Here is a 141970-nt window from a genome sequence, read left to right as displayed (position 1 = left end):
TAGATCCTTATGGGAAACATGCTCATTGAGGACATAGTTTCATGATCTTATTCACTCCTATGGCCCCATTGTAACAACACATGTCATTTAATAGGTGCTTAGTAATTATTTATGAATGAATAAAAGAACTGCTAACCTCCTCACAGCCCTGGCTCCTCATTCCTATACCAGGTATGTCTGGTTCTGGGAAGGAAGCCCTAGCAGGTCCTCCTTTGTAAGATCTTGCTCTTTACTCCCATCCTTCATTTCAAGTCAATCTGACCTAATACAAGCCCTTCTCATCTCTCACCTAGACTGTCATAATGTCCTTCTTAATGGACAGCCTGCCCTGGCCCCTTCCTGGTAGACTGTCCCACATATTGACCACTCCTGCCCCAGCCATATCTAGCTCTTATCTGTGCCCTGCCCTGCCCAGGCCCTGCACCCACTCTGAGTATTGATAAAGTGCCCTCCTCTTGCTCTTTTTTAAAAATACATTTTTTATTATTGATAGTACTAGAGGCCCAGTGCACAGATTTGTGCACATTGAAAGGAAATGAATTAGAAGAAATATTTTAGAGGCCATGGAGGGACTGTGGGAGGTTGGCTCCAGGGCGTGTCTGGCCCATCTTGCCCAATCCCAATCAGGGCTAATGGGGGCTGTCTCACCCAGTCCTGATCGGACAGGGCAATCGGGGTGGCTGGCAGGGGAGGAACCGCCAGAGGGCTCCAGGGCATGTCCAGCCCATCTCACCCAGTCCCAATTGGCCAGATCCCAGCAACAAGCTAACCTACCTGTCGAAGCGTCTGCCCCTGGTGGTCAGTGCACATCATAGCAACTGATCAAACAGTTGAACAAATGGTCGGACACTTAGCATCTTAGGCTTTTATAGAGAGAGATTATAGATATTTCTCCCTCCTCTTGCTCTCTTTCTCACTATCTTTACCGATCTCTCAATCCCTCCATTCCTGCTGCTTCCATAAAGCCTTTCCCAACTATGTCATCCTTCTACTAGTACGTGTGAGCTCCGTCTACATGAGTAATCATCAATATTCCAATAGCAGATTGTGGCATATACTTTTATGATCAGCTCCACACCATTTCAAAATTATTTTGTGGTTTTATTTGGGTTTCTCCAAAAGCATTACTGGTAGACAAGCACTTCGATGCAGGAGTTTTTTTAGAAGTGATCCCAGGAAACAGGAGTAAGGGAGAAAGGAATAGAAGTCTAAGAAGGAGGAGAAGCCATGAGAGGGTGCACACTTGAAATTATTATTGTTATGGCCAACTGGAGCTCAGCCTCTTTGGGGAGCCTCTGAGGAACCATGTAGAATGAATGCACTTGAGAATTAGGAGGCTGGGCATTTATCCTCTGGCTTACATCCTCTATCGGCTGAGGATTGTCCACAGGGATTTAGCAGCCTCCAAGATGGCCCAATGACCCTTATCTCTGATATTAGCATGTAAATACAGTGGTCGAGAGTAGCCATTTTGAGACTACGTAGTCTCATCCCAAATTGAACAAGTGATTCTACAACATGACATTGCAGAATGACAATGTGCAATTTCTGAGGCTCAGTCATAAAAGGTAAGGTGGCTTCTTTCTTGCTCTTTTGAACAGCCACCATGCTGTGAAAATACTCAATCAGCCATGTGGAGACTTCATGTGGAGAGGCAGTGAGACTTCTTGCAATAGCCAGAATCAATTGACCAACCAACCATAAGTCATCTTGAAAGCAGATCCTCCAGATCTCAGTTAGGCGATCACTTCCCTTCAACCTACAAATCTCTGGGCTATGCTTGCTTATGGGCTGAGAGAGCTCTGAGGGCTTTGGAGAAAGCACTGAGACGGAAAAGCCAAGAGAAGCAAGACAGCCCCTCAAGGCGGGATGCTGTTAGCATGCAGGAACTGTCCAACACAGCTTTAGCTGAAATCAGGGTTCGGCTGAGGGAATGTGACAGGGATACCAAAAAGTATCTACTATACTTGGGAACTTCCTAATAGATGGCTCCTGTGTATTCTCTATTCTGTCCAAAGGGTTTGCCAAAGGGATTCATATACTGTAGGTACTAAGCAAATGCCTCAATGTCCAGCTCATGAGGTCTCCTGCAACACAACAATGAAAACTGCCCGTTCTCTAACATCCACACTTCCTTCCTTGCACCTCTATTTAACATTTCGTTCTCTTAGCTTCTACTTTCTCATATGTATTATTAGGATTATTTTGGCTGCAAGTAATCAAAATCCTAACCTTAGCACACAGTATTTGCAAATAAAAGAGACTCTATTAGCAGGAAACATGATTCATATAGAACCCAAGGAAAAAGAGGCTGTAGACCTTCATGGACTAGAACCAAATACTGAATACAGGTAGGAACCTCATAAACTTCTATCCCTCTTCAGGTTTTTTGTTGTTGTTGTTGTGTTGGGGTTTTCGCTGTTGCTATTCCCCAGCCTCTTTGCTCTCCTGTCTTACCGTATACTGGCTTCCTCTGGTCCTCCTTGGCCTGACTGAAAATGGCCACTCTCAACCACTGTATTTACATGCTGATCCTTTCATTCTCAGACAAAATTTCTGGAGAAGGAGCTGAACCAATCAATGGAGTCACGCAGCTCCCACTGTCAACCTGGCGATGGATCCGGGAGGAAGGGGATAGATAGCACCAACATCACATTATTTTCAAAACAAATGAGGCAATGTGTCTGAACATCCCTCCGTACACTCTTAGATGTTATTCAAAGGCACAACTTTATTATTATTTGGAAAACAGTATAGTATAGAAGGAAAACATGAACACACACAGGACTTACAAATCAAAGACCTACCTTGAATTCTACCTTGTTCTCTGAGCCTCAGTTTCTTAATCCATAAATGGTCCTGATAATACCTACTGTACAAAATATTCACGAGATTTAGATGATCAAGGATAACACTTTGTAAAGTACAAGCTAAAATAAATGCATACAGCTGTGGTGAGAGTTAACGTTTACATATATGGTCTCCCACTAGCAACCATGTCCCTACCCCACACGAGATACAAATACATACAATTCCAAATTCTTCATACCCACCATAGCCCCTACCAAGTTTAAGCTCCAACAAGAAGCAGCTACAGCGAACTGCTGACTTGTCTGTGCAGGAGGGATGGGGGAAGGGATGGTGGGAAGGAGCAAGGCAGGCAGAGGCATGCCGCCAGCCTGAGGCTGGGATAGGTGGCCAAGTCTATATGGAAGCTCAGCGAAGGGACTGGCTGGGAGTCAAAAAGGATATAATTAACTTAGGAATCACAATAAACTTGCAGCCACACTTAATAGGCTTCAAATATTTTCTCAATTTACTCTGGCTTCATTCTTCTCAGTTTGCCCTTGTTAAGGAAGAAGGAAAGGGACAGGCAAGGAAACGTCTTAAAGGGGCAGCACCACGGAGCATGTAAGAGAGAGGAAAAGGTTTAGGCTTTGAAGAAAAACTCAGTGGCCTGCTGTGACATCAGATAACTGTGCTGCCACTCCTTAGAGGGCATATGGAGGAAGGGAGTTCCAACAGGAAGCGACACATCTGACCTGCCCGTGAAGCTGCCTTCCCCAGCTCCCCTCTGTCCTCCGTCCCTGCCCTCCTCTTGCACGTCCCTCAGAGGCTGCAGGTGGTAGAAGGGTTGTGTGGTTCAGTGTCCCCTGAAGATGAATGCCCCGTTGTTTGGCCATTTCAGCTTGTTACTGATTAGGTAGAAAGCAGTTGTTTGTATTTTTGGAGCAAATGTAAATGCATCCAGAAAGGAATTCACAGTGTGCATAGAAGAGAGGCAATGTCTGCTAACTGAGACTCAGGCTCAGAGTGAGCATGACTGGGTGTCGCAGGGGAAACTGGAGGACCTTGCTCCTCACTTTGCTATGTGGCCTCAGGTTAATTGCTTCCTGCCAAAACCTGAACCTGATGAGCTCAGTTCTCTCTCTAAAATCTTCCCCTGGCTACCTCTGTAGAAGGTGGTCCAACCAAACCCCCAGGCGTGCTTGACCCTGTGGCCATCTGTCACCATTAAAAGAATGTATCCTTTTGCCCTGACTGGTGTGGCTCAGTTGGTTGAGCATCGTCCCAGGCACCCAGAGGTGGATGGTTCGATTCCCAGTCAGGGCACATGCCCGGGTTGGGGCTCAATCTCCAGTACGCGGCATGTGGGAGGACTCCCTTGTTGACGTTTCTATCTCTCCCTCTCTCTCTAAAATCAATAAAAACATTTTTAAAAATAATAATAATGTGTCCTTTTATCTGCCCTCGGGGATCTCTCTTAGCCTTCCCTAACCCCCACTGGACCCCTAGTTTTTCTATTCACCTCAATTTCCTACCATCTTGCCTCTCAGGAATGAGGCAAATTTCTTTCAAGGCCTTGAGCATAACAGTGCCAAAGATTCCCTCCCCCTCTATTTTTTTTACATGTATGTCCTTGGGGACTTTCCCTCCATCTCAAGCAATTTATCTGAGTATGTCTTTCAAGTTAATAATATGCTATCCCCAAAAGAAATTTTAGTAAATAAATGTGCCTCCACCTCATGGCATTGCCATAATTTAGAATTTAAGGTAATTTTTTACTGTCAATTTTATATTTAATTTTGGAAATTAAAATGGACCCCACAAATCTTAGTTAATGCTGTTTTTGTTATTGAAGCTTCATTTTCAAGACGTTTTGGTCAAATAACATCTTGAAGTGAGCATGCGTAGACAGGCCACCTGGGTAACCTTCCTCACCTCACCTTCTCTCACACTAGATGATGGCTCCCACTGTGCTCCTGCCAGACCACTTCATGGACTGCCCTCTCCTCTCCTTGCTCCCCAAATTCACACCAACACTCAGGACTCAGTTCAAGTCCTCTCCTTCGGGGAGCTTTTCTCACAGAAAGGTCTTCCTTTGCTGGGACTGACAAATACTGTCCCCTGCTTCCTCCTCTGACCATTTCATGTTGGATGAGCCTCATCACCTCAGTTAGATTAAAAGATGGACCAGGGCAAAGACCGGATCCTCCTCCCTTCCGTCTCTCAGCACCCAGCCTGCAGTTGATGCTCATAAATTAACATCCAAGTTCCCTATTAAATGGGATGAAAGATGCTAGATGGGAGATGGCTCAACGGCTTCCAGAAAGACACTCATGTTTCAAAGCCCAAGGAAAGCAGGAGGAGGGGGAGGGGAGGAAGGGCAGGCACTCACTAAAAGCTTGTGGAGTACACAGAAGAGCTGAGGACAGAACAAAGTCTCATTTAAAAGGGCAAAGGAAACACTAGAAGGCTGTTAATGGTGAACTGAATATGATAAATTATTACTTAATTCACTTGTTTTCACTCCTTATTGTTATACACAGTTAATTGGAGGGAACAAAATGCTGGGCCTGAATGGGGTGGGAGGTGGGAGCAATCCCAGGCTGGGAGCTTCTCCAAGACCACAAAGCCATCATGTGGGGATGACAAGCGCTGGGCCAATCTCACTCCCCGCCTCCTGGGTGGCCAGGTCCCATTTACCCACATTCTGATCCTCCTCGGGCTGGATCTGATGGCAGCCAGGTGGCCTAAGGGAGGGAGAAGCAGAGGGATAGGCCGAGTGGCAGGAGGTCTCCAGGCTCTGAACAACAACTTTGCCTCTGCTGGGCCCTACTCCATGTCTCCCACCCTAAAGAAAGCCAGAGGGCCTCAACAGCAAATTCTGACTGATTTTTTCTTACATTTCTATTTATTCACTAAATTTATCCTGCGTTCCTACGAAATTATAAAACACTTAGTGGAGGAGGGAGGCAAAGAGAAATGAGTACGACAGAGCTTCTGCCTTCACTCAGTGGGGAGGACAGATACAAAAACATTGAGACCATTGTGGGCTGCACAGAAAATAATCTTTCTAACACTTAATTTAAGACTGAAAATCTGCTAGAGTCTGGGATTTTATTAATAATCCTGTGGCCAAAGGGAGAAGAGGCAGGCAAAAAAAGCCTGATAACACCATCAGCAGAAAAAGGAATTTAGAAACATACAGAACTGCCACAGACCAGGACTTGACAAGCAATGTTTGCATGACAATTAATTAGCAAGGCTTGGAGAGTTATAGTTACATGACATGAGAGACAACATTAAAATGCTGAAGTCCACCTGTCTACAAGATAGTTTAACAAACAGTATCAAAAGACATTTTCCTAATTATAGAATCAGAGAAGGAGGGTTACAAGATATAGCACAGGTCTAAGTTTGTCCCTTTTCCTAAACATGCAATTAAATTGATATGTAATGTTACATTTAAGAACTCTTCTCAACCTTCAGTTGTATCACAAGAAAAAGTTTTTAATTGCTACACTTCTTTTAGTGAAGCTTTTGTGTAAATAAATGTAATCTCAAGAGAAAAAACTTTTCACAAGCCTGTTAATTAGAGGCTCACAGTCTCTCCGTGTGTGTGTGTGTGTGTGTGTGTATCTTAAAGAAGACCCTGGAGTGACGTTTCTATCAGTACAGGGAGCTAGGTACCTTGGGTAATTCTTACAGTTGAAACAACTAAAATGCTGTATTAAAAACTGAAATATTAAAACATTTAAAAATCTCTGAGGACTCTACAGATAAAGAGAAAACAGAAACCCTTGGATGGAAGAAAGTGTTAGAACCAGCTTTTACCGGTAGGCCAAGCCCTGGAGACCTCGTGCTCATTTGAATGGCTTCATGGGGTGTGAGGCAGGACAGAAAGCCTGGGCCCATTGAACGTGGGATATTTAAGAGGAGTCTACTGGGTAAAGTTGGAGCACCAAGGGCTTGAACCCATAATACAAGGTGAACAAGAAATAAAATCTGTTTCGACAAGCAGGCTGGCAGAGGCAAACACAGATCCTTTCTAGAGGAATTCCACTCTGATCAGGCCCTAAGCAGTTCCCGCAATAAGGTTTTAATAGCACTTAGCAGTTCATAACCAAAATCACAAAACATACAAGGAAATAAGCCACCATGAGTGAGAATCAAAGCAATAGACAACATAAAGATTTTAGGCACTAGAATTATTAGACAGGAAGCTTGAGAACTAATAGAAATGCTTAAAAACATGAGGAACAAGAGACTATAAAGAAGGATCTTAGCAAATTTTTAAGTGAAACAAATAGAATATCTGAAAATTAAAATATTTTTAAAATATATTTTTCTTGATTTCAGAGAGAAAAGAAGAGGGAGATAGAGAGATAGAAACACCAATGATGAGAAAAAGGGGAGGAAGGGAATAATGGCGGCGGAATAGACAGACGTGTTCCGAGCCTTGTCCGGGAGCAGAAAGAAAGAACAGCTGAGGGTAGCACAAGGAGTGTTTGTTGGCTGGTTGGGAGACAGCTGAATTCCAGAAGGAGGTGGGGGACTGCTGAACGGGGTTCCCCTGACTTGGCAGCACCCACTGCAGCTGGGTCCCCTCCCGGAGCTGCGGGCTTGGACGCGGAGTCTGCGCCATCTTGATCCGGACAGTGGAGCTTATCTGAAGCCTGAGAATCCACAACTGCGGCACCCACGGAACAGCTGCGAGCCCCAGAACAACGCTCCCCAATTGGCGCAAACACACGGGTTCAGAGGAGCTCTACACTCCACCACGGAAAGGTCAGATTTCGCCTGGGATAAGGTGAGGTCTCTGGTCCCGGCGGGAGAGAGGAACGCGCGTTTTGCGGGAGCTGGAGGACCAGGGAAGTCTGTGCCTAGAAAAATCCGTGGCTGTAGGGGCTGGCGTGATCTGGGATTGTGGAAAGGGGTCCTCAGAGCTGCTAAGAGAAGGGCACTCTAAAAAGCAACCCATTTTGATCTGAAGTGCAGGGACACCCTAAGAATTTCAGGCAGTCCAGACTTACGCGCAGCCCGTGCGCTCCCTGGGTGCCTGGGCTTACTCGCAGTCCTGGAGTTCGCACACTTGGGCTTTTTCCTCTTCAAATCCTTGCTTCTGATTACTAAGCCCAATACATAGGATCACCCAGTTGGGGACACCCTGGGAGACTGCAGGGGAAGGTTGTTTTTCTGGAACCTGGGGATCGGAGCGGGGAGTGACCATCAGAGAGTCAGCTCTGAGGCTGACCACTCCCACAGGCCAGTGGCGAGTGCCACAGGGAAAGAAGGCTCTAACACTGCCTAGAGAGGCCATAGATAGACCCGGAAGTCAATCCAGAAACACTGCCACCCAGGGGCTGAATCACAAATTGACTCTTGTGTAATCAAAAATAAAGGAATACGAGAAATTAAGACACACCGCCTGCTTAAAATCAGGACTGGCTTACAACACCGAAGAGCAGTGGATCGCAGGGAACTGCAATACTGTCTGGACTGAGAAACAGGCGTGCCAAACAGAAAAACAGAGGAAGTGAATGACCTTCACTACTTCACATTTTATTTTTACCTTTTATTTTTTTTTATTTTTTTATTTTTTTTTTATTTTCATTCTTTGCATCTTTTAATCAAGAAACTTTTTTTTCTTTTTTCATCACTTGATTTTACCCTTTTAATGATTACATTTTTATTTTCAATCCGTATTATTACTACTGCTATTTTATCTTTTTTTTTTTTTTAAAGTGTCATTTTATTTTCTCTTCATTTTATTTTGGGATTAGGGTTCTACATTCTATTTTTTATCTTTCCTTTAGCATCGTTTTACTCTATCTCAACTCTACCTTTAGGCCATCACTCTCTTCCTAACCTCCCCCTTTTCAGTGTCCTGTTTGTCTTACCCTTTTACTGCTTTAGATTTTCCCTATTCTTTCTGTTTACCCCTTGTTAAAATTTCACCCTACTTACATATCTAATCTCCAATCCCCTGCTCCGAGTCCACATACACCTCTCCCTTCGCTGTCTGAGCTATCCATAAACTTGTCCTTCTCTCTGTTCTTTTGTTGTTGTTTGCTTGAATGTAGATTATATCCAATTTTTATGCTTTTTTTGTGAGATTGTTTTGCTTATTCTTCTTTTGTTTATTTTTTTGTTTGTTTTGTGCTTCAGCTTTCCCTTGCCTCACTCCATATTAGTTGGTGTTGTAGTTTGTACTAATCCCCAGGCACTTGTTGCTGGCATTTGCTGGGATTAGTGATTGTTCTATTGGAGTTTTATCCCCAATATATATAGTCTGTTCCCCTTTCTCTCTTAGTCACTTTCTTGTCTCTCTTACTTTTTTTTTTTCTCTTTACTTTCCCTTTTCCCAATTTCATTTTCACACTCCTTTTTTCTTTTTTTCTTTCTTTCTTTCTTTTTTCCTCTTCTTCTTTCTCTCCTATCACCTAATTTGCCTTTCTCTGGTGGTCACCTTTATTGGAGGTTATTAATATCGTGAATACATTCCTGTTCAGTGCCTTGTGAGTTGTATCTGGTAGTGCTGTATTTTGTGCCTTTAAATTAACCCAGGAGAGAGAGAACTACATAACCAGACACACAGAGAAGAGAGACCATGGGGAGACAAAGAAGCAGCCCGCATATGAAAGAAAAGCAGGCATCACCAGAAAAGGAAGTAAACGAAATGGAGGCAAGCAACCTTCCAGAAAAAGAATTCAGAGAAATGGTCATAAGGTGGCTGAAAAGAATGGAAGACAAATTTGACAATATGAGCAAGAACCAAGAGGAAATGAAGAAGAACCAAGAAGAAATGAAAAATGACATCGCTGCTGTAAAGAACTCAATAGAAAGCATCAAGAGTAGACTAGAAGAAGCAGAGGACCGCATCAGTGAGCTAGAAGACAAGATGGAAAAAAATACCCAAGAAAAACAACTTCTAGAAAAAAAAATTAAAAGGCAGGAGGAGAGTCTAAGGGAACTTTGGGACAACACGAAACAAAACAACATCCGCATAATAGGGGTTCCAGAAGGAAAGGAAGCTGAGCAAGGAATAGAAAACCTCTTTGAAGAAATAATGACAGAAAATTTCCCAGATATAGGGAAGAAAAAACCCACACAAATCCAAGAAGCTCACAGAGTCCCAAGCAAAATGAACCCCAAAAGACCGACGCCAAGGCACATTATAATTAAATTGGCAAACACCAATGACAAAGTAAGAATCTTAAAAGCGGCAAGAGAGAGACAGAAAGTTACATACAAAGGAACCCCCATCAGACTAGCAACTGATTTCTCAACAGAAACTCATCAGGCCAGAAGGGAATGGAATGAAATATACAAAGTCATGCAAAGGAAGGGGCTGAATCCAAGAATACTGTACCCAGCAAGGCTGTCAATCAAAATTGAAGGTGAAATCAGGAGCTTCACAGACAAAAAAGGACTAAGGGAATTTATTACCACCAAACCAGCAATGCAAGAAATGCTAAAGGGTCTACTGTAAAAAAAAAAAAAAGAAAGAAAGAAAGAAAGAAAGAAACAGGAAGCGAAGAAGTAACACAGGGGTAAAGAATAGGAATGGCGACAAATAAGTACCTATCAATAATAACTTTAAATGTAAATGGATTAAATGCCCCAATCAAAAGACATAGGGTAACAGATTGGATAAGAAAACACGACCCATATATCTGCTGTCTACAAGAAACCCACCTCAGAAAAAAAGACGCACACAGACTGAGGGTGAAGGGATGGAAAAAGGTTTTCCAGGCAAATGGAACTGAAAAAAAAGCTGGGGTAGCAATACTTATTTCTGACAAATTAGATCTCAAACTGAAGGACATAACAAGAGATAAGGAAGGCCATTTCATAATACTAAAGGGAGCAATCCAACAAGAAGAAATAACTCTGGTAAACATATATGCACCCAATACAGGAGCACCCAAATACATAAAAAAACTCCTGGAGGATATCAAGGGAGACATTGACAGCAATACAATCATAGTAGGAGACTTTAATACCCCACTATCACCATTGGACAAATCCTCTAAACAAAACATCAGCAAAGAAACATCAATCCTAAATGACTCACTAGACCAGATGGAATTAATTGACATCTTCAGAACATTTCACCCCCAAGCCACAGAATATACATTCTTCTCAAGCGCACATGGGTCATTTTCAAAGATAGACCATATGTTGGGACATAGGCAAAGTCTCTTCAAATTCAAGAAGATAGAAATCATATCAAGCATCTTCTCAGACCACAGTGGCATAAAACTGGAAATCAACTACAATAAAAACAACCCAAAGAAATCAAACACATGGAGACTAAACAGCATGCTATTAAACCATGACTGGGTTACCAGAGAGATCAAAGAAGAAATAAAAAACATCATGACAACAAATGACAATGAAAATACTACAATCCAAAATCTATGGGACACAGCGAAAGCAGTCTTGAGAGGGAAGTTCATAGCTCTACAAGCCTACTGCAAAAAACAAGAAACAGGGGTAATAAATTATCTAACCCAACAACTCAAAGAGTTAGAAAAAGAGCAACAAGAAAAGCCCAGTGTAAGCAGAAGGAAGGAAATAATAAAGATCAGAGCACAGATAAACGACATAGAGACCAAAGAAACAATACAAAAGATCAACAAAACCAAGAGCTGGTTCTTTGAAAGGATAAACAAGATTGATGAACCTCTAGCCAGGCTCACCAAGAAGCAAAGGGAGAGGACCCAAATAAACAAGATCAGAAATGAAAGAGGTGAAATAACAACAGATCCCGCCGAAATACAAAGGATTGTTAAAAAATACTACGAACAACTCTATTCCAACAAACTGGACAACCTGGAGGAAATGGACATATTCCTAGAAAAATATAACCTTCCAAAACTCAATCAGGAAGAATCTAAACAGCTCAACATGCCAGTAACTATGGAAGAAATTGAAGCAGTCATCAAAGAGCTTCCGGCAAACAAAAGCCCGGGGCCAGACGGCTTCACAGGAGAGTTCTACCAAACATTCAAGGAAGAACTAAAACCTATCCTCCTCAGACTATTCCAAAAAATTCAAGAGGAAGGAACACTTCCAAGCTCCTTCTATGAAGCCAGCATCACCCTAATACCAAAACCAGATAAAGACAACACAATGAAGGAGAATTACAGGCCAATATCCCTCATGAATGTAGATGCCAAAATCCTCAATAAAATTCTAGCAAATAGGATCCAGCAGTACATCAGAAAGATCATACACCATGACCAAGTAGGATTTATCCCAGGAATGCAAGGATGGTTCAATATCCGCAAATCAATAAATGTGATACATCACATAAACAAATTGAGAGATAAAAATCACATAGTCATATCAATTGATGCAGAAAAAGCATTTGACAAAATCCAACACCCTTTCTTGATAAAAACTCTCAACAAGGTGGGAATAGAAGGATCATACCTCAACATCATAAAAGCTATATATGATAAACCCACAGCTAACATCATACTCAATGGGCAAAAACTAAAACCATTTCCCCTAAGAACAGGAACAAGACAGGGATGCCCACTCTCACCACTCCTGTTTGACATAGTACTGGAAGTATTAGCCACTGCAATTAGACAAGAAGAAGAAATAAAAGGCATCCAAATTGGAAAAGAAGAAGTAAAGCTGTCCTTATTTGCAGATGACATGATATTGTACATAAAAAACCCGAAAGACTCCATCAAAAAACTAACAGACTTAATAAATGAATTCAGCAATGTAGCAGGATACAAAATTAACACCAAGAAATCTATGGCATTTCTATACACCAACAATGAACTTACAGAAAGAGAGACTAAAAAAGCAATCCCATTTTCCATCGCACCAAAAAAATTAAGATACTTAGGAATAAACCTAACCAAGGAGGTAAAAGACCTATATGCGGAAAACTACAGGACACTGAAAAAAGAGATAGAGGAAGATGTAAACAGATGGAAGAACATACCATGTTCATGGATTGGTAGAATCAACATCATTAAAATGTCCATACTACCCAAAGCAATCTATAGATTCAATGCACTCCCCATTAAAATACCAACGGCATATTTCACAGACCTAGAAAGAACTCTCCAAAAATTCATCTGGAATAAAAAAAGACCCCGAATAGCCACAGCAATCCTGAGAAAGAAGAATAAAGTAGGAGGGATCTCAATACCAGATTTCAAGCTGTATTACAAAGCCACTGTCATCAAAACAGCCTGGTACTGGCACAAGAACAGACATATAGATCAATGGAACAGAATAGAGAATCCAGATATCGACCCAAACCAATATGCGCATTTAATATTTGACAAAGGAGGCATGAGCATACAATGGAGTCAAGACAGTCTCTTTAATAAATGGTGTTGGGAAAATTGGACAGATACATGCAAAAAAATGAAACTAGATCACCAACTTACACCATACACAAAAATAAACTCAAAATGGGTACAGGACTTAAATATAAGACGGGAAACCATAAAAATACTAGAGGAATCCACAGGCAGCAAAATCTCAGACATTTGCCAAAAGAACTTTTTCAGTGATACTGCCCCTAGGGCAATGGAAGCCAAACAGAAAATAAACAAATGGGACTACATCAAAATAAAAAGCTTTTGCACAGCAAAAGAAACCATCAACAAAACAACAAGAAACCCCACTGTATGGGAGAACATATTTGCAAATGGTATCACTGATAAAGGTTTAATTTCCAACATCTACAGGCAGCTTATACAACTTAATAAAAGGAAGATAAATGATCCAATAAAAAAATGGGCAACGGACCTAAATAGAAGCTTTTCGAAAGAAGACAGAAGGAAGGCCAAGAGACACATGAAAACATGCTCAAAGTCACTAATTATCCGAGAGATGCAAATCAAAACAACAATGCGATACCATCTCACACCTGTCAGAATGGCTATCATCAACAAATCAACAAACGACAAGTGTTGGCGAGGATGCGGAGAAAAAGGAACCCTGGTGCACTGCTGGTGGGAATGCAGACTGGTGCAGCCACTGTGGAGAACAGTATGGAGTTTCCTCAAAAAACTGAAAATGGAACTCCCATTTGACCCAGTAATCCCACTCCTAGGAATATATCCTAAGAAATCAGAAACACCAATCAGAAAGGATATATGCACCCCTATGTTCATAGCAGCACAATTTACAATAGCTAAGATTTGGAAACAGCCTAAATGCCCATCAGCAGATGACTGGATCAGAAAACTATGGTACATCTACACAATGGAATACTATGCTGCCATAAAAAAGAAGGAATTACTACCATTTGTAGGCACTTGGATGGAATTAGAGAACATTATGCTAAGTGAAATAAGCCAGTCAATGAAAGAAAAATACCACATGATCCCACTCATTTGGGGATAATGAAAAACATTATAAACTGATGAACAAAAAGATAGTTACAGAGGCAGTAAAGCATCAAACAGACTGTCAAATTACAGTGGTAAGGTTAGGGAGAGGTGGGGGAAATAAGAGATCAACTGAAGGACTTATATGCATGTATATAAGAGTAACCAACGGATGCTAAACATTGGGGGGTGAGGGCATGTATGGGAGTGGGGTGGGGGTGGGGGGCAATGGTAAGATATGTACACATATAATACCTTAATAAAAATTTGAAAAAAAAAAAAAAAAAAAAAAAAGAAACACCAATGATGAGAGAGAATCATTGACTGGCTGCCTCCTGCACACCCCACACTTTAGACTGAGCCCACAACCAAGGCATATGCCCTGATCGGGAATCAAACTGTAACCTCCTGGTTCATAGGTCGATGCTCAACCACTGAGCCACACTGGCTGGGCTGGAAATTAAAATATTTAGCAACTGCAATTAGAAATGTAATACAGCCGAAACTGGTTTGGCTCAGTGGATAGAGCGTCGGCCTGCGGACTGAAAGGTCCCGGGTTCGATTCCGGTCAAGGGCATGTACCTTGGTTGCGGGCACATCCTCAGTGGGAGGTGTGCAGGAGGCAGCTGATCGATGTTTCTCTCTCATCGATGTTTCTAGCTCTCTATCCCTCTCCCTTCCTCTCTGTGAAATATCAATAAAATATATTTAAAAAAAAGAAAGAAATGTAATACAAACATAACAGCAGAGTGAGTAAACACATTTGAAGAGAAACTTTTATTTTTTTTATATATTTTATTGATATTTTACAGAGAGGAAGGGAGAGGGATAGAGAGCTAGAATCATCGATGAGAGAGAAACATCGATCAGCTGCCCCCTGCACACCCACCACCAGGGACATGCCCGCAACCAAGGCACATGCCCTTGACCGGAATCGAACCCGGGACCCCTCAGTCCGCAGGCCGACGCTCTATCCACTGAGCCAAACCGGTTTCAGCTTGAAGAGAAACTTTTAAACTGGATAATAATAAGTATAAGGAAATTAGACCAGAGTGCATCACAGAAACACAAAATGATACAAAATAAGTAAGAAGTGTGAAGAGACTTGTGGGAGATTAAGGCCTAAATAAGTCCAACTGAAGTTCCAAAAGGAAATAATTGAGAGAAAGAGGAGAAAAAATATTCCAAATATATTAAACAATGGGGAAATTCCCAGAATTGTTAGAAAAACATCCATCTTCAAGTCGAAGAAGCTCTGTACATCCAAAGAAAGGTTTTAAAAAATTATTTAATCAAAAAAATTTCAGAACATCCAAAGCAACCAGATTCTGAAAATTGCCATAAAGAAAAGGCAATTTAATTGATGGTTGGCTCCTCAATATCAATAAAGGAATCCAGAGAGGAAGAGAATAAAGTATCTAATGCTCTGACAGGGGGGAAAAGTCCATCTAAAATTCTATGTTGAGAAAACTATCTTTTAAAAATAATGGTGGGATAGAGACAATTTCAGACAAAGCCGAAGAAAAGTTTATCATCAAAAGATCCTCACTAAAGAAAATTCTAAAAAATATACCCCCAGCTGAAGAAAAAATTTCCTAAATGCAAAGGCTAAGACCTATGAAAGGAAGGTGAGTGAAAATATGTGAATGTCTGGGTAAAGCTAAGCAAACATTGGCTTCAAAATCAGTAACAGTAATGATACTAATAATAATGCCTAATTTACGGGGTGAAAAAGTAGACTAGAAATAAAACACTGGATAACAGGGAGAGATTCAAGCATCCTCATATATTGTCTACTTCAGCAGGATTCAAGTGTTGATTGGCTTTAAACTAGTGTAGGCATGTTAAACAGACTTGCTAAGAAATAGACATCTGCCATTAGCACGTTACAGTTTCCAAGATTATAGCTTATTTTACACCGCTCCTTGTTTTCCTCATTCGGAAAACCTCTAATCTCATCAACCACATGTTTACAAGCCTTCTTTAGAGCTGGCAACTGTTATTGTCCAGGAATGTCACTCCCTACCTGTGGACAGAGGCAAAGAGTGTAACTGTCTCCCCTTGTACCTTCATTCTTTTCAAGAAGTAGTTCAGAAAAACAGGCTGGAAAATGGCTTCGAGTTATCTCGGATACAAGTTAGAGCTCTACCAGCTAAGAAAACCAAGGGGAGCCATTGCCTCCTGGGTCCAGGCTATGGTGGTCGGTGTCTTTAGGGATCAGTCTTCAGTTCCTTTTTGTACCCTTCATCCATGGTCCCCAGAAAGGGCAGCGGGCCATCTGACTTACGGCAGATTTTTGAGGTCAAGCGCCATAGTGACCAGCCTGAGGTAGAGGATGAGGCCAGCAACAGGGCAATCTACAGGGAGAATTCCAGCTCAAAAACCACGAGGGACCAGGAGTGGCCCCATTCAATGTCAGACCTTCCCGTGAGGGGGATGAATCTGCCGGGGGGTGTAAAGTGAGAGAGCATTAACTCAGAGCCATGGGAACAAGGGTAAGACAAAATTACAGACGGAGGCCAACACTAGGCCCTGTTTGGGGCTGCAAGGGTCAACAAGCCACGTGCTCAGGAGGAAATGGGAACCCTGCTGCCTGCTCTGTGGGAACAACACCTGGACCAGCTTAGGATGCAGAATTCCTGGAACTTTTAACGGAGGCATTTTTCACAGAGCAAGAGGAAATTAGCTTCACTCCCAACAAAGTGCACAAATTGTCCTGGCCCACAAAGACATCTTTTTTCTTAATGGTTTAATGGGCTCTGGGTAGATAGGTGAGCCTCTGACTTAAGTGGAAAAGTCCATGTTTGTATAATACAGCCCCACAGAGCTAATAAAGTAAGGTGAGGAGCTCCTTTAAAGCTGCTCCTCCTTCATAAACGTAAAGGGAAATGAAAGAACCCTGCGGGTTGTTCTACTGGAACAAACTTTCCAAAAGGTTTAATTTATTAAGAGAAGGAGGTTTCTCTGAAAGTAGGGAAACGACAGAAATACTGCCTGGAAGGTACAATGGCGAGGCATTATGTGGTTGCTTAAAATGTGTCCTGCTGTACAACAAAGGTGGTTGATGGTTCAGGAGCGGGTGGGGAAAAGGCAAGCAGCAGGATTCAATGGCTCTGAGTCAGGGATCAAGCATTTTGGAAAGGAGCAAACATGGGACAAGGAGTGACTGAAATCCATACCAAATCCATACAGTTCTGGGAAAACCTGAGTGGAGTCCTAGCAAACCTGTCACATTTGCATCGTGGCTCAGCCTCTTGCTCCAGGTTTGCACTGACTCTCTTGAAGCTGGGCTCAATAGAACCATATGGCATTTTCCAGATACAGGACCACTTCCTGCCTCATGGTCAAAAAGGAATGTGGTCCCCTGCATTTTTGTGCTTCCTTCTACCTTCCTTCCCTCATCTCCACAAATATAGCAGGGCCGACAGAAAGGAGACACATCTCACCTCTGTCCAGCCCTATTCCATCTCCCCACCATTGTCCTCAATGCCCTCTCCCGCATTTCTCCCTCCATTGTCACCAAGCTTCTGCCCAACAAGAGTTCTGCCAACAGCTTGGGACTATTCCAATCCCTTATAGTAATCCTGTGCAGAGTTTAAAAGGACAGCTACATTTTAAAGATATAAGTGATGAAAGGTAGCTAAGGGTTTATTTATTTTGTAATAAGTGATTTTTAGAAATTAAAAACCAGAACTCTGAGTAGGTTAGATGTCTGGTTCAATGTCCCACAGCTATTTAGTGGCAAAGCCAAGGCAGGATTCTAGAACCTGCTGACTCCAACTACAATTCCTAAAATAATTAGGGATCAATGGGGTCATAAAGGAATAAGGGTATAAAGGAATAAGACAACATAGTGGTGTTTAAAAGCAATAGCTACAACCCTAGCCGGTTTGGCTCAGTGGATAGAGTGTTGGCCTGTGGACTGAAGAGCCCCAGGTTTGATTCCCATCAAAAGCACATGCCCCAGGTTGTGGGCTCAATCCCCAGTAGGGGTTGTGCAGGAGGCAGCCAATCCATGATTCTCTCTTATCACTGATGTTTCTATCTCTCCCTCTCCCTTCCTCTCTGAAATCAATAAAAACATTTTTTAAAAAATAAAAAAAAATAAAAGCAATAGTTACATATTTTTTTGCACTACTGAGAGGTGGGGGCCTGTGTCCCTTCGCTTGAATCTGGACAAGCTTGTGACTGCTTCAATCAATAGAAGGAGTTGGAAATGATGCTCGGTCAAAAAAAGGCCTGCCTGGTTCCCTTGGGACAGTGGTCGGCAAACTCATTAGTCAACAGAGCCAAATATCAACAGTACAACGATTAAAATTTCTTTTGAGAGCCAAATTTTTTAAACTTAAACTTCTTCTAACGCTACTTCTTCAAAATAGACTCGCCCAGGCCGTGGTATTTTGTGGAAGAGCCACACTCAAGGGGCCAAAGAGCCGCATGTGGCTCGCAAGCTGCAGTTTGCCGACCACGGCCTTGGGATACTCACTCTGCAGAAAGCCAGTCTTCATGTAAGAGCACCAAGTACCCTGAGACTGCCATGCTACGAAGGCCATATGTGGTGCTCTGGGCAACAGCCCCAGCTGAGTTCCCAGCCAACAGCCAACATCAACCCACAGCCATGTATGTGCAATCCTGGACATCTAGCCAGTGGTACCCTTAGAAGATTCCAGCCCCCAATTTTCTTTTTTTTTTTTTAAATATATTTTATTGATTTTTTACAGAGAGAAAGGAAGAGGGATAGAGAGTTAGAAACATCGATGAGAGAGAAACATCGATCAGCTGCCTCTTGCACACCTCCTACTGGGGATGTGCCCACAACCAAGGTACATGCCCTTGACCGGAATCGAACCTGGGACCCTTCAGTCCTCAGGCCGACGCTCTATCCACTGAGCCAAACCGGTTTTGGCTCCAGCCCCCAATTTTCAAGTGACATCCCTGCATGTATGACTTCCCAGCTGAGGCTCCAGGTGCCATGGATCAGAGAAGCCACACCCATTGTTGCCCTGCCTGAATTCCTGACCTGCAGAACCTATGAATACAATAAAATGGTTGTTGGAAGACAATCCATTTTTGGGGTGATTTGTTATGCAGCAGTAACTGGAACAGACACGTACAACCTGTGCTTCTGTTTAAGTAATAAATTTCACATGACCTTCTCTAACGGTTTATCAGAATTCCCTTAACAGGTCATGAGAAGGTGCCAGTTTTGGAGGATGTGCTTAGAGAAAGCAAAGCTTCCCCCTCCTCTTTCACACTCCTCACTCCAGCCAGATCTGCTTTCTGGAAAGAAGTGGACAGGCTATGTTTTCCACTCCAGAGCCACATTAACCTCTCTGAACTTTCGTTCCTCCTCTATAAAATGAGAGCTAGCGAGTAATTCTCACTTCGTGGATCTGATGGGCGATCCAGAAAAGTGAAGGTGTAAATCTGCTCTGGGAACTCATCAGCATGCTCTAAGGATACTCATTATGGTTACCTACAGCTTGTTTCCCCAACGGTCCCTCCCTTGCCTTGCTGCCCAGTAGATATGGCCTGACTCTGCTGAAATAATTTTCCCAGCCCGAGCCATTAGCTCTACAGAGCCCCACACAGCTGTCATCCTTCCCCTCTAGTTTGCACCTTTCCAATAAAAGCATTGCCTCTTTTGATTACAGGAGAATTCGCCACTCTAATTGACTTCCATGCATTAAAGTTTTACTGAGATGATCTCAGAGGCTCCCTGGGGACAGGAGAAGTGCCTAGCATTGCCGCCCTTAGGGCTCTCGTGCTAGTGGAGAATTTCTAAAACTGCTCTAAATTTTGGCAAGGCACCTTCTGGGGGATATAAAGAGCATCTCAACGCAAGAGAAGCACTCAATTTCCCTCTCACCCTAGGCACAGGAGGGTGAGGGCAGCTGGGTCCCAGGCTCCCTGCTGTGTCTCACTGCCCTCTGCCACAGAGGGCAGAGCAGGCCACAGACTGGGAGAACCGGGCACCTGCATTCCTGCTCAACTCTGTTCATGCAGAGACACACAAAGTGAGAGGCGTGGTGCCTGCCCTCCATCCGCAATATGGCAACATTAGGTGGTGTAATTAGCACTGAAAGAGGTAAATTAGAGGAGGAGAGGGGCTGGGATTAGGAATAATCAAGCTAGATTTCCTACTAGAAAAGAAACGAGTGTTAGACCTTTGAGAACAATAATAATAGTAAACATGTATATCCCACTTGCTTTGTGCCAAATCCTGCCCTAGACCCTTCATGGACTTGAAGGCATTCATTCCTCACAACTCTTCGAGGCAGATTCTACTTTTATCCCCTTGAAGAGATGAGAAAATCGTGGCATGAAAAGGCTGAGTAACTCAGCTAGAATTAGAGCTAGTAAATGATAGAGCCAGGATGGGGAGCCAGAAAGTCTGACTCGTAGTCTGTGTTACTTGTCACTACACTGTGCGGCCTTCCAATGGGAGGAGATGAGGAGGAAGAGAAAGGCCTTCTAAGCAGGAGACACAGAGGTGCAGAGATGGGATTCTGCTCTCTGTTTGGTGGTCAATCATGTCTTTCCGCTATCTGCCAGGGGAGGGGGGGAAAAGAAATCATGCATATGGTTTTATATGCTTAAAATATTTCTAAAATGACAGGCTCAAAAATGTTATCAGTAATTACCTCTTAGAAATGGAAATGGGGGAGAGTGGAAAGAAGAGAGGGAAGCTCTTATTTTTATGCTCTCCAAATGTTAGAAAAATTTGCCTTGAATTATTTTTAGAATTCCGTATTGTTTTGTGAAACATGAACAAAGGAAAGACTCACCTCCCCACACCCCACCACGGTCCCCCTAATTGGGAAACAGCTGTCAAGAGGGGAAGCTGACCAGTCAAAGACAGTCCTTGGCTCCAGAAGTGTGCAGAGACGATGGGCCTCCGAATCCTGTCTTCTGCCCAGAGGAGCTGGGGACTGCCCTCTGGCCCAGGATGCCAGGCTGACCCCCTACCTCTCTTTTCTCCTCTCTAAGCTTACCCAGCTTTCCACTCACCACCATGTTTGCAAAGATCACAAAAGGAGAACCACAGACCCATGTTTTGCAATTTTTAAAAATTAACTGAGGACTTATAAAAACTGTGAAATTCCATATAAACACCTGGATTTCTTAGTTTTTTGACCAAACTGAAAGATGTGGGCAATTCTTGGTGTGCATTCCTACCAGGCAACTTGGAAGCTGAGTTGAGGTTGCCCCATTGACAGGACACACACTCTGCTTGCCTCCATCTTTGCCTTTGCCACTCCCCTTACTCACTCACATTAAGGTCAATGCCATTTATATTGCTTCTGTGCTGTTGTTTTTCTTACAACTGGCGGGCTTCCCTGGCTGCATCCCCTGCTAGGTCCTGGTAAGCAGTTGAACTTGCAGTCTGTGGTTTAGACTGCAAATAAGTCCCAGTTGTCTCACAAGTCTGTTCTCCCCAAGATCCTTGAGTGCAGGAACAAAGTTCAACACATCCTTTGCATTCCACACATCCTCTCTGGGTACAGCTTTTCACTGAAGGCCTGATAAATTGATCTGTCATGGTTAAGTCACAGAGTAAAGACTTGGATTTCAATCTATCCAGGACTGGCTGTGGCCAAACCCTCCTCGCAGCTGAACGCTCAATCCTCCTCAAGAGTGCTCTGTGCTTTTATGCCTCGAAACACTGATAGACAGGACACTGCTCTCCCCTTAGGCTTATAGTTTCACTAAACATAACTGCTGACTTCTGCTATCTGTCTTTACAGACAACCTGCATACCTCTGGCTGATCTATCTTCCCCTCCTGATAGTCAACTTCCCATTACATCTTTCTCCTGCTCATGCATATTATAGGAATAACTTGTGTATCAACAAAAGGGGAAATCCCTTTACCTTCTACCTGACTCATTTTAAGTAGTAAAAATACCCTTAAAGTCACTGTGTCATGTAAAAACTCTTTCACACCTTTCAACTCAGTTGATCCTTACAGCAACCCCACCAGAGTGGTGCAGTCACTATTTTGGAGATTAGGGAACCAATGCACAGATAGGTTAGGCGACTTGCTGAGCGTCACACAGCCCATGTAGGACCTGACTCTCATCCGGTGACTTTTAAGGACAGGTAGAGTTGACTCATTCTCAGGACCAGTGGTTATGCTGCACTTGGCCCACTCAGTCCCAGGAAATGATTGCAATGAAAAGGGAGAAGAAAAATTCATCTCCCAAGGCACGTTTCTGCCTTAGATCAACTGTGACTGTGTTTGTTGGGGGTGATGTGACTCCCAAGTGCTTGGGGATGCACTTGTCTGGCCATGAGAGCAGAAGAAATATTTGTAAAGGGCTTTGTGAGGGGCAACAGACCCCAGACATGGGACACGCCTGGAAGAATTCAGGACCAAGGCTACAAGAGTCAGCAAAGGGAGCCCCACCAAAAGTGCATCCCAAATGTCGCTTAAAGGCACTGGTCCAAAACTGTGTCTCACCTTTTCTCAGCCAGGTCACGCCACATTTAGGTGTCTCAAAGTTATGCTGACTGTTTTAACCAGTTTAGCCTGCTATAACAAATACCATAGACTAAGTAGCTTAAATAACCTCCTTCTTACAGTTCTAGAGGCTTGGAAATCCAAGATCAAGATCATTTCTTACTGTTCTAGAGGATGATCTTAGATTTCTAGGGGAAATCTAAGATCAGTGTCTGGTGAGAGCCCACTTCCTAGTTTGCAGACAGCCACCTTCTTGCCGAAGAGAGAGAAGTGAGGGTGGTAGGGGTGGGGAGAGAAAGCTCTCTGGTCTTTTCTTATAAGGGCACTAATACCATCATGAGGGTTTCACCCTCATGACCTCATCTAAACCAAATTACCTCCCACCTCCTAATACCATCATTGTGGTGGTGGTTAGGGCTTCAACACACTAATTTGGAGGTAGAGAGACAAACATTCAATCCATAAAGCTGACCTTGGATTCTTTTTCCTCTCCCTAAAATTATTAGCATCCCGCTAAGCCACTAAGTTTCGGGATGGTTTGTTATGCCACAAAAGCTAACCATACACCCCTCTTTACTTTGGATGGACTCTCCATGTTCCTGTCTGGAGCTAGCCCCTCCACATGCGCACTAACAGGAGAGGAATTAATTTCACTGAAATAATCAAGTCATGCATTGATCATAAAACCAGGCCAATAGAAGCTTTTAGTTTCTAAATGAGATTTCATAAAATTACAGGGAAACACTGTAAGTCCAGAAGAAACAGAGGTCTAAAATATATATATTCAAAGAAAGAAAACCTCAAGTGTCAACAACTCTCAAACACTGGTTAAATTAATAAGATTCAATAGGTAAATGGTGGGGTGAAATACGTTTGAAAAATCAAAATGTCCTCCAGGACCACAGCAGGAAGAACAGGAGCCATTGCACCCTCATTGGCAACACACGTAGTAGAGATTAGGTGGATAAAGGGCTGATACACAGAGAAAATAGTCAAAGAGCAGAGCGCAGCAGCACCCATATAGCATTATCCAGAATAGGGGGTGCCTAGCAGATAGGATATTTTAATCAACTTGGAAAGTCTGACCTTTTCGAGAATGGGTGCATCTGGCTGTCGAGCTCCATGACATCAGCCATCAGTTACCCAATTAGATCCCTTTGTAGGAGTCCCAGACTTCATGGTTAGGTGGCTTCCAGGAGACATTTTTCCTAAAGGTGAACTCTAGAGCAGTGGTTCTCAACCTTTCTAATGCCGCGACCCTTTAATACAGTTCCTCTCCTCATGTAGAGCCTAAGACCATCGGAAAACACAGATATGTACATTATGATTCATTAACAGTAGCAAAATTACAGTTATGAAGCAGCAATGAAAATAATTTTATGGTTGGGGGTCACCACAACATGAGGAACTGTATTAAAAGGCTGCGGCATTAGAAAGGTTGAGAACCACTGCTCTAGAAGCTGCCATACAGACCTAGTTCTCTTGGCAGTTTTGTTGTTCATTATCAATGAATAAATCAACATGAGGCTGCCATGGGCTTTCAACAAGAGACCTTACCTTTGAGAAAATTAAAGCACTTAGAAGATAATTTCCTCAGAATCCCACAGTTACATCCACCCACCTACTGACATCTGCATTCATAGTCACTGCCTTCTGTCCTACAGCAAGTTGCAAAGATGGCCACAAATTCTCCCCCTCCCTGAACCCATGTCCCACTGTAATGTCATTATGCAGCTTTTCCCATTAGGAGGTAGAATCTATTTCTCTTAACTCTTGATTATGGGCTTGGCCTTCTGACTGGCTTTGGCCTGTAGGTCATTAGAAAATGTGATGCAAATGAAGGCTTGAGAAATATTCGCACATTGTGTTTTGCCTTCCCTTGCTGAGCTTGGAAATCGGAGACCAAGTTCCAGCTAGCCTCCAGCAGACCAGAGGCCATGTGGGAAACAAAGAGGCACTCCAGTTGACAGCCAGGTAATTGCCACATATATGAAAGGCACATGAGTGCCAAACAGATGATCTGAGATCACCCAACTTCCAGCCAATCCACCAGCTGACCACAGCAAGCCCAGGAAAGATCAGTCAAGACAGCCCAGATAAGAACCAACCATCCCGCTAAGCCACTACGTCTTGGGATGGTTTGTTACGCCACAAAAGCTAACCATACACCCCTCTTTACTTTGGATGGACTCTCCGTGGTCCTGTCTAGAGCCAGCCCCTCCACATGAGCCCATGTCTCATCCCCTCTTGTAACTTTAGAAACACAGTTTCATCATTTCTCCCTTTTTCTCTTCTGCAACAAAAATGTTTCCCACTTTAATGAATCATTTCTATCTATCAGGTTGCAAACATGCTGCCATTTACTCATGTTAATAAAATAAAATAAAATAAACTTTCTTCTGACTCCACATCTCCTACCAGTTTCTGCCCCAATTCTTCACTTCCCTTTGCAGCAAAAGGGTTGTCTACTCTTACTTTCTCCAATTCATTTCCTCCTGTTTTCTCTGAACCCGTTCAAATGAGGCTTTTGCCTCCATCCCTGTAACAAAACTTCTCAAGTTAAATCACCAGTGAAGTCCCAAGTTGTTAAACCCAATGACTATTTCCCAGTCCACATCTTTGATAATTTAGCTGCAGAAGACACAGTTGATCATTCTCTCTTTTCACATACATCTTCTTTTTTATATACACACCACACTCTTCTAGTTCTCTTCCCACCTCTCTGGCAGCTCTTACTCAGTCTTCATTTTTGTGTCCTCCTATTCTCCCCAAGACCTTAACATGTTAGTGCCCTTGGACTCCATCCTGGGCCTCTTCTCTCCTCTACCACCCCTAGTCGTCTCATCTATCAACTACCGTCTATCTGCTGACGACAATCAATTTATACCTCCAGCCTGCAACTCTCTCCTAATCTATAAACTCATATTTTCAACTGCCTATTTGATATCTCCACTGGGATATATAGTAGACATCTTGAACTTCACACATCAAAAGCTAAACTATAAGATTTTTTCATGCTCAAACCACAGTCTTCCCCATGTCCATTGACGGAAACTCAGTCCTTTTGATAGCCAAAAAAAAAACCAAACAAACCAGGAATCATCCCTTACTCCTCTTTCTTTCATATCACATATCCAATGCTTCAAGGTAAATGTTGGATCTATCTTCAAAGACAATCAGTCTTAACACTTCCTTTGCTTCCACCTAGGTGCAAGTGACCACCAATTCCCACCTCAGTTATTGCAATGGTCTCCTAGCTGATCTCCTGCTTCCACCTTTGCCACCCAATTTATAAAATAAATACATTAAATGTCTATAAATTAGGGATGGGGAGAGAAGGATTTTCATAATCCCCTTCCAAAGAAAAATTAGTTGCTTTAACAATCCCCTCCCATAAAAGGAGTTGTTTCACTGTAATTACTATGAACTTCCCCCTTCCTAAGAGTTGGTTCACTTTACACATCTTTATTTACACGTATTGCTTTTAAAGAAATGTGGCTGCAGTGCGAAGGAGAGGAAGAACAGCCAGTTACATCAGCAGTTGCATTTCTCACGAAGCCCAGAGAGCAGTTTCTGTGAGCCAGCCCGGCCTTTCCTTGATTCAAGTCTGGGACGAGCAGATACCGCTCTCATGAGGAAACCTCACTCCTCTTGAGGGAGGGAGCTGGGCCAATGATGTGGAGCCCGGGTTGCAATCTCCGCTAACCAAAAACACAGCACGTTCAAAATGCTTTCATGCCTAGGGGGCCCTATATGCCCTTACAGGGTACAATTAAGGAGTTCTGTAGAAAAAAAAACTTTTTGAGGATAATTGGTCCTGGGAAAAGGTCACTTTAAGTGAATGTATTTAAATGGGAAGCAAGAGTTTATAGTCAATAGTGGGACGTAGGGGGGGGGAGTGTGAATTGGGGCTTTATCTTGAAAAGAATTAAAAATTATGGTGGTAAATTTATTTTATATTTAACCACATTTTTATTATAACTGCAACTGTGAACTAATTCTTAGAACATAACAGTGAATCAAGTCATGTTTTGGGAATGCTTTTTTCAGGGGGAAAAAATTGTAAGATAGCAAAATATGACACCTGTCACTTCTCATTTGACCTTCACAGAAAGGTTGTAAAGAAAGGAAATTTTGCAAAATAGTCAAAGGCTTTATCCCTTTTCCCCAGGACCTTGTACTGTTTTGAATTTCTGATCATCCCTCCCTGAAACCTCCAGTATGTCGTTATGTATGCTGATTTTCTCTCTCTCAGCTGTGACCAAACAAACTCTGCCAAACCTTCATTTCTTGGAGACTTCCTAATAATTACTGAATCAGTCCTCCACCATCACTTTCATCACCTTAGTAAAATCCCACATCTTTTGCAAGATTGGCAATTTCACTTTGCAACTGGTTGGCATAGTAATCACAGTGAAACATCTGACATTATCGTTGGGGGAAGATGGATGCCAGTGTTAAGCCAGAGGGAGGTGTGAAGGGGGGACTAGCTTTATAAGAATTTGTTACTAAGCATTTCAGGTTGGGGTGACCTTCATTTGGGGGATTCCTATAGTAAGTATTTCGATAATGAGGCTCCCCTGTGCTCACAAACAGGGGTTAGCACTGCAGTTTCTGGGTAAAAGGACCATACCGGGAGAAGTGGGAATGGTCCATCCCTGCTGAAGGTGGTCACCTGCAGCCCAGGTGATGCTGGCTGAGGACTGTAAGGTCCATCAGCTGTGGTTTCCAGACCCTGTGTGTTTAAGCCTTAAGGCTGTGTTCAACACCTACAGTACTGAAAAACAAAGAACAAAACCCCACAAATATCTGCTTTGTGACTACTGCCATCTACTGAGGTTAAGCTTCATTTCAGATTTTACTGTCCACATTACAACCAATTCTAGGGGGCATTGCCGTTTCTGACCTGGATACGTTTGTCGTTTTTTTAACCAGCCTCTTTCAATCACACCTGAGTTTATGTTAATGGGGTGATTTTTGGCAAGTCCCTAGATCGTCTCAGGATGGGGGGTGGTTGATAGGGAGTACCAACCATGTGATTAGAGGGTTGGAACTTTCAGCCCCACCTTCTGACCTCTGGAGTCATCACCAAAGGCCAAAGATTTAATCAATCATGCCTTCATAATGAAGCCTCCATAAAAAGCCACAGGACAGAGTTCAGAAAGCTTCCAGGTTGTCACCAACCTGGAGGTGCTAAAAAGGCAGTATACCTGGACGGGCCATGGGGGCTATACACCCCTTCCCCCACACCTTGCCCTATGCATCTCTTCCATCTGGCTGTTCTTTATAATTGCATGCTTTATGATAAACTGCCAAGTCCTCATCTCGTGCAGTAGGAAGTCAATAGATAACTAACTCTGAAAAAGGAGATATAGAAATATAATCATGTCATTTAGAGATATGGAATGAAAGACATCATAAAAGCCTGAGAAAAGAAGTGGCAGTGGTAGCCTCTGGGGAGGGGGAAATGGAGAACAGGGGGCTGGTGTTTTCCCAGGAAGCCCTATAGAACTATTTGACTTTATCATGTATAATTTTATTTAAGATAAAAACTGAAAAAAGAAAAAATATAATACAAGTAGAAGTTCTAGTATTTTTTTTCTTGACCTCAATTTTTTTAAATTTTTTAAAAATTTATTTTTTATTGATTTCAGAGAGGAAGAGAGAGGGAGAGAGAAAAAAACATCAATGATGAGAGAGAATCATTGATTGGCTGCCTCCTGCACACCCCCTACTGGGGATGAACCCCCACAACCCAGGCATGTGCCCTGACCAGGAATCAAACTGTGACCTCGTGGTTCATAGGTCAACCCTCAACCACGGTGCCACACGCCGGGCTTGCCCTCAACTTTGAAAACATTGCTCTGGCAGATCTGGCTTAGTTGGCTGAGTGTCCTCCCATACACAGAGAGGTTGCCAGTTCAATTCCTGGTCAGGACAGATGCCTGGGTTTGGGACACCATCCCCAGTAGGGGGCATGCAAAAGGCAGCTGATCGATGTTTCTATCTCTCCCTCTAAAATCAATTTTTTTAAAGTCCTATTTCAAGAGAGAGAGAGAGAGAGAGAGAGAGAGAGAGAGAGAGAGAGAAAGAGAGAGCAGTTTAGTCTTTTGATTCAGAGACCACAATCACAGTACATTTTGGATTTCAAATTTTGATTTAAGAATCGGAAAATTCTCAATCTGGAGAAGAGGCATAAAAGAATCACAAAGCAGGGTTGCTGAGAAGGGATACATGTGGCTTGAAGAAAAACCACTGTTCATTTGAGAACCACTAATATTTATAGGAAGCAGAGAAGATAGAGTCAAGAGGATGGTTTGTGGTTCTAGGTCTGCCACTTACTCATCTAACAAAGCACTTGGTCTCAATTTCCTGTTGAATAAGAGGGCTGCACTTGATGGTCACCAAGATTACAATTAAGTCTGAAAATTATTGTATGTTCTCCCAATACTATTCTGAATAGCAAAAACAGGTCAGACTGATCTAGACAAGGTAACTACTTTATCTTTAAAATAGAAATAAGAACATTTTAGAAAAAAAATATTTGGTCTTTGAGATTTACAAATTAAATAATACATAATTCTATTTGTTGAATAAAATTAGTGTACTGAGTATGGCTTCTTTACATGCAAATGCCATGATGTTTTTATTTGGGCTCCCTGCCACCAGCTTCCCTGCTTCATAAATTCTACTTAAGATGCTGTTTTCTCTTCCTGATCTCTATGTAGCTTAGAAAAAAAAAGAAGTATGCTTAAGTAATAAGTGATGATCCTCATCTCTTACTTTTGCTTATGTTCATTTCTATGGTTTCTACTGCAATTATGTTTCTTTACTAAGGATGGCTAAAAATGTACCTGCAGTAAGAGCTTATAAATGCAAAGGTAAATGCTTGATTAGCTGCAATTAGGGACCCATGAAAATAAATACCAGGTGACAATTTGCACTGATCATCAAAGAGCACTAATGGAGGTGAGAGGGAGCATCCTTTTCTTTTTAAAAATAACCAGATAACGAAAAGTTATCAATAATGTCACCACTTGGAGAAAACCACCTTTAATAGACTGCATCATTAACCGTGTCTTCCAGTTCTCTTTTTCTTGGCAGATATGGTAAAAGTAGCGGTCCAGAGACACGTTTCAAAGGCTTAGCACACATACAAACTCACATACACCAACTTTGTATGTGCCATAACTAGACTATGGAGGAAACATGGTCCCTGCCAGAAGTGAGGCAGAGAGGAAGCAAGGGAGAAAGAAGTTCCCTGGCTTCCTTTCTTTTTCCCCAATCTCCCAGTAGTGCCTCCCATTGGCTGAACCAGCCAGAGGCCAGCTGACCTGGGGGTCTGGAAAATGAAGCTGGCAGGGGGCAAGCCCCAGGCAATCCCAGAAGGGACAGGGCGAGACATAAAGCACAGGATCAGCTTGGTCCACCCTTCATTCTCATCCTCCAACCCATACCTCACTCTCATAAAGTCTCTCTGTGCTTCTACCTGCCTGACATTAAGGGCTCCAATATAACTGACTTACCACCAGGTGTCTGGCTTTTCCCTCGAGGGAAGGATGTCATATGAGGGCCTAAGCATTGGCCTTTGCTGTTGGCATGTTGTACACTAAACAGTAGCAACAGCCAGATCAATCTTAATGACAAAAAGTCTATGCCTGGCATAAATCCCTGATGTCATGGCCACTTTATACATTCAGTGAGCAACAGTGTGGCTGAAAAAAGATACCCAACTTACATCCACACGACGGTCATCTGGAGAGATCAAATCTAAAGGGCAATTGTACATGTTCCCCAGAGGAACTGAGCTTGTTATCCACAGCAGAAAGCCCACTCCTTTATGCATCCTGGATGTGGTTTTCCTCCTTCCTGGCTCACTGTCCCTGCTTTTTCTTGTGCTTCCTGAGATTACCTCCTAAATAAACCATTTACACCAAGACTCGACTCAGAACTTGTTTTCTGGAGGAACACAGACTAACACAGACATGTATGTATTAGATTATCCTAGCAATTGTACTATTCACATCCTCTAAGCTGCAGTTCTCAAATCTCATTTCATATTATAATAAACGAGAGAAAAATAACATCAGAATTTCTTGGAATTGTCACATTTTTTAAAATCCAGATTTAAGGAGAGACTTTATTTGGAAAGGATTACTGCAAGGGGGGAAAGGGGTGGGAGGGACCTTCAATAGATGGAGGAGGTCTACTGCATAGGGAGAAGCTCGGACCATACATACCAACTCCAGTGTTAGGCAAAAAGAATTTTTCATTTACAGTAGAGAGGAGGAAACAAGACTAGAAAAAACAAGAGTGACCTGATGGGATAGCAGGTCAGAGAATGTTTAAGTCTGAGGTCAGCCCTTTCTCAGGTGAGGTTAAGAAGGAGTTAGCTGAGTACTGGCTCCTGCTGAGAGTGGGACCAAACTCAGGGACCTGGCAAAAGGAGAGGATCTTCACCAAAGTTTGGTTAACAAGCATTTTGTCCTGATTGCTCAGTGGAACAAGCAGTTCAGCTAATTATTTATGAGACCAAGAATGGGTACTTCAAGTGTCTGTGACTGGCCTTGTCATAGGTAAATGAGGGGGCCTATGTGAGTCTTACTAAGTCGTATGGAAAACGATGGTTCTTTGCGGTGTCTTTTCCAGACACAGACAAGGCTGTGTGTGTGTGTGTGTGTGTGTGTGTGTGTGTGTGTGTGTGTGTTTCTTAACTGTCACTGTTTTCCAGGAACAGAGGGCTCAGATAAAATTCAACATTGTCAAGAAGAAGCCTGAACAACAGTATTTTCTAGAAGATCCCCAGGTAATGTATAGTTTATAACAGACTTGAGAGACACATCAAATAATCAGAGTGTGTGGTCTTTATTCAGATTCTAATTCAAACAAAGCAATTTTTTAAAAGGACATTTATGAAACAATTGAAAATTTTAATACTGAATCTTTGATGAAGTTAAGGAATTACTGTCAGTTTTTTAGGTGTGACAATGATATTGTACTAATTATTTTATTTTATTGTACTAATGAATTTATTTTTAAAATGTTATGGTATTGTGGTTATGGTCTTTAAAGACAGTTCTTATTTTTTAGAGCTATTCACCAGAGGAAATATTTATAGATTAAACGATATGACTTCTGGAATTTGCTTCAATATAAAAAGGGGGAAAGTGGGTGGGGAATTTGTTGGTCATGAATTGTTGAGTGTTGAAGTTGGATGGTGGGTCATGTGAGTTCATCAGACTAGTCTATTTTGCATGTGTTTGAAACAAAAATGCTTTTCTAAAGGAGCTCCCAAAATGCTTTTAATATGCAGACTGTTGACAACTGCTTTCCATAGTCCTACTTTTTGTCTGCTCAATCATCAAAACCAGAAAGAGGTTTGCCATGACTACTACATTTCCATCTATTTCTCCTTGTACTTTCTGCAACGCTTGATTTACATATTTCATTACTTACCATTTGTCACACTAAGGTTTATGAAAGATTGCCTTTTTTCTTTAAAATAATGATATATGCCCATGGCAAAAGCAAAGAAAAAGTCAAGCAGTATATAAAGTATACAGTGAAAAACAGATGCCCCTTTTGTCTCAGATAGTGTCAGCTACAACTACCAATTTCTTCGGTCTCCACTGAGGAATAGTCAATGAGAATATGAACATATGCATATACATATGTACATATACTTAAATGTCCTTTTTTATATATCATTGGGACCCCAGTATTTTATACTCTGTTAAATCCTTGCATTTATCATTTCAATCTTATAAAGAAAACTAGTGGCCCAGTGCACAAAATTCATGCACATTAAAAGGGGATTAATTAGAGGAAATAATTTAATATTGCTATTCCCCCTTTCTCTATAAGTGTCAGAGATGAAAGAAAATTAATAAAATGTATATGAAAACCTTCCTCCTGTCAGAGTCTGGGGCACACCACAGGACCCAGAGTCAAGTCCCCGCCCACTCACATGTGCCTCAAAATCGCGTGAGACCCAGACCCGGCCGGCCCCCTTCCCCTCATTGGGATAGATCCAGACCTGGCTAGTCCCACCCTTGTCAAGCCCCACGGGGCAGGGAACGTAGCCTCAGGTCCCCTGGCCCAGCGCCAGGATGGGGGGCGTGGCCTGAGGTCCCCCAGCCCAGACCAGGGTGGGGGGGGCGTGTCTTGAGGTCCCCTGTCAACCCCCGCTAGATGGGAGACATGGCCTGAGATCCCCTGTCAAGCCCCACTGGGTGGGGGGCATGGCCTGAGGTCCCCCATCAAGCCCCGCCAGGTGGGGGACACGCAGCCTCAGGTACCCCAGCCCAGCACCAGGAGGGGGAAACAGCCTCAGGTCCCCTATCAAGCCCCATTGGCAGGGGGGTGCAGCCTCAGGTCCCCCCTGGGCAGGGGGCGCACCTGAGTTCCCCCAACCCAGCACTGGGGGTGCACCTTGAGGTCCCCTGTCAAGCCCCGCCAGGCAGGGGGGTGCAGCCTCAGGTCCCCTGGCTTGGTGCTGGGGCGGAGGGTGCAGCCTGAGGTCCCCCGGCCTGGTGCCCGAGTGGGGTGCGTGGCCTGAAGTCCCCTGTCAAGCCCCACCTGGTGGGGGGCATGGCCTGAGGTCCCCCAGCCTGGCGCTGGGGCGGGGGGAGCAGCCTGAGGTCCCCTAGCCCAGCACCAGGACAGGAAGCACACCTTGAGGTCCCCTGTCAAGCCCCACCAGGTGGGGGGCGTGACCTGAGGTGCCCTGGCCTGGCACTGGGGCGGAGGGGAGCAGCCTGAGGTCCTCTAGCCCAGCACCAGGATGGGAAGCACACCTTGAGGTCCCCTGTCAAGCCCCACCAGGTGGGGGGCATGACCTGAGGTGCCCTGGCCTGGCACTGGGGCGGAGGGGAGCAGCCTGAGGTCCTCTAGCCCAGCACCAGGATGGGAAGCACACCTTGAGGTCCCCTGTCAAGCCCCACAGGGGTGGGGGAGGGCGTAGCCTCAGGTCCCTGCTGATTGCTTGTTAAGGCTCCTTATGGGAACTTGGCCTCAGCTGTGGGTGCAGCCATCTTTGTGACAGAGTAATGGTTAATTAGCATATTCCCTCTTTATTAGATAGGATTGCTTCAATCAATGGAAAATTGTACTGTTGCAGACCCTGCATCATTACTGATCCTTTTTCTATGAGAGCTATTTTATAATTCTGCAAATTACCCATAACTGATAACAATGCAGAATAATTCCTATCAATTTACATGCAAGTCGATTCTGTCAGATGGAGAGATATCCTTACTCACTCGTGGAAAAAATCAGTTTTGCCCCCATCCAAGCATTCACTTTAACGTTCCTTTACGCCATGTGATTTGTGCTTCCTTGACTTCTCCTTTGAACTAATCATGACATCTGCCTAGTTCCTTCAGTGTAAGCAAAATGAAATCTTCATCTTATGTTCATTTTATACCTGCACGAAAGTAGTGATTTTACTTTTTCTCTTTTTTTATTTTAATTTTTAAAATATGTTTTTATTGGTTTCAGGGAGGAAGGTAGAGGAAGAGAGAGATAGAAACATCAACGAGAGAATCATTGATTGGCTGCCTTCTGCACGCCCCACACTGGGGACAGAGCCTTCCCACAACCCAGACATGTGTCCTGACCGGGAATCAAACTGTGACCTCCTGGTTCATAGGTTGACGCTCAACCACTCAGCCACACCAGTTGGGCCTTTTTTCTCTTTTTTTGGAATTATCCTTTAACAATACGCATTTAGCAAACAGGTTAAGCATACAATTCACTGGATGTGAGGAAAACTCAATTTTACTTTTGCCTCTCATTGCCCTGTGTGTATAACTGTCTAGAAGTATCAATAACTCTGACCTGTACCAATCATTTGCTTCAAGAATGCTTCAATAAATATTCTTCTACTTGCATTTTTAAGTCAAATGTAATTACACTTGTAGGATGAATTTATGAAAGAGGAACTGCTAATTCTACTCTCCAAAAAGATTATACTGATTTACCCTCCCACTAAGACTGTATAAAATCATGGGTTTTCCACCTTCTCTGAACACTGTACATTATCAAACTTTTAGATCTTTTTCAACCTGGTAGGTGAGAAATGAAATCTTATTTAAGTGTTTCCTTTATTATGAATGAAATTAAGTATATTTTCAGACAATGTAAGCCATTCTTTTTCTTTTCCTGTTAGCTGCCTGTTTATGTCCTTTGCCTATTTTGTTTTCCTATTGTGTTAGGGTATTTTTCATAGTCACTTATAAGCTCTCCTTCTATACTAAGGAAATTGGCTCTTTGTCATGCGTGCCACAAATACATTTTTCTACAGAGGGGCCAGGGCAACCATGAAGAAGAAATGGCACAAGGCAAGCAGAGTACAACTCAGTGGGTTCAGGCTGTGGCTGTGTAGAGAAAGGCTGCCTCTCTCACATCTCTTCCTGCCCTCCAGATGTGATTAAGCTGTTACCTTCTAATTCACAGCAGATCAGCAATGAAGATCTAACAAGAGTGAGTGCAAGAAAAAGGGTGCATTGAACAGTCACCATGGAAACTGCCCCTCCCACAGCATTTACCATTCAAAAGCTTCTGCAGGCATTCATGTACAACAAATTAGCAAAGGAAGATTTACAGACTCACAACCATAATTTTGAATGCACTTTGAAGGTGTTTAGAGGCATAAAGAATGCCTGTGGTTTTTGTAGGGCGATTAGTAGGGGGAAATTGTCTTCAATTCCAGCTTCTGCAGAGCATAATTGGTCGAAACACTAGAGTGTATTTTGTTTTTGCTGTACTTTCCTTCCTTCCCAACCTTGTGCTGATGATTGCCGGTCCATAGTGCTTGCTGATCTCAGAAGTGCTTTGTATTACTGGGCCTTAAGCAGAAGCTCTTAAAGACGACCCCTGGTCTAGCCTTTAGTGAGAGCCCAAGCTCCCTGAGGAAGTTGAGCTGTGAATCTGGGCGGGAAAAGGTGTGCAGGGGACAAATGAATTCTCTTTGTAGGTCAGAGAAGAAGTCAGTGAAAGTGGGAGAGGTTCTGCAAGGTCAAGGACTGTGACTACTGTTGAAAGCATCCACGTTGGTCATAGAAGCTGGTCAGTGATGGCAGGTGATCTTAGGGAGGTGGGGCCTGGACACTGGGATTTCTTGCTGTAACAAAAAAAAATCCCAGTGCCAGAGGCCTGTTCACTTTCAAACGACACTGGGCATCTCCGCCGTAACCAGTGTAGCCTGAGAATTGTTGGTGCCTCCAGTATATGACCCCTGGGATTGATGAGTAACCTTAGCGTGGGTTACAGTAGCCAGAGAGCCTTAACAATGACTGAGGTTTACTTTTCCATCATTTTGGTTGGCTGTGAGCTCAAATTATAATTAATTTTAACAATCTAATATGACATCCTATATAATAAAATCCTAATATGCAAATCGACCCAACTGCGGAACTACCAGCAGAACGACCGATCGCTATGATGCACACTCGTGGTCAGTGCACTCCCACAGGGGGAGCACCGCTCAGCCGGAAGCCGGGCTCATGGCTGGCGAGCGCAGCGGGGGTGGCGGCAGCCTCTACCGCCTCCGTAGAAGTGCTAAGGAGGCAGGCGGACATCCCCCGAGGGGTCCCGGACTGTGAGAGGGCGCAGGCCGGGCTGAGGGATCCCCCCACCAGTGCACGAATTTCGTGCACCAAGCCTCTCGTCTTTATATATCAGTTTGTGGGATGAGATTCACACCCACTGTACATTTGTGGCCTAGCATTTTAGGAAGCCTCACTCAGTTCAGCTCCTGTATAAAAGTCCCACCACAAAAAATTACATTTGTGATTTTATGGGATCAAATAGCTTTCCTAAAAAGGTACTTTGATTGTGGCATTTTATCAGCAGGAAATATGTGTTAAATTTTAAGGTCTGACTTGTCAGATAAGAGCCTGGAAGGTCCAAAATCAAGGATGGCCTGAATGGTTCTCTACTGCCCTCCAGTGGATAAGTTAGACAAAGACTGAAACATTTTTGGAATGGAAAAGAGACTGGATTGTATTTCTAATACTGTAAAAAATATAGACATGTAAAAAATATAGACAGAAAGAGATAAAAGAACTAACAGCTATTTTTTCCCATTGTGTTAAAAAATAAATGCACTGTGGAATGATGAACCATTTAACACCATGCCTTCTAAGAATGTATTTAAACCTGAAGATTTGCTGACAAGACAAAATAGCACACAACTTTTGACAAACATCTCAAGCATCCTGTGATTCTGTGTCTCTATATTTACTTATATGATAGTGTTTTACTTATGCCAACTTATTTAATTACTAAAGACCCGGTGCATGAAATTCGTTCACTCGGGGAGTTCCCTCAGCCCGGCCTGCACCATCTCACAGTCTGGGAGCCCTCAAGGGATGCCCAACTGACGGCTTAGGCCCACGCCTAGAGAGCGGGCCTAAGCCGTCAGTTGGACATCCTTGGCACTACCGCGGAGGCAGGAGAGACTCCTGCCACCGCCGCTGCGCTTGCCAGCCGTTTGCCTGGCTCAGGGTTTCTGGCTGAGTGGCGGAACACACTTGACCACCAGGGGGCAGCTCCTGTGTTGAGCGTCTGCTTCCTGGTGGTCAATGAGTGTCATAGTGACAGGTCATTCCGCCGTTCACTCGATTTGCATATTAGCCTTTATTATATAGGATAATCTTGTAGTCTATTATCCTATCTAATAAAAGAGTAATATGCAAATTAATCATCACTCCACTACACCCACAAGCCATGCCCACAAGCCACACCCACCAGCCAATCAGGAGCAAATATGCAAATAAACCCAAACAAGATGGCTACGGCCACAGAGAGTAGGAGGGAGGCTTGGGTTTCCCCGGCAATTGAAGAAGCCAAGCTTTCCGCCTGCCCTTGCCGACCTAGGCCTCCACTCAAGGCTACAAAGTTTCAATGATAGAAGATACATGAACCCAAACAGAAATGGCGGCAGCCACGGAGCTGGAAAGAGCAGGAGGCTAGTGTTGCCCCCGGCGATGGAGGAAGCCAAGCTTTCCGCACACCCTGGCTGGCCCAGGCCTCCACTTAAGGCTACAAAGTTTCAATTATAGAAGATACATAAACCCCAACAGAAATGGCTGCCACCACAGAGCAAGCAGAAGGCTTGGCTCTGCTCCAGGCTACAAAGTTTCAATTGTAGAAGATAAATAAACCCCAGATACCAGGGCCTCTGCTTGGGTCGCCAGGGGGCCCCCACCCTGATCCGGGACACCCTTCAGGGCAAACCAGCTGGCCCCCACCCGTGCACCAGGCCACTATCCTACCTAATGAAAGAGTAATATGCAGATTGACCATCACTCCAACACACAAGATGGCTGCTCCCATGTGGTCAAAAGATCCTGCCCCCATGTGGACACAAGATGGCCACCACAAGATGGCCAGCAAGGAGGGAAGTTGGGAGGGACCAGGCCTGCAAGGGAGGGCAGTTGTGGGTGATCAGGCCAGCAGAGGAGGGCAGTTGGGAGGGACCAGGACTGCAAGGGAGGGCAGTTGGGGGCGATCAAGCCTGCAGGGGAGGGCAGTTAGGGGTGACCAAGCCGGCAGAGGAGGGAAGTTGGGGGCGACCAGGCCTGCAGGGGAGGGCAGTTAGGGGTGACCAGGCCTACAGGGGAGGGCAGTTAGGGGTGACCAGGCCTGCAGGGGAGGGCAGTTAGGGGAAAACAGGCTGGCAGGGGAGAAGTTAGGCATCAATCAGGCTGGCAGGGGAGTGGTTAGGGGGTGATCAGACTGGCAGGCAGAAGCGGTTAGGGGCAATCAGGAAGGCAGGCAGGCGAGCAGTTGGGAGCCAGCAGTCCTGGATTGTGAGAGGGATGTCCGACTGCCCGTTTAGGCCCGATCCCAGTGGCAGTCGGACATCCCTCGAGGGGTCCCAGATTGGAGAGGGTGCAGGCCGGGCTGAGGGACACCCCCCTCACCCCCAAGTGCACGAATTTCGTGCACCAGGCCTCTAGTATATAATAACAGCCTTCTTGATAGAGAACCATTAAAGAGTTATAAGGAAATTATGCAGCTCCTCAATTTCTCCACAAATCTGATTGATATCATGACCAGCTTGCACAAAGAAGTTTATTTATTTAGCAATTCTGCATTAAGATTCTATTCTTTTTTAAGTTGATCTTTTAAAAAAATATTTTACTTATTGATTTTTTTGAGAGAGAGAGAAACATCAATTTGTTGTTCCATTTACTTATACATACATTGGTTGAGTCTTGTATGTGCCCTGACCAGAGATCGAACCTGCAATCTTGGTGTATCAGGACAATGCTTTAACCAACTGAGCTACCTGGCCAGGGCTAAAATTAATCTTTAAAGTATCCAATTGAGAGAAACCAAGATGGCGGCATAGGTAAACACCTAAACTGCTGCCTCGCACAACAATTTCAAAACTACAACTAAAAGACAGAACGGACACCATCCAGAACCACAGGAAAGCTGGCTGAGTGAAAATTCTACAACTAGAAGGAAAGAGAAAACCTCACAGAGAATTGGAGGTACAGCAAAGGGGCTTTGTGCGTGCAGAGAGGAAGGGCGGCTGAGAGCCTGGCTGACTTTCTCTGGCGGAAGGGGGAAGGAAGCCTCCGACCGCACTGAACCCCAGTTCTGACTGCACTGAACCCCAGTTCCGGGCGAACCCCTGGGGACCCACGCTCTTACGGGGGGAGTCTGGACTCTCGGGCGGAGACTCGAGCTGTGAAAGGCAGAAGTCTGAAGGCGCACGCGGGCCAGTGCGCACAAAGGCTGCGGAGGTTGCCACAGGCTTTCCCTAGTGGAAGGGAGTCAGAGGCTCCTGACGGCACTGAGCCCCAGTTCTGACTGCAGTGAACCCCAGTTCCAGGCGAGCCCCTGGGGACCCACGCTCTTGTGGGGGGAGTCTGGACTCTCAGGTGGAGACTCGAGCTGGGGAAGGCGGAGGACTGAAAGCGCACATGCGCGCAAGGGCAAGGCTGACAGGAAGCCAAGACTGAGACTCCACCCCATCCAAGCTGAGCACAGAGGCTATTGCAATTTGGCAAGTCTAATCCTATAAGGCTGTCTCCAGCACCGAACTTCTCCCAGCATAGACACAGCTGATCCTTACAGCCAACTGGCCCGGAGGTCAATTCTTCCCAGTGATACCAACAACAATAAAGACTTAATTACAACAAGGCTGTACGCACAGTCCACAAAGGTGTGCACCAAGAGTGTCCACCTCAGGTTAACTGGGGAAGCAGACCCACTGGGCCATATTGGAAACCTAGCACAAATATCTACCTTACCAACTCAGGGAATCAGTGAAAATGCGGGGTCAAAGAATCAGATCACAAATGAAAGAAATGGAGGAAAACAAACAACTGGATATAGAATTCAAAACCACGGTTATAAGACTTTTTAAGAATATCCTAGAAAAGGCCGATAAATATAACGAGACCCTCGAAGAGATGAAAAAGGACCAACTAGAAATTAAACATACACTGACTGAAATAAAAAATATTATACAGAGACCCAGAAACAGAATAGAGGAACCCAAGAATCAAGTCAAAGAATTGAAATACAAAGAAGCAAAAAACACTCAACCGAAAAAGCAAAAAGCAAAAAAAAAAATCCAAAAAGTTGAAGATAATGTAAGAAGACTCTGGGACAACTTCAAGCGTACCAACATCAGAATTATGGGGGTGCCAGAAGAAGAGAGAGAGCAAGATACTGAAAACCTATTTGAAGAAATAATGACCGAAAACTTCCCCCACCTGGTGAAAGAAATAGACTTACAAGTCCAGGAAGCCCACAGAACCCCAAACAAAAGGAATCCAAAGAGGACCACACCAAGACACATCATAATTAAAATGCCAAGAGCAAAAGACAAAGAGAGAATATTAAAAGCAGCAAGAGAAAAACAGTTAATTACCTACAAGGGAGCACCCATACGACTGTCAGCGGACTTCTCAACAGAAACTATGCAGGCCAGACGGGAGTGGCAAGAAATTTTCAATGTGATGAATAGCAAGAACCTACAACCAAGATTACTCTACCCAGCAAAGCTATCATTCAGAATTGAAGGGCAGATAAAGAGCTTCACAGATAAGAAAAAGCTGAAGGAGTTCATCACCACCAAACCAGTATTATATGAAATGCTGAAAGGTATTCTTAAAGAAGAGGAAGAAGAAAAAAGTAAAGAGAAAAATTATGAACAACAAATACATATCTATCAACAAGCGAACCTAAAAATCAAGTGAATTAAAAACCTGAGGAACAGAATAATCTGGTGAATATAATAGAATCAGGGGCATAGAAAGGGAGTGGACTGATAATTCTCAGGGGGAAAGGGGTATAGGGGGTTCATGAAGAGAATGGACAAAAATCATACACCTATGGATGAGGACAGTGGGGGGGAGGTAAGGGCAGAAGGTGGGGTGGGAAATGGGTGGAGGGGAGCTATGGGGGGAAAAAGGAGAAATAATTGTAATAATCTGAATAAAGATTTATTTTTAAAAAAATAAAAAATAAATAAAGTCTTTCACATCCAAAAAAATAAATAAATAAAGTATCCAATTGAGCCCAGCTGGTGTGGCTCAATGGTTGAGCATCGACCTATGAACCAGGAGGTCACGGTTTAATTCCAGGTCAGGGCACATGCCCAGGTTGTGGGCACGATTCCCAGTGGGAGACATGCAGAAGGCACCCAATCAATGATTCTCTTTCATCATTGATGTTTCTATTTCTATCTCCCTTCCTCTCTAAAATTAATAAAAAATATTTTTTTAAAAAATCTCTATATATAAAAGCCTAAGCAACCTTTACGACTAGTCGACCAAATGACTGGTTGACCAGTTGCTATGACAACACACTGACCACCAGGGGGCAGACGCTCAATGCCAGACCTGCCCCCTGGTGGTCAGTGTGCTCCCACAGCCAACCTCCCGTGGTCCCTCCCACCCCCCCCAGCCAGTCACCCTATCCCTCCCACCCGCCCCCGCCCCCCCCTAGCCAGCCACCCCAATCGGCCCTGATTGATCACCGGCCAGGCCTAGGGACCCCACCCATGCACGAATTCATGCATCGGGCCTCTAGTAAATAAATAAAAAATAAGTATCAATTGAATGCAGACAGTAGTAGTTACACACCAAGCCTCTACATGATTTTGTGTTTTAAAACACATTTTTAAAACCTATTAATTCCTCTAAATAATTAAAAGAACACTAAAGCATTCATGCCCACCCCCCACTCTGGTGACAGCAAGTCTGCAAGGACATACCTGGTTACCTTGCCTTTGTTCACTAAGCAGACTGATGGTGGAGCCAGAAAACATGTATTTAAAGCATGAGGACAATCTGTGAAAAGGCCTGATCACAAATCTTTTTCCAGGATATTGAGAAAAAGGGAGAAGGCAAGAACCAAAGACATGACATTTCAAGCTGGTTTGAAAACTTTAAAAAGTGATGAAGACTATATTACATAAAACTTATGAGACAACCTACTCTAGGAAATTATAACACTAGCAATGTTTCCTGAACAAGGTGATGACTAAAATAATACCTAAAATATACTGATTTCCCACATACCAGGTACTGTGCTAAGATTGTTTCATTTACCTTGAGATAGATAATGTTTTTATTCCACTCTACAGATAAAGAAACCTAAGTTAATTATTTGCTCAAGTAACTGGCAGAGGGAAGGACCAACCTCCAGAGCAAGATTTAACAAGCACAAGCCTGGTTTATTTGGAAGCAGAAGCCCTCTAGAATCCATATTTGCTTTTATTTTTCAAAAATATATTTTTATTGATTTCAGAGAAGAAGGGGAAGAGGGAGGGAGGGAGGGAGGGAGGGAGGGAGGGAGGGAGAGGAGGAGAGAGGAGAGAGGAGAGAGGAGAGAGGAGAGAAGAGAGAGGAGAGGAGAGGAGAGGATAGGAGAGGAGAGGAGAGGAGAGGAGAGGAGAGGAGAGGAGAGGAGAGGAGAGAGAGAGAATATGAATATGAATTATTAATTGGCTGCCTACTGCTCCACACCGGGGATCGAGCCCGAACCCAGGCATGTGCCCTGACCGGGAATCAAACCATGACCTCTGGTTCATAGATGGATGCTCAACCCCTGAGCCACGCCAGTCAGGCTTCATATTTACTTTTAAATTTTACTGCATTTTTATTTAATATGTGTGTGCATTTTTTTTTTGGTCAGGATGTCAAGTTTTCATGTTGATGCTAAGCAGAGTTCTCAAAATCTGAGAACAATATAATAGGTGTCAAGCCTTCTTACATTTCGAATAGAGATGCCAATCTTTCTATGCAGGAAATGCCAAGAGGAATTCCAACAGGATAAGCCTCCTGGCAGTTACACAAGAGAAGACAAAGAATTAAGTGGAGATTGATGAGGCTGATGGTGAAAATACCTTCGTAGAGTTGTTAAGGTACTCTGACATTTTCCCTCCTTGTGGAGAAGGGAGGATGTATTAGTAATCTATTGCAGCATAATAAATTACCCTACCATTAGGACACTTCAAACAGTAAACATCTATTATCTCATACAGTTCCTGTAGATCAGGAATCTGGGATCAGTTTGACTGAATGACTCAGTTGAGATGTCATTTGATTAATCAAGCTGAGGTCACATGCACACATTCTTGCTGTAAGAAGGCTAGAAAAAAAAGAAGTGAGTAACTGTCTTTTTCATTTTCTGTAAGCAGTGCTCACCACCACCAAGATACATAGTGGGGAATTCCTCCAACACAGAAAGAGAATTCAAATGATGAACAGCAGTAAATAAAACCACAAAAATGTCAAAGAAGTCATCCTTTTAGCTGCCCAACACCAATACAACCACCGCTTTCAATGTTTATATGTCAAAAAAAGTTGTCACTTAGAATATTACAACTATCCTTCATAATCAAAGGTGTACTCACTCTGTCACCCTCTGAGGAAGTCAATCCAATGTTTCATCAGTTACCACATCCATCCATCCATGTCTAAGTTTAGAACCTCAAGGTGATATCCATTCCTCTGTAACTTATGGACTAAATAACGAAATTTACCAACAATAGCACACCCCACAAACAATAGTGAAGTAAAAGGTAAAGAAAGAAAATAAAGGTTAAAACATATAAAAGTATACATGATCTATAATAAAAAAAAGCCTGATATGCTAATTAGACCGGACAGCCGCACAACCTTCTGGACGTCCTTCTAGACGAAGCCAGGGCTGCGAGGCCGAGGCAAGCCACTGCAGCTGCGAGGGCCTAGCCCCTTGTGTGAATTTCGTGCATCGGGCCTCTAGTACATTAATAAAGGAAATACAAATAGAGATGACAGCTCTCATTTCTTTCCCTGATCATGAGGATTTTACCTCCATTATGACTTCCTTGCTTTACCAGCCATTCTGTGTTCCCTTTACCTTCAACTAATACCTTCATTTCTAAGGAATCTTGAGTGTTTATGTATACCAGCAAACCTATTTCTGCTTGGTTATCAGGGTTAATCACTCCCACCAATACCATAACCTTGTTCTTCTCCTTCTCTTGACTATCCAGTGACACAAGACATACAAAATAGATAGCAGACTCAGCTCCAAATCAATGGAACCACTGTTCAGCCTTTCTTTAGAATATAAATGTTCCACATTCCCTCCTGCCACAAGATCTTTGCTCAGACGGTTCCCTCTCCTTGCCTAGTTAACTCCTCAGATCTTGACTCAAGGATCATTACCTGTCTTATAACCATCTTTCTTCGTTGAAATTAATCTCTAAACCAGCAAGGCCCAGAGTCTCAAAGAATGGCAGTTTAAAAAAAAAACTCTACGTGGGGGTCACTAGGTGTATTTCTTTGTTCCTAAATCCATCAAATTTTGCTTATGGAACTGTGGTGGTTTTAAAAACACATCCACAAATTCTTTTGACAAGTCTACTTAGGAGTCTTAGATATAACCACCTTTAATAAGTCCTAATGAACTAAATGTAGTTTGAAGTGATGCTGCAGAACTTCCACTGGTAGTTTAGAAAAGGCATTCATTACAGTGTCCACCCGAATTTCTCTTTTTTGGGATGCCTGCCCTTGGAACCCAGCTTCTGTCGTAAGGAACCTAACAGCACTCTGTAAAGGCCATGAGTAGGTGTCATGGTGCAGATTCAGCATCAGTCACCAGACAGTGAAGGAGTGAGTGGTCCATTAGATGATTTCAGTCCCCCAATTTTCAGCTGCCCCAAATGAATCATGGGAAAAGTAGAACACAGCTAAACTGTCCCCACTGAGCCCTGCACAAATTACAGATTTGCAAGCAAAGTATATTTTGTAGTTGTTTGAAACCACTAAGTTTTTGGGGTGGTTAAAGAGCAATATAGGAACAGGAAGGAAGAGTGTCAAATATTGGACACTAGTTCAAAGCATATACTGCATCCTAAAAGTCACATCAAATAGGATTATCTCCCAGAAGGCACCATAACTAAGGCTTCAATAAGACCGGGTGCTTCTTGGTGACAGAATATACAATTAGACCAATGAATTCTATGGACATTAGCCCATTGTACTGCTTCTTTCATTCCAGAGTGAGTTTCTTGGTCAGAAGCATTATGGCGTCAGACACAACAGGCTATGCAGCATTCTGTAAGTCCCCAGATGGTCGTGCTGACAGAAGCACAGCAAGCAGGGAAAGCAAATCTCAATCTACAATAAATGTGTTTCAGAGAGGACAAATAACTATTCCCTCAATGACTGGGAAGGGCCAATGGAATCAACTTGCCTCCAAGTGGTTGGCTGATCCTCCTGGAGCATGGGGTTTATCACCAGCTCAGGATTAGTCACTGCTGCTGGCAACCTCAACATTCAGCAATGGCTTGGTGATCCCAAGCATAGCTCAATCCTGTCTATCATGGCCATTTTTTTCCTAATTCCACTGAGCCTGAGATAGGAGGCGGAGTTTCATCCACACAGCGGTTCATGTCATCCATATTGTTCTTCAAATTTATTCTGCAAGGTCCAGAATATCCCTTCCTGAGTATGCCTTATCACCAGTTCTCCAATCTTATTCTTTCCATGTCCTTGACTAACTGGCCAATTAGTCTTTGACCATGAATTACTACCAAAGGCCATTTCTCCTTTCAGGCAACGTGAACTTCAAAACATATTGCTGGACATTCTGCCCATTAAATGGACTTCATAACTTTAATGTTCTTCAGGTCCAAAGTGGGAGCACAACCACCTAACAATCCATTTCTGGCAGGTATGAGCATATTGTCCTGAGTAACTTGGTGCCTGGCACATCATGGGTGGCCAATAGGTATTTTTCAAATAATCTTTTAAAATGCAGACTATGTCCCTTCCCTGCTTAAAGCTTTTCAATAGCTTCCCACTGATATAAAAGATCCTGCGAGGTACGGCCTCTGTATACACTCCTTCCTCTTGTTCTCTGTACTCTAAACCTTGGTCCCCAATTCCTGGAATGTTCCAAGCTCCCTCCTGCCACAAGATCTTTGCTCAGACTGTTCCCTCTCCTTGCCTAGTTAACGCCATCCTCAGATCTTGACTCAAGGATCATTTCCTGTCTTATAACCATCTTTCTTCACTGTAATTATCTCTATATCCATTTAGAGGTTTAATTCCTGTCTTACCCAGGATTCTAAGTTCTATGACTATGTGCACTTAACACTGATTCCCTGTACCTAATATAGTGCCTGATACTCAATAGGTGCTAAATAATATTTGAATAAATGAATAAATAAATGAGTCTGTAATAAAATGCAGTACAGGTAATTTACCTATAGGTTATCACTGCCAATTTGGCTTACGAAGCTTCCTGCCATTCATTTCTACTCTTCTAATTTGCATTTCTTTATTAATTTAAAAAGACATTTGTCTAGACAAGAACTTTCCTAAGCATTATATCTATCCTAGCACTATACAAAAAAAAGTAAATACGTATGAAACTTTAAATATACTAATATACACGTTATAAAAAGTAAAAAATGATCTTTATTTTAACCCAATATATCCAAAACATTGTCATTTCCACATGTAACCAGGATGAAGATTATTGAGATACTTTGCATCCTTTCCTTTGTACTAAGTTCTTGAAATTTGGTGGGCATTTTAGCTACATATCCCAATTGGAGCTGGCCATGTTTCAAGTGCGCGCTGGCCGCACATGCCTAGCGGATGCTGGATGGGGCAGCGGTTCCACAGGGTTCCCTTTCACCAGGGTCTGCGTGTCCTCGGCACCTAGACGTGTCAGAAAAACCCCAAATCAAACCTTCACCCACAAGGGCCTCCCAGGATGAGAGGATTTAAACCAGGTTCTAGAGTGAGCCCAACTCCTTCAGCGTCTGCAACTTCAGACGTTGTCCCGGAGAACTCTTGCAGCCAGTGTGTATTTTTTTCACCTTCCTAATATCCTTTTACCTCGTAGCTAAACAAATACTTGGCTCCTCCGGAAGATGGGGGCCGCCTCCTTTGCAGTCTCCTCCTTTGAAGCCAGTTTATGGGGTGTCATGGCAAATCTGTGGGTCCCCTTGGCTGCCTAGGAAAACTTGGGGGGAGGGTTTCTGTCCCAGCCGCCCACGTCCGGCATTGCTCTTTCAGCGCTTCCCTCATGCCGCTTGGGCCTCTGGAGATGGCACTGGGGAGAGAACAAGCCGGGGTAGAGGCTCACAGAACTGGATTGGAACGCTCCGTCGGCTCGGAAACTAGCTCTCTCCGGCATTACACTCACGCGACAACTTTCCGGTACTTCTACCTCCCCACAGGGCCACCGGCCGCGGCGACTAACAGCCTAACTCTCGCCTCGCCGCCTGCCCTCAGCCGAAGGGGAAGAGGCGCGACTTCCGCCTGGACGGAGCCACTTCCGGAAGTGACGTAGGAGTGTCAACATGCAAGATGGCGGCCCATCACCGGCAGAACACGGCCGGGCGGAGGAAAGTGCAGGTATGGGAGCCCGGCTCCTCGACCTCTCGGACGTGGCTGCCAGCCCGGCCCACCTCCAGCGAGCAGATGCCTCGGGCCGCGATCGGCCGGGGTAGCGGCTTGGGGCGAGTGGGACGGGGCGCGGCCGGTCGCGAGGGGTGGGGCCGCGGCGCTAACGGCTTCTGGAGGGGGCGGGGGGCTGGGGCGGCCCACCCAGCAGGCCTGGGCCCTGTCCCGGGACCCTCAGTGCTCCGTTCGGAGCCCGGGGTTACCGATCACTCGCTTTCTCAGGGGATTGGGCTTGCGAGGTCGGGGGACGCTCGTTCTTCGCCCACCAGCCTCCCCCGTCTCTAAGCGCTCTGCCCTAGCCGCGTCGGAGCGGAGGCCTCCGGGCGCTTCCCCGCTGGCTGGCAGCGGCGGCGCTAGTGGGCCTGTGCGGGGGCGTGGCGGGGCATAGACCGTTCTACGGGATTTCTGCGGGGGCTTCTGCACGTGAGAGCCCCCTGCGGTCTTTTATGCAGGAGCTTTTTGCCTGATGAGGTGGAAACGACGAGGGAGCGGGGGTGTGCTCGTGTTAGTGGGGAAAATAGGATTTTTACTGTTTTGGAATTTAGTTTCGTCTTCACCATTTCTTCATCTCCACTGTGCATCCTTGAATTTTCTTTTCTGTTTCTGTAATCTATTAGCCAAGGGTAAACAGTTATCTTATCCTTCCGTGTGTGCTTTCTGCCTTCGTGAACCTACTTTTGTTTTATGGGTACGTTTGCGAGTTACTGTTAGCTATTTTCAGCGATGCAGGGAATAAAGCCTTACTACAGGTGTTTGCTGCAGGTATGTCTTACGTAGTAGTGAGGGTATGGTGCACTTATTCATTAAACATTACTGAGCACTTAGATTGCAATTCATTAAACATTACTGAGCACTTAGATTGCAAAGAATGGAGAGAGTATAGGAATAAGTAACACCCAGACTTTCTTTATAAAACAGCATGAAATGTCGGTTGAAATCAGTGAGTGTTCCTTCGGTAAGGTAACCCCGGCAAGTTGCTGTAAGCCATAAAGTCCTCTGGGCAGTTCACTTCTTTGTTTTATTGATCTCATTGATGAGTACAGTATCCAAGCATTCAGTAGATGTTGAATTGAGTGAAATGAATAAAGATCTAAAATAGCTTACCCTGTAAGGTGATTTTAAAAAAAAACTTTTTTAATCCTTACCCAAGGATATATTTTTTATTGATTTTAGAGAAAGGAGGTGGAGGGTCGAGGGTGGGGAGAATATCGATGTGAGAGAAAAACGGATGGGTTGCCTCCAGTACGTGCCCCATCCCACCGGGGATCAAACCGCATCTTAGGTATGTGCCCTACTGAGCAACCAAACCCGAAACCTTTTTGTGTATGGGACCAAGCTCCAACCAACTGAGCCACCTGGCCGGGGCTGTTAGGTGATTTTTAAGTGTATCATTGACAGAATTTAAGTAACCCAGCATGCAGACCAGGTGGGGAGAATGTCTGCTTCTGAGTATAATGTAACTCAAAACGGTAACTGTATTCCAGACACTAGAATGGTACACTCCTTAGGGTAGTAAGGAGAGCTAATCAGGCCACTCCATTTCTTGTGTTTAGACTTAAAGGCAATATAAAAGTATAAGATGGGCAAATATAAATCTGCAGTGTGTGTGGAAAAACTGAGTGTTTTAATAAGCTGAATATGAGCTATTGCATGTAGAATGAGAGAGGTGACAATTCCACTCTCGCTGATCAGAGTACAGAATTAGAGTTTGAGATATGGCAATCAGATTAATAAAGTGACTTTAAACTATTTCCTATGAAGAGCACTAAAAGAACTAAGACTAGTCTGCTGAACAGAAGATTCAGTGAGTCTTGTTAGCTGCTTTCAGAATTTTCCCCCAAGGTCTAGAACCAATGTGAAAAGCCACAGAGATTGATTTTGAGGGAGAACTTTTGTTTATGGAAGTGTTTTTGAAACTAGAGCATGTTCACTGCAAAAACCCACAAACAGTACAAAAGTATAAATGATAATTGTCCTCCACTCTTCAAAGAAAACTATGGTGGGAATGAAGATGCCTTTGTGGCTGGCAGGGAGTGAGGGAGGGGAAGAGGAGCAGGAGATGAAACCAGAGTGGTAACTGCAGACCGGACCATGTAGAGCACCGGGGCATAGTGAGGTCTAGAGTGCGATGGACGTATTGGTGGGTTTTGAGCAGAGGAATATACAGGATATACATGTGTTTTAATAAGATTGGCCTGGCTTCTGTGTTCAGAACAGACTTCGGGGGCACAGGGCAGAGTGGGGAGGCCAGATGTTGTGTGATAGTGGCCCACCAGGCCCGTGAGAAGTGCTTGAAATTAAAGTAAGGATGGCACCAAGGTTTTGCACCTGAGCAACTGGAAAAATGGAGTCACCATGAGGAAGACTACAGGATAAGCTATTTTGGGGATGACTCTCAAGAGCTGGGTTTGGAACATGCCATGATTAAGATGTGTGTGAGGTGACCAAGGGGAGATGAGTTAATGCACACACGCCTCAGGGGAGCCTGGGCAAAGAGCCCGGAGTATCCCCTTTGTGAACCGGAAATGCTTTCAAAATCTCCCTTCTTTTCTTAAAAGTATTGTGAATTTTGTACTTATTCCATAATATATCCACATTTGTTTTCACATAAAAAAGTGTTTCGTTACTGTGGTAGGCAGAATGCCTCACCACCAAAATGCCATGCCCTAATCCCTGGAACCTGTGAGTATGTTATGTTACTTGATAAAAAGGACTTTTCAGATATAATTAAGGTTACAGACCTTAAAATAGAGGGTTATCCTGGATTATCCAAGTGGGTCCAATCTAATCATATTAGCCCTTAAAAACAAAGAACTTTATGCAGCTGGCAGAAGTCAGAGAGATTTGAGGCCTGAAAGGGATCTCTGTTGCCGGAGGGGTGGGAGTAAACAAAGAAGGGAGACATTGGGATTCAGGAAACAATGGCTATAGCCCAGAAAAGCAGTAAAGGGAGGCACTGACGATGAGGCTGTGCCAGCAGACCTAGAGGGCAGCCAGCCCAGACTGAGTGCAAGGTGGAGGATGCTGAGGGGCAAGCCTGGGAAAGGGGGATGGGGTGGATTCTTGCTGTAATATCTAATATGGTGCAGCAATTAAAGAAAATTGACGTTAAAGTAGAGGAAACCATTGAAGAAAGGAAGAAAGAACTCTAGGGAAAAGAAAAAGCTCTCCGAGGAAGGAAATGTATTCATAATATAGTACTTAGCTAGTCAGCAGATAGCAATTACAAAGTCAAACAGTGGAGCACTGATTATTTATTCAACCAAAAATAGCGATATATCTATATCAGAAGAGGAGAGGGAGGAGTTATTGGGGGTAGTTTCAGAGTTACATCCTAATCTTCCATAGCCTGAGTAAATAGGTGAATCTAAAATGGATAAGCCAGAAAGCTGTAGAATACACACAATATTTCAAGAAATGCAGTAACTATCCAGAAGAAACCAAGAATTGAAATTAGTTACTCCTAGGCTGGTGTGGGGAGTATTACACAGACAATAGGTATGTGATTTTTCATTACAGTCTTTCAGTATTTCATATTCTGAGTATAGGCAAGAATTAGATAAAAATTAAATTATAAATTCAAAAAACTAAGTAATATACGCCTATTGTAAAACATTCATACCATATAAAAAAGGCGTGAGTGACAGTCACCATAATCCCATTGCTTGGGATAGTTTTTTATGTGTATGTTTTTCCAACTTGTATATGTATTTTTTAAATATATATTTAATATTCTGAAACATTTTTACAGTAATGATTATTATACACGGCTGTGTTAGACCACACACATTTCACTTAAATATAGCATGGCTGTCTTCCCATGTTATTCATTCTAGATCTGCGTCAACATTTTTAATGATTAAATAGTATTCTGTTTTATGGATGTGCCAAAATTTATCCGATTAAGATACTTCTAATTCTTTGCCATTTTTAATCACACATCTGTGGTAGATACCTTTGAAGAAGTGGCCCAGGCTTGTTTGCTAAGAATTACTTTCTACCTGAAATGAGGACCTGACCCTTCCCCACTGGACCAATCAGATAATGTCGAGAAATCTGAAAATTAAGATTTACATGCTACATAGTCTCTGTTAAAGGAAATGTGTGGAGAAAAGCAGATAAGGGGTCATAAAGCCCCAGAGAAAGAGAGATTGAGAGAGACTGAAATTGACATTGAAGCCAACTTGGTTCCTGATGGTTTTCTAATATCTGATTCATGCAACAAATATTTATTAAATGCCTTCTATACCAGACACTATCACGAGTGGTGGGAGGAACAAGGCAGACAAGTTTCTTGATCTCTTACAACATTAGAATGAAGAAGATGTCACAAAAAAGATAAACATGGAGTGTGGTAAGAACTGGGAGAGAAATAAGCAGGGTAAGTGATAGAGGGTGGAGATCAGGGAAGGCCTTTGAGAGGAGGTGACCTTTCTGCTAAGACCAGAAGGGTTAGGGTGAGCCTGACAAGATATAAGCTGGGGAAGGTGCCTGTGGGGATTGGAGATTGGAGAGGGGGGAATCTTCTCGGCATAGGGAACAGTAGACGGGAAGGGATGGGAAGAAGAAAGTTCCGTGTGTTGAGGAATAGGAGTTTGGTGTGACTACCATGAAAGAAGCTGGGGGGTGGGGGGGCGCGGGAGTTAGTTTGAGGAGAGTGTGAAGGTGCAGGAAGCATGTGAGGAATTTGAACTTTAAATGCAGTGAAAAAAAGCCTTTGGAAGGCCTCAGCAGAGAAGTGTCATGATTTTATTTTTAAATGTCTTTTGTGAGTCATAACTGTATTTCCTGCCCCTGGGCTGTTAGATAGCTTGTATCCTTATGTTAAAATTATTTTTTTTCTCAATTTAAGCAGGCTTGAGTAGATTTCAGCTACAGTTACTTGTACCCAAAGGACTGAGTTGAGACAACGTCCTTCCTTGTTGTCTTTATGTATACAACTCTGACCCTTTTCATGTCATTGATTATTTATGTTCATTGGCCATTTTTAAAAAAAAATCTCCTCTTCATGATCTTTATTCCTCTTTCTGTTGGAGAGTTTGACATGTTATTATGTTATAAGGAATCGTATGTCAAGAGTAAACTTTTGTCTTGTGTATTTATTTCATTGTTTTCCCAGTTAGATGTTTGCCCTTTAACCTTGCTCATACTATTCTTTTCAGAAAGCATTTTTTTAAAAGTAACAGCTTTATTGAGATACAATTCACATATTATAAAGTCACCCTGTTAAAGTATACAACTCAATGATTTTTTAATATATTCATAAAGTTGTGCATTGATCACCCAATTCCAGAACATTTTTCATCAGCCCAAAAAGAAACCCCATACCCATTAATAGTCACCCCCATTTTCCTCTCTTCTAAGCTCATGGCAACCACTAATCTACTTTCAGTCTCTGTGGATTTACATATTCTAGACATTTAGAATAAATAGAATCATAAAATATAAGCCATTTTATAACTGTCGTGTTTCACTTACCATGTTTTAAAGATTCGTTCACATTATAATATGTGTCAGTACTTCATTCCTTCTATGGCTGAAAAATATTCCATTGCATGCATATGCCACATTTTGTTTATCCTCTCTCAGTTGATGGACATTTGAGTTGTTTGCACTTTTTGGCTCTTGTGAAGAATGCTGCGGTGAACATTTGTATACATGCAAAAGGTTTTGCCTTGTATTTGGTCAGATCAGCATTGCTCTTTTCCTTTGTAAAGATTACTGTATTTCTTGACATGTTAACAGAGCCTTCTCAAAGTAGTCTATGTAAATATTCACCTGTCTTTTTAAATGTATTTTTATGAGTAAATTATTCTATTTCAACCTTAAGTCCACATGAAAATTCATTTTAGTTTAAGATTTGGAAAAAGGATATATAATTTTTTCCAGTAGAATCACTAGATGTTCCTGGATAATTTATTATTTAATAATTATCATGCCCTCATTGATCTGAAACACCATGTTTACACCAAAATAAAAAATTTATAATAGAAAAAATGTTTCCAAATTTTGTTTTATTCCATTGATTTTTTTTATATATTCCTATTGTGTTACTTCATTGTAATTCTGGTAGCTTTAGCTTTATAATACCTCTTAAGATCTTTAAAGAATATGCTTTCATTTTTTAAAATAACTGGGTATTACACACACACACACACACACACACACAATTATCTTTTCTATAATAGACATATATTCTTTCCAAGTTAGGAAAAATTTAGGGGTTACTTAAAAATCTATCTGTATATATAAAAGTCTAAGTGACGGTTCGACCATTTGACTGGTAGCTATGATGTGCACTGACCACCAGGGCGCAGACGCTCAACTCACAGGCATGGAAACATGGAACAGACTGATGAATCTCAGAGGGAAGCGGGGAGAGAGGAGGGCGGGGAGAGATTAACCAAAGATCTTATATGCATACTAAGGGCTGGTGCACCGATTCATGTACCCGTGGGGTCCCTTGGCCTGGCCTGCGGGGATCGGGCTGAAACCAGCTCTCAGACATCCCCCGAGAGGTCCCGTATTGTCCTGTATTGCGGCCAGGCCAAGGGACCCCACGCACCGGGCCTCTAGTACTAGATATTTTGTCAACTTCTAGAAAGCAATCCAATGGGATTGTGGCCAAAGTTGGGTTTAAATTCCCAAATTTAGGAAACAGTTGTTAGTTTTGAATCTTCCTGTGCTATAATATGGCACCTCGTTTATTCAGGTTTTTCTTTTATGTACATTGTTCTGTTCTCTCAGTTATTTTAGGTATTCATTCTTGTTGCTATTGTAAATAGATCTCCCCACTTCCCCCGAACCTCCTGTTCTATTCTTAACTGTTTATTTCATTAAATTAGAAAAGTTTTGCTTTCAGCTGCTAGTCAGTTTGTTGACTTTTTCATAATTGTAATTGGTTGATTCTCTTGAGTTTCACCTGAAGCAAACAGAACTTTAACTACAGTAACAAAATAGTGGAAAGTGCTCAGAAGGAGAAGTTTATTGTGTTAAAAGAACCCAAAACTCATTTGCTTGCCAGGTCAGAGAACACCTTTTTGAGGAAGCATTATTTAAACAGAAACCTAAAGGCTGCAGCAGGAGTGGCCAGAGAGAGGGGAGGAAGGCCTTCCAAACTGAGGGACCGGGACATGTGACACTGGAGGCACGGTGTGTGCAAGGAACAGGGGCAGAGTGAGCAAAGATGAGTGACAGGAGAGGTGAGCAAGGCACTTGCAGCCGTATTGAGGCGTCCTGGTCAAATCGGGAGTCTAGGAGAGCGGGCACTGGAGAGGTTTATGAGCAGCGGTGGAACACACTCCAGTCTGCTGCTTTGTGGGAAATGGATTAAAGACAAACCACAGAGTGTGGGAGGCCCATTAGGAAGCGGTTATAGTAGCTTGGCATCAGACTGCCTCATCTTGGACTAGCCTGCTATTAATGTCATTCTCCTCTCCTCAGCTCTTCACTCTTTTATAGAGTAAAATAAAAATTTTATTGGATTGAAAAGTAAGTTTTATATTGGAAAACGGGATTTTGAATTTCAGATCTGTCACTAGTAGGCTGCATTTTACTGCATGTTCTGTCACTTCATAAAAAAGCAAACGTTGACTCACTTGTCAGGTTTCCTATGTTATTCGAGATGAAGTGGAGAAGTACAATCGAAATGGAGTCAATGCCCTGCAGCTGGACCCAGCCCTCAATCGACTTTTCACAGCAGGTCGAGATTCCATCATAAGGATATGGAGCGTCAATCAGCACAAGGTAAGGCAAGGGTTGAGTTGACACTTGAAATCCATACTCCGAAAATTTTGCTCTAATATGGCAGGCCTTTCAGAGTTTCCGATGTAGTCTCTGAGCACTGAGTTATTTGGTACACTCTATAAATACCTTGCAATCAGCATTCTACGAGCCTTTGAGAAAAACACCCCTAGGGGAGTTTCCTAAGTATTTCAGCTAAGGCAGGGACTCCATAAAACTAGGTCTGTGATAAGAAGGACAAAGCGATTTGTCTGGTGGGGCAATTACTTGCAACCATTTATTTTTCTGCTGTAATATGTTCCCACAAAGCTTGGCAACCCTTTTCACTGCTATTAAGAAAAGGTTGACTATGCTTTTACAGTTATAACTAATCTTGAACAAATATTAGATTTCTTCAAGGTTGTTGTAAAAGTATGAAGGTATGAACGTGCTGCCCTTCCTCAGATTTAAAGCCTGCTTTCTTAAACAGGGACCAGTATTTAAATACCTGTGAAGACAAATCCCCAGTCAAATTGCAAGGAATTCTTTTTCTATTTTGTTTGAATGTCCGTATTGTGAATGACAGAAAAGCAGATTCGGGGAAGGAAAAGGACATTTATTGAGCTCCTAGCTATGTACCAGACACTCTTAGCACTTTCATATCCAATATGGTCTTAATTCTCACAATCCTCCTTCAAGGCAGCTGTTACGGTTCGTGTTCATAGATGGGAAAACAGGCTTACAGAAATCCATGGTTAAATCGCTCATAAGTGACAGGGAGTTAGAGCCCTTCTAACTTCAAAGCCCTGGTGCTAATCCTTATAGTATTAAAGTCCGTGTCTTCCTAGCAAGCTCTGCAAGTCTGACGTTCAGTCCAAAAAAGACCCACTATTTTGCACACTTGCTAGATGATGTTTCTTTAAATGGATATTGTTCTGGTGGGCTTTGGGTTCTTTAAACAGTGACGATAGAGGTGGCCCAATGTCAGAAACATGGAAAGTAAGAAAATCATGGCCTTTAAGTGCTTTTTGAAACTTATATTTGAATTGGAATGTCACCTTTCTGGGAATTAACGGTACTGGATTTCAAACAAATTACGGGAAAACATTCACAAAAACTAACCTGGGAGAAGCTAGAAAGCTGCCTGTGCTGCCCTTAAATACCTTTTTCTGGTCTTTGTTTTGTGACCAGATTGAATAGTGTCATCTCTCAGACAGACTTGGAGCGAGAGCTGTTCTCTTTGCCAGGAAGTGTCTTCAACTGGCCTGTCTTGGGTGCAGGATGTAACTAAATACTTGGCTTGGTGATTAAGCCAAGGGAGAGGAATAGAAGAATCTCAAATTACTGAATTGAAATGGTGCCCAGGGTAGTACTCCTTTAGCCCTTGGCTTCCATTTCTTCTCTGAAGGACCTTAGTTCAGAAGGTGAAAACCACAGTAGGAAGCTAAAAGCAAAAGTGTCCACCTCGCTCTGCAGTAGGCTGGGCTCCTCACCCCTCGGCCGCCTCGTTTCTGCCCTGCTGTCTGCTGTGAGCCTTTGGCACCACTGAGTCACATCCCCCAGCCTGCAGATGGGTTCACGTCCCGTCCTTTCCAGTAACGCCTTCCTGTAGCACTGTTGCCTTCACTGACTCTAGGCATAAAAATGAAGCATTTGTCCTGGAAACCTAGGCTTTTATCAGTAATAAAACTGTCCTGAAACAAAACTTCTATGCACATGTTATCTGGAAGCATCAACTCTTGGGGGCTAGATTTTAAGGTCATAGAGCAGTGGGTCACACTAATTGAAGAATCTAAACATATCTATAATTTGTAATACAGTTCATTCTCTAAGATAAGCTAATGATATCCTGTGATTTTTCCTTTAATTTCAGCAAGATCCATACATAGCATCTATGGAGCACCATACCGATTGGGTAAACGACATTGTACTCTGTTGTAATGGGAAAACATGTAAGTATGTCTTTGATATTGGGCTTCAGGAAGCTTTTAATTTGATGTATTTTTTCATTTTTCATGTAAGCTTTTGATTAAAATACTAGAGGCCCGGTGCACAAAATCTTGCACGGGTGGGGTCCCTTGGCCTGGCCAGCAATCAGGGCCGTTCGGGCCATCTCGCACATCCAGGGGGAGGGACTGCGGGAGGTTGGTGGACCGGCCCCAATCAGGGCCGATTGGGCAGCTGGCCGGGGGGAGGGACTGTGGGAGGTTGGCCGCTGCAGGAGGTTGGCTGTGGAGCGCACTGACTACCAGGGGGCAGCTCCTGTGTTGAGTGTCTGCCCCCTGGTGGTCAGTGTGCATCATAGCGACCGGTCAGCTGGTTGTTCGGTTGCTTAGGCTTTTAGATAGATAGATAGATAGATAGATAGATAGATAGATAGATAGATGATAGATAGATAGATAGATGATAGATAGATAGATAGATAGATAGATAGATAGATAGATTACATACAGAAAAGCATACACACCTTGAGAGTACAGCTCAATACAAGTTTGCGAGGTGAACACCCATATAAGAAACAGATTACCGCCAAAACCGGTTTGGCTCAGTGGATAGAGCATCGACCTGTGGACTGAAAGGTCCCAGGTTTGATTCCGGTTAAGGGCATGTACCTTGGTTGCGGGCACATCCCCAGTAGGGGGTGTGCAGGAGGCAGCTGATCGATGTTTCTCTCTCATCGATGTTTCTGGCTCTCTGTCCCTCTCCCTTCCTCTCTGTAAAGTATCAATAAAATATATTTTTTTAAAAAAAAAGAAGAAACAGATTACCAGAAGTGTCCCCCGCCCCGTGCCACCATTTCAGTCAATATTCCTTGCCCCACTGTCTTCTAAACACTATCGATTCATTTTGCCTACATTTGAACTATCTATAAATAGACTCATATAATATGTATTCTCCTTTTAACCTTATTAATATCTCTTTCTGTTCTTATTATGGTAGGATCCATTTCTTGGTTTTTCAGTCTGATTTAGAAAAATTTTCCCAATCAAATTAGTTCAACTGGAACTTTAAAAAATGTTTGCCTTAGCTATTAAAAAAATAAAATTTTGAGGCAGAATACAATAGGTTCTAGAAAAAGCTTTTAAATAAACATATATTTTTTTATTGATTTCAGAGAGGAAGGGAGAGGGAGAGAGAGACAGAAACATCAATGATGAGAGAGTATCATTGATAGGCTGCCTCCTGCACAACCCACACTGTGGATCGAGCCCGCAACCCTGGCATGTGCCCTTGACCGGAATCAAACCTGGGACCCCTCAGTCCACAGGCTGACGCTCTATCCACTGAGCCAAACCAGCTAGGGCTAGAAAAAGCTTTTAGATTATAAATGTACTATATGTGTGTATAAACATGAACAGATGTTTGAATTAATATTAGGAATATTATAAATATTGAAGTATATACCACTAAGGTGTTTGTTAATTCTTTGCCTCTTCTAGTAATATCTGCTTCTTCTGACACGACAGTAAAAGTATGGAATGCACATAAGGGATTTTGTATGTCAACATTAAGGACACACAAGGTAAAAGAGCTAACATAATATTTCAATTTTCAGTGTCTTTAGTGTAATATTGGGGTCTCAGTACTTTAAGTGGCTCATTTCTTATTGATCTACAATGTAGATCATAGTACGTGTGTTCTGTTACAGGATTATGTAAAGGCCTTAGCATATGCCAAGGATAAAGAACTGGTAGCATCGGCTGGGTTGGACAGACAAATATTCCTTTGGGATGTGAATACTCTAACAGCATTGACTGCCTCAAATAACACTGTCACAAGTAAGGTGTTTGAAAAAAATGTCTTTGAAAGTGCTCCAAGTTGACATTAAAAAAGAATGGTTTATAAAATACCTTTGATAAGTTTGCATTGAGACAGTGGTTCATATCTAGAGAGTGCTTCTACCTCCAGCGTTCTCGCTCCCAAGAGTATGCTTGGACAAGGAGCTAGTTCCTCACTGCGTCTAAAGTGGTAACTTCTCCAGGTGGCAGCTGTACATGTGCATGTCTTAGGTCCCCAGCTGAAGTGTGAGCTCCTGCAGGCAGGAGAGTCTGTCTTACTACTACTTTGTATCTCCCACAGCATCGCCTGCCCAAAGCCACACACTCAGCAGATACTGTTGATGGAGGTGGTAACTACCTGACGAAGTAGGCAGTTTCTGACTTTTAAAAGTGTTACTGTGTGTTAAGAACCTTTGAGGTAACGGCCCAGATGGAAAATACCCAAAGCAAAGAAAGAAAAGGTTTTCAGAGTAGCCCAAAGAATCCAGCCAGTTCCAGAGGAGGTCAGGAAGGCTAGGGTGCTGCGAGGGGCGATTCAGAACATTCACAGCAGGTTAATAGCATGGATGCCTCTTCAACTAAGAGATCTCAGGTGACCAGGTCAGACCCATTCAAGTCTAAACTTGAAACAGCCTCATGCTTGGCCCAACCTACTAGAGTCCTGTAGGCCAGGTGCCAGAAGGGACTCCAAGGAGCACATTTTTGGGCCAAGCCCGGCCTGGAAGGTCCGTGTTCAGGACGTGGGCTTGAACTCTCTAGATCCCTGTTTTATAGATTCTATTTGTCATGACTGTGGAACACTCACACTGACATAGCCAGGGCAGATCTAATAACACCTAGTATGTGCCAAGAGGGTCAAGTTGGGAGACTGGTTTATAGATTTTTTAATATTGTTTTGCTTCCCACCCACCCACCCCCCGCCCCCCGGGAGATATGTGAAGGTCTAAACACTGTTCTCCCCTTGTTCTTGATTTTTCACCTGTACACTCTCTCAGTGCTTCAGCAGCTGGTCCCTGCTGAGGTTATCATGATCCATTTACCTCTTTGTAGATGTAAGGCCTGCCTCAAAGAGACACCAACAAGATGGAACAAGGCAAAACAGCAGGATGGTCTCAAGGTCAGAGACTAGGCTTAGTGGTTACAGATTCTGCAACAGCTATGTCTTGACTTAGAATAGTGTAGAGAGGACCTCACATAAGTTTTTTGTGATTATAGAACTAATACTAATAGCTAACATTTATTGAGCACTTCCTACAAGCAGTTACTTTTCTAAATACTTAACATATTTTATTCTTTATTGTAAAATTAGGATCATACTGAATAGTTGTATTTGCTTTTTTTTCCCACTTCAGTGATATTTTGTTCTGAATCAAAGGGCGTGAACGTGATTCTTGCTACATATTGCCTAGTTTCCTTCCGGAAGATTGTACCAAATTGTCCTCCCACAGCAATGTGTGAGAGTGCCGTTTTACTGTGTGTTCTTATAATTGAATATTACCTTGTTATTTTCTTTTTAATCCGATTTGGTAAAAAAAAAAAGTATTTTTGTTTATTTGAAAATAGTGAGTTTGGACATATTTTTCATATATATATTGGTGGCACATGAATATCTTGGAAAATATATTACTTATGTGGATAGGTTTTAAATGGCAGTGCAGTTCAATTTAGCAAATATTTATTGAGCATTTGTGTATACTCAAATCCAGAAAAGATGTAAATCTTGATATCTCTGTTATAGATTTCTTTAGAGCACTCATAAAGATAAGATTTTTTTTTAACTGAATAATTAAACTTGCAATTTTTGCTGACTAGCTACTAAACATCTGGGAATTTTGTTAACATGTAGCTCCATTTATCCTTAATAGCTTCGTCTTTAAGTGGGAACAAAGATTCCATTTATAGCCTGGCAATGAATCAACTGGGAACAATCATTGTATCAGGGTCCACTGAGAAGGTAAGGGGGAGCTTAAAGGGTGTATCTTAACTCTAGAAAACAAAGAAACCAAAATAATTTTGTCTGTGTCATTACTAAACATATAGGCAGTGGTTTTGCCTGGTGGAATGCTAAAAGAAAGATTTTATTTGAACAAATAAGAGCATAACTGTGTCATTACTGTCATGTGTGGTAGCGGGGGGTGTGGACGGGGTGGGAAAGGCCTGTTCATTTTTTGACACTAAAGAGGCTTCCTCCCACTTGAAAAGGGAGCCTTAGACAGTGTCCGTTGGCAGAAGCAGCGTTTCTTCCTCAGAATTTAATGGCTGTCATTTGATTTATAAAAGTCATCTATAATTGAAATGTGATCGTGGATACACTCAGTTTGTGTAATATTTTGTTAAAATTTACAGGTTTTAAGGGTATGGGATCCAAGAACATGTGCAAAACTGATGAAGCTTAAAGGGCACACGGATAATGTAAAAGCGTTGCTGCTGAACAGAGACGGCACCCAGGTACGCAGCTTCGCATGGGCGTTGACCTAACGGCTTTGCCAAAGTTTCATACAACAGAATCCCCCCACTTAGTGTACTGCTGCATACACTGATTGAACAAAGCTGCATCTGTTATAAACTGTGGACTAATTTTAAACCCTTAAAATACTACATTGTACGTATAATAACCCCGATTTTGAAAAAACGATCTTTCATCAATGTATATAAAAAACGAAAACTGCCCTGACCGGTGTGGCTCAGTGGATAGAGCGTCGGCCTGCGGACTCAAGGGTCCCGGGTTCGATTCCGGCCAAGGGCATGTACCTTGGTTGCGGGCATATCCCCAGTGGGGGGTGTGCAGGAGGCAGCTGATCGATGTTTCTCTCTCATCGATGTTTCTAGCTCTCTATCCCTCTCCCTTCCTCTCTGTAAAAAATCAATAAAATGTATAAAAAAAAAAACCACGAAAATAAGCACCATTTATTCCACTACCACTTACTCCTGCTCCCCCAGCCACTTTTCATGGGGCAGCGATAAGTTCACAGCTAATTGGAATTCATTGATTGTGATGGAGCTAGAAAAGGGAGAGTAGGAAAATGATGAGATGAGAAACACCATAATTCTATTACTCCTGTGTGGAAATTACATCATGAAAATGGCCTCACGTGTGAATTACAGAAAGCTTTTTGTCTCCAAAGGTGAAAGAAAGGTTTGAAAAACTAGCCAAAGGAAGGAAATCATTTTTCAGAGCCAGACAAAGAGAAGCTTGAAGATGCCCAGGGCAGTCTTTGGAGATGCAGGAGGCACTCAGTGCTAATGCATCAAGTGGCCTGGAGGAGAGGACTTGGTCCTGGTCCTTAGTTAACTCATCTGCAAAGTGGGAATCATTTAGTTGGTGCAGTAGGTGAGAGGATTAGAAGTAATGAGTATCCTTGTCGTACTCCCTGGGTTTTTAGAGCTCTTGAGCCCTTTGCAGCCCCATTTTCATGTGAGTTACGAAGCCTAGTGCAGTCAGCGCCTCACGTTTTGCAGTGTAGCTGCTGGGCTGCGTGGGGGGTGGGTGCCGTGCCTTGTTCTCTAAGCTTTGTCCAGGTTGCCTGGATCGTATGTTCTCCATGGGACTGCCCTTACGTACGGGCCGTAGACATGATGGTTTCCGGAAGGGGGCTCTGGGCCTGGCAGACTTGCCAAAGCTCCTCCTGACTGCTACACTCCGTGCCTTGTTTCTATATATACGTTTATGAATGTGCTTTTACCCAAGATGACTTAAATACAAGTCAGTGCACTTCACTGAAGTCAGCTACTGATTCTCAAAGAAGCACTAGATAGCAGTTACTGAACCAGGGTTTATTTTGCATCCTGAAGAATTACCCTGCAAGCTTTTAATGCAGGGTCTCTGGTGGCATTGTGGTTCAAGGGCTTGTGATATATAACAGGCCAGTGAATCCCGTGGACAGCAACCTATTGTCTCACTTCCTTTGTTGTAGCGTAAGATCCTTAGTTAGCAAATCTTATGATTTGAGGTCCGTCACCATTGCAATTATTGTGATTGGTGTCAACATACCTGGGTCGAGCCGCTTTTCAGAGGCAGAAATACAGGCTGTTAAGGTGTGCGCTTGACAGTGTGGCGTCAGGAGAGAAGCCTGGGCGGAGCACAGAACTTCCGGACAGATCTCTAACCTTTACTTTCTTTGTTCCCAGTGCCTTTCTGGCAGTTCTGATGGGACAATTCGCCTGTGGTCCCTCGGTCAGCAGAGATGTATAGCGACGTACCGAGTCCATGATGAAGGCGTTTGGGCTCTGCAAGTCAATGACGCCTTCACACACGTGTATTCTGGAGGAAGGGACCGGAAGATTTATTGTACAGACCTAAGAAACCCTGACATTCGAGTGCTGATTTGTGAAGAAAAGGCACCAGTTCTCAAGGTATGTGATACATATTTTTAAAATTTTTTAAATTGATTTGAGAGGAAGGAAGAGAGAGAGAGAGAGAAGAACATCAACGTGAGAGAGAAGCATCGATTGGTTGCCTCCTGTATGCACCTGTATGCGACCCGACCAGGGATCGAACCCAAAACTTGGGTATGTGCCCTGACTGGGAATCAAAATCACAACTGAGCCACACTGGTCAATCAGGAAGTATGTCATATATTTTAGTTGATATAATTAAGATTGTTACATTATTCCTGAGAGCGCCTGGCTGTCTTAACCTGTCATTAGAGGGGGAGTATGAGGAGTTCAGTTATCTGTAAGCAGAAATGTGTCCACTGCTCAAGGGGGAGGGAGGGTGTGGAAGAGCGCTCCACAGGAGGAGGGAACGAGCTGGCTCAGACCCCACCCCATGACTGCTCAGAGTGGTGCTGATCAGGGTCTGGATGTGGGCGAAGGGGGCTTGGGAAGCCATCCATGTTGACACCTGTCAGAAGTAGAGCCTAGGCTAAAAACGTCCAGCCTCACTGATAATCCTAGAATTGCACACTGAAACACGGTGAGGAACTTTAAAAGGAGCATAAAGACAGGCTACCCTGTCTTCTCAGCAATCATCTGACAACAACAGGGAAAGCGAGAAACAACTGCAAATACCCGTCATCTATGAAGCTGAGTGACATCTGAAACCCAGACCACAGCATAGGAGGAAGGGCTGCAGAAGGGAGCAGAGGTCCGAGGAGACGTTGCGAGGATGCCTGTGGTCTGGCTCAGAGCAGTTCTTTAAAGTAGATGGCACACCCTAATGGACAAACCAGTAATGCCTTAGAGAAAAGCAAGAGACTTAGGGCTGCAATCACCGACACAGCGTGTGTGCAGGAAGCAGCTGATGGGGTGACAGGTGGGGCGGAGGAGCACTGTGCTGTGAGTCCTGCAGCTGCCAGGGTCTCTTGGCTGGAGAAAAAGACCTCAGCGCAGACAGCCGTGTGTTCCAAGGAGCATCGCTCTGAACTGAAGAGGATCCGGCTGGCCAAGAGTCCGGCCCTGTCCCCACAGCTCCAGTCCTGCAGTTTCCTGGTACAGGAAGAACAGTGGGCTAATGTGGGGTGGTTCCCCTTGCATAATATATGGGCATTTGTATATTTTATATGTCTAGTGTTTTAAAAATACAGAAGGGCGCACAGTAAACTGTTCACAGGTGCACTGTCCTTGGGTGAGGGGGTAGATAATGTGGGGGTACTTTTCACTTTTGCTGTGTTGTATTTTTTTTACTACTAACATTTTCAAAGAAAAAATAAATCCATTTCTTGGTTATTAAGAACATAAAAAAAAAAAGGGTAGCGAAAGCAAAAAAAAATTGTGGTAAGTCATCTTCTGGCCTGTACTCATTTCGATCCCTTAAATCAGGGGTGGGGAACGTCCGGCCCGCAGGCCATGTAAGGCCCAAACATCATTTGGTCTAGTCCTGCCGAGGCATTAGGGGTGAGTATATTCAATGTTTGACCAAATATTGCAGGCTAATTTTAAGTTGATAATTTTGTGTGGCCCTCGAAGGATGTTATAAATATCCACATGGCTCTTGGCAGAAAACAGGTTCCCCATCCCTGCCTTAAATTAACCACACTTAAACCTTTGAGCCGTTATTTTTGGTGAGAAGTCACTGTACTACACTTTTATAGAGTCATGAATTTCTTTAGCACAGACTCCCTCATTCACTTGTTGAATCCCTAGCTTTTAACATGTGCCATGGTGTAGTCAACACACAGTGTTGAATGGAAGAGTAATTTAATAATGTAGAGCTGGTCCTGGCAGCTCAGAACAGTCAGCATTCCACACAGCAATATTTTTGTGCGTTGTTTTCAGATGGAGCTTGATAGATCAGCTGATCCACCTCCTGCAATCTGGGTTGCAACAACGAAATCTACAGTAAATAAATGGGTAAGTGAGCCATTGTACATCTGACAAAGGATTAGAAGCTGATAAAGGATTAGAACCGGAAGCAAATGCTCAGTATGAACCTGACTCAGCATGCCTTTCAACAGGGAAAAATCTGAAAGCCCCTATGAATGCAGGTGTGGGCCTAAGGGTTGTACAGAAATTAAGGTCGTGGTCAAAATGATGCTTCGATGTCTTTGTCAGGAGCCAAGAAACATACTTGACGTGCTTAGAAAGGCCCTGCAGCCTGGTACAGCCAGGAGATTTAGTACAGCTCTGACCTCATGGAGCCGCAGCTGAAAGTAGGCAGCCCACTACCAGCACAACAGGGAAACGGGTTAGGCTTCTGTTTCTCTAAACACAGCAAACTGCTTTCAGACTCATTTCCTTTTTCTTCATGGTCTGAAAATCAGGGAGAGAAATGGGATGATCAGAGAGAAGTCATCGAAAGTACTATTAATTCTTAAATCTTCATCGAAGACACTAAGTTTTCTTACCAGACTGTTCGTGGATAACAAAAGAGAAAGTGTTTCTGTTCCTGTTTATATGCAGGTCAAGTGGTCTTTCTCTGTGCTTGTAACAAATGTTAACATTTCTGGTCTACATTTCATTGTGCTAATTTGAGATCAACATAGTTTACCTGGAAGAATGCCTTCGGTTCTCTCCAAAAAGACATTCCCTTCTTAATGTTTGTTTGGGTTTTTTAAATCCTGGTAGATAATCATACTTTGTCACTATGTATTTTTGGGTTGATGTTTTTGTTATTGGGTTGTTCTCATTTGTTTGTTCTTTGTTTTTCTTGCCACTCTAAACAGATAGGCAAAGCTTATAAGGCATAAAATGATTAAATAATGAATTTTGTTCCTTCAGACATTGAAGGGAATTCACAACTTTAGAGCCTCTGGAGATTATGACAATGACTGTACAAATCCTATAACACCCCTTTGTACACAACCTGACCAGGTTATTAAAGGTGAGTAAGGAAATTGGAAGGTATTGTACCTTTTGTGGAGATTAATTGTAATTACTAAGAGACAGAAATGGAGAAGATGACCTTCCTTTAAATGTAATTCTGATGTCAACAAAAGACTCATAATAGCATTTTGATTTATTTTTAATAGAAGAAAAGCTTTTTAAAACTGCTATTTAGTGACTTCAAAATGTGGGCTTTCTTTAATTAATCTTTTTACCCAGCATCAGAATAGTCACGGTCTTGGTAAAGCCAACAGCCATTTTGAAAAATATATAGAATTTAGTGTTGTCTTTTAGCACAAGCCAGAAAAGTCAGATCTGGTCCTAGAATTCTACAGACTACAGCTGTAATGGCACCTCTGACTCTAATGTCAGAGCTTGGGATTAGAATATTGAATGACACATTCAAGAACAATGTTCCTTCAGGAGGCATAAAGAGAAGGAAGATAGGAAGCAAAAGCTGATGAGCGATGGGGCTCAGTCAAAGGTTTCCTGTCATCATTTGAACTTTCCCAGCGGGTAAAACTGTCTGCCCTTAACAGTTTTCAACTAGTAGCCCCGTGTTGAAGTGATTCTTTTCATCTATAATCTGTATTAAAACCAAACTATTTTTTGTTTGATTGACCTTAAATTGCCTTAGATATAATGACATAGTCTTCTGATTTGCCTTCTTCTTCTTGGGGGGCTAGTATGATTTATATTCTGTTAGATATCAGTTCATAGTTATTGCTGCACAGTGAATTTAAATGTAGTAGAAGGATTATTCTGCTAATTGTGTGGATTTTTCTCCTTTAGGTGGTGCTAGTATTATTCAGTGCCACATTCTTAATGATAAGAGACATATATTAACAAAAGATACCAATAATAATGTGGCATATTGGGATGTATTGAAGGTGAGTATCTTTTTTATTAAATATATGTTACTGGATCATGTATCCCATTTATTTTTTATGATATAGATATACATATACATAGATATAGATGTATAGATAGATATACACCAAGATAATAAATATATAAATTAAGATTTAGTTTCAATAATACTTTATTTGGGGGTTAGATACTTTCTCATGTGAATATTAGATAAGGCTATAGTTTCCTAAATGAATATTTTGTGGGTGTTTTTTTTTTTTTTTTAATTTAAAATTGTAATAGTTATTTAAAGGTAACTGCTCTAAAATAAAAATGTTTGACCATTTTTTTTTAAATGTTTTAGACTCTAGCCCTGACTGGTTTGGCTCAGTGGATAGAGCATCGGCCTGCGGACTGAAAGGTCCCAGGTTCGATTCTGGTCAAGGGCATGTTCCTTGGTTGCAGGCACATCCCCCGTGGGAGGTGTGCAGGAGGCAGCTGATCGATGTTTCCCTCTCATCAATGTTTCTAACTCTCTATCCTCCTCCCTTCCTCTCCGTAAAAAATCAATAAAATATATTTTTTTTAAAAAAATAAATAAATAAATAAATGTTTTAGACTCCACATTAATAGGCAAAATGTGAAAATGTGTAAAATTTTGAGTAGCTAAGTCAGAATCAAATTAAGTTGCCACTTAATTATTATACTTCCTTTCTGATGTATAGGCAAGTAAAGTGGAAGATCTGGGCAAAGTGGATTTTGAAGATGAAATTAAAAAAAGATTCAAGATGGTGTATGTACCGAATTGGTTCTCAGTAGACTTAAAAACAGGGGTAAGTTAGCAATTGATACTTGTGCAATTTGGGTTAGTTGAAAATTTCTAATGTAGCTCAAAATTAAGTATCATTAGTTACAGAGTCCTATGTTTTTAAGTGTGAAAGGGAAAAAATTATTAATTCTTGCAAAATGCAATTTAAACATCTTTTGGTATCCTAGTAAGTTAAGCTGTAGTTGCATAGATTGCATGGAACCCTTTTTGGTTCTGAATCTGTGGCTTAGCACGTTAGTTAAATAGTACAAATAAAGGTTTAGATACGCGTTTGGAGAATGTATCCTAATGGCATGCCACTCACAGTTTTTATTTTTGACAGATGTTGACTATTACTTTGGATGAGAGCGACTGTTTCGCTGCTTGGGTTTCTGCCAAAGATGCGGGCTTCAGCAGCCCTGATGGGTCAGATCCGAAACGTGAGTGTGTCCTTCCTTCTCTTCCTCCTTGCGAGAGGGAAGGTGGGTCTGTGCTTTCTCCTTTGTGCTCATCTTTCTAAGAGTCTGTTCTGTTGTGTTGATGATGTCTTTGGTCAGAATTTTCCTAAGAATGTAGCATGTACCCGATGCATACAAATACCATTCTAGTGGCTTTATGTGGAAATAGCCTTTTAAAGAATTGCTGTATCTGAACAACCAAATAGAATATGCTTGCTCCATATTACCACTGCTTTAAACATTCAAAGGTGAAATTTTAATAGACTTGGCAAAATCTCTGCAGTGTTGCTTTTAAACTTCATTGGCATTAGGTTGAGAATTTAACATGAGTCTCTGGCCAGGTGGCTCGGCAGGTGGGTGGAGTGTTGTCCCATACACCACAGGGTTGTGGGTTCAATCCCCAATCGGGACACATGTGGCGTTTCTCTCTCACATCTCTCTCACTCTCTCTCTAAAAGCAATAAAAACATATCCTTGGGTAAGGATTAGGAAAAAGAATTTAACACCAGAATATGTGGAAACTTGTTTTTCTTTCTTTCCCTCTATTTTTAGGTGAAAACGAGTAATTCTCTTGTCCACTTTTTTCTTTTGAATTAACTCTGTTGCAGTGAACTTAGGAGGACTTTTGCTGCAGGCACTCCTCGAATATTGGCCTAGAACACATGTGAATCCCATAGACGAAGAAGAAAACGAAGTAAACCATGGTTCGTGCTTTACACCAGGATGATGGCTAACAGTTACTCGGGAGTTAGAAAGACTTAGACTGGTTGTTACTTTAAGAAACATTTTAAGCATTTGCTAAATTGTGACATAATATTTGTGATGTGCCCAATTTATTGCCTTCCCTTCCACATCCCAAAGAAGGATCCATCCAGTCTTTACTGAAAATCCAAGGAACTTTCAATCCGTGAAACTGCTCAATGTAGAGAGAATAAACCCTGTACATTCACATGACCTTTGTCCTTAAAAGTAGACGGCTTAGCAGGCTTATGCTGAAGCTGTTTCTCAGAGTACCCATGGACCTGCTGGACTCACCTCCAAACCTAGCTAGTTAGCTGCATCAGAAAGCCAGGTTTGGCATTGGATTGCCATATTTCATGTTGGCCTGAAATGTTGCTATTACCTAGTCTGATGATCTGCCTGATCTTGGCTCTGAATGTTTCAAAAAAATCAAATTGCAACTCAGAAGTGTCAGGAAAAGTGAACACGTCTATATAAAGCATGAATGCCCTCGAGGACATTCAAAGACAGTGTGTGCCACAGGCAGGGGCAGCAACGTTCTCCTAGGCCAGCCTTGGGCAAACTACGGCCCGCGGGCCGGATCCGGCTGTTCTATCCGGTTCTCTTGCTCTCCCCTCCGCTCCTTTACTTTGAATTTATATTAGTTCACACAAACACTCCATCCATGCTTTTGTTCCGGCCCTCCGGTCCAGTTTAAGAACCCATTGTGGCCCTCGAGTCAAAAAGTTTGCCCACCCCTGTCCTAGGCTCAGTCTGATTAAAGAAAGGGGAGGGAAGGTCTTAAAATTTGTCAACGCATGTGTAACCTACAGCCAGCTGAAGATTCCCTGTGTCCTACCTCCTGAGGGCCTACTCTGCTGAGGATTCTGAGCTCCCTGAAGTCTGCTGAGGATGGCCCGCTTCTGGTGGTCAGCAGCGATGCGCACCTTGCAGAGACTTCGCTCTGCTGACTGACTCATCCAGAATGAGTTTTGGACTTTAAATCTCTTTTGTAAGCATGGCATGCTTCCTTGAAAGCCAGTCTTCGGATGTCCCTGCCAGAGAGAGGGCACTGATCCCCCCCCATGGTGGCTTTTCTTTTATGTCTCCTCCCTATCAGAATTGTACAGTGGACTGTGACCCAGAGAAACTCAGTGGAGAGATCTCTCCACAGAGGGTTGAGAAAGCTAGGATCTGGTATGGCTCTGCCATTTATCAGCTGTGTAGCTGTGGGCATGTCATGTCCTATTCTTGGCTTGTCCTCCATCTATAACATGACAGTTAAACAGGATGTCCTCAGAGGCCCAAGTGTCCGATAAAGATTAGTCAAGAAACAGTCAGCACCTCTTGGATCCAGGTTTTGGTTGGAGGAAGAAGTCCCAGGAAACCCCAAATCATTCTTCAAGTCAAAGTGCCACAGTAAAGCAGGGCAGGGCCTGCCCACCTCCCCAGCCAGAGCTCAGGACACCATGGTGTCCACCTGTCTAGTAATCTGCTGTACCTGCTCCGTGCTCAGCGGATACTCAGGAGTTGCTTAGATTAGATTATTGAGCTCAAATACTCAGAGGCCTGTAGTGAGTTGTAGGTGGGGAGAAGGCAGATAAATGGGCATGGACCCTGTCCTGCAGGGACTGACCTTCTGCTGGTCAGAGAGCTATCTACATGAAGCATTCCGAGTTCAGGGAGAAGTGCTGGGTGCCATGGAGCGGCTCGGAGGGTGCTGTAGGATTTCAGAGGATGGGGTGTCTTCCAGATTCATTGGGGAAATGTTCATGAGCAAGTTGGCACCTGAGTGGGGGTTAACTGCACTTGGGTTAAAAGATTACAAAGAAAACAGTGAAATGAAATCTGCAGAGAACAATATGAACAAGAGTATGACCTCTTTGAGGATTTTATTTTTCACTGATCCCTCTGCCATTAGTTCTGGCCACCATTAAAATAATTTTTTTTTCTGACCCAAGAAATTTTTGCGAGCTTGGAGTTCTACTGAACACACACACCAGATTACCATTTGTCACACACGTCCCTAGACTTCGCTGTGGTTCCAGTAGATGGTTACACTTTTGCTTCAAATCTCAAACATTAATCTCTTCTACTAAAACCCTCTGAAACGCAGCCATTTCTCATGGGGCACATCACAAGTTGCTATACCAAGTATTTCTTACTTTCAGGAATTTGACTTGGTTTGTTTTTTGCCTTTATTTTTTACTCTGGCTGACTTAAAGGACTTTAACTTTAAAAATATTGCAGTGTTTGAAGCCTGGGTAAACAAAATGTTTAGAATCTGTTCGTTGCACCAACTCTGCATCTGACACCATCTGTATCTTTCCCTAGTGAATGGGGAGCAGGAGAACCGAGTACAGAAGGGGAATGGCTATTTCCAAGTGCCCCCCCACACCCCCGTGATCTTCGGTGAAGCAGGAGGCCGCACACTGTTCAGGTATGAGCGAGGGGGCTGGAGGCATGTCTAAGGAAGCATCTCATTGCTCAGAAGTAGTCGTCCAAGCAGAGGCTATAAACGGTTTATCACCACCTCTAGAGGTGTCAGGGATTGGGAAGCTTTTCATCTCCGTGAGATAGTTAAGTGATGCTATTAGACCACGTTCTCACTGAGAGCTGAGCCTCTGCTGTTAAACGAGGTCGACACCTTGCCTCGAGGCAGCTTCTCTGGTGTTGTCTGCAGGAAACTCACTTTCACTTATTCAGCATGACTGCCGGGGTCAGGGAACAGATGGCAGCACCAGAAGTCCCTGTCCACAGGACAGCATCAGGGTAGGTGACTGCCCGCAGGCTGGGTCAGGCAGGATGGACTGGGCTGCTCCTGGGAATGGTTGGGCCCAACGATGGCCCGATCTGAGGTGCGAGGCTGGCCTTCGCGTGGCCCTGCAGGAAAGAGCTACGCTGGCCTCACCTCCGCCTTGCCAGCAAGGCCTGCCAGAGTGACGGGGAGAGCTCACAAGAGCCTTCTGTAGGGCCGTGAATAAGAAAAGGGCTTGTCTTGCCCGTGAGCGCAGAATTCTCTTCCTTTATGGTGTTTCCTGAGTGTGTTACCAAAATAGCCGGCCCCCGCTCCGTGGGGCGGCCTGTGCGGTGGGCTGCAGCGCTGGCAGGGCATCTTTCTCGAGGGCTTTGCCTACACACAGGCTTCCCGCCCTCACGCAGGGACTCGGAGGCAGCGCTGGTGCCGCTGGCCTCGGAGTCTGCTCTCGCTGAGTGAGCCATTCCAGCTGGCTGCCCTCTCTCTCCTCAGCCCAGTGGGTTGTCCTAAACGAACTCTGTAAGGTGGGTCCCTTTGTCTAGTGTTTATAACAGGGGTTTTGTCATCTTGCTGTCGTGTCACTTACTACCTGATGGCTATGTTTAGGCTGCTCTGCCGGGATTCCGGAGGGGAGACGGAGTCCATGCTCCTTAACGAGACGGTGCCGCAATGGGTAATTGACATCACTGTGGATGTAAGTGTCCTCCACTCCCACTTCGCCCTTGTGTTTTTTCCAAATCATGAAGCGAATGCAGGACTGCTTTAGACTGGATAACCTTAAAGTGTAATAAAAACTAGATTGCCAAAGAAAACAAATACCAAAAAGCTACCAGGACAGCAATTTCCCGCGTCCTCGTGCTCCAGCTCAATCAGTGTTCCGCCTCCCGAGGCTCCTTCAAGAAAAGTGCGGTAGGAGTAGCCTTCCCGCTGCAGCCGCTGAGCCTAGGGAACTGTGCCAGTGACAGCCAGGAGCCCCGGGTGTCAGCTCTAAGCCCTTTGCAACCACCGGGCAGCGTCCTCTGGGGCCACTACACAGCCCTGCGCCGGTGCCAGACTGGTTGGCATGTCTGCAATGACTTCCGTCTCCTGTCAGGGAAAACCAGGCGGCACCCAGGGAGGGCTCCGTGCAGTTCTGCCAGCTGACGCAGGAGCTGCCTGGTGCCGGTGACACCCCTTCAACCCTGGCACACCTAAAACGCTTCCAACACCCTTAAGTCATGGCTCCCATTCACCTCAGAGATGTCTTTTTAATTGAGGATGGAGGAGGGAGTGGTTGTAACTCCCTTTTTATTTTATGTTATTACACCCTTCCACCTGGAGGGTCCCTTGTCTCCCAGCCCTATATACAGAGCTCTCCAGGCCCGTGCCCGTGGACCCCCGATCCTCTACAGCAGGGGTCCTCAAACTACGGCCCGCGGGCCACATGCGGCCCGCCAAGGACATTTATCCGGCCCGCCGGGTGCCGCTGCCTGTCCTGCTTAGCAACCAACTCGTCCCGGCCCGCAGTGCACATAGGAATTTGTTCATAGTTGTTTTTTTAAACTATAGTCCGGCCCTCCAACGGTCTGAGGGACAGTGAACTGGCCCCCTGTTTAAAAAGTTTGAGGACCCCTGCTCTACAGTCTCACTTTTTGTGAATAAATTTATTAAGTAAAAAACTAGACTGCCAGGTAGAATCCTCTTCTGCTTCCCTGTAGTTCCAAAGTTGCAGAAGTACTATTGGTATTCATCTATTTATATCTGTATTGGTTTTTAACTATAAAAATAATATATGCTTATTAAAGAAAATAAATGAATGAAGTGAAACTCCCATCCCTTTCTCAGTCACTCCTTCTCTTCCATTTGCTCCCTGTCCTTCTCCCCAGAGATAATAACTGTTACTGGTTTAGTGCAGAGCCGTTAGTGCTTTTTTCTATGCTACATAAGCATATATTACCTGTATATACGCATATAGCTTGTTTTATTTTGCACAAGATCTATTACTGTTCTGCAACTTGGTGGGGTTTTTTTTTTGTTTGTTTGTTTTTTAACTAAAAAATCTATCTTGAGCATTTTTTCATGACTCTACAGATTGGATCATTTCTTTTAAATGACTGTATACTATTCCGTTGTAAAAATGTACCATAATTTATTTAACCAGTACCCTATTAATGGGCACTTCGGTTGTTTCCAATGTTTTCTATTACAAACAATGCTTCAGTGAACATCCTTGTACATATAACTTTGTGTACTTTTTAGGATAAATTCCTAGAAGTGGAATTGCTGGATCAAAGGGTATGCACATTTTAAATTTTGATAGATATCGGCAAATTGCCCTCCACAAAGGCTGTACTATTTTACACTCTCACCACAGTGTATGCAGGCCCACACCCTCACCCACACCGGATACTTTCAGTCTTTGCTAAAAGATAGGCAAATGCTATCTCATTGTTTTAATATAATTTGGGTGTTTTTTTAATATGTAGTGGGGTTAAGCATCTTTTCATATTGGCCGTTTCTGTTTCTTCTGTGAATTGCTTGTTTGTGTTATTTACTTATCTCTCTATTGGGTTAGTTGTCCTTCTTATTAATTTATAGGAGCTCATCATATTAAATATTAATGACTGTTAAGCCTCTGAATTGAATTTTTACTTGGTTCATGGCATTTTTGTCAGGCAAAAGGTTTTAATTTTATTTAATCAGATTGACACTTCATGGTTCTGAGTTTCATGTCTTGCTTATGTATTTCCCTCTCCAAAGTAGCAAAAATGTTCTCCTGTATTCTCTGGTATGTTTATGGTAATTGTTTATGTCTAGATCTTTAATCTATTAGAAGTTACTCTGTTTGGTGTGGAGTAGGATGCTAACTTTCTACAAATGGACAATAGCCAGGGTGCCAACACAATTTTTAAATAATCTATCCTTTTTCTACTAATTTGAATGCTGTCTCTATCATATACTAAATTTCTGTATATACATGGGTCTGTTTCTAGACTCTCTTCTGTGCCGTTGACTTATTTTCCATACCCCTCAAGCCATATGAAAAGAGATTTAATCTCTAGAACCTTCAGAAAATACTTTCTGTCCCAGATATACCACCTCCAAGCCAGTGTGACACCTGGTGGATATTCTGTGGTCTTCTCCAAGTCCGAGCTCCCCATAAACCACTACTCCTTTGAGTGTGCAACTCACCTGGGTTACTTAGGCCTGTGTCTTATTCCTGAGAGGAGACATCTGGATGGGCCAGGTCATGGAGGCTCAGCGGGGGTTGATACCCAGAGAAAAGGTGACCAGTTAGTTTTATCCTTCACCGAAGTATGTGGTTTACTTCACGGTGGATGTCTAGCTTGTGGAAAACCTCAGCCCTCACTCTGACGTCAGAGCGAAGGAGCGTGGGAGGACTGGTTGGCCTTTCCATGGCATGAGGGGCCTCACCAGCGTAGAGAGCATGGTTTTGCTCAAAGACAAATGTTGTGGGTTTCTCTCAAGACACTTAATTTTTTGTTTGGGCCTTTAGGGATCAGCCTTAATATTTTAATGTAGAATTTAGATTTTGGTTTGTATGGCTTCAAGAATTAAAATAAAATTTGTCTCCCTTTAATACCTTGAATTGTTATTTGAAAAGAGCCATGTTTGCAAGTTCATATTACCACTGACATTACATATCTTTTATTACAAAACTGAACATTATACTTTTCTGATACATTTTGTCTAAGGCTGACTTAGATAATTGGATTACTATAAATTTCATAGAAAGTGACTTTTAATTGTAAAACTATTAACTTGTAAATCATGTTCTCCTGTTGACATCATTTTAATCTATCAGCTAATAGAAACTATTATACCATTTTTTACTTTTAATATTCCAGAAAAATATGCCCAAATTCAACAAAATTCCTTTCTACCTCCAACCTCATGCATCTTCAGGAGCAAAAACCTTAAAAAAGTAAGTAAATGTACTGTCATGTGATGCTTTTACCTAATTAATTACCAGACGGGTTTTTTATTCCTTATTATTGCTTTTATAGCAAAGGAGGCAAGGACTAGATGTAAGGCTAGTTTTATAACATCACTTTATACAGTTTAACCATTTACCAAGTACCTGCTGTGGTAAGCTACAGATGTTCAAAAATAAGACATGGATTTTTGTCTCTTGCCATAATCTGTGCCCTACACTCTCATATGGAAGAGTGACAGTGACCTCACCCTCCATTACTGACAGAAGTCCACGTGAGGGGTGGGTGAGTGCTCCTGTGTATCCATAACAACTGCTTCTATGGATACTTAAGAAATCATGAGCGTAGGGGAAAGAAATGAATTTTTGGAGCTTTCCAAAAAGGCTTCTCGAAGGACATGGAATTTGAGCTAGACACGTAAGGGTGGATAGAATTTCAAGAGATATTCCAGGTCCAGGAAATGGTTTGATCAGGGATGTGGCAGTGGAAGTGGAAGTATGCGCAAGAACTGGAAACTAGCGAGGACCTCTGTGCTGCAGCCTAGGATGTGGGGGTGGTGGGAAAGAAGAGGGAAGTTGGAGAAGAAATTCCGGTTTCATTGGTGTATATCCTAGCAAATAAAATCAACAAGACTTTAAAACCTTTTGTTGGGGGATATTTCCAAACATATACAAATCAAAGAACAGGAGAAGGAACCCCCATTATCCCATCCAGCAGCTTCCAGTCATTCTCCACACACGGCCAAACATTTGCTTCACCTGCTACTTCCTCCTACCCTCCCCGCCCCCCACCTGCCTGCACTCACATAGGAGCAAGTCCTAGATCTCACTTCACTAGATGTAATGACCGTAAACTCAAGATGCTTTCAGAGTTTGAGCCTGAGCCTACTTGATTCGACCATTAACTGACATCAGAGAAACAGAAGTAGGTTTGGGGGTGAGGCAGTTGATGAATCTAGATTTGGACGTGCAGAGTTTGAGGTTCCTGGGGAACAGCCAACTGGAGATACCCAGTCAGCTATTGGGTTTGTGGGTGCGGAGTTGGGGCAGGAGGGTGAGACTCAAGGTGTCAGCTGTAGGAAGGCAGGCCCTGGGGGAAATGGGCCTGGGAGCCTGGGGCCGTCTTCCCTTCCGGGGCAGTTAGTGTGTCTGCTCTAGTGCAGCAGCATCACGGCTTAAAGGGCACCACGGAGATCGGTTGGCAATTCTAAAAATGGCGTAAGGCAATGACTAAAAATTGTATTGGTTTATGTTTCTGTGGTATGTTTTCATCTTTATAAAATGTTAACACCAAAGAATGTGGAGGAGATAATATCCAGTAACTTCCTGATGTCAAGTCTGCCCTTACTTTTTACAGAGATAGACTTTCTGCTAGCGACATGCTCCAAGTCCGGAAAGTAATGGAACATGTTTATGAGAAAATCATCAACTTGGATAATGAGTCTCAAACCACTAGCTCTTCTAATAATGAAAAACCTGGAGAACAGGAAAAAGAGGAGGATATTGCTGTGTTGGCAGAGGAGAAAATTGAACTTCTGTGCCAGGACCAGGCAAGTGGACTTGCGGACCAGAGCCCCACTTGGCCAGGGCCGGTGCTCGGACAGTTACATCACGGGGTCTGCTTATGGTTCCCAAGCCTGTTGCCTTTGGGGGGGCTTCTGCTTTTAAAGAGGCTCTGAGGAACTCTGGGTGTCTCCCAAGGAAAGGACACAGGGTCACCTTGATTTGCAGAGCAGATTCTGCTGTTGGTTTAGGATGTGCAGTGGAGGTGGGTGGAGCTGTTTAAGTTAAGATGCACTGAAGGCCTTCGCGAGGAATGGCTGGAGACGGTGTCCTGTGCCCAGGGTTGTGCCTGTATGCACAGCAGTCAGGCCCACAAGAGCGGGCCCCCCAGGGGTGGGGCTCGGGGAGGAGAGGGCACTCTGGATCACCTGTGAGAGGCACCAGTAAAGGCCTTCGATATCAGAGGCTTTGACATTTCTAATTTACATTTTGCTGTTCAGGTTTTGGATCCAAATATGGACCTTCGGACAGTGAAACACTTCATATGGAAGAGTGGCGGTGACCTCACCCTCCATTACCGACAGAAGTCCACGTGAGGGATGGGCGAGCACTCCTGGGTATCCATTTACTGACCTTCCTCTGCGGCCCCGAGAGTAGTCCTAGGAAGCCACTGAGCCCAGTGGGAGCCAGACTTCTCACGGCCGATGGGTATGGACAGATTCTCTTCCAACTGCAGTGACTAATGGAAATGTAATATAGAACCAGTCTCCTTGTGTAGAGTAAGCTGCCCCAGGGAGGCAGAGTCCGAGAGCAGAATCCCAGCCAACTGTCTCTCGAGGTGTACAGAGAACTGACGGGCCAGCGCAGGCCTGGCTTCCTCCTTTTATTTCAAAGGACCTTATCTTCGTTAGCACTTGTTAGAAACACATCCCGTAGGGCCACATCTGTCACCGTGTTTCCACTTCACACATGCTGTGTAGCTTTTCTAAGAGAGTACATTCCATTCGTGCAGTACCTATGAAGGCTTTTTCCACGTTTGTCATTAAAAACAAACTGTTTGCCCATTTAAGACAGTTATTTTTAATAGGAACTTGCCGTTGCACAATTCGAAAGCCAGCCCATTTCATAATAAATGACTAGTGTTGGGCTTGTTTTTACTACTGCACCTCAGACGTGTTCCTGTAGATGGATCTGTGGGACCTCCAGGGGCTGGGCCACAGCACTTGACTGCTGTGCCCCAGCAATGCCACACTGACCCGGGCCCCGGACTGTCTGGCAGCCACAGGGAGGTGCAGCTGTCTTCCTCCTTCCTCCACTGTGTCATTTTATTTACGGGCAGAGCCAGGTGGCACCAGAGGTACTTGCTCTGGTGAGTAGCAAGGCACCATCAAAACTGAAGACCGTGGTGAAATTTTAACTTCGTTTAAAATGCTACCTAAAATGTATGGTGTCAGTGCAAGCATTATCATGGTAATTCCTAGCCTGGAAACACACATATCTGTTTTCCAGAGTTTTATATGCAGGTTTCTGTTGTTGTACCTATATCCAGATGGCTTTTCACTGTTCTTTCTAACAATCTAAAGCTTTCCTAGAATCATTTGGATCTTGTACAGAATAGAACTTATTGGGGATACACACTTCAATTTTTGGCATACAAACACTTTGGATTCTCCCCAAGGTCATTTGTATTCAGACTAGAGCAATGGTCTGCCCCGACCAGACTACATGAGACACGCCTCGTGTGGAGCCAGAAGCACAAGTGCCTTCAGAGGCAGTTTCTTCCAGTCCAGGGGCCTCCCCAGCTCGTGTGTGGCAGCGCCCATAGCAGCGGGGCCTGGGGCGGGGGTGGGGAAGGGTTTCTTTTCTACATCTTCATGGGTTCAGCTGAAGGCAGCCGATGGGCCTCGGTCCAGACCTTACTGTTTGAGACACTCAGATTCGCACAGCTGTAGGGACAGGGCTCCCTCACCGCGGGTAGTCTCCTCTGGGAAGTGGACAGGTCACTGCCGCTGGCTCTCTGAGGACGTGAGCCCCCTTCCACCGAGCCCTCCCCCTCACGCAGAGAGCAGCCCACTTCTTTTGTAAACAGCCCTTTCTATCTGTTGGATACAACAGTGCACTTTTGCTGCACGTTTTTTAGCAATAGTCGTGAATTCATGTCAAAAAAACCACCAAGCTCATTTACCAGCCCTGTTGTGTTTGCATGAGGGGCCCTTGGGCTAACGGGATGGGTTTTGGTGCTGGGCCATCTTGCCCTGCTCCCGAACCTCGAGGGTCGGCTGTGCTCCCTTCCTGCCATAGATCTGCCCCCAGCATGGTTGTACTTTTTTCTTTTCTTCCCGTCAAACCAGAAAAGTTGACAGTCTGCAATGCCAAAAGGGTAAAAATCTGTATTTCACAGTTGTATAGAATAAAGGCTTTAGTTAAAATATTCAAAGCATAGTACATGTTTATTTTTTCACTTGTCATTTTCCTTCAGAGCAGATGATAGAGAAATTGAGAAACCTCTGGTTTTCCTGTTTACCCTGGAATAATTAGCACTGATATCCACTTTATCCTCCCACTTAGGAAGAGGCATGTGTAAAGCGAGGAAAAGCCAGAACCCTTGGGTGAGGGTGACGGGGCCAGGGGGCCAGGCTGCCAGGCTGCAGCGCAGGGACCCTGCCCTCGGCGCAATCCCCGGTGCTTGTTCTTCCTGCAGTTCTGCAGCAGAGCTGAGCTCCCAGGCGGCCCAGGAACAGGCCCCGGCGCTGGCCTTGCACCCAGGCCTCCTGCTCGGCATGGACAGGGCTCGCTGTCTGCGCGGTCAGAGTGCTAGGAACTTAGTGTTCACTGATTGGGGCCTCCCTCCACACACTCGGCTTGTGCCGCCTTCGGCTGCTAGTCCTTGTGCTATGGGCTAACACAGTGGTCGGCAAACTCATTAGTCAACAGAGCCAAATATCAACAGGATGATTGAAATTTCTTTTGAGAGCCGAAAACCGACTTGCGTGCATGGGCCACGAAGTTTCAATCGCACTGTACATGCGCGCCCACACGTGGAGTTTTGTGGAAAAGCCACACTCAAGGGGCCAAAGAGCCGCATGTGGCTCGCGAGCCGCAGTTTGCCGACCACTGGGCTAACAGCTCTGAATTTCCTTGTACATGCGGACATTACAAATCAAGCAGCAGCGGGGGACTCAAAGTGGACAGACACTAGAGGACAAAGCCAGAGGCAGCCTTCATGGTAACCAGCAGGGACTGTGGGGAGGCAAGGGACTCTGGCCGGGGCAGGTGAGGACCCCGTCCCTGGGGGAGCCCTCCCTTCCTGCAGGACAGAGCACAAGACCCATGCGTGCCTTAGCCTCCCAAGGCACCTGGTGGTAGGAGGAACCCCCACCTCCCCCTCCCCCCCACACACACACACACTCTGGGAAAGAACAGAAGGGCCCTCACCCACTCTTGCCCTGGCCTCTCGTTTGCCCTTGCGGTGGGAGCTGTGTGTAAAGAGGTCAGGACTGGCTTTGAGAGTGTGCTTAGGATGGTGAATTTAAATTTGTAACCTGTTCACCACTGGGGCTGGCTGGGTGCCTTGTGTATGTAGAAGAGATGGTTGTGTAAGTTTGGGGATACTAGGTCTGTGGGGAGTCAGCCCTGGGGAAGAAGAAACATCGTGGTCTAAGCACAGGTAAGTGTCTGCTGAAGTTTCTAGAATTTCCAACCCTCCTCTCCCATGAGAGGTGGGCAAGTTCACTGCCTCTCTTTTGCAGCTGTGACTGGCAGGTGTCAGTCAACCTGAGCCGGCTGTGCAGTGTGGCACAGGAATGGGGGCACATGACAGAAGAGACAGTCATTGGGGCTTCAAGGGTCCCCAGGGCTTGGGGTGCCTTCCAGTAGATAGCACTGGCTCAGCTGTGCAGGAAGAATCAAGGCAAGCTCTGCAAAGCTGTTAGGCAAACACCACACCGACCCCTTCCTCCCTTACCCATTGCCACACCTGGTCACATCTGGACCCTGCTGCTTCCTGGGAAGCCACAGTGACCACGCAGGAACAAGCACTGGGCCTCAGCGTACACAGCCAAGATGCCCTTCCCCGAGGCCCACGCCTCCTCCCCACCGGCAAGGCTCCGTGTGCCACACGAGCAGCAAAGCCTCTCCTCTCCCACCCCAGCTCCCTCCCACCCCAAAAGGATGTGCTTCAGATTCTTTCCCCAAAGCCAGGACCATCACGCGGCATGCTGCTAGGTCATCTCTTGGAAACCAGTAGGGTGAGTGGCCATGAGTCCCCACCTGCAGAAGTCCCTGCACGGCACTCGGAGCCACAGCCTAGGAAGCTGGCCATGTTGGGCTGGGATCAGGCGAGGGGCTGGGCCCAGTGTGGCCTGAGCCACCTCCCCACACCTGGACCTCAGGACATGCCATCAGGGGCCTTGCTGTTGCCCAGGGTATTATTCGGGGGTAGCGAGCTGGGCCTGGCTGGCTGCCTCGGCTTCCGCCCTGAGACCTGGACTTGCTGTGCTTGCCGGCTCCTCCTCGGCCTGAGCTTCGAGCAGCTCAGCGGACAGCCCGTCCTCTGGCGAGGCTGCAGAGGTGAGGCTGTCGGGAAGGGTCAGCTGAGGCAGGTGGTCCTGCTGGGCCTGGGCACCTGGGCTGTCCGGGAAGGAGACCTCAAACTCTGATCCAGACCACGTGGCCTCACCTGAAACACACAGGATGGGGCTCAGGAGGCCTGCAGAACCTGGGCCAGTGTGCTGGGGGCAGTAACCTCACTGACCTCCAAATCCCACCCCAGACACACATGGCGAGGAGAGAGCCAGTGTACAAACACCCTGACGTGGCTGGATTCCTCCCAAACGCCAGCCTCGAACCCACTGAGAAACGGGGCAGCCTCCCCAGAGACCTCTGCAGGTGCGAGCCACTCACCGGCACGCTCGTGAGAGCCACTGCTGGAGCAGACGTCCTCCAGCCCTGCGGCTGGCACGGCGGTGGAGGTCAGCTCTGGGAAGGAGGGCACGCTGGGCCAGACGCTGGCACTGCTGTCCAAGAGGGAGATGCCCGACACGTCCAGGAAGCCTAGGGGACGCGGCACAGTTCTTGGCTAGCACAAGACCCTGCCTGCTGAAGGCCAGTACCCCGGCTCGCTCTGCCCCGTTCCTGGAGCATCTGGCTCAGCCTGAGACTAATCTCAGCCCTCAACCCAACCCAGAGTTCCCCTCCCCCACAGCTGCTTGTTTCTAAGGAAAGAAAGGGGCCCGGCATTGGGCATCATGGGAGTAGCACAGTGGCGGAAGGACCAGACCCTGCTCTGTCCCCAATTTGCTGTGACCTTGAGCAGGCCACCCCTCTTCTCTGGATAGCAGTCTTCCCGTCTACACACTGCATGTGGTCACTTGCAACCATCCTGGCACAGAGTAGGGGTCAGCAGGTCTGAGGAAGGTTTTGGTAACTGTCGCCAAAGTCCAGGCCTGAGCCTGGGGCCCATTTCGGCACCAGGGGTTGCAGGTTCCTAGCCCCCTTGCCAGGGCCTGCTCACTACCTGGGTCCATGACTCGCTGCACCGGAGGCGGAGGCTGGAGAGGAGTCTCCATGGGCCGCGGCAGTTCCCCAAGGTCAGGCACACCACAGCTGAGACGCCCAGGCTCAGGAAGCAGGCCCTCTATGGAGGAGCCAGGTGCCTGCAGCAGGGCCTAGGGGAGCCGGGGAAAAAGAGGGCACAGGGAAAGCGCCATTGGGACAGTGTCGTCCAGCTTCACCCCCCAACCCCCACTTGCCCCAGAAGCATCGCTCTGCCTGAAGGAGCAAAGAGCCTTGGTGCTCGGTGCCTCTCTACGGGTGATGTGAAGTCAGGGGCCTGGCTGGCCTCCCCGGCAGTGCCGACACAAGAGGGAGCACCCCTGCCACTCTGCTGAGGAGCCCAGGTGCCCAGCTGGCTGGGCCCCGCCCATGGCCCCCAAGAAGAAAGGGCCGTCCCTGAATTCCAGCATGCTTGGAAAGCAATCCTCCCATGCCCCAGGCACAGACCCCGGGCACCAGCCGTGCCTAAAGGTATTCAGGGGACCCGCTCAACAGCCATGAAGATAAGACCAGCACTCTCCCTGCAGGCGTGGCCGGACCACCAGCCCAGCTGGGACTCTGGATGCCAGCCTCTGGCCCAACCTTACCACAGACCCACTGAGGCACAGAGCAAGGCTCCGCCCACCCCTGAGCCTGTTTCCCACTCATAAAATATAAATGACTACTGGTGCCTTGCCACTACCCTCACCTCCCGACCTCAGTGGCAGGAGAACCAAAGCGGATTTCATTGCCCCGGAATGGGCCCACCTGCTCCCACTGGGTCCCACAAGCAGGTGGGCCCAAGGGCCTCCAGAATCCTCTCTTCTGTCCACATGAAGCTCCCCACACCCCCTAGCTGACAGGTGTTCCCCACGTACCTCCAAGTAGTCACCCTGCCTGGAACCCATCTCTGGGCCAGGAGGGGCAGGAGAGTCCAGGGGGGTGGTTCCAGGTGGCAGGGCACCAGGTGGTGGGGTACCAGATGGCAGGGTACCAGGTGGCAAGGCACCAGGTGGTGGAGCACCAGGTGGTGGGGTACCAGGTGGTGGGGCACCAGATGGCGGGTTACCAGGTGGCGGGACACCAGGTGGCGGGGTACCAGGTGGCGGGGTACCAGGTAGTGGGGCGCCAGGTAGCGGGGTACCAGGCGGCAGGGCACCAGGTGGCTTCTTGTGGTAGCTGGGGGGCTGGATTGGGATCCGATGCAGATACCCGTAGCCGATACCACACCCCAGACTGCCGAAGTCCAGAAACATTCAATCCAGGAGTTGTCTCACAGCCTTTCCTATCTCTGCCACCCCCACCCACCAATGGCAGTGAGGGGGCTAAAAGGATGCCTCCTGGGCCATGGTCAGCCTCAGGATCCCTAAACCAGGGCCCAGCCCTCCACCCCCCACCGTGGGACTCTGGGGTCCATGCCCACCGGCCAGGCCCACCCAAGGGCCCCACCAGGACCCCACCCTACAGCCCTCCGACCCCCGGAAGTACCTGCCCTCTCCACCCCAGGCTGCGTTGGGAGTTACAGACACCTCCCGGCAGGAGTCGGACTCGGAGTTATAAACCATCAGCTTCAAGGGCTTCCCCTCGTGGGACTCGATGAGAGTGAAGAAGTCCTCAGACTGGGACAAACACACAGGCCTGAGCCCTGGCCCCAACGCCGGAACTGGAGGCACTTCTCGTGGACAGCACCCACATCTCCACACCCACTGGGGTCTGCGGAGGGCTGGGCCTTGGGTTCCTCACCTCCTGAAGGAGCTGGTCTGAGCCAATCACATAGTCTGTGTAGGGGCACAGGCCAGCAAGGGAGGCGGGCGAAGAGGGTTCCACATCCTGGGGAAAGAATTGAGAACCATCACCTCACTGCTGGAGTGGAGGACGGGCCGGAGCCGTCTCTCCAGGTAGTCTGTAAGACACTTAACCTCCGTCCCCAGGCCAAGGCCTCGGGCCCAGACTCTCCTACCTTACCCCCAAATTCCCCTCCGTCCCCCACCCCCGTCCCCCAGGTCCACAGCCTGCCCAGCAGAGGGCAGTACCGTGGCATGGCTCACAGCACAGAGCTCTGGCAGCTGACCTGGGTTCAACCCCTGACTCCACCAACTGCTAGCTGGGTGACTGGACAAATACTTAACCACTCAGCCGCAGGTTCCCAGCAATGAAAACTACGGCATGCAGTGCTTACTCATAGGGTTGCTGAGAAGATTTTGGAAATAATATATGTAAAGAATGAAAACCACACTTTGGCCCAGTAAGTGCCCAATTGCATGGCTGTGAAGACCCCTGGGTAGGGGATGGAGGCGAGGGCAGTGAGCAGGACTGGGTATAAGGATACCCTCTCCCTTAGAGAGGGGCCTTGAGACACTGGACCAGTCTCAGCTCCTAGAGGAACGCGCAGGGATTTCCACCATCGCCCCGTGGCACCAGTGGACAAGCTGAGGTAGGTCAAAAGACTGAGAAGGCTCCCCGAGAAGTCGGTGAGCAACAGAGGAGGCTAGAAAACCAGCCAGTTCCCAACTCGGGGCACCCTCCTGTCACCAAGTCGCAGGACCAAGCATTCTTGCGAACTTGGGCACCATCAGTGGACGCACGTGTCACATGTGCACGTGTAGCTGTGATGGACACTAACAGAAACGTCTGTGACAATTCCGTCACTGAGATTCACAAGGTTCAGACCCCAGGCACCAGCCCAGTGCCGAGGTGCTCTCAGGGGACCTGCCAGAAAAAACACCGAGGCAGGGGCAGCAGCAGCGTCCCGGCAGCGCAGCCACCCTCCAGCAGATGGCAGCCCCACCTTTCAAAATCAGAAACTGTGTCTAGAGCAGGGGGGGAGCCTTTTTTCTGCCAAGGGCCATTTGGATATTTATAATATCACTCGAGGGCCACACAAAATTATCAACTTAAAAATCAGCCTGCTATATTCGGTCAAACATTTAATTAACTCACCGCTAATGTCTTGGCAAGGCCAGGCCAAATGATTTTGCAGGCCTTCTATGGCCCGCGGCCTGGAAGCTCCCCACCCCTGGTCTAGAGGGTAAAAAAGTGCCCAAAGTCATAGGCTAACACGGAGGCAGTGGCAGCAGCAGCGTCCTGGCAGCGCAGCCACCCTCCAGTAGATGGCAGCCCATGCAAGTAAAGAGCTGCCCTCTCTGGACACTGTGACGAGTGAGACCCTGCCCTCAGGGAGTCCTCGAATAGTCCACCTGGCTCCGGGCCCTGTCCCAGTTGCCCCCACACCCTGCTCCCTACCCCCCGATACCCCCCAAACGCCCTCATGTGTTCTGGCCCCACCACCTTCCCCTGCAAGTGCTTGGCCTGTGGCCCGAATGCCCCACTCATCGCCCCACCCACATCCATGCCCGGCCCCACCCCACTCACCAGCACGTGCCACACATGCTCGCTGGCCCTGTGGAAGCTGCAGAAGCGCACGCTGGCGCCCAGCAGGCCTGGGCCGCCCCACATGTTGCTGGGCACCACCTCCACCTCGCGCACCCTCATGGTCTTCATGTTGAACACCTCCAGCTTCACCGGCTTCTCCACATTGGCCTTCAGCAGATCCCTCAGCGTGTCAGTCTCCTTGTTCTATGGGGGCAGGGGGCTGACTCCAAGGACCCCTCCACCCCATCCGGGCCACTCAGACAAGTCTGGGTCTGAGGTGGGGCAAGGGCCTTGGTGGCCAGCTGCCCCAGCAGGGCCCGGTGTGGGATGGGCCACACCCCCGCCCCCCCAAGCAGTGCTAAATCTGCTCCCTCCACTCCCCCTCTTCCCCAGAAAGCACAACAAATTCATCAAAGAGCCTCCTGGGTTCAGGGCACTGCAGGCTGTCCCACGCTGAGCTGCCCCTTGGCCAGAGCCCTCACATCTCTCATGCCCCAAGAGGCAGGCCCCTTAGGCCCCGTGGCCACCTCCAAGAGTCCATTAACCTCCAGTCCACCCCAGAGAGCTCAGGAGCTGAGCGCTGGGCAGGGCCTCCCTCCAGAAGAAAAGGGAGGCGGGAGCTGGGCTGGAGCCTCCTTTGGGACATACGGGACATACGGGACACACACACACACACACACACACACACACACACACACACACAGCAAAGCTCACCAGCCTTGAGTGCCCGATGGTGATGATGAAGTCAAAGTAGGGCTCCAGGCCCGCCTGCTGGGCGGGGGAGTTCTCCTGCACCTGTCCCGGGCAGAGGAGGCCGGTCACTGAGCCAGCCCCATGACTTCCAAGAAGCCCCAGCCCTCAATTTCAGAGACCACCACCACTCCCCGTGTCCCAGCGAGGAAACGGGCACTGGCATGAACTGTTCCGGACAGGCCACACGTGGGCACTGTTAAGGTGACCTCCCTCCTCTCTCACCACCTTCCTGGGCACACATTTTTCCTCTTTAGGAAAACAGCTCTTCCCTGACCATGATCCACAGATCACGCTCCCAGGGATGCCTCTAGGAGAGCCCAGGGCAGTCCTGGGGGCTACCAGGAGGCCCCATGGAGCAGGGTGGCGCAGGCCTCCAGGGAACGCCAGGAGGGTTTCCCAGAAAGGTTAAGAGGTGGACAGAAAGGGAGGGCCCTCCGTACGGAAGTGGGCAGGGCCCCATGAGAGATAGAACCAGGGCTGTGGCCGGAAAGAGGCAGCGGGGAAGGCAGCCTGTGGCCAGAGGGCCCCAGACCCTGTGGGGACAGATCCAAGGTCAGCCCAACAGGTGAGGGGAGCTGCTGAGGAGAGCAGACCCGCAGGGGCAGGAAGGAGCCTAAGCCCTGGGGCCCGGTGAGCAGTGCCAAGGCCCCACCTCACAATTCGGCCCCCGCTCCCATGCAGGACACAGGAGTCATTCCTGGCCCAAGGGTGCTCCCTCCCCGCTCTGCACTCCCAACGTCTGCCATCTCCCCAAGCACAGCAACCAGGGCTGCAGCCCGAATCCCTCTCAAAGGCCCATTTACAGAGCCCTGCCCTAACAAGGCGGCCTTTATCTCCAGTCCAGGTCCCAACCCTGCAGGTGGGCTCCACCCCTCAGGCCTTCGGGTGTCCTCACTTGACGCCCTGATCATCAGGCATCTGCCAGGCCCCAGCCCAGAGGGCATGGGGCTCCTGTGGCCTCTGGTTCTGCCCACCTCTGCCAGGGGACGGCCCTGTGGCTTCTGCCACCCACCAGCCCCTCCAGGCGTGGATCCCCCAAGCTGAAGGAGAGCTCACCGCTGCGTTTTCGGATCGAAGCCCCTGCGTGCCACCTCCAGAAGCTGCCGTGGCTTCCAATGAGAGAATCCACGACAGCCCCAGGTAGCCTGGCTCAGAGGGCCCCTGCTCCCCACCCCTTTAGGGGAAAGCTGGGACTACGTGGCTTTCGAAAACCAAAGGACAATTCGTCCGAGAGAGCTTGGAAGAGGCGCTCCTCCATGCTCGGGGGCCACTCTAAGCCACCCCACCTCCCTCTGGTAAGACCCTGCTCCTAAAGCCATATTGCCACCTGGCCCCTGCCCACTACTGCTGCCCTCCACCATTAATGAAGTCCAGAGGCTCAGGCCCCCAGTCTCCAGGCCCAGCCCCCTCCCAGCCACCCAGAGCCTCTGCCTACCCTCTCTTGTGGCCTTGTGCTGCCCTGTACTTACTGCCCTGGCCCTGGGCCTTGTCATTGACCACTACGGCTCTACAGAGGAAATGGTCTGTGCTGCTGCCCACTGCACCCCCACTCCTGCAGCAAGCATGGCCCTCTGTCTGGCTTTCCCTTGGGGGTTTCCATCACGTCCAACCCTCCAGCCCCCCACCCACAGAGCCTCCCATCACAACACATAGACCAGGCACCAAACTGACAAGCTTGCACCGCTCTCTGCAGCCATCCACGCTATACAAGGGAAACGGGGTCCTTCCCCAGTGGGTCAGAGGCCCGCCCTAGTATGCTCACCTCCGTTACCACCCCTCCTTCTCTACAGTACAAATATCGACCCCAAATCCCCATCGGACTACGGGACCCTGGCGACCCGCCGCGATCTTTCACCCTGGGACCCTCCCCTGCTGCAAACGCTGTCGCCGCGTCTGCTGCGGGTTCTCCCGCTCCCACTTCCCCGTCTGGTTAGCACTGGTCCTCGAGCCCCAGAAGCCTTTCCGACCCCAGGACGGGCGGCGTGTGCGCCCGCCAGCCCCCAGCAGCTGGCGTCCCCTTGGTTTTCCCGACCCGCGGACTCAAGAGCGGGGACCGGGTCCCAGGTCCAGCACGGAGCGCGGCACACAGCAGGCAATCATACATGTGACCTACGTGCACCAATGCGTCCCGCCTGGAGCTGCTGCAATATTCGCCCGGGAGAAGGGCTATTCCTGGCGGCCCGACCGGACCAGGAAACGCTCCCGCTTCCTGCACAGCTGGCACTGGGGCGGGCGCCGGGCCGACAGCGGCCGCAGACGGGCCGAGGCCAGGCGTGCCGCGGGGCCGCCTCTCGCGGGCCGTTCCCCTCGGCCAGGGGGCCTCACCCTCCACCCGGGCAGCCGCACTAGGGCCGGGTCCCCGCCTCCGCCGCCCTGGGGCCGGCGCTAAGGCGTCCCGGCGCATCGGTGTGGACGCCCGGCCCCGGTCGCCGGCGCCGCGGGAGCGACTCACCCCGTGCAGGTGGAAGCCCTCGGAGGTCTCCGCGGGCTGCTCGGTGCTGGAGCCCAGGCCCATGGCAGCGGCCCGGCTCCGGCGCCAGCGTCCCCGAACGCAGCGCGGACCCGGTGCCACCAGCGCCGACTCGCCCTCTCGGCGCTCAACTACCAGCGTCTAGTCACGTGGACGCTTTGCCACGCCCACCCCCGATTCTGACGCTCTTAGCAACCGGCCAGCAGCTCCGTCTCCAAGGACGCGCGCGCCTCCAGCGGCAGGCGGTTAGAGGCGTGCCCAGGACCCTGATTCAGGAATCCGGCCCCGCTCCGCCCCGCCAGACCCGGACTCCGAGCCGTTAGCGTCCAGAGATGAACAGCAATGACTCCTCCCTGATGGTGCGTGGCCCGGGCGCTGCCGGCCGCTCCCTTTGGGACTCCCCGCCCCTAGCCCGGTGACCCCCGCGCCCTGCCGCTCTCCTGCCACCTCCCGACCTGCTCCTGCCATCCCCTTGACCCGCACTTCGCTGTCTTCCGCTGCTCCTGGGGGTCCTGACCCTTTCTCGCTTCACTCTCCCTGACGAGGGCATCCCCTCTGGTGCTTTCGGTGCACCGTGAGCCCCAAATCAGCATCCCCACCCAGTCCTGTCCCCAGGCTCCTCCAAACCAACGCACCCAACCCATCTCCATCATCTTGCCATCAGCTCCCCTTTCCCTGCCTGTGCCTCTTCTGTGTCCCCGACCTCAGTAGATGGCACCACCATTTGATCCCCCAGCTTTAACTCTTCCCCATACCCATCCCCTGATCCTATCTATCAGCAAGAAACGTCCACTCCTAAATGTCTCCTGAGATCACCCACTTTTACCTCGGAGCCCTGGGTCACCACCACCTTTCCCCTGGGCGCCTGTAACAGTCCCCCACCCAACTGGTTTCTCTGCTTCGGCTCTCTTCTCCAGCCATTCCCCCCTCCCCACCCCAACCCCCACCACACACACACACACACACACACACACACACACACACAGCCACCAGGGTGGTTTTGCAAAAACGCACATCTGAATGCGTCCCCTCTCCCCTGCTTAAAACCATTCCCACTGCTTCCTGTTATCCTCAGGATGATGTCTGGGCCCTTTCATATGGCCCACAAGGCTGTTACAATTCAGCCACATCTGTCTCCAACCCCAGCACCCACAAACCTTAGGGGAAGTGAGACTCGCTTTGAACTCCTAGCCCCTGTTGCTGTGTGACTTTTGTCAAGCCACAGTCGCCATGGCCTTCAGCTTTCTTAACTGGGAAGGCTAGGAAGAGAATAATGCAGAAGATAATGGATGGAAAGCCCTGGGTACAGATGCCAGAGGTGGTTAGCCCACAATAAGTCGTAACTAACTCCTGGTGCAATTATTCTTATTATTGGTCCTCTCTCTTTCCCTTGAATTCCTTCCTTCCTAAGACAGCTTGAGTTGAATTTTCCACCTTTGAACCAGAATTCTGTAGATAATTCCACAACGAACACCTCCAGGCTCCTTCCCGGGAAAACTGCATGGAGTTGCTCCTGGGCCTGGTGAACAGGATGAGGCCGGGAACTTCTCTTTCTCTTTCCTTCACGGAACTGAGGAGGAGCAGGGAATAGGGGAGGGAGAGGTCAGAGCAGAGACAGAGAAGGGCTGCTGCAGTGGCGTCTGCCCTCCCACAGGCTGGGATCATCTACTACAGCCAGGAAAAGTACTTCCGCCACGTGCAGCAGGCTGCGGCCGCGGGCCTGGAAAAATTCAGTAATGACCCTGTGCTGCAGTTCTTCAAAGCCTATGGAGCCTTCAGGGAAGGTAAGGACTCGTCATTGGTGGCCGCCTGACCTGGGCACTCGCCCAGCGCGAACACTGACTCCACCCAGTTGCCCACTTCTACCCCCAGTCATGACAACAGTCTTACACTCAGGGCCGAGGTCCCCAGGCTCATCCACAGAAGCCTGTGCAATCCACATGTAGTTGACTGTGAGACCTCAGAGGGCTCACTGCTGCTGCTCTGCGCCTCCGTTTCCCTATCTGGACAACGAGCGGGTGGAGAAACGACTGCACGATTACGAACTGATCCCAAGGTTGGAAGCTGAGAGTTGACCGTGCAGGAAAAGGAGGAGGTGGTGGGTGTAGGTACCAGCAGGTATGGTACAGGAGCAGGGGGAGGAGGGGGGCCCATTCAGGTGCTGACTCAGACATTCAGAAGGACCCTGGGCTAGGGACAGGCTGAGCTGCCCGTGGCCAACATCAGTGGACACGGAGAGATAAACGCAACTGTTGGCTCTTGTGCAACTAACTAGAAATGCCCCGAGGTTCTTTTTCCAGAACTGTCCCAAGGCAAAAATCTCAACCTCCCAGGCATCCCTGTGTACTCATGGGTACATCCCAGCTGCAGGCCCTCCGGCCCCTGGCAGTCTGAACCATGGTGCCAGCAGCCTTTTCAAGGAGCTTTGGTCTTCAGGGACCTCAGGCCACTGGGAACCTTTTGTACCAGTTAGTCCTCTGATCCTGGGGAAAGCCAGGTGGTGGCAAGCCTCGGGTCAGCCCTAATGAGGAACCCCATGTCCTTGCCATGGAGCCTTCTGCCCTCTGGGCCTGGAGCCCAACGATTAACCACGTGGTCCCTCTTGGCAGAGCACATCCAGGACGCCATCAGCAGCCTGGAGAGCCTCCGGAATCACCCAGACGTGTCCCTGTGCTCCATCATGGCCCTCATTTACGCTCACAAGTGCTGTAAAACCATCGGTGAGTGCAGCTCTGCCCCGCTGGGCCTGGCCCCCCTCCGGGAGACAGCCCCGCAAGGGCTGCGGAAGGAAGGACGGGCTCTGGTGGCTGCGGGTTCTGTTGGCCTATGAGGAGTGGCTGCTGTTCCCCTTCCCTGCGAGGCCTCAAAGAAGACCCCGTGCCCAGGCCCAACTGAGTGGGAGCCATAGGCAGAGAGCATAACAGTGGCAGGGGCCCTCCATCCAGACCCCAAGAGTTGGGGAGACACCTTGCTTTCCTTTGCCAAGAGGTTGTCAGGAAAAATCAAACTGATATAAATAATTCTATCACTGATGTCCACTTCCCTAGAGAGGTTCCAAGAGACCACAGACTACTGTTTCCCCCCCAGAATGAATCGTGCACCTGAGGTGAGGGATTCGGGCTCGGTCTGTCCGCTCAGCACACTGCTGGGCACGAGGAGAGAAGGCAGCAGCCCAAGTCCAGGCCTGGGCCGCTCCCGGGGCATCTCGGGGCGTGTTCCTTGTGTCCAGGCCCCGGGCTGCTGTGTCATTGGCTCCAGGTGTTGTGGGAGCCCCAGAGTGTCCAGAGGCAACCACCAGGGCCCTCAGTGCCCCCTGCGGGACCAGGCACACCTCCTCTTCCTCCTCTCTCCTCTTCCTCTTCCTCCTCTCTCCTCTTCCTCTTCCTCCTCTCTCCTCTTCCTCCTCTCTCCTCTTCCTCTTCCTCCTCTCTCCTCTTCCTCCTCTCTCCTCTTCCTCCTCCTCCTCTCTCCTCTTCCTCTTCCTCCTCTCTCCTCCTCCTCTTCCTCCTCTCTCCTCTTCCTCTTCCTCCCCTCTCCTCTTCCTCTTCCTCCCCTCTCCTCTTCCTCTTCCTCCCCTCTCCTCTTCCTCTTCCTCTTCCTCCTCTCTCCTCTTCCTCTTCCTCCTCTCTCCTCTTCCTCTTCCTCCTCTCTCCTCTCTCCTCTTCCTCTTTCTCCCCTCTCCTCTCTCCTCTTCCTCTTCCTCTTCCTCCTCTCTCCTCTTCCTCTTCCTCCTCTCTCCTCTTCCTCTTCCTCCTCTCTCTTCCTCTTCCTCCTCTCTCCTCTTCCTCTTCCTCCTCTCTCCTCTTCCTCTTCCTCCTCTCCTCTTCCTCTTCCTCCTCTCTCCTCTTCCTCCTCTCTCCTCTTCCTCTTCCTCTTCCTCCTCTCTCCTCTTCCTCTTCCTCCTCTCTCCTCTTCCTCCTCTCTCGGATTCACAGACCAAGAAGCGATTCAGGAGCTGGAGAGCAGCCTGAAGGAAATGCGCAAGACGGCCAGCTGGATTGCCCTGTACTATGCCGGCCTCTTCCTCTGGCTCATGGGCCGCCATGACAAGGCCAAGGAGTACATCGACCGCATGCTACAGCTGTCCAACAGCGCCAGAGAGGTACTCACCACGGGCATCACCAGGGCAACCGCCCGAGCAAGCAGCGTCCCAACACAGCAGGGTAGCGTGGCCGTTACTCCCACGGACGGCCATGGGATGCGGGGAGGGCCCCAGCCCGGCACTGCCAAGACCCTGGGTCTCCAAGTGACCCCACCCAGGCTGTCTCAGGGCTCAGTCCGGTACAAACTGCCATTTGCCCAGAGTCCCATCTGCAGATGGGTGTCCCGTGGCCTGCACTATATTCTAAAAATCTTGAAGTCATTGCTGACATTTAGAAATCAGAAGATTTTTACCTAAAAGTCCAGATGTCATGTTTTTTTAAAACTAGATGAACCAGCTGCCCTGGGCCTGCGTGTCCTCCTTGCGGTGATCTGCTGGGTAGCAGGGGGCGCTCAGACACAGAGACCTCCCAGGCACAGAGCCGCACTGAGAGCCGGGCCATGCATTCTCAGCAGGGGAGAAATCACCCCCAACAGGCTGGAAACTGGTTCTGGGAGGAGCGGGTGAAAAAATCGGCTATGTGTAAAACACAGATATACGTACAACACGTATCACGATATATCTGTGATATTAAAGTGTCTTGGAGCGGGAGGGAATGACTAGGGGGGACATGTCTAAAAGGGCTCCTTCGGAGGGCAGTAATGGAAGAGTTGAGAAACACTGGTCTGGGCCATGAGGGATACTCCAGGGTGGGCCCTCCCTGGGGGTCCTCTGGTCCCCCCACCCTCCCTGCCTGCCCCATCTGCCAGGAGAGGCTGGGTGAAGGCTGGAGGGGGGCCAGCAAGGCCGGTGAGCTCAGAATGGCTCCTGCTCGCCTGCTCAGAGGGCATGCCCGCCTCACGTGCAGCGAGCAGGAGCGGCCCCACGTTGGCCTCCGGAGCACAGCGCAAAGTAAGCAGGCACTGAGGAGAGGGGTGAGAGTGCCTCCGCGAGAGAGCTGGGGGTCCTGGGGAGTGAGAGAGCTGGGGGTTCCGGGGAGGGCCCAACACCAGCCCGGAAGGTCAAGGAAGGCCGCCTAGACTGAGTTTGAAAGACCAGTGGTAGTTAATCGGGGGAGATGTTTTGGTTTGGGGGACATGTGCTGAGCAGGGCGTTGCAGGCAAAGGGACAGTAGGGACGACGGAAGGCCTGGCCGTGAGAGGGAACGGGGCTGCCCCGGGATCTGAATGCAGTTGTGCCTGGCAGGGCCTCCGGTGTGCAGTGACCCCTGGTGGGACGTGAGGCAGGAGACACGGGCTGACTCTAGGCTCTGCAGGACCAGAGACCTCATCGTTCCTCTTGTTCTTATCGCAGGGCTATGTGCTGAGAGGCTGGGTGGACCTCACCTCAGACAAGCCCCACACGGTGAAGAAATCCATCAAGTACCTGGAACAAGGAGTTCAGGACACCAAAGATGTGCTGGGGCTGCTGGGAAAGGTGGGCAGAGGGGAGGAGGGAGGGGGTAGCCCTGACCCGGCCTTTGGAGCCCGCGACCCCCCAGGCGACCTCAGCCCCGACCCTCAGTCTCCAGGATGAGGAGCAGACAGGGTCAGGGTCACATAGCAGCCCAGGAGCCACCCCAGTTCCCACCTCCTTCCTGCTCAGTCTGAGTGTCTGTCTCATTCTGCATGGCGTCTTCAGGGTCTCCTCCTCGGGTCTGTCCTGCCCTAGCCTTTCCAGGCTTTCTGTGTCTGCCTTTTGGTTTCGCTCACCGCCCCTTTTCGCCGCATCTCTCGTGCACACTCCTCATTTCACCTTTTCTCCTCCCACCTGTTCAGTTCACTTAGTTGGCTGTCAGTGAAGGGAGGTATGTTTTGTGTTTTTGTATTTTCTGATCTTAAGTTCCTTGTTCCTTATGTGACCCGCACTAAATCAGTCTAAGAGAAAAACTACCCCTTTATCCTCTTCTGTTTGTATGTCCCTTTCTTACAAAATGCATATGCACTCATTCAAAAGCGGAAGTCTAAAAAAAGTCAAAAAATGAAGGAAAATGACACCCTGAGCCCTCCCACTCCAAGACAACTCACATCAACTCTCCAGGGCAGTGCCTCCCTGTCTTCCTTCGGCGCGTGGCCTCGGGGTGTTGCGTGGCCTCGGGGTGTTGCGCGGGCTGCTTTTCATGGGGACTATCACACAGGGGCCTTCTCGGGGAGCATCCTTGGGACCAACACCTGTGGGGAAGGGGAAAGAAGTGGGACTGGGCAGAGGGAGATGCTGGGTGGTACAGCCGACACAGCGAAGGTCTCGGCCCACTCTGCTTGGAACGGTGGAGCCGGGATGGCCCTTCACTGCCCCCCCCCCCCCCCCCACTGACAAGATGCTGGGTGTGGGCCGCCCCTGGGGAAGGGTATGACCTGGCACCAGGCAGCTCCCTTCAGTCAAGGGCGATCCCAGGAGGAGGGCTCCCCTGAGAGCCACCAGCTGCCAGCTCTCCTGGACCTGAGGGGATCACACACGGCCCCCACCGTAGGGAGGGGGTTCGTGTGGTTATTCAGTATAGTCGTCACCGTGGGGCATCTTACCATTTGGGTTCCTTCCCTCGTGTGAGATGTAACCAGCAAACGTCATTTGGAATGGCTGCCTAGAGCCAGCCCCCCACTGAATGGCGCCCACCGTAACTTGCCAACCCGCGCTCCTGTGTGGGTATCGAGGCTGTTTCCAGCTGCAGACTTGGAAAAAGTGCTGCAGTGGCACGTTTATTTGTGAGTTTTCGTTGAGAATAGTCCCCTCCGTGGAAGGTTGCTGCAGGTCCAACATAAGCATCCTCGCAGGCTTTTCAGGGTGCGGGTTCAAGTCTTTGCCCTCTACCCCGCAGGCACCCCTGGGGCAGACTCACCCGGAGAACCTGGTGGCTGGCACTGGCCCGCCCAGCCCAGTGGCCGTGACAGAGAATTAGCCCCACGACCTTGCTGTAGAGGAGGTTGCTCTCAAACCCTAAGTGACACCAACTTGCTGTCCTGGGCCCCAGGGGGCAGTGTTCAGTGACAAGCTTCAGGAAAGCAGATGGGAAATGCATGGGCGGGTTCTAGAATTGGCAAGTGCCCGCAACCCCAGCTCTGTCCCTAGGGGGCAGCCCTCGCATGGCCTCCGAGAAGCCCAGGCCTGCTCAGGGCTCAGCTCTCTCTCTCTCTCTGAAGCCCCTGCCTCGCCCATCCTGGAACCCAGGACTGTGGTGGACCTGGACTGGCCGCTGGGTGCCCAGGTGTCCACCTCTGCTCTTGACCTGTGGAGATACGTGCATCTCCACCACCCTCCGTGGGCACTGATGGAGGCTCTTGGGCTCCTGCAGGCAATGTACCACATGACCCAGCAGAACTACTCGGGGGCCCTAGAGGTGGTGAACCAGATCACCGTGGTCTCGGAGAGCTTCCTGCCCGCCTGGGTCCTCAAGATGAAGCTGTTCTTGGCTCGGCAGGACTGGGAGCAGACGGTGGAAACAGGACACAGGTGAGGGGTGAGGGGCGAGGGGTGAGGGGCGACCATGCCCCTAATATGCTCCCATCGTGCAAGGTGGGGAGGTGGGAGATACTGTGTGTTTGGTGGAACAAGACAAAAGTAAAAATTGTCACGGGAGGAGTCGTGAGTACCGATAGCATCTTATCATGAGGGGGAGGAGATGGTGGACAACTACCTGCTTCGGCAGGAAGCCGGCAGCGACCTGCAGGGGAATCAGAAACAGGCATCCCAAGAGGTATGAGCGTGTCGTTTAGAGGAAAGATGGAGGGAACTGCCCGTAGAACCCAAAGCAGCAAGAGTTACCGGGCGAAAGCAGTCGCTGCTGAGGAGTTGGGGTAGGGGACTAAGGACGGCTGTGCTATTTAATTTTTTTTAAATATGGATATGATTTATTTTAATAAAAGCTTTAGGGGTGTCCTAGCCCAGTGGTCGGCAAACCGTGGCTCGCGAGTCACATGTGCCACATGCGGCTCTTTGGCCCCTTGAGTTTTTAGCAAAGGCCAGCTTAGGAGTACCCTAATTAAGTTAATGACAAGGTACCTACCTATATAGTTTAGGTTTAAAAAATTTGGCTCTCAAAAGAAATTTCAATCATTGTACTGTTGATATTTGGCTCTGTTGACTAATGAGTTTGCCGACCACTGCTTTAGCCGGGTTGGCTCAGTGGATAGAGCGCTGGCCTGCGGACTAAAGGGTCCCAGGTTCGATTCAGGCCAGGGGCACATGCCCAGATTGCAGGCTCAGTCCCCACCTTTTCCCCCCAGTAGGGGGTGTGCAGGAGGCAGCCAATCCATGATTCTCTCTCATCATTGATGTTTCTATCTCTCTCTCCCTTCCTCTGTGAAATCAATGAAAAAAGTATATTTCAAAAAAGAAATAAAGAATATGGTTCCTTAAATGTTAAAAAATAAAATAAACTTTAGGGGCAAAAGGTCACTGATGACTGAGAGAAGACTTTTAGTCTGGGGCTGGGCAGGTCCTCAAAACAGCGGAGATTTCAGGAGTTACTGGGACTGTGGAAGCTCAAGGCCAAGTGCGGGGTGTCCGGAAGCACTTTCCCTGTGAAGAGAGATAAAGACAGCTTCAGGGGAGGGATGTCTGATGGGAGTTTTTTTGAGGATGGTGTTTTCTAGATAGCTGAAGCTTGTCTTTTTAACTCTCAGGCTTTAACTGTTTGTATCAAGTAATGCTAAAATGTATGATACTAATTTTCTCCCTAAAAAGAGTTTGTGGATCTTGTATTTTTTTTCCTAAATGACCAAGTCATTACTATGAATTGTTAATAAGTTCTGTGATAATGCACAGCACAGTTGTGAAGAAAACAACACACAAACAAACCTCTCCCTTCGCTGTGAAGAGATGGTAATTCCTCTGGAGATGAGTGGAACTGCCGGCTCAGAGAGAGGGGGGCTGGTAGAAATAGAAAGTGATCCCCCCGCGGGCGTGGTCCAGTGGTTGAGCATTGACCTATGAACCAGGAGGTCATGGTTCAATTCCCGGTCAGGGTACATGCCCAGGTTGCAGGCTGGATCCCCAGTGTGGGGGTGTGCAGGAGGCAGCCAATCCATGATTCTCTCATCATTGATGTTTCTATCTCTCCCTCTCTCTTCCTCTCTGAAATCAGCAAAAATATATTTTTTAAAAAAAGAAAGTGACCCCACCCTGCTCAGCCTACAGGGCCCCACAGGTGCAGTGACTCTGTGCCCCCCGCCCCCCCCCCCCCCGCCAGTGTCCCTCTCTCGGTTGATACCTGGCCAGTGTCCTTGGCAGGAGCTGGGTCAGGAGCTTGCTCTGGAGCCTCAGACCTGGGACCCACAGGCTATCTAGAAGCACCTGGCTGAAAAGGTCACAGCCATGGGTACATGTGGCCACCCTCGCCCAAGTCCTGCTGCCCCCACACACAGGGACACAGAGTCTGGAGCCAGGGGGTTGTGCCTCACACCTTGACACTTTCCTCCCCAAAGCTTTGCCCACGATGGGTGTGTTCATGGAATTCCCCCACTTTTAAATCTCTGCTGTTTCTGGATGTGTTGCTTTGGTCATACCTAATATTTATTTTTTTCCCTCCTCTCTTACTTTTCTTCAGCAGTGTTAAAATCATTTGTCTCTCTTATCTGTCTTATGAAAGAACCAGCTTGGAGTTTCGTTGATGCTATTATGTCTGTTTTCTAGTTTATTAATTTCTGTTCTTTATTATTTCCTCCCAACAGCTTCCTTTAGAGATATTCTGTTGGGTTTGTTTGTGTGTGTGTTTTTTCTAACTCTTGAGTTGAATGTCTGGCTCATCCATCCTCAATCGTCTTTTAGAATATAACCATTTCATTCCATGGCTGGCCATTTTAGTAGTAGCTACAGATTTTTTATCATTTGGTCCTAAGAACTGATATCCATGCTGATTCTTTAGTTCGTAAATCATTTAAAAGTGGTGTTTTTCCCCCCAAATGTGTGAGGTTCACAATCATTGTAAATGGTTAGAACTCCTTGAATGTGGACTGTGGCTAATTGTGTTGGAATTTTACATGTTAATTAGAGTAACCCTAATTAAACAGAAGGCCATTCCCTGACTAGACTGAACAAATAGGAAGTTTCCTATAAAGAAACGGACTATTGTAAAGTCTGTAAAATGACCAGAAACAGCCTTCACAACGGCAGAGGATGGAAACCAAAGTGCCCTTTCCATCTCTCAGCTGCGTGCACCTCCTTCCCCGCCCCACACCCTGGTACCATGGTCATGTCTGTGTTCGTTGGGATATGAATAGGCTTCTCTCACAAAGACACCCCCAAATACGTGACCTAAATAACCTTAAAGGTTGTTCCTCTCTTGGGAAAAAGTTGGACTGGTGGTTCAAGCCCCTTCTGTCTCGCTGCTCTACCATCCCTAGGATGTGGCTCACATGGCCCACGTGCCAGCCAGCAGGAAGGAGGAAAAGGAAGAACTGGAAGGCATGCTGTAAGCAGGTGTCCTCAAACTATGGCCCGTGGGCCACATGCGGCCCGCCGAGGACATTTATCCGGCCCGCAGTGCGCATAGGAATTTGTTCATAGTTTTTTTTTTTAAACTATAGTCCGGCCCTCCAACGGTCTGAGGGACTGTGAACTGGCCCCCTGTTTAAAAAGTTTGAGGACCCCTGCCTTAGTGTATATCCTATTGGCTAGAACTTAATCACATGGCCACACCTAAGCTGCAGAGGGAGGCTGGGAAGTGTAGTTTCTGTTCTGGGTAGCCATGTGCCCCACCAGTTTGGAAGTTCTAGTATTAAAAGATGGGAGAATGGATATTGGAAGACAACCAGGAGTTGCCGCTGCTACACCATCCTCGCCTTGCCTAGGAATACTCTCCATTCATGTGGCTCCTCTTCCTCTTTCAGAATCCTAGAAAAAGATAAAAGAAATATCGATGCCTACCAAATTCTAGCTGTGCATGAGCTTGCAAGAGAAGGGAACATGACCACAGTAAGTTCTTTCAAGACGCAGACGTTGAGCCTTGAAACAAACACAGCCGTGGAGGAACCCCTCATAGCGCCTCCAACCCCAAGGCTTTGGCGGATGCTCCCTGGATCTTGGCTCCCTCCTCCCTGCCAGGCAGTCTGCTGCTGGCCCGGTGCCCTGCAGTGTGGGCACAGTGACAGCTGGCTCCAGGCTCTGCCTGGGTGGGTGTGAAAGGGCAGCTTCTCTTCACACACTCAAGGGGAAGTGCCAGCTCTTCGATGGACAATGTTCCTGAAAGCTCCACCTATGAGGCTCTGAAGCAATGCCAATATCTGGGCCCCACATCCGGTCACGTCTGGGTCTCTGGGGCTGGCACTCAGGGGTGGGTGTTTGTAAGGTTCCCCAGCTGATGGCAATGCGCAGCCAGGGTGGAGAACCTCTGCCCACCTCCCGTTGGACACATTGCCTCTGCCGTTGTCTGTTTTGTCCCTGCAGGCTGCCGATCACGTTAGAAATCTGATTAAGGCACTAGAGACAAGAGAACCCCAAAATCCAAGCCTCCATCTTAAAAAAATTACTGTGGTTAGCAGACTGGTAAGAAGGTGCTTTCCTGGCTCTGAACCACTGCTTCTCACTGTGTCCCTTAGGGGGGGAGGGCTCTGGTCCCCCTGGAAGATCCCTGTGTACTCCACCTCTCCTCTTTCTGGTTCAAAGTTGGCCTCTCGGGCTGATGGCCCACGCCCTGTGGCCCCTACCTGCCTCTGGCCAACACCTGGGTCATGCGGGCTCTGTCTCCTTGGCCCAGGTGCCCCTCAGAGATGCTAAGAAGATCAGGGAGATGTGGTCAGGCAGCACTTTCAGAATAGGTGGCGCCTCTTTTCAGGAAAGAGGGTGGTAGTATGGCTGTTGCACAGCAGAGCCATGCCCAGCTCTGGCCTCAGGGTACCGGGCACCCAACTCCCATATTCCTTCTGTGGAAGCGACCTGGGAAGGCTGGCCCATCTAGGAGGCCTCTCTGACATCAGGCAAGGCGAGAACAGGCCAGGCCGCCAAACCATCTGCCTCTGTCAGCCCCATCAGCCCCAAAGTAGAATTTACTAGAAGGACTTGCTGTAAGAGCAGGGGTAGCTCTCGGGCCTCAGGGGACAGAACCGTGGGGTCAAATGCCACTGGGAGACTATCTCTCCCTCCACGTCTGTGCCGAGTCTCTCTGTAGACTCCACACATGGCAGGGAATGTGGCTGCTCGCAGCCTTTGGGGTCACTTCCCATCAGCGGGGCACAAGAACCTCTCTCACCTAGCTTCAGTTTCTGAACAACCTCATGGTGATTTGTTGGACCAGTTATTGCGGCCAGACAGGGGATGGGTCCCTCTGGCCAGAGGCAGATGTGGCCAGTGGGAGGTTCTTTGGGAGCTGATCAGCGACACAGACCCAGCTGCCTGGACAGAGGGTGCCTCTGAGGCTCTCCTGAGCACCCCCTCCTAGGCCTGTTAAAATGTCGCCCAATTCTGATGTGGCCTTGTCAGACCCGCTGGGCTGACTGGTCTCCCCATCCCTGTGTGTCCCTTCCTTGCAGTGTGGGAGGCACCAGATGATTCTACAGCTCGTGTGCAGCTTCATCGAACGTACCTTTCTGGCCGCCCCCACCTACACGCACCTGGCCATAGAGCTGGGCTATCTCTTCATCCTGCAGGACCAAGTGAAAGAGGCATCGATTTGGTACTCGGAGGCCATGAAAGTGGACGAGAACAGTGTGGCCGCCTTGACAGGTCTTTGCGGGCTGGGTAGGGTGGGGCGTTGGAAGGGCAGGTGTTGGGAGCCAAGCAGGGTGGCCTTCCTGGGTCCAAAAGAGAAGGGTGGGGGAGCATTGTCCCCAGAGGGTGTGTGAGTTTGGGGGTGCATTGTATGGCAGGGTGCTTTTCCATGAATCTACAAGCATAGAAAAACTCACACAGGAGAGGCACAGGAATTCTCAAAAGTGTATTCAAAGCAACACTGGCGACCAGAGACAGAATCAGGAGGCTCTGGAGGAAGCAGAGCCCTGGGTGGCTTCCCACCACCACAGGGACATGCAGGACGACAAGACGTGGCTGCTGTGCACATGGGCAAAATCCCCTCGAATGTTCCTCCACCAGGCTGACTCCTTCCCTACTTCCTCATTCAAGGGAGAGCCCCAGCGGTGGGCCAGGAGGGAAGTCCACGGGACAGTCCCACGGGCTCCAGCCCAGGCCAGGCCCACTCGCATGCATCCCGGCGTCACCATCTTATCTGGCCCGGAAAATGAGTAACCTTAACAACTTGGGAAATCTGCCCAGCTGCTAGTACGGATTAGCCTAGCCAGTGGTCGGCAAACTCATTAGTCAACAGAGCCAAATACCAACAGGACAACGATTGAAATCTCTTTTGAGAGCCACATTTTTTAAACTTAAACTTCCTCTAACGCCACTTCTTCAAAATAGACTCGCCCCGGCCGTGGTATTTTGTGGAAGAGCCACACTCAAGGGGCCAAAGAGCCACATGTGGCTCGCGAGCCGCAATTTGCCAACCACGGGGTCCTTTTGTAAATCTTTGGCATTTTGAATGAGGGGCCGAGCGGGGCATGGAAGGTCATGGCCGATACAGAGAAGACGTTCCCCAGCAAAACACCTCCAGCGTCGGCTGGCTCCAGAGGCTATGATGTCAATAAGTAAAGAATATGCTACTTTGAACAAATACAGGGGACAAAAGAGAGTTGTTAAAAATTAAAAATGTGATTACAAAGTAAAAAATTCCATAGATGAGCCAAATAGCGGGACAGATACCATTGAAAACCAGGATGGTGATTAGGAAGACAGGAATAAATACACCAAAATGGCCAAAAAACATCAAAAGAAGAATAGTAGAAACAGAAGGGATTTGTCCTCCCAAATTCAAAACATACCACAAAACAGCAGTAGTTAAACCATCTTGAGGCCAATACTGGAATAAACAGATAAAATGGGATAGAAACAGGTCTTAGGATAAAGATGACACTTCAAACCAATAGACTTCAAAGCCAAGTCCAATGATCATAGTTGGATAATTGGCTATCCAATAAGAAAAAAACTAAAGGTAACTCTCCACCTCACACCATATTCAATAATAAGTTCCGAATGAATTAAGTATTTAAACATAAATATTAAATTGGACTTGGGTTCACTGGGGATTCTAAGCATGACCACAAACTCAGAAACTGTAAAGAAAATATTTTACTGAATTGACTGTGTAAACACTTAAAACTCATGGATGGCAAAAGACACTAAAAATAGTTACACGGTAAATGGCAAACTAATAGGAAATGTTAGCTACAGAGAATTAATAATATATAGAGAGAAAAAAATCCCCCCAAAAGAAAAACAGGACAAAGCTCTGAACAAAAAATTCATAGTAGAAAAGAAGAGGCCATTAAATATATGAAAAGACGTTCATTCTTCCTAATAATCAAAAACGTGAATTAAAACCAGTTAGAATTCACTTTTTAGACTGGCAAAGAGGAAAGTGTGTCTGCGAGGTGAAAAGGAAAGGACACTTTCAAATTCTTGGCAGTAATATGAATTCAAATGTCTGTGGAGGACAAGTTGGCCTTATCTCTCAGTGTTTTAGATACTCATGTTCTTTGACCCATCGCCTCTACTTCAGGGATTGGAACGCACACGAAATGCTCTCCACAGCACTGCAATGGTTAGTCACTGAACACAAACCAAATGTGAGATGAGGCGTCCTTCAGTAGGGCAGTAGTTAAATAAATGGTCCCAACCACCATGGAATATCACATCTTCATGAAAGAGAATGGGGTAGAAGTGTATGACCTACTGGGAAAGCTGTGTACGCGTTAATAACCTAAAGCTACCTCTGGAGGGAGGCACGGTTAAAGCCAGAGCACCAACGAGGGAGGCTTTCCTACTTTGCCTTAGGATTTGAATTCTTTCCCATGAGCATGTATCACTTGAAGTTTATGAAGATGTTGGAAAAGGTCCCCCACCCTGAGACCCTTCCTGCCGCGGCCCCACTACGCTCCTTGACCTGCTGGCCTGCTGGCTGTGCTTGGGAGCTGGCTGCTGATCCATGTTCTGTTCCATTCCCAGGGATCATCTGGGGCCAGATCCTAGAGGGCCACCTGGAGGAGGCCGAGCACCAGCTGGAATTCCTGAAGGAGGTGCAGCAGTCCCTGGGGAAGTCTGAGGTCAGAGCTCCCTGAGGGCATGGGTTGCTCCAGGAGTGTGTCTCCCCGCCCCCCCGCACACACACACACTCCCCAAACTCCTCCACCCCAAAGTAGAGAGTAGCCAAGATGGCCTGGACCTCTGCGTCACCCTCATCTACCAACTCTGCCCGGCTGGCGTTGGTTCCAAGACCTGGGCCTGCCTCCACAGGTGCTGGTTTTCCTCCAAGCCCTTCTGGCGTCCAAGAGGCACAAGGGGGAGCAGGAGGTGATGGCGCTCCTGCAGGAGGCGGCCGAGCTGCACTTCTCCTGCATGCAGGGCCTCCCCCTGGGCCCCGAGTACTTCGAAAAGCTGGACCCCCTCTTCCTGGTCTGCATCGTCAGGGAGTACCTGTTCTTCTGCCCCAAGCAGGTTAGACGCAGGCGCATCTTTGTGGCGGGGGTTGGAGTGCAGGTTCGGACAGAGGCAGGGACCTCCCCTGGCCAGTCACCGGGCTGCCGTGAGCCCCAGCTGGGTGGGGAGCCCAGTGCTCTTCAGACTTGCACGTGCAGCACGCAGATCACCTGGGGGTCATTCCAGGGCAGGTACTGACTCGGTGGCAGAAGGCCTGCCTCTGGAACAAGCCCCCAGGTGATGCCAGTGCTGCTGGTCCAGGAACCTCACCTGGAGGAGCAGGGCCCTGGCTCGTGCCCCGACCTTTATCCTAGAGAGGAACTGCGCTCCCTTTTCCCAGAAGTCTTGGAAGAAGTATGTTAGTCTTGACTTGTCCGTCCTGCTTTCCCAGCCAGTTGAGATTCCTTGTGGGCAAGGATCAGATCTGACATGCCTAGTATCCCTCATGCCTGGTCATGAGTCATCCCACAACTGTTTACCGAGTGCTCTGCCCCGTGCCCGGCACCAAGCTAGGCACTCGGGGCACAGCGTGGACGAAACAAAGTCCCTGTCCCTGGAGCGCCTGCTCCGCACCAGGTAGCACAGACGGGTAATAAATCTGCGTGGAGTCCCGTTCCTTCCGGGAGAGCTTTCTCTGAGGCTCCTCTCAGGATGGGCCAAACCTCACAGCCAGGCCCGCGTTCCCACAGCCCCGGTCGCCAGGCCAGATCGTGTCTCCACTTCTTAAGCAAGTCGCTCTGATCTTGACTCCTGTCGTGAAAGCAGCACCAGCTCTGATTGGCCCCTTGTATGTGATGGCTCAGGTCAAGTATCTCTCAGGTGAGCCCGTGGGTCCTGGTGGCCAGGTGGGGACTTGCGTCCCCCCACCCCCCCGCATCTGTTCAGACACCTGGTGGGACTTCCGCTCCCAGGTTAGTGTCCATGGGCTCCCTGCCGGGGATGCTTTACACACACACACACACACACACACACACACACTCACACATACATACACACACACATACATACATACACACTCACACACACACTCACACACACACATACACACACACACACACACACACACACTCACACACACACTCACCAGGCCTGCCCAGTCCTGCCTTCCAGCCTCCAATCCCCTGAACCCTTCCTGACCTCCCTCACCAGCAGGGGTCTCTCCCACCCAGGCCTTTTGCTGATTGCGTGGCCTCTGCCGGGCAGTGGTCGCTGAACTTGCATTGCTGCAGGCCCTGCTCTGACACCAGGATACCCTAGCACTCAAACAGGCAGAAATTCCTCCTGGAGTTTGCTTTCTAGTAAAGATACGACAGCTAAGCACATTGCATTGTTTTATTAGGAGAAAACTACAGCAGCAAGCAGGTAGGGTGGCCAGAGTGGCTTCCTTCTCCCATCTCAAGGCCCAGATCCTGGAGAGAGAGGGGAAGAAGGAGAGAACCTTTTTTGGGTGCCCTCTTGTCCTCTCTCCCCCTCCCTCTCTCTCCCTGCGGCCTTTCACCCCCTCGGCCTGAGAGCCAAGCTGACGTCTGTGGTCTCGGGGCTTCCCAAGCATCCCGAATGCCACGTGCCTGTCTGTCCTCTGGCGCTGTGTTGTGTGGGTTGCACTCTGCCGAGGGCTCCCCTGTCTTCATCCTCGGTCCTCCCAGTGTTCATCTGGGTACCAGGTCTGCCCACAGCTTTAAGGTCTCCTGGGTACCAGGTGAGGGAAGGAGCACTCCCCCTGGGGTGCTGGCAGCTGCCAGCACGTTTAGGGCCAAAGCAAGGCCTCCAGCGGGTGGTGTTGCCATGGTGACACCTTGACATTTCTGCAGCACACAGGGAAGGAGCAGGGAGTAGGGGACCCAGGAGCAGGTGTGCCCCACCCATCAGGTCATGTGGTGGAGGGCCTGGCTGCTGGGGGGCCTGGCTGGCCCATGGCCTGTTTTGCTCCAAGGCTCTGGTGACCCCCTCTGGAGCTTGTGTTTTCAATGTTTGTTCTTCCTGGAGCAGGAGCTGTTGAGGGACCCGGCTCCCCTCCCAGCTCACTGCACCCCAGCCCTGGGATGCCACTGCCCCGCAAAGGGCCAGCCCAGCCGCGGGGAGGCTCTCAGCCCCACAGTGCCAGGGCATCCGCAGCTCAGCCTCAGGAGCTGGAGGGCCCTGGTTCACAGGCTGGCTTTGTCGCAGTCTTCCATCTAAAAACCAAGGAAAATGATACCAACCTTGCAGGGCCGGGCAAACACTAAGCCAGCCTTTCTGACGTGCTTTGCGTGGGCTGGGCATGGAGCAGGTGCTTCGTGAGCTGTGGCAAGTCCAGTTGCCGTTATTATTAGGGTCCATGCTGCTCTTAGGTGTGGCATCAGGACTTAGGTATTCCCCGGAGCTGCCAGGTGGAGCAGCGCAGTGACGCAGCCGCCTCCCTGAGGGTGCGAGAGAGGAGGGAGGTGTGACACTGAGGTTTGAGTTTCACAAAAACTGTGTCGTTCTCATTTTAGGAGGAGCCCTCTGAGTGAGGCGGAACAGAACTGGGTAAAATGCCAACCTTGGGTGCTCCTGGGTAGCAGGACATGTAAAGGCCACTCTGCCTTTGCGCACTAGGTCCGGGCGGCCCCCAGGCTCCCTGGATGCAGGGGTCTGTTGGTTATTTCTAGGGGAACTAGAGAATGCCCAGAGCACCGTGCAGCGCTGCCTGGAGCTGGACCCCACCTCCGTGCACGCCCACCTCCTCAAGTCCCAGATCTACCTGGCTCAGGGCAACTTTGCCATGTGCTCCCACTGCTTAGAGCTGGGCGTCAGCCACAACTTCCAGGTGGGGGTCCTCTGCGCCCTGTCACCTGCTCAGCACCCCCAAGCCCCGCTGGCTGCGGTCCCCACAGGCCTTGGGAGAGAAGCCTGGGAGCTCCCTGCATCCTCGGACCCTCCGCTGGCCCGCAGGCGGGGGCGGGCTCAGTGGGCTCAGGGTGCTCTGAGCAGCAGCGGTGCTGGAGCCCCACCCTCTGCTCGGCTCTTCTAGGTCCGAGACCACCCCCTGTACCACTTCATCAAGGCCAGGGCCCTCAACAAGTCTGGAGACTATCCAGAAGCCATCAAGACCCTGAAAATGATCATCAAATTACCAGCTCTGAAGGTGGAAGAAGGCAAGAAGGTCCGCGGGCCTTCTGTGGGGCCCAGTGAGCGGGTATCCATCTTACTGGAGCTGGCAGATGCCCTCCGGATGAATGGGGAGCTGGTAAGCAAGGCCAGGCTCTCCTCCCTGGGGACTGGGGCATGCTGGAGGCCAGGGTCGGCCTGGCCACCAGGCCTTTTGATTCTGGCTAATATTGACGTAGGCTAACATTTGAGTCTTTATTCGTTTGAAAGCATAGCTCTCTCCTGCCTAAAAGGCCTCAGTGGCTCCCATGGCCCTCAAGATAAAGCCCCACTCTGACTGGGACCTGCCTGATCTGTCCCCTGCCTGTGTCCCGGTCCCCGTCAGCATCTCAGGGAGGCGGAACACACAGACCCCTCCGGCCCACCCCAGGTGGCTGTGCGGATTGGGCAATGCATACCTGCCAGTGGATGCCAGTCACGCTATCATCTTTATGAACCATGTCCCCTGGAGTGTTGCAGTGTATGACCTGTGTGAGGCAGCCCCGGGGCCTTCAAAGGTCTGGCAGGGGCAAGGCCAGGGCTGGGGGAGCTGGACTCTGCATGTGACCCTTGGCCTTACTGGCCTTGTCCATTCACCTGCTCCCCAGGACCACCTACCTCCATGGTCCACCAGAACTGGGCCATCCTGCTTCCTCCTACAATGACCTTGGCATAGGGGAATCAGTCCATGAGGACTTTTCTTCCTAAAGTTAAAATTTGCCTCCTGGGCAAAGATGGGAATGTTTACGGTACTTCCCTCCCTTAAATCTGCCAAAAAGAATTAAAAGTAGAGAAGGAATCTCCATCTGTAACAAAATTAGGGGACAGCTGCCTCTAAGAAGAGTTGACAGTCATTTGTTCAGTTATGGATGGAGGACCTGCTTTATGCCAGGCCCTGGGATGGGGCCCGGGATAAAGGAGAACAGGTCACAAGACCCCCGTCCTTGCCGAAGCTACCATGGGTGACAGAGAGGAAGCAGGGTGCAGTGAGTCGGGGGCCTGAGGTTCTGGCCTTTGCTTGAAACTTTCTGAACTGGGGATGTGGGAAGCCGCAGGAAAAGCAGGGACATTCCTGAAGGAACCCACATCCAGGCCATAGAAGGGCAGGCTACTGAGCAAGGACTCCCCTCTGAGATACCGGTGGTTTCCTGTGTCCCAGGCCCCTTCTTCGGGGTGGCGGCCAGAGGAAAGTAAGGAGGGAAATGACCTGGCCGCAGTTTTGCAGCTCCCTCGGCCCAGATAACAGACCTGAGAGCTGTGGCCTTCACTGGGAGCCAGCAGGTGCCATCCTGACCCTGGCTTCTCGAAAAGGCTACCTCCAAAGGGAGAAAGCTAGCGGGGGAGGTGCTCCCAGCCCAGCTCGTGAGAAAGGGCAAGGTTAGAGGAGGCTGTTCCCGTAGAGGACGAGGGGTGATCAGAATGGGCCCAATGTGCAACTATAGGCTACCGAATGAACGGAGGGAAGGAGGGAGGATAAAATAGACAAAAGACAAGATTGTACATTAGGAGAAAGAGTACTATAAGAAATAGAAGAAATTTTTTTTTTTTCCAGAAAACTTTTCTGCACTCAGTGAAAAGAAAAAGAACATGGGGTCTTATAAAACGAGCTCAAGCCCTGGCCGGTTTGGCTCAGTGGATAGAGCATCGGCCTGCGGACTGAAAGGTCCCAGGTTCGATTCCAGCCAAGGGCACATGCTGGGGTTGTGGGCTTGATCCCCAGTAGGGGTCGTGCAGGAGGCAGCCGATCAGTGATTCTCTCTCATCGTTGATGTTTCTCGCTCTCTCTCTCTCCCTCTCCCTTCCTCTCTGAAATCAATAAATATATATTTAAAAAAAAAAAACAAAAAAAACGAGCTCAAAGTAGAACATACAAGATCAAAAAAAGGGTCCTAGTAAAACAGGGAGAGATGAAAAGTCAGCTGGCGGAGTTAAAGAGAGTAACCACGGAAAACAATGATGTCGTTATAAAACTATGATTTCTTGAGAAAGTTGGAAGTAGCCTAGCCCTTGCTGAAGCTCTCTAACTGGAGGAAAGTGTTGAAAAACCAGGAAAAATAAGTGATTTGAGAGGATGATGGATAAGAAAGACAACAGGTCTCCACTAAAGGCTTAACCAATGTCCCTACAGAAGGGAGAACCAATGTCACACAAAGCATTGAGCACACAGTAGTAGGAGACTGGGCAGAGGCTGAGAAAGAAATGCTGGGAAGACGGAATGCAAGGCAAAAAGCACCAAAACGGGCAAAGAAAGTATCCGTGTTAAAACAATCCAGGGTAAAATATAATGAAAATGTGAAGAGACCTCTATGCACCCGATCCCACAACATTTAAACAGGGAAGTTCAAGGACATGCGTCCATAGGTCTCCCATGGGAAGACTTTGAGGTGGTAAGGAATAGGGAGGTTCTTACAGTTGGGGGTTTCTGTACCCCCCAGCTAGCTGGGCACCTTCCCCCTGCCCTCCAAGAACAGTGGCCCTGGACCGCTAAGCGATCTCTCTTCTTTCTGCCCCGGAAGCCCCTCTGCCGATGGAGGTGGGTCATCCTATATGTTTGGCTCCCATGTGGCAGGACTGCTCCCGGCAGCCGTCTCCCCGTTTCATTTCTCTCCCGGGCCAGGTTGGGAAGGGGGATTGCTTTAAGTTTCCTAGAAGAGATTTTAAGTGTTATCAGGCCACTTGCGGTGGGTGGAGGGAAACGGAGGCTGTGTTGGGTTCCCGTGTCTTAGCACGAGGCCACCAAGGTCATGCAAGATGCCATCGACGAGTTCAGCGGCACGCCTGAGGAGACCCGCATCACCATTGCCAACGTGGACTTGGCCCTGAGCAAGGGGAACGTGGACATGGCGCTGAGCATGCTGAGGAACATCACGCCCACGCAGCCTTACTACACGGAAGCCAAGGAGAAGATGGCCAGCATCTACCTGCACACCCGCAAAGACGTCCGCCTCTACATTGGATGCTACCGGTAAGCGCACCCACAGCCTCCTCTCCAGCGGCTGGGATGAAAGGGTGAAATTTCCCCGAGGGCTAATGAGCATGGTGGGTCAGCCAGGCTGACTCGTTGCCGAGTTCCGAGGACACTGAGCCCTGCTTGCGCCCCCTCCCCCTGGTATGGCCCACATTCTGGGGGGAACCATGGGAACGCACTTCTGCCCCGGCCCCCGGCTCTGCCCATCCTTGAGGAAAAGTCCAGTGACTTGAATGTGACTAATGTGAGGTGAAGGAGGATGGAGAACGGATCTGAAGCCCCAAGCCGCTGTCTCTATGATTTGACATTGGGACCCAGAGGGTACCTTCCCAGTCCCTTTCCTCAGGCAAAAGTCCATTTAGGCAATTCAGGTGGGAGGGGCATGCTGGGGGCGGGTGGGGGTGCGGGAGACTATCCCAGTGGCAGTGGGAAACCGTAAACAGTGGGGTGACATGGTCAGATTGGAGTCCTAGAAAGAGCCGTGTGGCTGCCTCATGGAGAGCCGTCTGGAGGGCTGGGCGGAGGCTCTGGCCATGGCTCAGGTGACAGAGGAGGAGAGCCTCATGCACATTGGGCTTTCAATGAGTATTGGAGGAATGAATGAATGTCAGCCAGGACTAGTGGGAAGAAGAGACGGAGGTGGGCTCAGGAATATGAAGGGTACACAGGTCTGAGATAAGCTCCTGGTAACTTGTGCAGGGAGCTCTGTGAACATCTGCCTGGCCCCGACACCAGCCTGCTACTGGGCGATGCTTTCATGAACATTCTGGAGGTGAGCGAGGGCCTCATGGCCTTGCCAGTCGCCCCCAATCTCACCTCCCCAGTGGGAGAGAAGGCAGAGACCCCTGACATTTCCCCACCAGCCCGAGAAGGCCCTGGAGGCTTATGATGAGGCCTATAGAAAGAACCCACACGACGCCTCCCTGGTCAGCAGAATCGGGCGAGCTTATGTGAAGGCCCACGAGTACACCAAGGTCAGGCTGGGCTGTGCTGGGCTGGGTGGCAAGAGGTGGGGAGGGCCAGCCCAGCAGGGAAGGTGGAGGAGGGTGCATGGGTGGGAGAGAGGATCAGGATGGGAGGGAAGTGGCTGAGTTTCCCCTGAGCTCCCTGCTGAATGGGGTGCCTGGGGAGAACTCAGCAACTCTCCACCACTCCCCACACCTGCTCAGGTTGAAGCTTGAGCCCTGCCAGCTGGGAAGGCCTTTTCATCTCAGGCTTCTGTGTTCTGGAGGGGCCCACAGGTGTGGCGGCTGCTGAGGGGAACACAAGGTAAGGCACTCAAGTGCAGAACCCGACCTGATGCCAGTATTTCCTGTTTGCACAAAGGCAATTAATTTTTATGAGGCTGCCCAGAAGATTAGCGGACAGGACTTTCTGTGCTGTGATCTAGCTGAACTGCTCCTGAAGTTAAAGAAGTTCAACAAAGCAGAAAAGGTTTTGAAGCAGGCACTGGAACATGACGTAGGTGAGGTAGCATTCTGGCTCACTCCCCTTGCATTGGGAGCAGGCTTATTGCCCCCCACCCCGTTCTGTCTTCTCTTGCAGAATGATGCAGGGCCAGGGGTGGGCAAACTTTTTGACTCGAGGGCCACAATGGGTTCTTAAACTGGACCGGAGGGCCGGAACAAAAGCATGGATGGAGTGTTTGTGTGAACTAATATAAATTCAAAGTAAAGGAGCGGAGGGGAGAGCAAGAGAACCGGATAGAACAGCCGGATCCGGCCCGCGGGGCGTAGTTTGCCCACGGCTGGACTAGACACTAGCTGAGGTCCTGAACCCAACCCCCTCCCTCCCACCCACCCATCCCAAGCCTGCCAAGAGACAGAGAACAGTAATTTGAGTTTCCATTTTACAGCCACAGATACCCCATCCATGATAAATGATGTCAAGTGCTTGCTTTTGCTGGCAAAGGTTTACAAGAGCCATAAGAAAGAAGATGTGCTGGAAACCTTGAACAAGGTAATTGACCAGCAGACTCAAGCTCTTTATCTGCCATTTTCTGATGGAGCTGAAGAAGGAATGATAGGACTAAAGGTTTGGAAGTCTCTAGGCTTGGTCCTCAAAAGAAGACTTTGTTACACCTCTGAGCTTCACCTTCCATTTACTCCCCAACCCTTGCTCACTAATTTGATGGTGCACCAAAGTGCTCTTAGCCTGGCTGGGCTGGGCTGGGCTGGGCAAGGCAGGGAGCAAGATAATGCCTTTGTCCTCAAGGATGCTGGTGGTGATGATAATGAGCAACGCCCATAGCTCTATGCTGGATTTTGTACTGGGCTTTTTGCCTTCTTATTTAATTCTCACAGTAGCCCTTTGAGAAGGCACTGTGACATTGCTATTTGACAGATACGGCTCAAAGAGATTAAGAAATGTGCCCAAAGTCACACTACTAATAAGTGGTGGAGCTGAGGTTTGAATCAGAATATGGCTGGTCCCAACCCAAGCCCTTCCCTGTGCCAAGCTGGCCCCAGGTCCCCATACTCAGCCCCACATTGGGCGCCATATGTGCCTAGTCAGCACGGTCATGGGTGAACCTGAGAGGGGGCGGGGAAGGATTTAGAAAAGACAGACAAGAGAATAAAGCTGGATCTAGATGGGATGCTGCTCTCTGATGGAGAAGCAGTGCTACAGCCTGCAAGCCGAGTCTTTATTTTATAGCCAGGTTCCACAAGGTAAAGGGCGTGGTCAAGATGTTTACAACATTCTTGTGGGTTTCAAATCTACTCAATTACATGCACCTGATCAAGCTTTGTTTACTTGCTGCCCCTCCTGCAGCCTGTATCACTCAGCCACGTGGGACCACAGGTTCGGACCATAAGGTCAAGCTTACAACTATAGCCTTTGGCTCTAATTGTGCTGGGAGGGCTTTGCCCTCCAAGCTGGAACTTGCACATGGCTTTACCACGAGAGGACCGTGCCCTCTCATTAGTCTGAGGCTTGAACCTGTCCAAACGCTGTAGCTGCTCTCCATACTTCCCCACTGGGCTGCCCCTGACGGGAAAGTTCCTGGCCATTCCTGTTTTGCCCACCTCACTCTTTCCACCCAAAGGTGTGGCCTGCCACTTGTTCCTGGGGTGCATTCTGTGGTTGTAGAGGGAGAACCCACTCTGACTGCTGGATTTATTCCATTGTTTGCCATGGGGTTCCCATTCCTCTCTTTGGCCCCTGGGGAGCTCAGTGCCGATTTGTGCCCTCTTCCTGGCATCGTCATTTTCCTCCGGCCCTGATGCTCTCTAGTTACTCACTTGGTCATTGCATGTCGTGGACATTTGTGAGGGCTGCCTCACATTCGCAGCAGGGCAATATTCAGAACAAATGCATCCAGCAAAACACAGCTTGCACTGAATACATACTGTGTGCCTGTTCTAGCCCGTAGGTCCGGCCTAAGCAAATTAGGCACAGTAAGTGCCAAGGTGTGATGGAAACAGGTAAACAAGGTAGAATACAATGGAGTGTTTTGTTTGAGTGCTGTCCCAGAGGTGGTGCCAGCTTGCCACCGGAGCACTCAGCCAGTGGCCTTGTGTGTCCAGAGGGACCCAGCTTTGCTCAAGGGTGCTTGAGATGCCCTTCCTAACACTGCAAGCTCTGGAAACAGAGCTGGGGACTTTCTGTGAATTGGCCTGAGGTCTGGCGCATCAGGCTCCAGCTTTCTGACCCTGAGTTGACTGGTTTCCCAAGGCCCTGGACCTCCAGTCTCGGATACTGAAGCGTGTTCCGCTGGAGCAACCGGAGGTGATTCCCTCCCAGAAGGAGCTGGCAGCCTCCATCTGCTTCCAGTTTGGGGAGCACTACGTGGTGGAGAAGGACTATGCCAAGGCGGTGCGCTCTTACAAGGATGCCCTCTCCTACTCGCCCACTGACAACAAGGTGGGGTCCTCAAAGCCAGACCCTACTCCTTCTCTTGGGGCACGATGCCCTGTCAAGCTCCCTGAGCAGGGCACAGGCCAGCAGGGCACAGTCTGCGGCTCCCTGAGGAGCTCAGGCGTAAGCGGCATGGGACTTCTGGTGGGGGGGCCCGCTCTAGCTGACCCCAGGGCCTCTCCCACCACAGCCCTTGGAGCAAGGCTGGGGAGCCCCACTTTGACAGCCATTTGTGGAGGGTGGAGTGGGAAGACGTTGCTGAAAGTCATGTTAGTCTGGCGTCTTCAGGTCCCCCTTGGAGGTGGGGAGAAAATGAGAGAGTGGCTGCCAGGGACTCTGGGCGTGAAGCCCAGGCTAAGTTTCCAAGGAGGCTTGGAGGCGTGAGGGAGGTATGGCTCTGGTTAGGGCAGTGGTCGGCAAACTCATTAGTCAACAGAGCAGCAAACAGCGGCTCACGAGCCGCATGTGGCTCGCGAGCCGCAGTTTGCCAACCACTGGGTTAGGGAATGTGGCTAGAGTTCACGCTAAGAGAGTAAATGAAAAGCTTAGTGAGAGACCCATTCATTCATTGAATGTGTACTCATCTCACAGATTTCTAATACAGGCCAGGTAGTACACTAGGCCCTGGAGACACGTGGGGCAAGACACAGTCCCTGCCCTCAGGCAACGGTCTGCAGACAAATACACAAGCAGTTCTCCCACCACGAGACCCGTGCCTGATGTGGGGGAACTCAGAAGAAGGGTGCCTGTCCCTGAGTCTGGGGTGCAGAGGGCTTCCCAGAAGAGGTGAGGTCAGAGTTGAAGCTGAAGGATGAGTGCGAATTACCCAGCCCCCAACTTTGAGAGGGTCATTAGTGAAACACATGGCATGGCTGGAGTACTGGGGGGAGAAGAGGAGGGCCAGTTCTCCCGGGGAACCTGAGAGAACGAGGCGTCCATCCCTGAGTGGTCCCATGATGCTCCTTGGTTGGTTCATCACTTCTGGTCTTGTTCCAGGTGGTGCTGGAGCTGGCGCGGATCTCTCTGCTGCAGGGCCATCTGGACCTGTGCCAGCAGTACTGTGCAGTCCTCCTTGAGACCGACAAGTACCATGAGACCGCCTGCATGGTAAGAGGCCCTGGACCTCCTCCCCGCCCTCTGCGGGCTCCCACCACCACATGCAGGCTGCTTCCCAGCCCCATCACCTCCGAGGCCTAGCTGACCCGGCCGGGAGACCTGGGGGGCAGAGGGGACGCCTCACATGGACCTGCTGTCCTTCAGACGGGAGGGGGTGAGCTGTCAGCAGGGGGCAGCGTCTACCTCCTGGGACAATCTAGGGGAGGCGGTGAGGTCCATTCACTCCAGGGGAAACCACACCCGCAGTTGGTGAAGGCCAGGGTGGGGCTGGTTCCTGGGGCTCAGGGAAGTGTGTGTGGGAAAAGCCCCCCTCCCCAGAGCTACTTGTCCCTATCACCTAGGCCACCTCCAGGGCCACCCAAGCAGAGCAGGGGAGCCCCCAAGTCTACCTCCCCTGCCTGGGGCTGGCAGTTCTCAGACACGGGTGAGGGGCTGGCTGTGCTAGCTGTCAAAAGGTCCCATTGGTGTCTAGCCCTGGCCTTCCCTTCCCACTTCCATGCTCCCCACCACACACACACACCCGCCCTACCCCCCCTCCTTCCCCCACATCCCCCAGGCAGCCCCACCTCTGGGCTCCTCCTGTGGCAGCTCCTCCCAGTGCCCAGGGAAGCTTTTCTACCTTCGCTCCTTGACCTTGGTACCACCCCCCCCTCCTCAGCCCCACCCTTAACCCCGCCCTCACCCCCTTGCAAGCTGCTGTCAGGAATTCTGGAGCCCTGTGTCTTTTCTGATAGATGATGGCAGACCTGATGTTTAGGAAGCAGGAATACGAAGCTGCCATCAACCTCTACCACCAAGTCCTGGAGAAAGCGCCAGGTAGCTGCCTGCATGGAGCCTGCCCACCGAGATTGCCTGTGGCAGTTCCCACAGCAAGGGCCGCTCTCCCCAGAAGGGTGGGCCCTCTCCCCTCCTTCCTGACTGGGCCGAGGAAACCCCTTCCTCTCCGATTGTTCCCAGAGAGGCAGGAAACTGATAAAGCCCCGATGGAACGTGCTGGTCCTTCCCTTGTCCAAGGGGCCGGTTCCGGGTCTCAGAGCAGTGCTTGGCACTGGACCCAGGACAGCCTGTCTGTCCCCAAACCCCAGGCAGTGGGGTTCAACCCAAGTCCCCTTCGGAGGCCACAGCCCCCTGGAAGTGGCTAAGAAATTCTCCCCTGGTGTGTAGCTCCGTTGCCTCTCACTACGGCGTAGACCCCTCCCCCGCTTCTGGCTGGAGAAGGCGCCAGACACAGCAGGCAGCAGCAGTCTGCCCCAGCGGCCCAGCAGATCATAGCTGTTAGGCGTGTGGGTCCTGGAGCCAGAATGTCTAGGTCTGAATCCTGGTCTTCCACTTATCAGCTGTGTAACCTTTGGCAGATTTCTTAGCTTCTTTGTGTCTCATTTCCTCATCTGTAAAATGGGAACAATAAGAGTAACTGCTTCATTGTGTAGTTAATATCCAGGTAAAACACGTAATGCCAGGTTCAGTATAACGGTCAGCTGCGATTATTGCTACTTTACACATCCTGATCGTACTCTCTCAATACTGGAGGCCAGTGGAGACCCTAAGCGGCTGGAATGACCCTGCTCAGCCCAGATGGGCAGTGTCTCCTGGTCCTCCCTGCTTCTCCCAGCCTGGAGACCGCTGCTCTTTTATTTTAGACCATTTTTCTGTACTGAATAAACTAATTGATCTGCTTCGAAGAAGTGGCAAGCTCGAAGATGCCCCTGTCTTCTTTGAATTGGCTAAGAAGATGTCTAGCCGAGTGCTTTTGGAGCCAGGGTTCAACTACTGCACAGGCATCTACCACTGGTGAGTGTGTGTGTCGGGGGGGAGGGGCAGGGGAGCGGGGGGGGGGGGGGGGCGGGGGCGTGTCCAGCCTTCAGTGAGGAGGCTTTCTCCTTCACAGGCACGCTGGGCCTTTGCAGAAATTCAGCTTCCAGACCAGGGAACAGGGAGACCAGCGCTCCAGCCCCTGCACGCCCCGGGTCTCAGTCTCCCCATCTGATTTTGGTGTTTCTCTCCTCCACTGCAGGCATATAGGGCAACCCACTGAAGCGCTGAAGTTCCTAAACAAAGCTCGTAAGGACAGCACTTGGGGCCAGAGCGCCATCTGCTACATGGTGCAAATCTGTCTGAACCCAGACAACGAGATAGTGGGAGGAGAGGCCTTCCACAACCTTGTGCCTGAGGAAAGGTCAGGGCCTGGCTGGCCCCTGGGGGCAGGGGCGGGACCCTGGGAAAGGCGGGGAGAGCCTGCGGCCTCTGGGTCCAGACGCACTGAGGGCGGTGCTGGCAGGCCAGTGGCCTCAGGCTCACCCGATGCCTCCAGTTGCTCCAGCAGGAAGGAGTCAGAGCAGCTGGGCGTGCGAACCGCTGAGAAGCTGCTGCGGGAGTTCCACCCGCACACGGCCTGGGGCCAGACCCAGCTGCAGCTGCTGCAGGGCCTCTGCCTGCTGGCCACCAAGGAGAAGGCGAACATGGAGGCCGCGCTGGGCACCTTCATCCAGATGGCACAGGTTGAGGTGCGCTGGCTGGCCGGGTGGGCAGGGGCGCAGGCGGGAGAGGTTGAGGTTCCCAGCGCAGATGTCTGCTTCCCACCTCCCTCGGGCACAGAGGGACAGTGTCCCCGCGCTGCTGGCCATGGCGCAGGCCTACATGCTGCTGAAGCAGGTCCCCAAGGCGCGCACACAGTTGAAGCGTCTGGCCAAGGCCCCGTGGGCGCTGGCCGAGGCCGAGGACCTGGAGAAGAGCTGGCTCCTGCTGGCTGACATCTACTGCCAGGGCGGCAAGTTTGACCTCGCCTCAGAGCTGCTGCGGCGCTGCGTGCAGCACAACAAGGCAAGGGGCACGATGCCCTGGGGGGTGGGGGAGGGGCACACCGGGTGGCCGGCGGCTAGGGTAGAGCAGATGTGGGATGAGGAGAGACCAGGAAAGAGCAGGATGGGAACAGGGAGCACAGCACGGGGCAAGGCAAGAAGAGGCGTACAGCCCGGCCGGTGCGGCTCAGTGGTTGAGCGTTGACCTATGAACCAGGACGTCACAGTTTGATTTCCCCGTCTGGGCACATGCCCAGGTTGTGGGCTCGATCCCCAGTGGGGGACGTGCAGGAGGCAGCCGAACAATGATTCTCTCTCATCATTGATGTTTCTGTCTCTTCCTCTCCCTTCCTCTCTGAAATCAATAAAAATATATTTAAGAGGAAAAAAAGAGGCGAACAAAGTCAGGCAGCCAAGGGGAACGTGGGATGGGGGTGAGAGTTGGGAAGGATTCCTGGGTCCAGGGGCGCTCAGGCGAGGAGGGGCTACGGGTGCCCGGCGCTGGAGCCGGCTGGGGCCTGCCCGCTGCAGAGGCTCTGACCGGCTCTCTCTGCAGTCCTGCTACAAGGCCTATGAGTACCTGGGCTTCATCATGGAGAAGGAGCAGTCCTACAAGGACGCAGCCGCCAACTACGAGCTGGCCTGGAAGTACAGCCATTATGCCAACCCCGCCGTCGGTAAGGCCACCCATCAAGGTACACGTGGGCGCAGGAGGGAGTTGGCAGCAGGACCGCCACCCTGACCTTACCGCAGGCCTCAAGGCCTGTATTCAGGCCCGTGGTGGGAACCAGAGGGTTACTCAGGTCATCAGGGTGCCACCCGCCGTCTGTATTCTCTCTGCCCTTGAACAGGCTTCAAATTAGCTTTCAACTACTTGAAGGGCAAGAAATTCGTGGAGGCCATCGAAGTCTGCCACAATGTAAGCCACCAGCACTGACGGGGCGGGGGGCGGGGGGGCGCGGGGGTTGGGGCAGCGGCCTGGTGTAGTGGCAGGGAGCCCGTCTGATGTCTTTACCCCCTTTCTCTTTGTCCAAGGTCCTCGGGAAGTACCCCAACTACCCCAAAATCAGAGAAGACATTTTGGTAAAGGCCCAGGGGTGCCTGAGGGCCTAGCTGTGGTCAGTGGGAGCCAGGTTGGGAGGAAGCCACCAACCTACGGAAATTTCATGGAGGGGGTGGGATGTGGGTCAGTGCAGAAGAGATTCAGAAAATGACGTATTCTTCCCCAGGCCTGTATTGTGTGATTTATTTGAGCCATGCCTGCTCTGGTCTAAAGGGCGCCCCAAAGCTTTAAGTGTTTGAGGCACAAGAAGCAGTTTTGCTCTGGGGACCAAGGACAATAAGCAGCTTAGCTTCCACTGGACTCAATCGGCACCTCTCTTTTAGATCAGGTCCCCTTCGATCAGCCACTTTTATTCCAGACTCTGGGAGGGGACAGAGGGGAGCAAAGAGGTAGTTAAAAAATACCCTACAGCTATTTTAATACTGTTACGGTAGCCCTATGAATGCCTCTCCTCTCCTGTCCGGTCCCCCGAGTCCTGGAGCTAAAGAGGCCGCCCTTCTTAATGATGCTCTTCTCTGCCATGGTGCTCGCTGCGTCCGTCCTCCCTGGCAACGGGAGCAGATGGGAGGACCAGCTGCACAAGGTCCCCATGGCTGTGGTGCCGTGTGAGAGAGACCGCCACCCTGCAGGCTGCAAGGGTCGTCGGCCCACTCTGTCCCGTGCATTCTGTCTCCTCCTCCCCAAGTCCCCAGCTGGCCTCTGCTGGTCCCCACTGGTTTGGGAAATTACCCTTGCCTAGTACAGGGAAATACATCATAAGAAGAAATAGTTCCCACTTTAGCTTCTGTAAAAGACACTGACCCACTCATTCATCCTACAGAGAAAACTTTAGCTGCACCTAAGGGGACAAGGGCAGTGGTCCCTACTTGGGTGAATATCATGCATTGTAACGGGCAGGAGCCTGATAGAGGTCACCTTTGCTGTGCTCCAATGCCTCTCTTCCTGTTTACCAGGATGGCAATAATGGGCCCGTCTGACCTCGGGGGAAGGGACTCTGGGAATCAGGAGGTCTAGAATGTCCGTGTGTGACCTTCCTAAGACCCTTCCTTCCTTCCCCTCTCTTGGACTCAATGTCCCCATCTGTGGCAGGAAATTAGACCAGATCTGTGTGTTCCCAAATCATGGTACGAATCCCTGCCAGTGGTATTTAGAAAACATGTTTCAAATTTAACAACTATGTGTTTAGATAGTTTTATACAATGGAGAAGAACAGCACAGCCAACCCATGAATCCGTGGTTGGTGGTACATAGAATGGTCCTAACTTTTAAGCATGTTGATGTCATTGATATGGAGTAAAATGCTCAGTAGGAGTAGCGTGTGGCTATGGCAGAGTTATCGAGAGAAGTCTGGTGACTAAGGCCTGGGAACAGTGAACGGGTGAGGGTCCCTTTCAGAGCAGCTCAGCTTGTCCTTGCTGGCTGGCTGAGCCTTGTTGGACGTGTGGTGTGCATGGCCTCTTGGTATGAGTCGATGACTTGGAAGGCTTTCCCCAGGTTACTACCCTCTTTCTTATGGGAAAACAGTCCACTTGACTATGAGGTGCTTTACAACTCCGTTTCTTCCGGAGGGCTTGTGCCGCGCCTGCACGGCCAGGTTTGGTGAGCCTGAGAGGGGGCGGTGAAGGACTGAGAAGACAGACCAGAGAATAAAGCTGGGTCTGGTTGGGACGCTGCCCTCCCTGATGGAGAGACAGCGCCACGGCCTGCAAGCCAAGTCTTTATTTTATTTTTTTAAAATATATTTTATTGATATTTTACAGAGAGGAAAGGAGAGGGATAGAGAGTTAGAAACATGGATGAGAGAGAAACAATCGATCAGCTGCGTCCTGCACACTCCCTACTGGGTATGTGTCCACAAACAAGGTACATGCCCTTGACTGGAATTGAACCCGGGACCCTTGAGTCCGCAGACCAACACTCTATCCACTGAGCCAAACCAGTTAGGGCCACGTCTTTATTTTATAGCCAGGTTCCATGAGGCACAGTAAGGGCGTGGTCAAGATGTTTACAACGTTCTCGTTCTCATGGGTTTCAAATCCACTCAGTTACATGCACCTGATCAAGCTTTGTTTCCTTGCTGCACCTCCCGCAGCCTGTATCACTCAGCCACTGGGACCACAGGTTGGGACCGTAACCTGTCCAAGCACTGTAGCCGCTCTCCACAAGGGCTATGTTGAGAGGTCTGTATGGAAAACGATGCCGTAAAAGATTGTATATTCAGCACATTCATATTGCTGTAAAACCTAGACTGTCTTCATTTATCTTAAAAAAAAAAAAAAAAAAAAGCCAAGTGGCCCTGTGGCTCTAGAAGGGGAGTGAGCAGGTTCAGTCTAGCCACGGGCTGTGTGCACAGGGTAGGAGCTCATAGGGTCTTCCAGCTGGGGCAGTGGAGCTGCTGGAGGCTGCCATCCAGAGCCCAGGCCAGTCAGAGCTGAGCCTCGCTGCCTTTGGAGAGGTGCGCTTGTGGATCACGCATGCTGAAGCAATCTCTATGAAAGGCTTCCGGGGCCAGTGAGAGAGGAGACAGGGCAACTCAGTGTCCACCATGAGAAGCCTAAGACCTGGCTGTCCTTGCCTAAGTTGGGCACAAGGACAGCCTACCCCACCACGGGCCAGACTCGAAGCCTGGAGTCCCCTAGTGGCCACTGACCTTATGGCCATGTGGCCATGTGCATGCATGTCCCGAGGCAAGAGATGTACCTAAATAAGGTGACAAAACTGGTAAGAGGAAAAAAAGAGGCTAAAACATAGAAATGGAGGCCAAAGCATGAAAAGAGCATGGAAGTCATGAGGCTTGCGTGTTCCAGACTCTCTTCGGAGTGCTGTACATACATGAACTAGACAAGCTGAGGAGGTGAGCAGGGTTATTTGCACAGTATTGAGGGCACAGTGAGGAGGAAGTCATTTGCATAAGAAATCTCACTTAGTAGTAGAAGAGCTGGGATATGAACTTGGCACTGTGGGTCCGTGCACTTAACCAGTAAACCCCAGCGAGCACCAACAGAGGCAGAGGATTAGAACAAGAAGTCGGGTCTCCTCGTTGGGTCCCCTTCCCAGCACTTGTGCACATCATCATTATTGCTAAGAGGGAGGCTGACCTTGGGGAGGGCTCCTCAAGCCCCCAGACTGGGGCTCTCCAGGGCAGAGTGCAGCTTGCTGCTCTGGCCTGCAGCCCAGGCGGCCAGGGGCAGGTCAGACAGGTCTGGCTGGTGCAGATGGATGAAGTTCTACAGCTTCCGGTGTGTGGTGCTCAAGTCCCCAGGGACCTCAGTAGCTCAGCCCCACACAAGGCCTCTACCCACCCCACCCCTCTGCCTGCCTCCACCTGGGGGAGGGGCGGTGACTTCACCCTTAGAGCCCCAGCTCCGTGTGGGTGAGTGGGAGTGAGTGCCCTCACCCATCCAGGCACACAGTCTCAGACTGTCCACCCCAGGAGACCCCTGGAGAGAGAAGGGTTCTTCCGAAGGGAGAACCGCTCCGTGAGCCCAGCCAGCCTCTCGCAGCTGGCTTCCAGCCTCCAGGTTGCCTGGCCTGCACGGAAGGAGGCCCAGCGTGTTGTGTCCTCAATTCCCATTCCCAACACAGCCTCAGTATCCACACTGCCCTGCAGGGCCTGTCTCCCCTTCCCTCCCCTCTACCTCCCGAGCGTACACCTGTGTTCTTAAGTCTTCCCACAAATGCAGACCACACCATTAAAAATAGAGCCTTTTTATTGGTACCTGTAAGTTCAGGTATAAGGTGTTCCCACAAGCACACAGGCTGACGGCTTCCTGGGTAAGAAGGCAAGCCCAGAGCCTGGGCTCCTTGGCACAGACACAGAGAAAAATGAATAAATTATAGTTACAATATTCAGGGACAATATAGAAATTAGGATGCAAAATTCATCATCAACCAACGGGCAGAAGAGCCATAAGGCACCACCCCTTGCCCTGGCCAACTGGCCAAGGGAACAGGCAGGTGGGCCGGGCTGGAGTGCAGTGTCCAGAAAGCCCTGAGATTGTCTTCAAGGGCATGCGGTGGGCCCTGAGGCGCTGAGGCAAGCCCCTCGCTCTCTCCAGGCCTCTTGCTTCCCCTTCCTACATTGATGGACCAGGACTAAAGGCTATGGCCCTTCGGGGAGGGGAGATGGGGCAGAGGACAGGAAGTGGAGGGGGCTGAGTGGGTCACGGTTGGTCAGTTCAGTCCCTCCTCTGCCCAAACACTGTCCGAGGCTAACCTCTGCCTGCTCAACCAACCAGAGCCAGGCAGCTGCCACAGTAGACATAGGGTTTGAATCCACATCTGGTCTACACCTAAGACCAGGCGGGGGGGAGGGGGGGGCCGCCGGACTACAAGGTAAAAGGGACTCATGGGGTCCGTGCCCCACCCTGACCTCAGCATCGCCTACCAGCCAGGGATGAGAAGCCTAAGCTGCCTCGTCTCCAAATAAATTATGGAAATAAATTATAGTCTTCACAGTCCAGAGGATTCAGCCACCCGGGGGCGAGGGCTCAGGGTGGCAGAAGCCGGAAGAGGTAGATGTTTCCAGCCCTGTCTTGCTGTCATTAGGCTAAGAAACATCATGCCCTCCTCTTCCTGGCATGCGCCATGGAAGTGGGAGAAACTGGGCACCAGGGGCTGGGTGGCTGAAGGGGGGAGCCCCCTCCCACTCTCTTCAGCACAGGAAGTTACAAAAATAAATAATACATCAATCCAGAGTGTTGCATGGAAATTAGGAATGCCCACATGGGTGAGTCAGCCAATGGGAGACAGTTACATACAGGCCCCACAGAGCCCCCAAATTATGACACAGCAGCAACAGGGCTTTCGGGGCCGGGAAAAGGCACCCTAGTCCTCGCACAGGCACGGGCTCCAGCAGGGATGCCAGGGCAGTGTCCTCAAACAACTGGCAGCCCCAGAAGGAAGCCAGTGTCCTCGGCAGCTGGCTCAGACAAGCCCATGATGGATTCCAAGAAGCAAACACCGGTGTCCCCGGGCGGGGAAAAGGCAGGTAAGGGAAAGTGGGGTGCCTCCAAGTTGTCCAGGGTGTCAGACACCTTCCGAGAGGTGTAGTGGGGCCCCAGACTGTAGTCTGGCAGGGCCTGGAGCAGCTCAAAGGAGTCGCAGGAAGACCAGCTGAGGTCCACTGAGCTGCTCTGGCCGGCGTCCATGCTGGGCGGCTCCTCGGTGCCAGGGAGGCTGCCTTCTCCCAGCCCTTCAAGGCCACCGTTTAGGAAGCAGCTGGCATCCAGGTTGGCATTTTCATCCAGGATGCCTGATGTGAAGCTGGTATTGGAATAGCTGTGGGTCCAGCCGGCCAAGCCACCGGGGTCACCAGAACCAAAGATATCAGCTAGGTGGAAGCAGCTGAGGTTGTCGAGGTTCCCCACACCCCCTTCTTCCTCCTCCTCTCCACCCAGGTCTGAGTCACTGAATCTCAGGATCTGCTCCAGGCTGTCATCATCCATGCCAGGCTGGAAGCCAGGGTCAGGCAGGGCTGGATGGGCAGGACTGTCGGGGGGCTCACTAGTGCCCGACGCTGCTGAGGAATCGGTCATGTCGCTGCTGCAGCTGTGGTCTCCCAGCTCACTGCTCACGGGGGGGTTGGCCAGTGGGAAAGTGGGGGTCAGGATCTGCCCACCAGGGCTGGGTGGACTGCCCAGGGCAGGGGCCTCCAGCTCCCCAAGGCTCTCAGCCCCCTGCTCCAGCTGCAGGCGGGTGAGTGTGTGGAGCAAGTGGGTCTGAACCCGCGCCTGATTAAATTCCACGCGGCCCTTGGGGTTCTCACAGCCCTCCTTGCAGCAGCCACAGGGGAACGCTGTGTGGTCCATCTGCAGAGAAGGTAGAGGCACGAGTGAGGATCCTGAGGAGCCCAGAGAAGCAGCCCCCCAGCTCAGGCTCCCGCTCCCAGCCCAGCCCGACCACCGTACCTGGCACTTGATGCCTGCCAGGCTGCAGCTGCAGGTCTCAGGGTCACAGACCCTATCGCAGCGACAGCCACAATCCTCCCGGGACTGGCGCAGAGCCTGCAGCTCCCGCTTCTCCTCTCGATCGATCTTCCGCACGCCTGCAGCCCGCAGCAGGGCCCGCCGCTTCCGGGCTGGGTAGGGATGCAGGGAGGTCATTTCCTCCAACCGGCCACCTGCCATGGCCTCTGCCAACTCCTCATCCACAGAGGCATCATCAATGGCATCCACTGTCAGTGTCAGGTCGGCCTCCACCTCAGGTACCCCAGCCTCTGTAAGCTGCATCCAGGGGAGAGAGGAGGGATGTGAGAGGCACAGACGTGGTGGTCTTAGTCCCCACAGCCACCAGTCATCCGACCAACACCCCCCATGTGCTACTCTGGGCTGGATGGACACTGTGGATATCCCAGTGATCAGGACAGCCAAGAACACTGCCCTCAGGGCATCTGCAAAGAGATTTCCTGTCCATTTCATGGATAACGCCCTCCCCCCCGCCAGATACACCGACCCCCAGTGTCCGTCAATTCCACATGCTCCTCCCCAGTGAGGTCAGACAGATTCAGGTACTATGCCCCATTCTGCCTGCACATAATCCAGGCAACAGATCCTGATCAAGCCATCACTGGCCCCACGCATGTCTTTCCCCAAATAGTGAGCAAACCAGCACCTGCCCCTGAGGCCCCTCCCCTCGAGGCTAGGACTTCACTGTGGACCTTTGTGGGGTCTCCTACCTTCGATCGAAGCACCTCCAGCTTCTCCTCCTTCAGGCGTAGGCGGAGCTTCTCTTGCCGTGCCCGGGCCTGCTCCTGGGCAAACTCGGCCAGGGAGAAGCGGCGGCTGGCACTGTGGCGAGGGGCCATACCCAGGGTGCAGCCACCGCGGCTGGGCACGCTGGTGAAGCCCTGGCACCGGGGGAAGTAGAAGACAGTGGTGCCATCGAAGGCTACGCGGCCTGGGCGCTTCCGGGGAGCCCGCTTCAGGATGGACAAGGCTGGAAGGCAAGCGGAGGAGGGGTAGCGCGTGAGTTCTCTGCGATACGCAGCACCAGCCCCTGGAAGAGGACCCTGATCCACCGCTCCGCACACCTCCTTTCCCCTCACACCCCCCAAAAGAGATGGATTCAAATCTAGAAGCCAGAAAGAATGAGGAGCCAGCCTGGCTGGGATCAGAGTTGGTAAAACTGAACACCACCCCTGTGCCAATACTAGCCTATTGCTATTCCCCGATGAAAGGAGAGCATTTGTAAGTGTAAGCATCCTTCCCACCTTTATAAGCAGGTTATAGGTCCCTTGTATCGTTTTCTAGTTGTCTTTTTATTGATCTGTAGGAGCGCTTTATATGTGCTATTAGAGACGTTAGTGGCAATTTGGCCTGTCCAATGCAATACATAGAATTCTCATTCTCGCTGCGAACTGAATTGGCTAGCACTTCCTGAACAATGTGAACCAACAGTGGTGACAGACAGCATCCTCCTCTGGTTCCTGACCTACTGGGAAATGCTTCCAGTATTTCCTCATTAGTCACAATCAGCTTTGGGGATGAAACCTATTTTTTAACCATTTAAGTAGAATTCACTTATGTCTATCTTATCAAGAGTCTTATCTAGAAGGAACATTATGTTTTATCAAATATTCTTTCAGCATCTAGAGTAGCGCTTATATTTTTCTGCCTCTGACACAGTCAGTTGGTAAACTATGAGATTGGTTTTTATATTAAACCATCCTTCTATTTCTAGGATAAACCCACAGTCGTTTCGTCAGTTAATGCACCGTTAGATCTATGTGCTAAAAATCATATTTTATCTAGAATGCAGACATGCAGGTAGTACATAAACGAACATCATCTCTGTGCTCATAAAATATCCGGTGGGGGTGATGAGGGAAAACGTGGTCTGAAAAGGCTCCTTGGGGCTGGGGGGAGCGATCATACAAGCAAGGTTGAGAAACTGCTCCCGGGCCTCCTTTGTCAGTTTGGAATCAGAGTCTGCCAGCTTGAAAAATAACCTTTTCACTCCGGTCAGGGAAAGCCAAGTGGCATTTTGACAGGAGAGGGACCGGCTTGACAGGCCTCGCAGCGGAGAAGTGCGGGCGTGGGGCTCCGGCAGAGCAGCTGGAAGGAGGACAGGGCAGGAGCTGGAGAAACGAAACTGGAACAGAAGGGAGGAGCCGGGGCGGGAGGGCTGAGGGCCACTCTCAGGAGCTCTGCTCTGAATGTCATGACTTTGAAACAGGGGAGTCCCAAGGTCAAAGGTGAATGTAGCCAAGACCAAGCGCCTCTGGACAGTGGGCATTCCTAAGGGACCACTGTATTCCAGGAAGTGGATGAGGTGGGGAGCTAAGGCCATGGGGACACGGCCTCCAGTGGCTAGGATGGCTGTGTCACACGCCTCCCAATTTCATCTTTAGGAAGGAAGGAGGGGGGCGGTGTGTGGTGGGGTTCCCAGGGGAGTAGGGACTCACGGGTAAAACTTTGGGGGCCACAGACGTTTCGGTCAGGCGGCGACATCTGATCCCAGGGGCCCTCCTCTTCCAGGTCCCAGGCCGGGGAGACTGAAGAGCTTGGGGAGCAGGAGCCAGAGTGGTGGCCCAAGGAGGACAAAGACGAAGACGAGCAGAGCGAGGAGTCATCCTCTTCCAACTGGTCAAACTTCCTTTTGAGCAACCCAGCCATGGTGGGTACCGGGCGCAGACAGCCTGGAACGGGAAGGAGAAAGCTCTCAGAGGCGGGCCTCGGGTGTCCCAGATCGTCACCTCTCCCACTTACCCTTCCAGGTGTCCCAGGCCCTCCTGCCCCAGCCCCAGAGCTCTATGTGCAAGGGGCACATCCCCAGGGGGCTCCTTTGCACAAGACAGAGAGGCCCAAACCCTCGTCCTGGTGCTTGGAGACGCCCATCACTCGGCCCTAAAGCCCTTCCAGGACACTGCCAGGCACCTTCCCCACCACCTCCTACAACGCACCTACACAGGCGCACATACACCAGACTAACAGATGGACCGGCAGACCTCTGCCTAGCCTCGATCGTTCCCCGACAGGAATCCTGGGGGCTGACTCACTGGCTGGGTGATTCACAGGGCTCGCATCTGTGTGCTTTTGTGTGTGTGAGAGACTGTCTGTGCGGCCATGGCTCTGCTTCCTCCTCCTCCTCCCCTCCAAGCACACCCACAGGCACACTGCCCTGCGCACACGCAGCAGCCGTGGGCCCTGGTTCCAGGGCCAGGCCAACCAGGACACTCCGGGACACAGGCTGCTCTGCCGCTGGCCCTGCTTCCCACACCCAGGACTTTCCCGAGTCCCTCCTCTCCCGCGAAGGACCTGCTCAGACTTTCCCTCAGAAACCCCCGCCCCACGGAGGACCTGCCCCCGGTCATGACTGTGGGACACCTAGGCTTCATGTTGCTTTCATATCTCCTGTTTGGTCTTAAAAGGTCACCTACATCTGCCTTCTACTCTAATATCTAGCCCCGTTTGTTTGAATTAACTTCCCATGGAAATTACTGTTTCCCATTAAAAAAAACAGCTCTCCTAGTGAAACCGACCTGCCAAGACAATGTCCCACTCTCTCCAGTCTGTAGCTTGGTGACTTGGAGCCTCCCAGGACACACTGCTCCTGTCTCCCCTTTGCAGGTCTCAGTCCTCCGCAGGAACGCAACCAGACTCCCACAGTCTGGCTGGCCCCGTTCAAGTGGAGTGGAGGGGACTTGGGGTTCCCTCCCCTAAATACCAAGGCAAATAACAGTCCCTTCCAGCCCCTTGGGGATCCCCTAAGGACTCAGTCCTAAGGGCTGATCACAGCTACCTTGTCTCTGCACAGCCGGTGGCACTCAGGGCTCGGCCCCCAGGAGGTCACCAAGAGGAAAGGGAAACGATGCAGGGGCCCCAGAGCTGGGGAGCCCCTCCCCCACAGCTATCACAGGAAACGAGAGAGAACAGGAAAAGCCAACCCGAAGGCTGGCGATCTCCCCTCCTCAGGTGTCCTTTCTAGATACCCCTTTCTCCCTTTGCCCAGATTCCCTCCCACAAAGTCCCTGGATCCTAGACCTGGAGGGTGTGCTGTCAATTGACTTACTGGGTAGGCTTACTGGATAAAATTCTTTGCAGGGACAGCCTCTCTGCTGCAGGCACAAGAGAAGCAAGAGAGGGCTGGCCTCCTTGCAAACTCTCCACATCGGCCCAGGGGGAAAGAGGACACACAGGTGTTTCCGGGGGCTTCTCGGCGGGTGCGTTCTCAGGCTTGGCACCCCCTCCCAGGGTTAAACCACAAACAAAAACAACCCAGCTCGCAGCTGACCTGCAGGTTCTCCCAGGAGGTGGGGGGACTCTGCGACCCAGAATCAGGCTTGCACACACATGACAACACATGCAGACCAGAGACGCTCAGACACACAGGGACAAACCACACCCAGGCTCGCTGTCCCCACCAGTCTCACAACGAGGTCCATCCTTTCCCAAGCTCCAGATGTGTCTGCGGGGTGCTGAGTGGCTCCCTAATCACACACCCAAGCCTGAGACCCCTTCCCCCAAAGCCAAATGCCCACTTGGTATTTCTGCCTGGCTGTTCCCTAGAAACATAAAATTCTGCAGGCCCCAAATCGAACCCCTTGTCTGTGTCTCTCCCCCCAACCCCCCCCCCCCACCCGCCCGTGCCATCTGTTCCTCTTCCTGTGTTCCCTATCTTAGTAACAGCACTGCCACCCACCCGGTTACTCAAGCCAGAAACCTGCAGCCATCCTCAACTCCTTCTTCCCTCTGCTCTCCCTCCATCCACATCCAGTCACACATTAACTCGTTTAATCCGCACAAGGCCCTGCAGGGGCTCAGTAGGTATCACGGAGGCCACCCAGCACAGGGTTAAGAACCTCGGCTCCAGAACCAGACTGCTTGCATTTAACCCTGACTTAGCTCTTAATTAGCTGAGTGACCCTGGGTCAGCTCCTTAACCACGACACTCCAATCCTTTGTCGTAAAACCTCGCAGGGTTAGGAGGCTTCCCTGAGTCAATTCATGTCAAGTGCTTAGTGCTCAGTGCTCAGTGCCTGTGTCAGTCAATCTGCACCGTGAAGACAAGAATGAGCTCCTGGATACACACACACACACACAGATGAATCTCACTGATGCCACGTTAGATGAGAGGAGCCAGGCACAAGAATGCATGTGAATGAAGCTCAAGAAAAGGCAGACCCGATCACTGATGATGCAGGTTAGAACAGTGGTTACTGGGGGAGGGGAGGGGTGCACTAGGAACAGCCAGGAGGGAATCTTGGGGAAGTGGTGGGGAGTGGGGGGCAGTCTGGAAATGTTCTAAGTTGATCTGGGTTGATATGTGTTCCATGCGTGTCTAAAACCATAAAATCCACCTAGCTGTGCATGTAAGATTCATATACTTCATGCATTTTCTGTACGTCACCTGCAATTTAAAAAGTTTATTACCCTTATGTCTCCACCCCCACTGCTATTGCCCATGTCCTCTCCCCACAGCCATTCTTTAACACTGAGGCCAGAGTAATCTTATTAACCCCTATCTACCTGCCCCCTCCACGTTTAGAACCCCCTTAGGGGATTCCACGAAAGGCAGAGAAGCCAGAGCAGGCCTAGCTGCCGCCCATCCTCCAGGCTCATTCTGGGAGTCTCCCCACCCCCTCTCACTCTGCACTCCAGCGGAACCTGTGGTGCCCCTGATGGCCACAACTTGCTTACCTCCTGGCCTATCATCTCCTAGAGGGCCTCCCGGAAACCCCCACTCCTCCTCACTCACTAGCTGCCTCTCTGGGTCCTGGGATCCCCACATCACAGCCCTCACCTCCCCACCTTGCAGTGGCCCCATTGCTCATCTCCCTCACACCAGGCTGAGGGCCTCTCAGCCTGGCTGTCATGGTGCCCAGGTCTAGAACGGAGCTTGGCATAGAGAAGGCAACTGAGGACCCTCAGAGGTAGGCAGGTGGGTGCGCTGTATCATGTAGAAACAAGATTAAGCACGTGAGTTCTGGGCGGGGGGGGGGGGGGGGCGGGGAAGCGAGTGGTCAGTGTGATCTCATGCTCCTGTCATAGTCAGTTTAAGGGGGGCGAGGTTCACACCCCTCCCCCAGCCTGCAGCGGAGGGTTTGAACAAGAATGGTACCCAGAAGGGGGTGGCTCTGAGGGAGAAGAAAGCTCTGCTGCGGGCAGGTGCCAACACATGCATCTCAGGAGGCTCCCTGTTCCCTAGTAAACAAATAGAGGGGTCAAGGAGGCAGGTTTAAGCCTTGGCTCTGCCTCAGGGACATCTACAGAATGGGACCTTAAGGTGAGGGGTTATAAGCTCCAAAACTGCAGATGGAGAAACCAGGGCTGCGCTGCAGGTTTTGTGAGAACCCCCGCAGGATCTGCAGGCCTGGAATAAAACCAGAAACCATCTCCTCCCCGATACTCCTTTGGGGTGAGGGAAGAAGGAAGAGGCACCATCCCACCTGGGAATCGAGAGGCTGAGAGAGGCAGAGGCAGGCGATAAGACAAAAAGACTCAGCCAGAGACAAGGAGAAGCCAAGAAAGAGGAATGAAAGATAGTGGAAGAGTCCAAGAAAAGTGTCAGACAGTGAGTCAGAGGGTGGGGGAGGGGCCTCCAGCAGCTACCCAGGAATCAAGATCCCCGACCGCGGCACCGTTCCCAGGGGGCACAGCCCCCTCCCGGGGTCCTGGAGGAAGGAAAAGCAATTCCCAGGAGCTGGCTCAGACAGAAATACCACACCCCCAGGGGCCCCGGAGACAGGCTCTGAATCAAAGAGAACCAGGCTTCTTCCGGGATCTGCCTGGGCCCTGAGAATCAGACCGCCTTCCTGCCAACACACACAGGAGCTGACAGGCCAGGGCAAGGGGGGCACACCTCCCCACCCGACTCACCGTAACTGTCTACACACTCAGGCCATACTATGTGAATCCAGGAAAGGGCACCTCACCCTGGGCACCAAACAAACCAAGGCTATTGTGGGGGGGGGGGGGCCGGGAGGGGGGATTTAGGGGAAGAGACAATCTCAGGGCCTCTGAAGTCACACCAATTCCTCTGTGCATTTCAGCTGTCCCAATGCCCCAGCCCCCACCCCAAGCTAGTACTGGGGAGGGGGCACCTTCAGCAGCCTCGTCCTAACTCCAAGAATCTGAAACATGTGTCTTTTAACCTCAGAGCCCCTGACCTAGGGCAGGTCCGTTTCCCCCCAAGACCAGAGGCCCTCAAGAACTACTTCCTGGGAGAAGGGGAGGGCACCTCTGAGCACTGGGGCCCCCATTGGGATTGGCTGGAGAAACAGCCTGGGCAGCCCACAGGGCAGACAGGAAGCCTTGGCACACCCCTCCCCCACCTCTCCCTCTGAAAGTGATCAGAGGGGGGGCGGGGACAGTTCCTCCGCCTTGGCCTCCAGGGCCTGGCACTGGGTAGGTGCCAAATGCTTGCTGGCTACGTGAGGCAATTGCTTCTGCAGCAGGGAAACTGCACCTGACAGGGACTGCTTCTTCCACCCCAGCGAGGCCGCCTTCACTCTCATTCATTCATTCCACAAATAATTATTGAACGCCACTGAGGTGCTAAGCACTGCTCTGGCACTGGGGCATAGAGGGAGCAAGACATACATTGGTGCGGCCCCCTGAAGCGTTGAGTTTAGTGGGTAGGGGTACAATCAGAGTTTACAAGCCCTGTTGTGTGCTGGGACGGTGAGTGGAAGGGGTCCGCGGGAAGGATGCAGAAAGAGTTCAGACAGGGGGCACAGCGTGAGTGAGGGACGTGAGAGGAGAGCTTGAGTGGCATGTGGAGAGGCCGCGGTGGGCGGTGCTGCAGGGCCAGGGCGCCCAGGTCAGGCCTTAGCCCGAGGGCACAGGAAGCCACAGCAGGGTTGAAGTAGGGAGTGACAATACCAGATTTGCATTTTAAAAAGATGGCTCAGCACCGGGACAGGAGGGGGTGTGACCGGTTACCCGGTGCAGCCCGAGCTCAGGGAGAGGTGACAGGACAAGGACACAGGAGAAAGGTGAACGGCCTGGGTGACCTCAGGCTGTGGAGACCACAGAGGGCAGGGATCTGAAGGATGTGGGGCAGAGGGGATGCGTTGTGCTGGAGGGCGGTGGGACATGGGCATGGAGGTGTCGGTGGGCAGTGGAGCTGGAGAGGGACCCTCTGTGTCAGGAGTGTGGGCTCTGCGTGTGACTGTGCCCGGGAGCAGGAGTGACTAAGTGCGTGCCGGTTGCTGTGGAGTCAGCATCCCCGGTGGGTGCCGGTGGAAAAGCCCCCGGGGGGGAGACACGGAGGCCGGGGAGGAAGTACGTGCTGGGGAGGGGAGAGGAAGTGCGTGGGAGACAGCCTGCGGTGCCCGGGGTGGCCGGTGGAGTTGCGCCGTGACTCACCGTGGTGGCCTCTGCGTGTGACGGCGACTGACAAACAGGTGAGTGTACGACACAACCCCTCCTCCCTCCTCCCTCCTGCTTCCCTCCTCCCTCTCTCCCGGGGTCCGTGACTCACGGAGCCTCCTCCTCGCTCATCCCTCCACTCCCTCCCGGTCCCGCCTCCCAGGGGCGCCGGGCACGCGCCGCAGCCCCAGCATCCACCCCCGGGGGGAGCCCGAGGAAGAAAGCGACAAATGTCACCTGCTCCGGCCACGAGAGGAACTTCTGAAAAGTTCTCCAGCAACTGGGTCAAAAGGAAACTCACGCGCGGACGCACGCACCCCGTCACCCGGCCTCCGCGCGCAGCTCGGCTCGGCGGCCGCCAGCGCGGGGCTCGGGGCGCCGGGACTTCGTGGGGTGCCCGCGGCGGGGCGGGGGGAGGGGAGCGGAAAGCCTGCGCCTCCGTGCCCTGCCCCCCGCCCGGACCCCGGCCGTGTCACGCCGTCTGGGGCCCGCTGGGCTGTCCTGGCCCCCGCGCCCGCTCTAGGTGTCAGGGGGCAAACGGCAGGGGCCCGAGGTGCAGCGCCCCCCGCGCGGGACGCCCCCTCCCCAAAGTCCCGTCCAGTCCGGCCCAGAACCCTTCGCGCTTACCTGCCAGCCAGGTGCTCTCCACGGACCCCGACGCGACCCACGTTCCGCCGGGACGCCCTCCGCTCCGCGACCCCGCGTCCACTCGGCCCGCAGCCGTCGGCCCAGCCTCCCCGGGCTCTGCGGTCCGGCAGCGGCGGCGGCGGGAGACAGTCTGCGCGGCCCCGCCCGCCGCTCCGCCCTCGTCGTCAGTGGAAAACTCCGGGGCTGGCCGCGCTGACGCAGCCCGGCCGCTGGCCAGGCCTCCCGCCGCCCGGCCCCGCCCCGCCCCGCCCCGGAGGCACCGCCCCCGCCCCGCCCCGCCCCGCCCCGCCCAGCCGGCGCACGGCCTCCCCGCTCCGCCCGGGCCTGTCCGGACTGCGGGCCAACTCTCCCCGCACTCCCGCAGGGGCAAGTGTGCACGCCCCGCAGCGAGCCCTGGCCCGGGAGCCCACCCTCCGCCTCTCTTCCCAGCCGCAGACGCCACCCTCCCCGCCACGCGTCCCTGAGCGTTTCCACCCTCACACCTTCGCTGCAGCCGGTCCTCTCGCCTTTCTGACCCCTTGCTGCTGACTAGCACCCCATCGCCTTAAGGCCTCAGCTTCCAATGCCTCCTCCAGGGAGCCTTCGGGGACGCCTGGCCCTCGTCCTCCCAGTCCTGCTCCCGCAGCATTCTGGGCTCTTCTCGGACTGTCCCAGACGAAAGTTGTCAGCGACGAGCCCAGCCCTCAGTGTTCCTTCCTACCTCCCTCCAGGTGTGTGTGTGTGGGGGGGGGGGGGGGGCGGTGCTCCCTGGATGGCTCTGCCTCAGCGATGATGGTGAAGGCCCCTCTTCAGCCATAGGTGTATATGTAGAAGCGGCCGAGAGGGGCCTGCCTGCCTTTACTTCTCCAGGGAGGAGCACTAGGAGAAAAGCGGGTTGGGGGAAGCCACAGTCCCTGTCCTTCCTGGATGCCCGGAGTGTGTGGACCTGGGGGCCTGCCGCGGGAGGTGTCTGCACAGCTGGGGCCACGATCCCAGTGACTTCGCAGTGCCCTCAGGTTGACGCCTCCACTAAGTCCCTGGCCCACCTTTGCAGGCTCAGGGCTCTCTCTTCATACTCCCACCTCCATGTTAATGTCTTTAATTTGTGTTCATTTCTTTTTATTTGTGCATTGTGCTTGTAACGTCGGTCCAGCTGCATATAGTTTTAACTTACACGTGAGGTTTTCAGCTCTATATCTCATTAGGTTTCTCCCGGCCTTACCTCTACACTCCCACCCCACACCCTTGATAAAGCTCTAGGGTGTGTTCCGCACGTCGGCAAGGTTGCCGAGTGATTTAAATGTGCCTAGTGAGTGTGTACAGGGAGGTGGGGCTGCAGGAGAGGGCCCGGCTGGAAGTGGCCATGGGAGGGTCATCAGCATAAGGCTGGTGCATTGAAGCCACAGCTGATGGCTGAGACAGCTCAGGAGGGAGTTTAAGGCTGTGGAGCTGGGTGTCAGTTGCTAGAGGTGACTCAGCCCTTAGGGCTATGATGCCCACCACCCTCCCCATCAGGCACTCAGCTACGCCCTCCCTGTGGCTGCCTCCTTCCTGTCTCTAATTCTCTGGCCAGGTCCCCAGGAGAAAGGGAATCTGTGTGACCTAGAGTGGAGTTCTGGTTCCTTCTCTCTCTCTCTCTCTCTCTCTCTCTCTCTCTCTCTCTCTCTCTCTCTCTCTCTCTCTCTCTCTCGTCAATGGGAGCACTAGACCAGAGAACCCCACCAGCTTCAACATTCCTTGAATGAGAAGACCCTGCCTGCTGATCAGGGAACTGGGCCAGGTTGGGCACTAGAGTTCATGAGGATTTTTCAGGCTGTCTAGGTTTGCATCCTGCTGGGCACCAGGCCAGGGAGTTGGCAAGGGATTGGGGGCCAGGGAGCCCAATGGGTGACGGGGTTTGGGGCCAGGAAGAGAGGAGAGAATAAGGGAAAATATAGGAGACTAAAAAGAATCAAATAAGGGATGCGTTTTCTCCAGAAAAGCCTCTCTGACCTGGGATGGGCTCGCCAGATGTTGCCCAGATGTTGCCGATGATGGAAACCATCTCCCTCTGGGATCCCAAATAAGTGCTTCCTGTTGGTGGGGAAATAAAGGGTCTGTTCCAAGTCAAGGAGGGTGGGGTCTGGAGCAGCATCCATCTATGACTATGGCACATACATAGGCAGAAACACACCCGCACATCCTCAGGGAATTGCTGAATACTTGAGAGAGTCCAACAAGTTTCTCAAGCATTCAGCATCCATGGACCACCTGTTTTAGGTAAATAAAAAATTACTAGTTTTAAATATTTTTAAAAATTAATGATGAGTTCCCATCAGAAAGACTAAAATTAAAAGGATTTAAAAAAATAGTAGCAAATGAAGCAAGATTGAAAATTCACCAGCTTTATTAAACATTGTTGGTGGGATAGTGAATTGATACAGTTTGGAAAATAATTTGGCAGTACCTACTAAGATCAAACATAGGTAAACTCTATGATCTTATCATTCTTTTCCTCAGTATATACCCAAGAGAAAAAAGGCTTTTATGTTCACCAAAGGCCGCAAGAATGTTATGGCAGCTTTATTCATAACAGCCTAAAACTGGAAACAACCTAAATATCCAACCTGCACGTGGGAACAAATTGTGATTTATCATACAATGGAATTTTACACGGCACTGGAAAAAAAAACACACAATTGCCTCCTTCAATGACAGGGATGAACCTTTAAAACATTGTACTGCCGAAACCGGTTTGGCTCAGTAGATAGAGCGTCGGCCTGCGGACTGAAAGGTCCCAGGTTCAATTCCGGTCAAGGGCACGTACCTTGGTTGCGGGCACATCCCCAGTAGGAGGTGTGCAGGAGGCAGCTGATTGATGTTTCTCTCCCATCGATGTTTCTAGCTCTCTATTCCTCTCCTCTCTCTTCCTCTCTGTAAAAAATTAATAAAATATATTTAAAACAAAAACAAAAAACAAAAAACATTGTACTGAGTGAAAGCAGCCAACCATAGAAGAGGAATAACTACGATTCCAGTTATTTGCATGAAGTTTAAAAATAGGCAGAACTACAGCACAGTGACAGATAACCTTACCTTAGGGAGTAGTGAATGGGAAGAGCCACCAGACGGTCTTCTGGACGCCGGAGATGTTTATTTTGATCTGGCAGTGGTTGGACAAGTATGCACACATGTAAAAAGTCCAGTTCATCACTTCAGATTGATTCACTCCGTGCAGGTTTTGCCTTGATAAGAGCGGGGAGAGGGCATGACAATCGGTGCCCCTGTTTTCAGCCTCGCACCAGTAAGTCTACCTCCTTATCAATGAGGGATACCTGGGGCTCTCAGGTCAGGTTCAGCGGTGTAGGTTTCTCTCCATCTAAATTAGTGGAGCGGGGAAGAATTTTATTCCACCATGATTCTTAGGTTGCCAGGAGCTGCATGTTATTTTGCATCTAAGAGTTTTATAGTTTTAGCTCTTACATTTAGGTCTTTTATTTTTATTTTTTTTTAATATATCTTATTGATTTTTTATAGAGAGAAAGGGAGAGGGATAGAGAGCTAGAAACATCGATCAGCTGCCTCCTGCACACCTCCCACTGGGGATGTGCCCGCAACCAAGGTACATGCCCTTGACCGGAATCGAACCTGGGACCTTTCAGTCTGCAGGCCGACACTCTAACCACTGAGCTAAACCGGTTAGGGCACATTTAGGTCTTTTATTTAAGAGTTAATTTTTGTATGTGGTATAAGGTCAGAGTCCAACTTCATTTTTTTGCAGGTAAATATCCAGTTTTTCCAGCAACATTTATTGAAAAGATGTTATTTTTCAAAATTAAATCAAAGCAGCTGAGTCCCCAGAACTTCAACCTCAGTCAGCAGGGACACTCTCCCATGTGCTGCCCCAACCCCACTACCTCCAAGGCTTGTCTCACAAATGGGGGTGCCTTTCTCTGTCCAGGAAGGCCTGGCTCTCTGATTTTTCACCCATGTTGTCTGCTCATGGCTAATGCACCTCTTATCCAAGCCTATAGATTTACCCAGAGTAGGCGGTGGCACCCTCTGTTGTGGGAGGGAAGGCAGGGAGTCTTTTTTTTTTTTTTAAATATATATTTTATTGATTTTTTTTACAGAGAGGAAGGGAGAGGGATAGAGAGTTAGAAACATCAAATGAGAGAGAAACATCGATCAGCTGTCTCCTGCACACCCCCCACTGGGGATGTGCCCGCAACCAAGGTACAGGCCCTTGACCGGAATCGAACTTAGGACCCTTCAGTCCTCAGGCCAATGGTCTATCCACTGAGCCAAACCAGTTAGGGCGGCAGGGAGTCTTTCAAACCAGTTAGGGCGGCAGGGAGTCTTTAATGAGGCTGGGAGTAAGGACTAAGGTTCTATCTCCTTAGGATGCTCAAACACCCCTCTCTGGACAGCCCTACCCCTCCAGTCCTGGGGAGAATCCTGTCCATCTCCACCTTGCCTCTTCCTCCTTCTACTCAAAGGAACTTACTTCTCCAGGCTCCTGATACGGATGTAGGCGTGAATGTTCCTACAGGGAACATTCTTGTTTATCCATGAGAGAGAAACATCCATCGGCTGCCTCCTGCATGCCCCCTACCGGGGATCGAGCCCACAACCTGGGTATGTGTCCTGACCAGGAATCAAATGGGCAATCTCTTGGCGCATGGGTTGACACTCAACCACTGAGCCACACTGGCTGGGCTAAACTGGAAGGCTTTTGAGTGTAGATCTGTGGATTAAAAATCCGAGCCGTTGAATTCTCGGTCAAAGGATTTTGACAGATATTGCCAAATCATCCTCCTAAAAGTTGCGCCAATTTCACTCAGCCAGTAGTATCTGAACATGCCTGTTTCCTAACACCCTCCCTGGCTAGGTCTTATCAAACTTACTGATCTCTGCCAATCTGATAGGAGAAACAAAGAAGATATCTTACTGCTTCAATTGGCATATCTCTAATTATGAGTGAAGTTGAGACTTTTATAAGCCATTTGTATTTCTCTCTAAACTGCTGGCTTATAGTCTTTACCTATTTTGTGTTGGGGTAAGTCTCTGAGGATTGAGGAAATAAACCCTTCTGCCTGTCACACTCGTCACACTTATTCCTGGTTGGTTTTTTACCTTGCTTTCTAGTATGTTTTATTACCAGACAGAAGTTCTGAGTGTTTATATAGTCAATTGAGGGACTCTGGTTTTGTTGCACTGCACCGCTATCATAATATAAATAAATTTACCTGTTCTTTTCTCTAGCATCTTATTGTCTTATTTTTAATATCTAAAACCTTTATCCATTTGGAATTTATTTTGATTTAAGGAATGGAATAGGGTTCCCACTTTACCCTTCCCCTTCAACATCAGTTACCTTAAACAGAAATTGACTTCTCATGTATGTTGGGATCTGCTTCTGGGTCTGTATTCCGGTCCACTGGGTTATATCTATGTATTTCACCTTTAAGTACCACATTGCTTTACAAATTATAATCTCATAGTGTGTTTTATCACCTCATAGGTCTAACCCATCGTGTTGCTTTTCTTTTTCAGGGCTTTTCTGGATCTTATTTATCTCCGCAGTTGAGTTTCATATCATTTTTTTTTTTTTAGGAATTTCCACTGACAAACAAAAAAAGTCCTATGGATATTGTTGACTCTTAAACAACATAGGTTTGAACTTCACATTTATATGGAGACTCTTTCAATACATATACAGCCTGCCCTCTGTATCCTCAGTTTTGCATCTGAAGGTTCAACCATCCACTGACGGAAAACAGTATTTTCAATTCATGGTTGGGAGTCTTCGGATTCAGTCCGCAGGCTGAAGCTCTCTCCACTGAGCCAAACCAGTTAGGACAGCTCGGATTTTTAATCCACAGATCTACACTCAAAAGCCTTCCAGTTTAGCCCAGCCAGTGTGGCTCAGTGGTTGAGTGTCAACCCATGCGCCAAGAGGTTGCCCATTCGATTCCTGGTCAGGACACATACCCAGGCTGTGGGCTCGATCCCCGGTAGGGGGCATGCAGGAGGCAGCCGGTGGATGTTTCTCTCTCATCGATAAACAATGTTCCCTGCAGGAACATTCACGCCTACATCCGGGGGGCTGACTGTGTGCATTGTTCTGTGCCAGTTTATATAAGGGACTTGAGCATCTACAGAGTTTGGTATCTGCAGGGGGTCCTGGAATCAATGCCCTGTGGATACTGAGGGAAGACTATTGTTAAGTTTTGGGGGAGTCAAAAGTTATATTCAGACTTTTGACTGCAGGGGTTGGTGCCTCTAACTCCACTCAATATATTTTAATTAGGATCACATTGAATTAATATGTTAATTGAGCACTGACATTAAAATTTTTTAACTTACTGATTTTTAGAGAGAGTGGGAGACAGAGACAGAGAGAAATATTAATTTGTTGTTCCACTTATGTATGCATTTATTGGTTGTTTCTTGTATGTGCCCAGACCAGCAACCTTGTCATATCGGGATGACACTCTAACCAACTGAGCTACCCGGGCCCAGAGCACTGACATTTTAATATTGTGTCTTCCTATTCAAAAGCACAGTATAGAACGTTCCCTGTATAACTTTAGTATTATTTTTGTAAAGGCCCTTATAGGTCTTTTAAATATTTTTCTGAATTTTTTATCTTTTTGAGTGCTATTGTCACTTCAATTTCTTGCTATTATATTTTCTGATAAGTTGTATTTTTTCAATATAAAAGAAGGCTACTGAGTTTTTTATATTAACCTTGGAAACCACCCTCAATTCTCTTATTGTCTCTGATTATTGTGCATTTTTCAGTCACATCATCTATACATACTTTTGCTATTCTGTTATGGTTTTGTTTGTTTTAAGCAGGACTAGATGTAGATATGAATCAAATCTCTTTTTGGCATCTATTGAGAAGAAATTATATCATTCTTCTGTGATCTAATAATGTGGTCAATTTTATTAGATTCCCTAATATTATTGAACCACCTGAATGTTACTATGATGAACTTACTTGGAGGTGATAAATGATTTTTTTTTTTTTGAGATATTGATGATTTATATTTGCTTGTATTTTATTTGAGATTTTTGCACCTCAAGCTCAATCATATTTAGTATTATTCA

The 141970-nt window shown here is 48.8% G+C and overlaps 4 protein-coding genes across 7 annotated transcripts; 2 read left to right on the top strand and 2 right to left on the bottom strand.

Moving 5' to 3' along the window:
* Nucleotides 1-47434: 47434 nt before the first annotated feature.
* On the top strand, nt 47435-79789 carry WDR48 (WD repeat domain 48). The gene is made up of 19 exons (XM_080674099.1): nt 47435-47512; nt 55166-55306; nt 57156-57234; nt 58723-58805; nt 58932-59061; nt 60927-61015; nt 61408-61509; nt 63190-63414; nt 65278-65352; nt 66220-66322; nt 67117-67214; nt 67899-68006; nt 68325-68421; nt 69048-69143; nt 71494-71599; nt 72524-72611; nt 75766-75842; nt 77209-77401; nt 77855-79789. The coding sequence occupies exons 1-19, from the start codon at nt 47465-47467 to the stop codon at nt 77948-77950; spliced, it is 2034 nt and encodes a 677-aa protein (XP_080530225.1). The 5' UTR covers nt 47435-47464; the 3' UTR covers nt 77951-79789.
* On the bottom strand, nt 79727-89604 carry GORASP1 (golgi reassembly stacking protein 1). Its single transcript, XM_080674100.1, has 9 exons — nt 89464-89604; nt 86973-87053; nt 86259-86462; nt 84630-84716; nt 84375-84505; nt 83765-84122; nt 82870-83020; nt 82257-82406; nt 79727-82032 (listed from the first exon to the last, which is right to left on the bottom strand). The coding sequence occupies exons 1-9, from the start codon at nt 89524-89526 to the stop codon at nt 81782-81784; spliced, it is 1476 nt and encodes a 491-aa protein (XP_080530226.1). The 5' UTR covers nt 89527-89604; the 3' UTR covers nt 79727-81781.
* On the top strand, nt 89260-120100 carry TTC21A (tetratricopeptide repeat domain 21A). Of its 4 annotated transcripts, none has more exons than XM_080674095.1 (29): nt 89260-89840; nt 91136-91265; nt 92091-92201; nt 93417-93583; nt 94877-94999; nt 96852-97009; nt 100387-100471; nt 100943-101041; nt 102025-102217; nt 104552-104649; nt 104840-105040; nt 105712-105841; nt 107653-107810; nt 108015-108230; nt 110857-111095; nt 111798-111870; nt 111962-112072; nt 112425-112563; nt 112954-113057; nt 114774-114962; nt 115953-116063; nt 116807-116888; nt 117713-117863; nt 118087-118248; nt 118396-118576; nt 118668-118892; nt 119427-119547; nt 119722-119789; nt 119906-120100. In XM_080674095.1, the coding sequence occupies exons 1-29, from the start codon at nt 89814-89816 to the stop codon at nt 119981-119983; spliced, it is 3930 nt and encodes a 1309-aa protein (XP_080530221.1). In that variant the 5' UTR covers nt 89260-89813; the 3' UTR covers nt 119984-120100. The 4 variants fall into 4 exon arrangements, with proteins under 4 accessions (XP_080530221.1, XP_080530220.1, XP_080530222.1 ...); XM_080674094.1 differs by having other exon boundaries at nt 118384-118576; XM_080674096.1 differs by lacking the exon at nt 100943-101041 and having other exon boundaries at nt 118384-118576.
* Nucleotides 120101-123627: 3527 nt separating this feature from the next.
* Nucleotides 123628-135056, bottom strand: CSRNP1 (cysteine and serine rich nuclear protein 1). The gene is made up of 5 exons (XM_080674093.1): nt 134873-135056; nt 128338-128571; nt 126610-126869; nt 125843-126157; nt 123628-125743 (listed from the first exon to the last, which is right to left on the bottom strand). The coding sequence occupies exons 2-5, from the start codon at nt 128546-128548 to the stop codon at nt 124811-124813; spliced, it is 1719 nt and encodes a 572-aa protein (XP_080530219.1). The 5' UTR covers nt 128549-128571; nt 134873-135056; the 3' UTR covers nt 123628-124810.
* Nucleotides 135057-141970: the final 6914 nt, after the last annotated feature.

This window comes from Plecotus auritus (genome assembly GCF_963455305.1).
Source record: "Plecotus auritus genome assembly, chromosome: 6".
Lineage (NCBI taxonomy): Eukaryota > Metazoa > Chordata > Mammalia > Chiroptera > Vespertilionidae > Plecotus > Plecotus auritus.
This window is presented reverse-complemented; position numbering and strand designations above follow the sequence as displayed.

Bases quoted from the DNA above. Each gene is read 5' to 3' on its own strand.
- WDR48 (XM_080674099.1), top strand. From the start codon at position 47,465: ATGGCGGCCCATCACCGGCAGAACACGGCCGGGCGGAGGAAAGTGCAG. The intron at 63,415-65,277 runs GTATGTGATACA...CGTTGTTTTCAG, and splicing joins AAAAGGCACCAGTTCTCAAG to ATGGAGCTTGATAGATCAGC. The intron at 66,323-67,116 runs GTGAGTAAGGAA...TTTCTCCTTTAG, and splicing joins ACCTGACCAGGTTATTAAAG to GTGGTGCTAGTATTATTCAG.
- GORASP1 (XM_080674100.1), bottom strand. From the start codon at position 89,526: ATGGGCCTGGGCTCCAGCACCGAGCAGCCCGCGGAGACCTCCGAGGGC. The intron at 86,463-86,972 runs GTGAGCTTTGCT...CTGCCCCCATAG, and splicing joins CCATCGGGCACTCAAGGCTG to AACAAGGAGACTGACACGCT. The intron at 84,717-86,258 runs GTGAGTGGGGTG...TTCTTTCCCCAG, and splicing joins AGCATGTGTGGCACGTGCTG to GATGTGGAACCCTCTTCGCC.
- TTC21A (XM_080674094.1), top strand. From the start codon at position 89,814: ATGAACAGCAATGACTCCTCCCTGATG. The intron at 111,871-111,961 runs GTGAGCGAGGGC...TTTCCCCACCAG, and splicing joins CTTTCATGAACATTCTGGAG to CCCGAGAAGGCCCTGGAGGC. The intron at 117,864-118,086 runs GTGAGTGTGTGT...CCTCCACTGCAG, and splicing joins TGCACAGGCATCTACCACTG to GCATATAGGGCAACCCACTG.
- CSRNP1 (XM_080674093.1), bottom strand. From the start codon at position 128,548: ATGGCTGGGTTGCTCAAAAGGAAGTTTGACCAGTTGGAAGAGGATGAC. The intron at 126,158-126,609 runs GTAGGAGACCCC...CCCTGGATGCAG, and splicing joins TGGAGGTGCTTCGATCGAAG to CTTACAGAGGCTGGGGTACC. The intron at 125,744-125,842 runs GTACGGTGGTCG...CCTTCTCTGCAG, and splicing joins TGGCAGGCATCAAGTGCCAG to ATGGACCACACAGCGTTCCC.